The 143,002-nt window shown below is 46.5% G+C and overlaps 3 protein-coding genes and 1 long non-coding RNA gene across 45 annotated transcripts; 1 reads left to right on the top strand and 3 right to left on the bottom strand.

Moving 5' to 3' along the window:
• Positions 1–41,901: 41,901 nt before the first annotated feature.
• LOC135973511 (uncharacterized) lies at positions 41,902–47,048 on the bottom strand. Its single transcript, XR_010590390.1, has 2 exons — positions 44,082–47,048; positions 41,902–42,364 (listed from the first exon to the last, which is right to left on the bottom strand). It is a non-coding gene; the product is annotated as an uncharacterized LOC135973511 (long non-coding RNA).
• Positions 47,049–53,520: 6,472 nt separating this feature from the next.
• On the bottom strand, positions 53,521–59,112 carry ANAPC13 (anaphase promoting complex subunit 13). 2 transcript variants are annotated; one of them, XM_024108394.3, is made up of 3 exons: positions 59,014–59,112; positions 57,472–57,597; positions 53,521–54,387 (listed from the first exon to the last, which is right to left on the bottom strand). In XM_024108394.3, the coding sequence occupies exons 2-3, from the start codon at positions 57,568–57,570 to the stop codon at positions 54,262–54,264; spliced, it is 225 nt and encodes a 74-aa protein (XP_023964162.1). In that variant the 5' UTR covers positions 57,571–57,597; positions 59,014–59,112; the 3' UTR covers positions 53,521–54,261. The 2 variants fall into 2 exon arrangements, with proteins under 2 accessions (XP_023964162.1, XP_005303708.1); XM_005303651.5 differs by lacking the exon at positions 59,014–59,112 and adding an exon at positions 58,852–58,994.
• Positions 58,548–105,507, top strand: CEP63 (centrosomal protein 63). Of its 41 annotated transcripts, none has more exons than XM_065557074.1 (15): positions 58,548–58,569; positions 67,051–67,119; positions 71,826–72,003; positions 74,272–74,367; positions 78,404–78,526; positions 79,583–79,696; positions 81,966–82,202; positions 82,520–82,665; positions 83,556–83,690; positions 84,272–84,386; positions 94,542–94,739; positions 94,857–95,162; positions 99,913–100,118; positions 101,037–101,355; positions 104,958–105,507. In XM_065557074.1, exons 2-15 carry the CDS (start codon positions 67,076–67,078, stop codon positions 105,114–105,116), a joined length of 2,376 nt encoding a protein of 791 aa, XP_065413146.1. In that variant the 5' UTR covers positions 58,548–58,569; positions 67,051–67,075; the 3' UTR covers positions 105,117–105,507. The 41 variants fall into 41 exon arrangements, with proteins under 41 accessions (XP_065413146.1, XP_065413170.1, XP_065413160.1 ...); XM_065557088.1 differs by lacking the exon at positions 94,857–95,162 and adding an exon at positions 97,072–97,158 and having other exon boundaries at positions 58,549–58,569; positions 81,969–82,202; XM_065557078.1 differs by lacking the exon at positions 58,548–58,569 and adding an exon at positions 59,009–59,148.
• Positions 105,508–108,399: 2,892 nt separating this feature from the next.
• On the bottom strand, positions 108,400–139,944 carry KY (kyphoscoliosis peptidase). Its single transcript, XM_065557110.1, has 11 exons — positions 139,849–139,944; positions 136,961–137,023; positions 134,044–134,118; positions 132,715–132,756; positions 131,849–131,905; positions 129,061–129,143; positions 126,785–126,893; positions 122,365–122,482; positions 115,244–115,432; positions 113,418–113,608; positions 108,400–111,776 (listed from the first exon to the last, which is right to left on the bottom strand). Exons 2-11 carry the CDS (start codon positions 137,007–137,009, stop codon positions 110,875–110,877), a joined length of 1,815 nt encoding a protein of 604 aa, XP_065413182.1. The 5' UTR covers positions 137,010–137,023; positions 139,849–139,944; the 3' UTR covers positions 108,400–110,874.
• Between the last annotated feature and the right edge of the window lie 3,058 nt (positions 139,945–143,002).

The following is a 143,002-nucleotide window of genomic DNA, read 5'->3' as shown; positions in this document are numbered from 1 at the left end:
GGCTAAGCTCAAGAGCTTTACCCGATACTTAGTGGGAACTACCAACTGTCTCTGAGGATGCCAGTCTTCCTGGTGCCCACCAGAAAGAGTCTCCTTGTATAAAAGTTCTTGTTTTACAACAAACCGGGATCGGTTCGAAGAGCTGAGAGGCGGTGGGGTGCTCCGCGCCGCTGCCCAAGCTTTCTGAAGGCTGTCATCTGCTTCCTGCTCGGCCTGGAACTGTTCCCTTGATGCTGGAGACATCAGTTCCTCCTTGGACTGTGGACTGGGGCTTGGTCCCTCTGGAAGCGATGCAGGTGCTGGGGCTGTTTCCATTGACTGTGATCCACTGTCCACTGGTGCACTATGTGGTATCTCAGGCTCTGGCTGAGCCTCTTGGGTAGGGTTATCTGCTGCTTCCGCCAGGTCAGGCTCGCTGGTGCCCTCTGGCATTGGAGTTGTAGACGGGTTTGCAAGCGCTGGACTCAGGGCTCGCAATGGTTCTGGTGCTGGTTGCGTTGCCAGTTCTGGTTCTGGGACTAGCTTTGGCTGGGTCTCTGGGATTGGATCCACTACGGTTGTTGCAGTCGTTGGCAGGGGATCCTGTTCCACCACCTTTGTCTGGGTTTCTGGTAACACAGACGGGGCCCTGGTGGACGGCTCAGGAACAGGGATGGGGGTGAAAGCTTGCTTAGCCTGGCTGCGGGTGACTATTCCCACTCTCTTGGCTAGCTTCACATGGTTGGCCAAATCTTCCCCCAGCAGCATGGGAATGGGATAATTGTCATAGACTGCAAAAGTCCACATTCCTGACCAGCCCTTGTACTGGACATGCAACGTGGCTGTAGGCAAGGTTACAGACTGTGACACGAAGGGTTGAATTGTCACTGTAGCCTCCGGGTTGATGAGTTTGGGGTCCACTAGGGATTGGTGGATAGTTGACACTTGAGCCCCAGTGTCCCTCCAAGCGGTAACCTTCTTTCTGCCCACTCTCAAGGTTTCCCTTCGCTCCGAGGGTATGAGAGAGGCATCTGGGTTTGGGGATCTTTGGTGTGATTGGGGTGTAATGAACTGTAATCGGTTGGGGTTCTTGGGGCAGTGAGCCTTTATATGTCCCAGTTCATTACATTTAAAACATCGCCCTGCTAAGGTATCACCGGGACGATGTTGGTTGGTGGAGACTGGTGTGGTGGGGTGAGAAGGCGTCTGGGGTTTCCCTTGGGATGTGGGTGGGGCCTTGGGTTGTCCCCGGTGGTAAGGTTTTGTTTCGGGTTGCCCCTTCTGATATTCGCTCCAACTGCTACTAGTTTTTTTCTTTTCTGCCACCTCCACCCATTGGGCTCCAATCTCCCCCGCCTCAGTTACAGTTTTGGGCTTCCTATCTAGGATGTACCTTTCTATTTCCTCAGGAACACCCTCTAAAAACTGCTCCATTTTTACTAGGGAAAGCAGATCTTCCAGAGATTTAACATTTGCTCCTGATACCCAGGCATCACAATTTTTGTCAATGTGGTAGGCATGACGGGTAAATGACACATCCGGTTTCCACTTTAGGGCTCTGAACCGCCGACGGGCATGCTCGGGTGTTAGCCCCATTCTGAGTCTGGCCTTGTTTTTAAAAAGTTCATAACTGTTCATGTGTTCCTTAGGCATTTCAGCCGCCACCTCTGCTAAGGGTCCACTGAGCTGCGGCCTCAGCTCTACCATGTACTGGTCTGCAGCGATGCTGTATCCAAGGCAGGCCCTTTCAAAATTTTCTAAGAAGGCCTCAGTATTATCGCCTGCCTTGTAGGTGGGGAATTTTCTGGGATGGGAAGTGGTACCTGGAGGGGGGTTGTTAGCATTGGCTGGTGCATCCTGCTTAGCCTTTGCTACTTCCAGTTCATGCTTCCTTTCTTTTTCTCTCTCCTCCATCTCTTTTTCTTTCAGCTCCATAGTTCTCTTGTGAGCCTCCTCTTTGGCTTTTTCCAACTCCATCTCTCTTTCATGGGCCTCCTTTTTGGCTTTTTCCTCTCTTGCTCTCTGCTCTGTCTCGAGTTTTGTTAATTGAAGCAGTCTCTGATGTTTTCTTTCATTTTCTTCTGCTTCTAGTTTGGCCAGTTCTATTTTTTTAGCTACTTCTTTGGTAGTCATTTTCCTGTTTTCTTGTGCTGGGTCACCCCCTCTGCAGTTGACTGAAACTGGGAAGCTCTCAGCTCTGGCTGCTGCTGAGTTAACAGAGACTTTCTAACTAGCTACTCCTGAGGATGTAAAAAGAAAAAAAAACAATTCAGCTTGTAAAGTCCTTTTACCAGTCAAGTTTGCTAATTGAACCCTTCTCTTAACAAAGGACCTGTTAAAAAAACTTAACACCTCTGCCTTCAGGCAAGGAGAGATAAGATATGCATCTATCTTTTTCCAGCTCCGCTTTCCAAGCAGCTAGAAGGAAAAAAAAATCTCACTGGCTTTTGGGTTTAAAATGATCCCACCGCTCTACCACCATGTCAAGGCTGGATCCCCACTTTGAACTTTAGGGTACAAATGTAGGGGCCTGCATGAAAACTTCTAAGCTTAACTACCAGCTTAGCTCTGGTTCGGCTGCCACCATTTCAATGGATTCCATTCCTGGGAAACCTTGAAAAACCTTCACCAAATCCCTGGTGAAAACAAATCCAAACCTCTTGGATCTTAAAACAAGGAGAAATTAACCATTCCCCCTCCTTCCTCCCACCAATCCTGGTGAATCAAGATCCAAACCCCTTGGATCTTGAACAAGGAAAAATCAATCAGGTTCTTAAAAAGAAGGTTTTTAATTAAAGAAAAAGGTAAAAATCATCTCTGTAAAATCAGTATGGAAATTAACCTTACAGGGTAATCAAACTTAAAGAGCTCAGAGGACTCCCCTCTAGTCTCAGGTTCAAAGTACAGCAAACAAAGATAAACACTCTGGTAAAAGGTACATTTACAAGTTGAGAAAACAAAGGAAAACTAACACGCCTTGCCTGGCTATTTACTTACAAGTTTGAAATAGGAGAGACTTGTTTAGAAAGATGTGGAGAACCTGGATTGATGTCTGGTCCCTCTCAGTCCCGAGAACGAACACACTCCCAAACAAAGAACACACACAAAAGCCTTCCCCCCTCCAAGATTTGAAAGTATCTTGTCCCCTTATTGGTCCTTTAGGTCAGATGCCAGCCAGGTTATCTGAGCTTCTTAACCCTTTACAGGGAAAAGGATTTTGGAGTCTCTGGCCAGGAGGGGTTTTATAGTACTGTACACAGGACAGCTGTTACCCTTCCCTTTATAGTTATGACAGGGCCGTATGCAATTCATTCAAGGGTGCTGTGCTGAGGAAGTTGGTGGATGTGATTGCAGAGCCATTGGCCATTATCTCTGAAAACTCGTGGTGATTTGGGGAGGTCCCAGATGATTGGGAAAAGGCAAATATAGTGCCCATCTTTAAAAAATGGAAGAACGGGAATCTGGGGAACTACAGACTGGTCAGCCTCACCTCAGTCCCTGGAAAAATCATGGAGCAGGAAAATATGAAGTAGTACTCTGAAGTCCTATTGTAACTATGTAAAGTGTGGGCCATTAATGGTGGCTTGGAATCTCCCATTGACTAGGACAATTGGTTGTGAATGGCTGTATTTACTTGCAAACCTTCCTGCATACATGCAGGCCAGCCCTGAAAGAATGGAGAATGAGGTCTTACAGTGATATGTGATCATGTCACCTGGTACTGGAATCCATCTTAAACCTGGTGCTTTTCCATTTAGAAGGAGGGGTGGGAACCCAGAAAGAGACAAAGGATTCCCGCCTTGTGCCAAAGCTATAAAAGGGGGTGGAAGAGAACAAAGGGGGCTGCCAGTCAGGAGAAATCCCCGAGTTATCACCTGAGATGCAACTAACAAGGACTGTACCAGGGGAAAGGATTGGGCCCAGACTAAGAAGGAGTCTAGACTGTGAAAGAAGCTTATTGGAACATCTCTGAGGGTGAGATTTACCTGTATTCCGTTTCTTAATGTATTAGGCTTAGACTTGTGCATTTTGTTTTATTTTACTTGGTATCTTACTTTGGTCTGTCTGTTATTACTTGAAACCACTTAAATCCTACTTTTTATTCTCAATAAAATCACTTCTGTTTATTATTAAACCCAGAGTAAGCAATTAATACCTGTGGGGGAGCAAACAGCTGTGCATACCTCTGTATCAATGTTATAGAGGGTGGACAATTTATAAGTTTACCCTGTATAAGCTTTATACAGAGTAAAATGGATTTATTTGGGGTTTGGATCCCATTGGGAACTGGGTGTCTGGGTGCTGGAGATAGATGACCTGCTGAGCAGTTTTTGATTAAAGTCTGCAGCTTTGGGGGCGTGGACCAAACCTGGGTCTGTGTTGCAGCAGGCTAGCGTGTCTGGCTCAACAAGGCAGGGTTCTGGAGTCCCAAGCTGGCAGGGAAAACGGGCTCAAAGGTAATTCCAGCACGTCAGGTGACAATCCCAAGCGGGTCTCTGTGACCAAACCCATCACAGTAGTACACAGGGAAACGGAGGTACACAGAGTATTAGTATAGGACAGTAAGACTCACATGCAACATAACAAGATGAATAAAATCCCACTTTGTCATAGTGATGCAGTTGTGAAAAAGGCTATTATCATTCTGGGGTATGTCTACACTACGAAAATAGGTCAAATTTATAGAAGTCGATTTTTAGGAAGCGATTTTATACAGTCAATTGTGTGTGTCCCCACTAAGCACATTAAGTTGGTGGAGTGCGTCCACAGTACCGTTGGTAGCGTCGACTTTCGGAGCGTTGCACTGTGGGTAGCTATCCCACAGTTCCCGCAGTCTCCGCTGCCCATTGTAATTCTGGGTTGAGCTCCCAATGCCTGATGGGGCAAAAACATTGTCTCGGGTGGTTTTGGGTACCTGTCATCAGTTGCCCCTCCCTCAGTGAAAGCAAAGGCAGACAATTGTTTTGCGCCTTTTTTCCGTGCGGATGCCATACTGCTTTCAGCAGATGGTGCAGTAGGATTGCTAACCGTCGTCATCCAACCAGCACTTCCACTGCAACTCTGCTCTCCTGGTGACATGAATCCACCTCGCAGGTCCTCTCATCGTTTTATACTGGCACTAGAAAAAGTTCAGAAATAGGCAACTAAAATGATTAGGGGTTTGGAGAGGGTCCCATATGAGGAGAGATTAAAGAAGCTAGGACTCTTCAGCTTGGAAAAGAGGAGACTAAGGGGGAATATGATAGAGGTATATAAAATCATGAGTGATGTGGAGAAAGTGGATAAGGAAAAGTTATTTACTTATTCCCATAATACAAGAACTAGGGGTCACCAAATGAAATTAATAGGCAGCAGGTTTAAAACAAATACAAGGAAGTTCTTCTTCACGCAGTGCACAGTCAACTTGTGGAACTCCTTACTTGAGGAGGTTGTGAAGGCTAGGACTATAACAGCGTTTAAAAGAGAACTGGATAAATTCATGGTGGTTAAGTCCATTAATGGCTATTAGCCAGGATGGGTTTGTTTGTCAAAGGATGGAGATGGATGGCAGGAGAGAGATCACTTGATCATTGCCTGTTAGGTCCACTCCCTCTGGGGCACCTGGCATTGGCCACTGTCGGTAGACAGGATACTGTGCTAGATGGACCTTTGGTCTGACCCGGTACAGCCGTTCTTATGTTCTTATGTTCTGTTCTTTATAAATATCTATTCTCGTGGCATCCCATCATCATCCACCGCTTCCGCTGCAGCTCTGCTCTCCTGCTCCTGTCTCGATAGTGAATTTCTCCATGTTGTCCTGGATGGTGCTCCTGCTGCCTTTCCTGCAGCTCCACCAAATGCCAGAGCATATCAGTTTGATCCCCCAGTAGCCTCAGCATTGCATCCTGCCTCTGCTCATCGTGCTGCCGCCATCTCTCTTCTTGCTCCCGCCACCTTTCATCTCGTTTGTCCCTCCTGTCCTCGCATTCATTTTCTTCTTTCCTGGACTCTGACATTGTTTGCCTCCACGCATTCTGCTGAGCTCTTTCAGTGTGGGAGGACTGCCTGAGCTCAGAGAACATTTCATCGCGAGTGCGTTTTTTTAACCTTCTTATCTGCGCTAGCCTTTGGGATGGAGATGATAGGGGTAGCGTTGAAACATTTGCAGCTGTGGGAGGAAAGAAAGGGAGACTAGTATTTAAAAAGACACATTTTAGAGAACAATGGGTAGACTCTTTCATGGTGAACCAAGATGTTAACATTACATAGCACATGTGCTTTCAGTAAAAGGTTGCATTTTGCCTCTTATATTGAGGGCCTGCCGTTTGGTGTGAGAGATCACACATGCAGGGCCGGGCAACAGAATTTGGCTTGCAGGCAGCCATGGTAAGCCAGAGTCTTTCAGCTTCTTCAACCTTCATAACATGTGGGAATGGTTTCAAACAGCAGCACCTTCCTTTCCCATACCAAGAACCTGTTGAGTTGGCCATTTAAAAGGAGGGGCTGTACTGGCCGCGAATGCATCCCAAGTCTTCAGGGCAAATTAATCATTGAACATGCTTTCTTTTAAACCATGTATTATATTTACAAAGGTACACTCACCAGAGGTGCCTTCTCTGGCTTCATGGTCCATGAGCCTTCCTTGGGAGAGTTGGAAGGGTATTGGCTCCAAGGTGATAAACAGTTCCTGGCTGTCTGGGAGAATGGTTTCTCAGCTTGCGTGCTGTGCGCTATCCTCCTCCTCCTCTTCTTCCTCCTCCTCCTCATCTTCCTCATCCTCAAAAGCCTCATCCTTGTTGCACGAGACTCCCTCCTTGCAGGTGTCCATGGACAGGGGTGGGGTAGTGGTAGGGGGCCCCCCTAGATTTGCATGCAGCTCATCATAGAAGCGGCATGTCTGGGGCTCTGACCCGGAGCGGCCGTTTGCCTCTTTGGTTTTTTGGTAGGCTTGTCTGAGTTCCTTAATTTTCACACAGCACTGCTGCGGGTCCCTGTTGTAGCCTCTGCCCATCATGCCCTTGGAGATTTTTTCAAATATTTTGGCAGTTCGTCTTTTGGAACGGCGTTCTGATAGTACGGATTCATCTCCCCAAACAGCGATCAGATCCAGTACCTCCCGTTCGGTCCATGCTGGAGCTCTTTTGCAATTCTAGGACCGCATGGTCACCTGTGCTGATGAGCTCTGCATGGTCACCTGTGCTGATCAGCTCACCACGCTGGTCAAACAGGAAATGAAATTCAAAGTTCCCGGGGCTTTTCCTGTCTACCTGGCCAGTGCATCTGAGTTGAGAGTGCTGTCCAGAGTGGTCACAATAGAGCACTTTGGGATAGTTCCCGGAGGCCAATACCGTCGAATTGCGTCTACACTACCCCAAATTCGACCCAGCGATGTCAATTTCAGCGCTAATCCCCTTGTCAGGAAGGAGTACAGAAATTGATTTTATGAGCCCTTTAAGTTGACAAAAATGGCTTAGTCATGTGGACGGGTGCAGGGTTAAATCGATCTAACACTGCTAAATTCAACCTAAACTCGTAGTGTAGACCAGGGCCTGGAGTGTGCTAAACAGGTGTGTTCTATGTCAGACATGGGAGGTCATTGTGCAGCTCTACTCAGCACAGGTGAGTCCTCAGCTGGAGTCCTGTGTCCAAATCTTGGTGCCACACTTGATGCGGACAAATTGGAGAGAGTCCAGAGGAGAGCAACAAAATGTAAAAAGTTTAGAAAACCCGATCTATGAGGAAAGGTTAAAACAACTGGGCATGTTTAGTGTTGAGAAAAGAAGACTGAAGGGGGGACCTGATAGACTTCAAATATATTAAGGGCTGTTACACAGAGGACGGTGATCAATTGTTCTCCATGTCCACTGAAGGTAGGATAAGAAATAATGGGTTTAATCTGCAGCCAGGGAGATGTAGGTTAGATGTTAAGAAAAACTTTCAAATTATAAGGGTAGTTAAGTTGTGGAATAGGTTTCTGAGGGAGGTTGTGGAATCACCATCATTGGAGGTTTTTAAGAATAGCTTGAATCAAAACCTATCAGGCATGGTCTAGGTTTACTTGGTCCTGCCTCAGTGCAGGGGGCTGAACTTGATGCTTTGTTGAGGTCCCTTCCAGCCCAAAGTTTCTATGATCTATGCTCTCCAAGGGATTGTGACTTCATGTCGTGTATAAGCATCAGGAGCTGTTGAGATTTTATGTATTATGCTTTTATATTCACACAAATTCCCCTTAATTTATGACAGGGGATGAGAAATATGGAGGACACTGTATGTGAACTAGAAGCAAAACTGTCTCTACATGGAACACAATGGTCTTCAAAAAGTCTCAGGAGCATTGCAATATATAGGTGAACTTGGGAGAAGTGTTAGTATTAGGGCTAGTTGAAAAATTTCCATGGAAAGCTTTTGTGGACGGAAAACTGGGTTGTCAAAGAAATGAAAAAATTTCATGGAAAGTGCCTGCTTTCCTCAATTTTTTAAAACATTTTTTGGTCAGAAAACTGGGGGGTGGAGTGGGGAACAGAGTAGAAATGAAAAAATGATCATTTCAGTGCAAAATGTCAACTTTTAGTCAGAAAAATGTGTTGGACGAAAAGTCAACAATTGCTACTGAAAATGTTGTCGAAAGTGAACTTTTCTTGTTTCTGTCAAAGTTCTCTGTGAAATAACCCCCCATCCATTTCCAGTTTCCAGCTCTGACGATCCCTGAGTGATGCACAACACATTGAAGTCAATGGAAAGACTCCCATTCACTTCACTGGGCTTGGGATCTGGTCCCTGGTGAGAGTCACAAAAGGCTGCCCATGGAACTCCTTTTCCTGTCTGTCTCAATCTCTCTTTCTGCCTTATATTTCATTCTCTTAAGTGGCCTTTTTGTTCTTCATTTTCATCTAGCAGGGCTCTTTCCTCCCACTGCTCCGCTAAAATTATGGGTAACAAATGGTGACCTGCAGGGCCCATCTTCCAGACAAGAGACACCGGGGAGGAAATTTCCTTCCCAGGATGCCAGACAGAATGTATCAAAAGTGCTAGGCCATATCACCTCCTGCAGCTAGTCCTCTCCTGGGGATCAGTAATCAGATAAGAGCGAAGACACCTACAGGCAAGGAGCAGAGGCTGTGCGAAAACTCTCAGCTTCCACAGTTCATGCTCCTGGGATGAAGGGATTTCACTTATTGACAATGAAGGAAAACAGGGTTCCATATTGTTTTCCAAATAGGGTGAATGACCCAAAGCATAGACGGTAAGATTAATTTGTCTGTTACTTTATCCATTTGTCCAGTGACGGAACTGTCTGAATGAGATTGTCTGCAATAGCATATGGCCTATCCTCGACTGCTATTAGCAAACACCTCCAATGGCCAGAGATGGGACACTAGGCAGGGTGGACTCTGAGTTACTACAGATAATTCTTTCCCAGGTGTCTGGCGGGTGGGTCTCGCCCACATGCTCATAGTCTCACTGATCGTTATATTTGCATCAGGAAGGAATTTTTCTCTTCATCAGATTGGCAGAGACCCTGGGAGTTTTTTCACCTTCCTCTGCAGCGTGGGGCACTGGTCACTTGCATGTTTAAACTAGTGTAAATGGTGGATTCTCTGTAACTTGAAGTCTTTAAATCAAGATTTGAGGACTTCAGTAACTCAGCCAGAGGTCACAGGCGCTGACTTTTGCTGGCGCCGGTGGGTGCTTAACTCCCCTCTGCCCCGGCCCCGCCCCGACTCCACCCCTGCCCCGCCCCCATTCCAACCCCTTCCCCAAAGTCCCCGCTCCAACTCTGTCCCCTACCTGCCCCTATTCCAACCCCTTCCCCAAATCCCCGCCCCAGCCCTGCCTCTTTCCCCGTCTCCTCCCCTGAGCGCGCTGCGTTCCTGCTTCTCCCTCCTCCCTCCCAGAGCTTGTTATGCAGTGAAACAGTTGTTTTGTGGCGGCAAGTGCTGGGAGTTAGGCGGAGAAGCGGGGACGCAGCGCGCTCAGGGGAGGAGGCAGAGGCAGAGATGAGGTGGGATGGGGGGGTCCTTGGCTGCCGGTGGGTGCAGAGCACCCACCAATTTTTCCCTATGGGTGCTCCAGCCCCAGAGCACCCACAGTGTCTGCGCCTATGCCAGAGGTTAGGGGTCTGTTACAGGAGTGGGTGGGTGAGGTTCTGTGGCCTGCAATTTGAAAGGAGGTTGGACTGGGTGATCATGATGGTCCTTTCTGGCCTCAAAGTCTATGAGACTACTGCAAACAGCTGCCGACAGAAAACCGTTTTCAGTGAATAACAGCAACAACTTTATTGACCCTACAAACTTATGAATAACACAACAGATACTATTACTTACATTTCATTAGATGGCAAGCTTTAGAGATATTAACTATCTCCACACTCACACATATATACTGACCCTGCGTCTGATTAGAGCTGGTCGGGAATTTTCCAACCAAATGATTTTCTGGTGGAAATTTAAATTTATGCAAAATCAAATTTTTCTGTGGGGAAATGGTACTTTTGTGAGAAAATCATTCCCTGCTCTGCAGCTCCCTGGCAGCCTGCCTGGAATGGAGGCTCCAAAGAGGATGGAGCTCGGCTGTTCTCAGTGGTGGCAGATGACAGAACAAGGAGCAATGGTCTCAAGTTGCAGTGGGGGAGGTCTAGGTTGGATATTAGGAAACACTATTTCACTAGGAGGGTGGTGAAGCACTGGAATGGGTTACCTAGGGAGGTGGTGGAATCTCCATCCTTAGAGGTTTTTAAAGCCCGGCTTGACAAAGCCTTAGATGGGATGATTTAGTTGAGGTTGGTCCTGCTTTGAGCAGGGGGTTGAACTAGATGGCCTGCTGAGGTCTCTTTCAACCCTAATCTTCTATGATTCTATGGTGAACTTGTGCTCTCCCGCTCTGGGCCAGCTTGCCAGGCAGATTGCCCTGGAGTCAAGGCTCCTGAGGTCTGAGAGATGCTCCACTGCCTGTTTGGTGAGCTGGGCAGCTCCGGGAGCCTCTGAAACATTTAGAAAGGTCAGAATTAAATGTCATTTTTTAAATTAAATTTTGGAGTTCCTGATCCACAGGGAACTCTGAAATTTCAATTTTTCATTCAGTGGGTTTTTTTTAAATTTCAGAAATTTCCACGGAACAGGAATTCCAGTTTCCAGCCAGCCCTACTTCTGATATACAACTCTTGTTCTATCTACCCAGTATACCCCCAAATATATTGCAAATGTGGCGATGGTATCTCATAACCTCTCAGCTGGTTCCTTTGCTGGCGAGAAGTCTGGGATTCATCATTCCCCAGAGTTTAATTACAGTCACTTCCTACAGACAGGGCCGGCTTTAAGCCGATTCCCCGGAATGGGGCCCCGCACCTAAGAGGGCCCCGCAATGTCCGGGGCTGCCAGCGGAGCGGAAAAAAAAAAAAAAAGCTGCGTCCTGCTTCTCCCCCCTCCCTCCAGCGCTTGCGCTGCCATACAGCTGATCAGCGCAAGCCTGGGAGGGAGGGGTTAGGAGGAGGAATGAGGCGTGCTTGGGGAAGAGGCGGGGCCAGGGTGGGGATTTGGGGAGGGATCCAATGGGGCAGTGAGGGGGCGGAGTCGGGGCGGAGTTGGGGCGGGGTGCGCGCGAGACAATTCGTGACCCGGCGTGGGGCCCCGCACCTGCTAAAGCCGGACCTGCCTACAGAGTATGTTTTTACAATGCGTCCTCCCATGACAAAGCTCTCATGGCATGCACTTGGTGTTTTCTTCAGTGCTCCTGTTTCAGGGGAGATGAAGACTTCCAGGAACTTTGGGATTTCCCAGAATTACAGTTGTGGGGAATCTCTATGACAATCCATGCTGCCCTCCACATGAGGATGTTGTTGACAGATGGACTGCAAGGGTATTGTGCTGCAGCACGTTTCTAATTAGATACACCCAGAAGCAATGCCTCCAGCGTCACTGTGGGGAGTGCTGTAAGCAGTGGGATTGCCATGGCACATACTGCCCTGTGCTCTCATGCTGGTGCTGTCTGGTGGCCAGGAGCAGGTGGAAGGGGCTTTGGTTTCCTATGGCGCTGCTAATGCTGCTGGCAGAGCTAGCACTCCCCCGTCCTGCCATCATCCATTCACACTATGGCTGCCTCCTGTGTGGATGCACTAGGTTGGGGCAAAGGGACTTCCCATGCCCCCTCTCCCTTTCTAGTGACCTATAAAAGCCCTGGCTTAGTTCATCTCATCAGATCCGAGCTGTAAACCTCAGCATGGATGGGTCTTACCTGTGCTTTTTTGACAGCTCTGCACTGCTGTAGTAGTGGATGAATGCTGTATAGATCCTGTATGCTGCCCATATATGATATGTTATTTTGCTAGGGCTGCTCCCTAGTTTTGGGTCTGGAGTCAGAAGTTTCCCCTAATTAGCCCCTCAATCGTTTGGTTATTTCTCCTCTGTCAACGCAGCAATAGTCTACTGATTTTCAGGGTCCACTGGACGGACTCCTGCTCCTTTCCCTCTCCTTCCCACGGGCTTAGCCGCTTGTCAGCTTTTAGTCTCTACTGTTACACATCATGGTGATAAATGGATAGAGGTCAGGCCCTCTATTTAGCTGACACAGGATCCCCTTCTAGGCTCCTTGCTAGATGCCTGCCTCATGCCTTGGTGCTGATAAAGAGGCAACATGAGAAACAGGATCATTAGTTACACAAGCTGTGATCCCTGGCTGCTGTTAGCCCATCCCCAGACCTGCTCCCACTCCTCCATCCTCCTGGATGCTGAAACAATGAACAGGACTGGAGGTACCTCCCAGCCCAGGAAATCATTCCTAGCAAAGAAACGCAGTTATTTCCTGCTTATTTCCACAATTTGCCATTCCAATACATTTGCTTCATATCCTGCTTTTGAAAGACAAATCTGTACAGGCAATGCAGCACACAGCCAGATAACACAATTTGGCATACAGCAACACATGCACACAACATTACAAATGCACAATACTTACAAGCCTCAACCTCAGAGAGGGAAAATAAGTAAACTTTGAGGGTGCAGGATATACCAATCCTCTACTGCATTTTTTGCCGCATTACTGCAATCCAATTGCCACTCAAAGTCATCAACACAGTTCTTCCTGAGGTTCATACTATCTGCTAGCCAGTAGCTACACCAGTTGGATGGGTTAAGGTTTCTAACCCTGCTGATGTGAACACATGCATAACTTTCCTCACATGACTAAAGTTACCATTAAGTGTTTGCAAGATCAGGGCCACAAGTTGTTCAGAAGCAGGAAATGGCTTTTCAACCAACCAGACCTTTTTCTGAAAGCTGAATGGTTTTCTGCAATGTTTTTTTGTTTTCATTTTTTCAATGAAAACCTGAACATTACTGACAAAAGTTGAGGAAACATTGTTTGTCAACATTTTTTGGGCGGGGGGAGGGAAAGAAAAATAATTTCCCAGCTAGCTGTAATGTTAAACTAAGCAAGGACGGACTCCTAGTGCTTGAAGACTGGATGCCCATCCCCCTAGGAGTTTCCACGATATGGAAAAATCACTTTCAGAAAGGTAACAAAGCACAAAGAAGATTATTGCCTGATCTGCCTTGCACATTGATTTGCCGTTTGTTTTGTGCATGTCATAGGGAGCCTCAGTCCCTTGGCGATTGCAGGGAAAATGGGGACAAATTCCCATGTGGTGGTGACCCTGCCTAGGCTGAAGGTGATTCCCCCCCAGAACCTGCCAGTGATGCTTCTTCAGTCAGTATACTGGAGATGCATAAAGGGACAGGCAGGCTGTGACAGAGAATCAGGTTCTGGCAGTGTAAGGAAAGAGCGCCTGCTCTATGTTCAGCAATAGCAGAGACACAGCATCAGACATGGGAGCTTAAGTTACTGGGAGAGGAAGCCTTGGGAGGACATTGGAATTATTCCCTGTTCCTCTTCAGAATGAGCCATAAGATCTTCACCCTCTCTCCAGACAGCAGTGGGACTTTGATTTGAAGTCTCTTATGAAAGACAATACATTTCTGCTTCCACATGCACCGCAGTGTCAGCCTGGGTTATAAGCGAATAGCTCAGCTAGTGCTTTGACCTACAGCTGACTGCAAGATTTTCAAGGATTATTTGATGAAAAATGGCTCTTAGGTGAGCCATTTTCATGAAACCAACTTCCATTTTCACTGAAAAGCTGAAAATTGATTTTTTCCTCCCCAGTTTTGACACCCAAACATGGATTTTTTCCTTGAAAGAATCCACAACAATTTTAAATGAAAATGAAATTGCTAAAAAATGTTGACATTTTTCATGGAAAAATCCATTTTTTCATCAGTTCTGGCTTGATCCCAGGACTCCTAAGTCAAACTCAGAATTGGCAGGGCTTCAAGGTGAACTACAACAGACAACCCAGAGTTACCTCAATCAATGTAAACCGTTATCGTTTATATTTGACTTTTTAAGCAAATTATGCCATGCTTTTGAAGCCTTGAGGTGGTGCATGACATTTGGAGTATGGTTTATTATTCCCTTTTACAGATGAGGTAATGGAGGTCCAACTTTGCCAAATGATTACCATGTAAATCAGTAAGAGAGCCAAGCAGAGCACCCTGGAGTCCTGGTTCCCAGCCTCTCTACCCACCAGATAAGGGATCAGCAAGGAAAGCTACCTTATTGAGATCAGAACATGTAGGGATAAAGTGAGAAAAGCCAAAAGCCATGTAGAGTTGGACCTTGCAAAGGAAATTAAAACCAATAGTAAAAGGTTCTATAGCCATATAAATAAGAAGAAAACAAAGAAAGAAGAAGTGGGACCTAAACACTGAGGATGGAGTGGAGGTTAAGGATAATTTAGGCATGGCCCAATATCTAAACAAATACTTTGCCTCAGTCTTTAATGAGGCTAATGAGGAGCTCAGAGATAATGGTAGGATGACAAATGAGAATGAGGATATGGAGGTAGATATTAGCACATCTGAGGTAGAAGCCAAACTCGAACAGCTTAATGGGACTAAATTGGGGGGCCCAGATAATCTTCATCCAAGAATATTAAAGGAACTGGCACATGAAATTGCAAGCCCATTAGCAAGAATTTTTAATGAATCTGTAAACTCAGGGGTTGTACCGTATGACTGGAGAATTGCTAACATAGTTCCTATCTTGAAGAAAGGAAAAAATGTGATCCAGGTAACTACAGGCCTGTTAGTTTGACATCTGTAGTATGCAAGGTCTTGGAAAATTTTTTGAAGGAGAAAGTAGTTAAGGACATTGAGGTCAATGGTAATTGGGACAAAATACAACATGGTTTCACAAAGGGTAGATCGTGCCAAACCAACCTGATCTCCTTGTTTGAGAAGGTAACAGATCTTTTAGACAAAGGAAACGCAGTGGATCTAATTTACCTTGATTTCAGTAAGGCATTTGATACGGTTCCACATGGGGAATTATTAGCTAAATTGGAAAAGTTGGGGATCAATATGAAAATTGAAAGGTGGATAAAGAAACGGTTAAAGGGGAGACTACAATGGGTCAGACTGAAAGGTAAACTGTCAGGCTGGAAGGAGATTACTAGTGGAGTTCCTCAGGGATCGGTTTTGGGACCAATCTTATTTAATCTTTTTATTACTGACCTTGGCACAAAATGTGGGAATGGGCTAATAAAGTTTGCGGATGACACGAAGCTGGGAGGTATTGCCAATACAGACATCGGGATATCCTACAGTAAGATCTGGATGACCTTATAAACTGGAGTAATAGTAATAGAATGAAATTTAATAGTGAAAAGTGCAAGATCATGCATTTAGGGATTAATAACAAGAATTTTTGTTATAAACTGGGGACGCTTCACTTGGAAGTAACAGGAGGAGAAGGACCTCAGATTATTGGTTGATCACAGGATGACTACGAGCCGCCAATGTGATACGGCTGTGAAAAAAGCTAATGCGGTCTTGGGATGCATCAGGTGAGGTATTTCCAGTAGCGATAAGGAGGTGCTGGTACCACTATACAAGGCACTGGTGAGACCTCATCTGGAATACTGTGTGCAGTTCTGGTCTCCCATGTTTAAGAAGGATGAATTCAAACTGGAACAGGTACAGAGAAGGGCTACTAGGATGATCCGAGGAATGGAAAACCTGTCTTATGAAAGGCAACTCAAAGAGCTTGGCTTGTTTAGCCTAACCAAAAGAAGGCTGAGGGGAGATATGATTGCTCTCTATAAATATATCAGAGGGATAAATACCAGGGAGGGAGAGGAATTATTTAAGCTCAGTACCAATGTGGACAAATGGATATAAACTGGCCATCAGGAAGTTTAGACTTGAAATTAGACAAAGGTTTCTAACCATCAGAGGAGTGAAGTTCTGGAATAGCCTTCCAAGGGGAGCAGTGGAGGCAAAAGACATATCTGGCTTCAAGACTAAGCTTGATAAGTTTATGGAAGGTATGATGGGATAGCCTAATTTTGGCAATTAATTGATCTTTGACTATTAGCGCTAAATATGCCCAATGGCCTGTGATGGGATGTTAGATGGGGTGGGATCTGAGTTACTACAGAGAATTCTTTCCTGGGTGTCTGGCTTGTGAGTCTTGCCCTCATGCTCAGGGTTTAGCTGATCGCCATATTTGGGGTCGGGAAGGAATTTTTCTCCAGGGTAGATTGTCAGAGGCCCTGGGGGGGTTTTGTCTTCCTCTGCAGTGTGGGGCGCGGGTCACTTGCTGGAGGATTCCCTGCACCTTGAAGTCTTTAAACCACAAGTTGAAGACTTCAGTAGCTCAGACATAGGTCAGGGGTTTGTTACAGGAGTGGGTGGGTGAGATTCTGTGGCCTGCATTGTGTAGGAGGTCAGACTAGAAGATCATAATGGTCCCTTCTGACCTTAAAGTCTATGAGTCTATTCCTTCCCCAGGAATGTCTGTGAATAGAATTTGTCCCTCAGAGCCTGATCCAAAGCCAATATAAGTCAGTAGGAATCTTTCCACTGACTTTAGTGCGTGTTTGATCAATCCCCATGGATTGGCTGTGCAGTGTGAAAGTCACAACTGATTGCAGGTAGGGTGACCAGACATCCCGATTTTATCGGGACTGTCCCGATATTTGCTTGTTTGTCCTACGTCCCGACCCATGTTCGGTCAGAACATGGGACAAACAAGCAATTTTGCCCTCCGGTCCGGCGCACAGGTGGAGCCCGGAGGGGCTCTCGCCCCCACTCCCCGACTCCGCCCCCTCCATCCCCCATTGGACCCCTCGCCAAATCCCTGCCCCCTCACTGCCCCATTGGATCCTGAGCCAGGCCTGGGGAGGAGACGCCCCTCCGTGTGCAGCAGCCTGAGCAGCGCTAAGTTGCACATGGGCCATGGCCGGGGCTGGGAGCACAGCGCGGAGGCTGCTCCAGCCCTGCAGCCCACGGGGCAGCGCGGTGGGTCGGGGGCAGCGCAGAGCGGGCAGGGCCCGGGTGGGCGACACGGGCCGGAGACACGCGTGGGGCGGAGAGGGGCTGCGGGGGCGAGTGTCCCAGGCGGGCGGAGTGGAGCAGCCCCTGCTGCGGGGCCGGGGCGACGGAGCCCAGGAGCAGCAGGGCTGGGAGCTGCAGGATGGGCCTGGTTGAGCGCAGCAGCAGGAGGGTGGGGCGGTACCTGCAGGGGCAGCCTCGGGTCTGGCCTGAGGAACCGGCTCCCTGTACACGCCCATGGGCAGGGGTGGGGGGGAGCAGCTGCCCGCACGGGGACTCCGACGGGGCTTCACCTCCTGCCACGTGTGCGACGCCCCGCAGGGCGGGCTGTAGGGAAACCCCACCCCGGGGCGGAGGCAGCGGCAGCCCCATTTATTCCCCTGCAGGACCCGAGCGGGACGGGGGGGCTGGGGCCTGCTGCCCCCACTCCGGGGCCGCCGCCTGCGGTGCTCTGCGGGGCAGCTGGGCGTGGGCCGGGCCCGGGCACACTCGGGGTGATGGGATTGTGCCACCCCACAGGGCAGGCCGTAGGGAAACCCCGCTCTGCGGGACCCGAGCGGGACGGGGGGGCTGGGGCCTGCTGCCCCCACTCTGGGGCCGCCCGTGGGATTGCACCAGCTGGTGGGCATCTTCCCCTACAGGGGGAGGTGGAGACGAGGCGAGCTGGTGGGGGGGGGGGGGGCGCTCCGGCGGCTTTTTTTTTTTCTCCACCGTGCCCCCCACGTCCCAATATTTCAGTTTTGTCATCTGGTCACCCTAATTGCAGGTGTCCCCTCTCTTCCCCGCCCCCCTGCCAAAGACACTGCGCTTTCCTTCACCCAGCTCCCTAACAGGACAGGAGCCCTTAGGTTGTGGGCACTAACAAGGGGTTTCTTTGTACCCACACTCCTGATTGCGAGCACAAAGTGGGTGTTTCCATGGGCTCTCAGGTGTATGCACACCCTTACTCTTGATCTGCCACAGGCTCAAGTGGGAGCAGCCTGAGGGTCACAACAGCAGGGGGTAGAGCAGTAAAAACACCCCCTTCTCTTCTTTGTGATAAGAATAAGCTCCTCTTTGTCTGGGTCACATTCCAGAACAGTAACCTGAATGTTAGAGATGCAGGGAATGTGTCCAAGGAGGCTGTTTACCTCTTCTGGACAGCACCACACTGTGTTTGAAAAACACGCCCGCCCAAATACCAAGCAGAGGCACACACAGAGTCACTCAGTAACACAGAGTCAGATGTAGCCACTGAAACCCAGCTAAACACACACAGCAGAGCACAAATGGGCTCATCTCTGATTCTTGCTGATGCCCCCCTCCTTATGGAGAAGTGCAGTCATTTGTGATGCCAGCACAGGGATGTCAAACAGCTGGTGCTCAGTACAGATTCAGATTCTGCAGAAACCACTCTTCCATTTAAACCCCAAAGCAAGCTCCAAGGCCTCCTGGTGGTGAAGATTGCCTTCCACCAACAAACTGAGTGCAACTGATGCAAAACCAATGCCATGTCATCTTCCTGAGTCTGCTGACAGCCTGAAATACTAGCTCTGATAGGTGATCACTGCTCTACTCATCTCAATGATGTGTTAACTCTTATGCCTAACGGTGACACTTCAAAAGCCAGATTGTCAAATCATTTTATGTGTGCAACTGTTACACCTATAATTGCATAATGACCCGCACAAATTGGACAATCACATGTATAAACAGCCAAATAAACAACAGAAGAAAGAGCAGTTGCACTAAAAGTCCCTGGTATAATTTTTTTCCCTACAAAGTGACACAGAATGCAACAGTAATTTTCCTAAGCTTGTAAGCTTTTTTAGGCAAGGACTGTATTTTTGTTCTGTTTGTACAGTGCCTAACACAATAGGGTCCTAGTCCATGACTGGGGCTTCTAGGCACTACTACAACTAAATAATAATGATAATCACCAAAAATTTAAGTTGCTGTGTAGGAGCCCCATTCCACTCTCAATCTTTGTATAACCTCCCCGCCCTCCTCCCCCATTTGTTATCAGAAGGAACTGGGTAACTCTGTAGTTCCCTCAACCCTGCACTAAAAATGGAATTTGGCCCACTCACTGGGATGAATCTGATACTCCTGCATGAAGGGAGCTCAAGAAATCCTAATTAGGGCCCATCCAGCTTTAAAGGGAAACTAAAACCTCAATTATTTATTAATAATTAATCAAGCAGAGAAAGGTCTAACATGATCCAATGGCTAGAAGTTGAAGCTAGACAAATTAAGACTTGAAATAAGGCATACATTTTTAACAGTGAGGATAATTAACCCTCGAAACAACTTACCTAAGGGTTGTGGTGGATTCTCAATCACTGACCATTTTAAAATCAAGACTGGATGTTTTTCTAAAAGCTCTGCTCTAGGAAGTATTTTTTGGGAGGCAGTTCTCTGGCCTGTGCTATACAGGAGGTCAGATGGATGTTCATCGTGGTGCCTTGTGGCCTTGGAATCTACAAATCTATGAACCGAATATAGATATGACAGAAAGACTTGCACATGTGGAAAGACTGTCTCTTTTGCTCAGAGAGGAGTTGAACTAAACAGGACACATTAGAAATACAGAAACTAATGAATGTACTCAAGTCAGCTGAAGCTATCTTAGAACCATTAGCAATTATCTTTGAGAAAGTATGGAGGAGGGTGAGGTCCTAGAGGACAGGAGAAGGGCAAACATAGTACCTATCTTTAAAAAGGAAACAAAGAGGACCCGGGAAATTATAAACCAACCAGTCATTCTAACTTTGATTCCTGGAAAGATCGGAACAAATTATTAATAGAGATGTCAATTAATGGCAGTTAACTCACACAATTAACTCAAAAAAATTACCACGATTAATCGCACTTATAACAATCAACTGAAATTTATTAAATATTTTTGGATGTTTTTATACATTTTCAATATTGATTTCAATTACAACACAGAATACAAAGTGCACAGTGCTCACTTTATATTATTATTTTTTATTGTAAATATATGCACTGTAAAAATGATAAAATAAATAGTATTTTTCAATTCACCTCATACAAGTACTGAAGTGCAATTTCTTTATTGTGAAAGTGTAACTTACAAATGCAGATTTTTTTTGGTTACATAACTGCACTCAAAAACAAAACAGTGTAAAACTTTAGAGCCTACAAGTCCACTCAGTCCTACTTCTTATTCTGTCAATCGCTAAGACAAACAAGTTTGTTTACATTGACGGGAGATATTGCTGCCGGCTTCTTATTTACAATGTCACCTGAAAGTGAGAACAGGCCTCAGCTTTAGAAAAAATTCAGCAAATTGGAGAGAGTCCCGAGGAGAGCGACAAAAATGATCAAAGGTTTAGAAAACCTGCCCTGTGAGGAAAGGTTAAGAAAACTGGGCAGGTTTAGTCTCAAGAAAAGAAGACTGAGGGTGGGGGACCTGAGAAGGACAGTTTTCAGAATGTTAAGGTCTATTATAAAGAGGATGGGGATCAAATGTTCTCCATGTCCTCTGAAGGTAGGACAAGAAATAATGGGCTTAATCTGCAGCAAGGGAGATTTAGGTTAGATATTAGGAAAATCTTTCTAACTCTCAGGGTAGTTAAACTCTGGAACAGGCTTCCAAGGGAGGCTGTGGAATCCCAGTCACTGGACTTTTTAAGATCAGGTTGGACAAACCCCTGTCAAGGACGGTCTATTTGGTTCTGCTTCAGTGCAGGGCGCTGGACTAGCTGACATGGGCGGTGAGTTATTTTCTCTCGTGGGGTGCCTGGGCTCTATGAATATTCAGGGCTGGAGGCCCTGTTCCACCAATATTTGGAGCTGTCTCTCTCCCCCGGCCCTGCCTGGTGCAGCCCCCGGCCCCCCTCCCGCCACCACCTCCTCCTGCGCGTCCTGCCCCTGGCCCCGGAGCGCCCTGTGCCCCTCCCCGCCGCAGCCCTGAATGAAAGTGGTGGTGCACGACTCTCCCTTGTCTGCCTGTGCTTCCGGCTGCTGTTGCTGTTGGTACCTATGGCAACAGCACAAGAGACTCTGCTGAGGCAGCTGGCTGCTGCACCTCAAGAGGGGGAGGGGGACGAGGCACCACACGTGCTTGCCAGCCCTCCCCTCCCCCGGCACCCACCAGGAGACGCCGAGGGGGCTTCCAGGAGACATGATCATCTGGCGTGGACCTCACTCACCTGAGCAGCTGCTGGGGCTTCAGTGTTTGACCCCGTGATCTGCCCCCCCCCCCGCAGTCACCACTCCTGCCCCATGCTGGACAAAGGGCAGCCCCTAGGGTGACCAGACAGCAAGTGTGAAAAATCGGAACAGGGGGTGGGGGGTAATAGGATTCTATATAAGAAAAAGACCCCAAAATTGGGACTGTCCCTATAAAATTGGGACATCTGGTCACCCTAGCAGCCCCATCCCCCACCCCCAGTGAGACTACGGTGAGGGGCAGCAGGGGAGTGGAGGGGTCCCTCACGCGGAGCTCACTGCTGCCGGTGGGGTGGGGGTGGGGAGTCCTCTCTGACCCTAGCCCTGGGGCAGCCTGTCTGCACCCCAAGCTCCTCATCCCTGGCCCTACCCAACCCCAGAGTCTGCACTCCCAGCATCCCAACTCTGAGCCCCAGCCCTGAGCCCTCCTGCACTGTGAGCCGCTCATCCCCAGAGACGGGGATGGAGGGAGTGTCAGTTTAGAGTTGGCTGGGGATACTAAACTGCTCAAGATAGTTAAGACCAAAGCAGACTGTGAAGAACTTCAAAAAAATCTCACAAAACTAAGTGACTGGGCAACAAAATGGCAAATGAAATTTAATGTGGATAAATGTAAAATAATGCACTGACTTCTGACTTTTCACTTTTAATTGACCTTTGTAATTTTGTGGCGCCGGCACGTTGTAGCTTCATTTTATCCCCGCACCCCCACCTCTTCCCACACACCTTCTTCTGCCCCCAAACTCCCTCCCAGAGCCTGCACCCAGCCCTCCACATTCCCTCCCAGAGCCTGAACCCCCCCACCCAACCTGCACCCCCAGGCCCTGCCCCAGCCCGGAGTCTGCACCCAGCACCCAAACTCCATCCCAGAGCCTGCGCCCTCACCCCCTTCCCACACACCCCCTCCTGCACCCAAACTCCCTCTCAGAGCCTGTACCCAAACTCCCTCCTACACCCCCACCTCTTACCCCAGCCCAGAGCCTACAACCAAACTCCGTTCCAGAGCCTGCACCCCCTCCCTCTGCAGCCTCTCCCATCCCCAAACTTCCTCTCAGAGCCTGCACCCCTCCACCCATGCTGCACCCTCACCCTGTGCCCCAGCCCAGAGCCTGCACCCAAACTCCATCCCGGAGCCTGCACTCCAGACTCCATCCCAGAGCCCAGCTTCTCAACCGTCCTACACCCCAATCCCCTGCCCCAACCCAGGACCTGCACCCCAGACCTCCTCCCCCCACACAAACTTCCTCGCAGAGCCTTAGGCAGGTGCGGGTGGAGTTCGGAGGGGGCGGGCTCTGAGTGTTCTGGGCACCACAAAAATTTCTACAAACCTGCTGCCCCTGCTAGCTGACCTCTGAAAGTCCCTTCCACCTCTACATTTCTATGATTCTATGAATGGCATAGAGAAAAATCAGATGTTTCCATTTACTCTGACTTGTAACACAAGAACAAGAGGTCACACAAGGACACTGGAAAGTGACATCTGTAAAACTGATCAAAAGATACTTTTTCAGCACAACAAATACTTCACTTGTGATGCTTGCTAATCTTGAGATCATGGAGGCTGGGAGCTGAGTGGGATTGAAAAACAGATTTGCTATTTATATAGATAACGAGAACATCCACAGTTACATTAGAAAGGACAAAAACATGTAAGGGATATATAAACCCTCACAGTTTAGGGCAGTGGTGGGCAACGTGTGGCCTGCAGGCCGTACGTGGCCCATCAGGGTAGTCTGCTGGGAGACTGCGAGACAGTTTGTTTACATTGACCATCTGCAAGCACGACTGCCCGCAGCTCCCAGTGGCCGCGGTTCGCCATTTCCGGCCAATGGCAGCTGCGGGAAGCGGCGTGGGCTGCAGGGACATGCTGGCCGCAGCTTCCCACAGCTCCCACTGGCTGGGAACAGCGAATCTTGGCCACTGGTAGTTGCGGGCGGCCATGCCTGCGGACAGTCAATGTAAACAAACTGTCTCACGGCCCACCAGCTGATTACTCTGATGGGCCGCAGATTGCCCACCACTGGTTTAGGACATAAATCGTACTTTAACTGCCTGGGGTTTGGAAGAAATGTTCTCTAGCGGCTGTTTTATTGTGTGATTGTCCATTGCAGGAATTCTTGTACTTTCCTTGGCAGCATCTGGTACTGGCCACTGTCAGACAGAAGATTCCAAACTAGAAGGACATAGTGGATACCACTGATCCAGTACGGAAATTCCTAGATTCCCATATATATAGACTTGGGAGCAGATCTTCAGCTGATGTAAAGAGAAGCAGCTCTGGTGAACTCTGTAGAGCTCTGATGATTCACATCAGTTGAGATGCTGGTCCTTAAAGATAGTTCCAACATTCTATGTGCTGGGGCTAATTTCCAAAGTTCTTTCAAATAGAAATGGTGCCACTCTGGTTCCACTGGCAAGTGGTTAGGCAAATGCTTGAGTTGTGCTGTGTTCACATAATATGAAGACATAAGTAAAGCTGAATGAGTCTGAGCTCTTGGGACCAGATTTTCAAGGGCTCAGAACCCAGGAGCTCCCTTTGTGACATCTATGGCCAGATTTTCAGGAGAGTTCAGAACTCAACATGCACCTTGTAGCACGGTCTCAGTTGGTCCGCCAAGCCACTGGGGGCAGCGGGGAGCTACTGTCTCGCCAAAAGGCCCTGGTCACCCCTCTCTCAACTGGGAATTAGCGGAGGGAGATGTGCCATCACAGTTGGCACAATACAGGAGCACCAGCAAGAGTCCATGGCACACCCCTCAAGCAGGGGAGCATCGGCAAGAGTCCTTAGCACTTTATCGGGGTTCTGACTCCCCAAGGCAGGGTGGCAGGGGTAGGGGAACATAGGCCCACCTGACTCTACTGCATTCCAGCCCAGGGCCCTGATGTGGTGGTGGCAGGGAGAGAGGTCCCACCACTGGGTCAGCAGGGATCCACCTGCAACATGCTAACCAAACACCAACTCACTGCACTGTCCAGTTCTGCCCCTGAGCTACTTCCTACCCAGTCTCTTAAGTGGATCCCTCTGGTTTAGGGTTACCATATTTTGTGCCTCCAAATGGAGGACACTCCACGGCCCCCAGCCCCGCCCCCAGCCCCACCCACACCCCTGCCCAACCCCGCCCCTTCCCCAAAGTCTCCGCCCCCTCCCCTGCTTCCCGCGAATATTTGATTCGCGGGAAGCCTGAAGCAGGTAAGGGGGGTGTGGGGGGAGGAGGCGCGGCCCAGGCTGGCCCCCCGGCGTTTCCAGCCTGGGTCAGCTCGGGCCCTGGGGTGCCGGCCCCGGCCGACCACCCCCGGCCGCCCAGCACTGCCGGCCCCCGGCGGCCCGGCGCACCCCCCGGCTCCTGGCCCCGCCGGCCCGGCTGACCCGGCTCCCCGCCGGCCCGGCTCCCCGCCGGCCCGGCTGACCGGCTCCCCGCGGGCCCGGCTCCCCGCGGGCCCGGCTGACCCAGCTCCCCGCCGGCTGGGGTCCCCGCGGGCCCGGCTGACCCGGCTCCCCGCCGTCCGGGGTCCCCGCCGGCCCGGCTGACGCGGCTCCCCGCGGGCCCGGCTGACCCGGCTCCCCGCCGGCCGGGGTCCCCGCCGGCCCGGCTGACGCGGCTCCCCGCCGGCCGGGGTCCCCGCCGGCCCGGCTGACGCGGCTCCCCGCCGGCCGGGGTCCCCGCGGGCCCGGCTGACCCGGCTCCCCGCCGGCCGGGGTCCCCGCGGGCCCGGCTGACCCGGCTCCCCGCCGGCCGGGGTCCCCGCCGGCCCGGCTGACCCGGCTCCCCACCGGCCCGGCTGACCCGGCTCCCCGCGGGCCCGGCTGACCGGGGTCCCCGCCAGCCCGGCTGACCCGGCTCCCCGCGGGCCCGGCTGACCCAGCTCCCCGCCGGCCGGGGTCCCCGCGGGCCCGGCTGACCCGGCTCCCCGCCGGCCGGGGTCCCCGCGGGCCCGGCTGACCCGGCTCCCCGCCGGCCGGGGTCCCCGCGGGCCCGGCTGACCCGGCTCCCCGCGGGCCCGGCTGACCCGGCTCCCCGCCGGCCCGGCTCCCCGCCGGCCCGGCTGACCCGGCTCCCCACCGGCCCGGCTGACCCGGCTCCCCGCGGGCCCGGCTGACCGGGGTCCCCGCCGGCCCGGCTGACCCGGCTCCCCGCGGGCCCGGCTGACCCGGCTCCCTGCCGGCCGGGGTCCCCGCGGGCCCGGCTGACCCGGCTCCCCGCCGGCCAGGGTCCCCGCGGGCCCGGCTGACCCGGCTCCCCGCGGGCCCGGCTGACCCGGCTCCCCGCCGGCCCGGCTCCCCGCCGGCCCGGCTGACCCGGCTCCCCGCCGTCCGGGGTCCCCGCCGGCCCGGCTGACGCGGCTCCCCGCGGGCCCGGCTGACCCGGCTCCCCGCCGGCCGGGGTCCCCGCCGGCCCGGCTGACGCGGCTCCCCGCCGGCCGGGGTCCCCGCCGGCCCGGCTGACGCGGCTCCCCGCCGGCCGGGGTCCCCGCGGGCCCGGCTGACCCGGCTCCCCGCCGGCCGGGGTCCCCGCGGGCCCGGCTGACCCGGCTCCCCGCCGGCCGGGGTCCCCGCCGGCCCGGCTGACCCGGCTCCCCACCGGCCCGGCTGACCCGGCTCCCCGCGGGCCCGGCTGACCGGGGTCCCCGCCAGCCCGGCTGACCCGGCTCCCCGCGGGCCCGGCTGACCCAGCTCCCCGCCGGCCGGGGTCCCCGCGGGCCCGGCTGACCCGGCTCCCCGCCGGCCGGGGTCCCCGCGGGCCCGGCTGACCCGGCTCCCCGCCGGCCGGGGTCCCCGCGGGCCCGGCTGACCCGGCTCCCCGCGGGCCCGGCTGACCCGGCTCCCCGCCGGCCCGGCTCCCCGCCGGCCCGGCTGACCTCCCGATTTTCCCGGACATGCCCGGCTTTTGGGGATTTCCCCCCGGACGGGGATTTGAGCCCCCAAAAGCCGGACATGTCCGGGAAAATCCGGACGTATGGTAACCCTACTCTGGTTCCTCCAACTTATCGGGGTATTCAGATGCCGGTAGCCCCGGTAGCTTCAGCTCGCCCTCAGCATCGGGCTCAGGTCGCTGCCCAGCTCCTCCAGTTCCTCGGGGTACTCTACTGCTGGCAGTCTTGGTAGCCCGAGTCCTTCCTCTGGGTCAGGTTTCCCTTGCTCCAGGGCATCCCCTGGTTCAGCAGCAGGGTCCACAGGGAGCAGCCAGTAGCCTGGGTCTGTCTCCTTCCCTGGGGCTGCCCTCATTGCGCTAAGGGCCCCCCTTTTGCACTTCCTGTTCCACCCCTCCCCTTCCGGGGGATGGAGTAAGCTTGGCCTGGCTCTTCCCACTCAGGCTGAGAGAGTGGCTCATCACCCTCTGGTTCGGAGGGAGACCAAACTGGCTCCCTACACACTTGACATGCTGTGCTCTCCTAAACTCTGGCCACTGATTTTGGTGTCCAAATGGGAGCTGATCTTGTCTGAAAATCCAGCCTTTAATGTTCCATTTTGAGGAGTTAATTGTTTGTTTCTGCATGGGGAGATCTTTGGAAATTGTAACATCGAGTGCATGCCTTCAAAACAGGACGAAAGGAACAAATTCACTTCCTGTTTACCAAGGCTTTCCTGGCATTCCGGCCATCAAACTGCCAGTCCTGGGGAAGGAGCTTGTATGTACAGCAGCAGCAAAGCAGGGTTCTCCACAATGCTGGGATCATGAGCCTACGCTGCTGGAGCTAGGGTTACCATACGTCCGGTTTTTCCCGGACATGTCCGGCTTTTCGGCAATCAAACCCCCGTCCGGGGGGAATTGCCAAAAAGCCGAACATGTCCAGGAAAATGCCAGCCGGGCACTTCCCCTCCCGCGGCTGCTCTGCTCCTCCCCTGACTCTTCGGCTCTGTTTAAGAGCCGAGTTGCCCGAGCGCTATGGGCTTCAGGCAGCCCCCTTGCCTCCGGACCCCAGCTGCCGGCCGGGCACTTCCCCTCCCGGGCTCCGGTGGCGCAGGGTCCGGAGGCAAGGGGGCTGCCCGAAGCCGGTAGCGCTGGGGCAGCTCGGCTCTTAAACAGAGCTGAAGAGTCAGGGGAGGAGCAGAGCCTCCGGCCGCGGCAGCTCTGCTCCTCCCCTGACTCTTCGGCCCTGTTTAAGAGCCGAGCGCTACGGGCTTTGGGCAGCCCCCATGCCTCCGGACCCTGCGCCGCCGGAGCCCGGGAGGGGAAGTGCCCGGCCGGGGGCGCAGGGTCCGGAGGCATAAGGGCTGCCTGAAGCCCAAGCGCTACCGGCTTCACGGTTTGCCGGGCAGCCTCCAGACCCTGCGCCCCCGGCTGGGCGCTACCCCTCCTGGGCTCCAGCTGCGCTGGGGAAGCGCTGGCTGGGGGCGCAAGGTCTGGGGGCTGCCCGGCAAACCGTGAAGCCGGTAGCGCTCGGGCAGCCCTTTTCGCGTGGCTGGGAGTGGGAGGAAGGAGGGGGCGGAGTTAGGGAGGGGCTGGGGCGGGGAAGGGGTGGAGTTGGGGCGGGGCTGGGGGTGGGAAATGGGCGGGGCCAGGGCCCCATGGAGGGTCCTCTTTTTTTATTTGTCAAATATGGTAACCCTACTGGAGCCCCTTCCAGGGGTGTGGCAATTTAAAATGTGTTTTTGTTTGTTTGTTTGTTTGCAGCAGACAGGGTCTGAGTCTCAGCATTCATCGGGGTGGGGATTGGGACTGAGTTCATAAGCAGGCAGGTGACTGAATGATTCTTGTAACTAGGGTGACCAGATGTCCCGATTTTATAGGGACAGTCCCGTTATTTGGGGCTTTTTCTTATATAGGCTCCTATTACCCCCCACCCCTGTCCCGATTTTTCACACTTGCTGTCTGGTCACCCTACTTGTAACTGCCATAGCAATAGCCAATCTGTGGTGGCACACTGGGGTCTCTGATCATTTATTTGCATTGCGTTTCTAAGTCCTTCCTTTTCTAGACATTTAAGCTTTTAGGTAAAATTCTGTGCTTTGCTTCTAAGAGGCACAACACACAACTTGAACCCAGAGCAAGGAGCAGCAAAAGTGGCTTTAAGATGGAGTGTAGCTTGGACAGCCTGGGGCAACTCTCTGGCTGCCATCTGGTCTGACACAAGCACTTAAAAATACAGTCATATTAACAAGTGGTTAAAAGTGTGAATTAAAATATATGGACGAGGCAGCATCCTCTCATCAGTCTGCAGCTATTGCTATCAAAAGCACTGATATTGTTACAATGAGCATGGTATAGAATTAGGGCCTTCTCACTGTGGGTTCTGTCTGCAGGTCCCCAGTGTCAGTCTCCTTGTTGTCCTTTGCTCTGAAGCGGCTCTGTAGTTGCAGGGAGCTGGAATTTGGAATAAGGACTGGGCTGGTACTGCACCCTCATGAAGCGTGCGTGCGTTTGGAAGTGAAGTGTGTTCTCCAGATTTCCTCTGTGAAAGGATCGTGTGCTACATGCATAACATGTGATGTTGCACTTAAAGATCCACTGATGCTGCCACAAACCCCCTAATAATCTCCTGGGCCTGGACCCTTGGCTATAGATAGGGAGTGCACAGTGCAGCTCAAAGGACTCATCAAATCCCCCTGTGCTAGTTAGAGCAGCCTGCCACTGGCCCACAAGGGACTAAGGCAGCCAGAGGTCCATGGTGTCATTCCCCCTTTACACTGGTATACCCCATATCACAGCCGCTGGAGCGTGGTGGTTTAAGAATTGCAAAACTGCCTCGACTTCATAGGGTCTTCCCCTCGACTGGGGTGATATGACACTCCCCTGGCCAGCTAAACTGTCTTTAGGGCCATAATCTGCTGGCACAAAGCAGCTGAGCTGCACCACCCCAGAGGAGCTGGACTGCTATGGAAATAATTTGGTTGATGCATTGTATATTTCCTTATATTCCATCTCTCTGTATTTTTATTATTTGGGACATTTGCATGGAAATAGGATTTTATTGCCAAGGTGTGATCAACTCCCCCTGATCATTCCCCATCTGAAGTCATATCCCTCTCTGCAATTTCATAAACAGCTGCATAGAAACGAGTTGTGTGGTCTCAAACAGAAGATCAACTTTGGGGGTAGAATAAGCTGTGACAGCCAACGAATTCTTAGAAATAGGGAACTAGTTTTCTTGCAATGTCTGACTAATAAACATTGGGGGGAAGACAAAGACCGGACAGATGTTTCAGAGGAGTTCTCATTAAAATGGGCCAAATTCATACTCCATTGGAGTTACACTAAGGATGCATTTGACCTGATAGTTTTAGGTGGCAACAGATGTTTAACTCCCTGTCAAATCATAAAGACAATTCAGAGAGATCGAGCAGATGGGGAATGTATAACGTGTGACTTAGGTTCTGAGCTAATCTTTGGCTAAGGAAGATGAAAAGGAAGGGAAAAAAAATCCCCCAGCCTGAAACCCTGATTGTAAAGGCTGTATTATAAATGGTGTCTTATCACTTTGCTCATTACAGGGAAGAATTCTTCAAAGCCCTAATGACACTTACAGTACTTTATAACCGGTTCAGCCACTGAGCACTTCCTTTTGTGGTTGGCCTAGGCAGAAGTAAGTGCTTCTTGCAAAAAAAGAGATAAGTGCCGACAAAGAGTCATTTAGATGAAGTTCAGATAGGGGAGAGGTTAAGCAATGCATCAAAGGTACAGTTCTTGGCGTGCACCAAACCAGGTCTGAAAAACAGAAGGGGGGGGGGCGAGGGGCAGGGAAGGCATGGCCAGCAGCTGCCTCTCTCTCCCATGGCAGTGGTATGCAATCAGTGTATTCCTTTAACAAGATTGGGAGAGGCCAAGAATGAGCACTGATGACACTTACTCCAGCTTTAATGCAGATGCCCTGCTCCCCCCTCGTTCCCCACATCTATCTCCCTTGCCATCTCCAAGTAAGAAGAATCTGTTGAAAAGATCTCTACTACCCCACGAGGACATCAGACCTGCCAATTTTGCCACCTCTAATGTCCTCTACCATTAAATCCTCATTTTCCCTGCCCCTTTCTGCTCTCCCTTTGATCTCCTGACACTCTCTCAAACAACATCCTTTCTTCCAATAAAAGGGCATCCTGCATTGGCTATATTCCCTTGTTTTCAACCCCTGTCTCTCTAAGTTTATTTCACAATGATCAACCACTCCTTTTTCATTGATATCTTCCATGATATTCCCAAGCAGCCAAGATCCCCTGTCAAAAATCCCTTCCTACCACCTCTCATTGAAAACAAACACAGACTTTGGGCAACCTTTATAGTCAAACATAGCATTTTGGGGCCACAGCTATGCTAGGAGAGAGAAAAAACACAGGCTATTGAAATTAATAATCAGGTTTAAACCTAACTCAATGTGATATGGAGAAGCTGCCCCCCTGACTTATCTTTGAACTCATGTGGTAGGAGAGGTGTTGGCATGGGCGCTGACCAGTGGCCCTCCATCATTTTAATTCTTTGGGTGGTCCCCAGCTGGTGGAGGGGAGGGAGCACTGTCTCAGCAGTGGGCAACGGAGATCAAAGTAGGAGAGTAGCTCATAATTTCTGGTGTCATCATGGGGGTTGATGCCACGTGGTGATGTGTCATTGTATCTTCTTGTGTGATGGGACGTAGCACATGCCCAGACACACACAGTGAGGAGCAATGTAGAGAAATATGCCTTGTGCTCCCAGTCCCCCCACCCAAATCCTGTAGGAGACAGGAGGGAGAGAGGGGACCCCCAGCTGAGGCAGTTCTTCTCCCCTCACTCACCTTTGGGAAAAGCTAGCCCAACCTGAATTTCCCCAGCCGGGTGCCAGCTCCCCCTGCTGCTCCCTCTTCAGATTCTCTCCTGGTAAGTCATTTCCTCAGTCAGTGAAGAGGTGGGAGGAGAAGAAGGAGACAGAGCTCCAGGACAGCTGAACTCTGCCTCTGTCAAGCCCAAGACAGTAGAGGGAGGAGGATCTGTGCTCCCATTACCTCCCCCTCACTGCAACCCCTGCCCCAGCTCTTCACCTTGGGGTGCTGATGACCAGTCACAGACCCCTCGGGGAGGTTATTGGCTGAGCCCGTCTGCTTGGCAGTGATAACGGCCAGACGCAGGCTTCACTGAACTACATAACTCAGCTCCTCTGTTGTGCCGGGCTGATGTCAAAGGACAGGCTTTGGAGAGGTAACTGGCTCAGCACTTCTAGACTGCTGGGAACAAGCCTTGGTGAGGTCATTGTATCAACACCTCTAGCTTGCTGGGCTGATGCCAAGATACACGCCTCTGGTCACAGATCAGTAGTTTAGCATGCTGGTCTGATGTTAAGACTCAGGGCTCTGTTAAAGTTACTAGCACTGGGCACAGGCCTTTGTGAAGGTTATTGGCTCAGCACCTCTTCTGGGTTTACATGAAAGTCAAGGCCTTGGTGAGACCGTTGGAGCAGCTCCTTGAGCTTGCTGGTTTTATGGGAAGGTCCAGGTCTCTGTGAAGTCTGAGGATCAGCACATCTAGTTGACTAGTTTGATGTCAAGGGACAGGCTGCTGAGAGATCACTGGCTCAGCCACTCGACCTTCATGAGTTCATTTCAGGTCATACATTTCTCTGAGATGTATGGTTCTGCTGTCTAGCCTGCGGGGCTGATGTCACAGATTGGGTCCCTGGAGATGAGAGGCTCAGGGCTTCTAGCTTTCTGGGATGAGGCTGTAAGACATAGGCCATTCGGAGATTATTGCCTCACCATCACTGGATTTCTAGGCTGACATAAAGGTCCAGGCCTGCATGAGCTCACTGGATCAGCACCTCTAGCTTGCTGGGCTGATGGGAAGATTTATATTTTTTTAAGTCTCTGGATAAGCAGTTTTAGCTGTCTGGGCTGATGTCAAGGCACAGGTTCAGTTCTTGGGTCATTGGTCTAATGTCAATGTAGAAGACTCTGAAGTTCTCTGCTTTAATGGTTAGCTGGACCTGTTGGCTGGTCTAATGTCCAGGAACAGGCTGCTGTGAGGTCACTAACACACCACCTACAGCTTGCTGGGCCAAAACCAAGGCACACGCCTTTGTAAGTGTTACTAGATCAGTACCTCTAGTTCACTGGGCTTATTTTAGGGAGCAGGTGTCTGTGAGTTGATAGGATTTGCTAGGATGGTGACAAGAAAAGGCCTTTGTGAAGTTCCTGGCTTAGCAGTCCTATCATAGGGCTGATGTGAAAGCGCAAGTCTCTGGGAAGTTACTGGCTCAGCCTCTGTAGTTAGAGATCAGACTAAAAGGAAAACTCACCAGGTCTGGTGCTTGTGTGTCATCATCGGTGCTGATGGCATGTGGTGAAGTGGCATTGCATCATCTTGTATGATGAGACATGGACCAGGGAAGATAATAGGTACAAAGGAATAAATGTATTGCACAAAGATTCATGTCCCCAAGCAAGTCCATTGCCAGCCAAACCTGTGTGTGTGTGGGTGTGTGCACGCGCGCAGGTGGTGGAGCTGTGCAGGTGAACATCCACTGAGCACCCAACTACAGCTTCTTTGAGCTCCATCAGTGCCAGGAATGGCTTTGACCCAGTGCTGGTGGATGTGGGGGTGATGGGGTGGGGTGCAGAGTTCTTTGCAGCCCCTTCCCTCCAACTAACATAGGTGTCTGAAAAACACACATTCCTCTCACCAACCATGACGAGCATCGAAGGGCAAGCCAGGGGTTAAGGGCAGGAGACTCCAGCCAGAAGGGGCATGCTCTGGCAATAGGCCCATGATAGATTGTAAGCTGGTGCCCTGGCCAGCCATCCCAGCATTACAGAGAAAACATGTAAGGGGATAACCCCTCCCCCATAGCTTTTCCCAGATGCTGATCAATCGCCAGGACATATATGACAAGGGAGTGGGTCTGAACAGATAGGTGTACTCATTTGTTAGCACCTATTTGTTAGCTGAGAGGACAACCAATGGCAAGGCACAGGAGGCAGTTTGTTCTGGAGCATTGCTTTCCCAGGGCTTGTTAGGCACTCAGGATCCCTCCCCCAGATGCCTGCTTCTTTTTGAAATCGGATTTTTTTTTAACCCTTTTATATCAGCAGTGCTGGCCTGCTTTGTTCCCTTCCTATCTGCAGGGCTGCTGCTGCTCCTTCCCCTAATAACGCTGACTGGGCTGGTCAGCGGAGCCATGGCAGCAATCTCAGGCTCTTTTAGTTCTTGAAAACAAATTGCAGGCTCTTGTTTCCTAGAAGGAAAAAATGACTCAAACCCTCAGAGCTTTCTAACCTCATTCCCTGCCATCTGCATTCCTGGAATGGACTTAAGGGGCTACATAAGGAGATGGGCTGCCAGTGCTGAATGGGAACATTTTTATTTGACCACAAGGTTTTTTTATATGCTGGAAAGAACCTTTCACTCTGTTGGGACTATATTACAGCAATGCAACATAACAATGCTGTGACGAAGTGGGAATGTTCTTAATGTTTTCTCTGAGTGCTGTGTGTGTGCCTCAGTTTCCCCTATGCATTTCTCGAGTATCTAAGGGTGTGTAGTTGTTGCAGAGCCCTAGGGGGGCAGTGTGATGGTGTCTGCACAAAGAATGGCTGACACCCTGTCTCCTGGCAACTGATGGCCTGGGTCCCTCCTCTGCGAAGGTGCCAACTGAAGATGTTTGAGAACAAAGGGATCAGGTGACTTCCTGGCCCGGGAAAGAGACAAAGGCGAGAGGAGGGGCTGAAGAGTTTTTCAGTTGGAGCTGGCTGGGGAAGGGGAGGAAAGCCCAGACAGGTGTCTGGGATCCCTGGCTCCAATATGGACCTGACTGAGGGGGTCCTGTTGTCTGTACCTGCAAGCTCTGTTTTGGACTGTGTTCCTGTCATCTAATAAACCTTCTGTTTTACTGGCTGGCTGAGAGTCATGGTGAATTGCAGGAAGCTGGGGGTGCAGGGCCTTGTCTCCCCCAAACTCCGTGACAAATGCTTTCTACCTTCTGCACGGCAACCCAGGGAGAACAGAAACCAGGATACTCCACAATGACTCGCAGGCTGCCATGGAGTGAGACACAAAGACATGTGTGGCATGAGCGTTACATTGGCATGCATGATGGTATCTGGGAAAACATGCAACATTGGAGTGTTGAGAACAGGGTTAGGTAAATAATGGACCCAATTCTCATTTGCACTAAGGCCCCTTTACACCATGCTGGTAGTGCAAAGGAGTCTTAAAGCAGGTGTAGATGACCTGATGTGTAGCAAAAAATGCTGGGGCACCTAATGTGGAGATTCCCACTGAAGCTAGGAGATGGAAACTAGAGGGGAAACTCCAGGGAGTCTGCTGTCCAACTCAGGAGAGTAGCCACCTTCCATTACACCTTCTGAGGTGGAGAAGAGGGGATACCTCTCCATTCAGAAAGGGCCCCCTCTGGAGTCACGTCCATCTACAGCAGTAATTCTCAACCTTTCCAGACTATTGTACCCCTTTCAGGAGGCTGATTTGTATTGTGTATCCCCCAAGTTTCACCTCACTTAAAAACTACTTGCTTACAAAATCAGACATAAAAATACAAAAGTGTCATAGCTTAGTTTCTCATGTTTACCATATGATTATAAAATAAATCATGGTCCCCATTGATATAGTATATACAGCAGCATAAACAAGTCATTGTCTGTATGAAATTTTAGTTTGTACTGACTTCACTAGTGCTTTTCATGTAGCCATGTAGGCAAATATCTAGATGAGTTGATGTACCCCTGGGAAACCTCTGCATACCCCCAGGGGTACGCATACCCCTGATTGAGAACCACTGATCTACAGTAAGGGCAAGAGGTCATGGAAGTGTATCATTAGAAAACAAGCAGTAACCTCAAACTGTTTGATTGCAGTGGAAAAGCCCCAGTTTTATTCAGGGAGAATCTCCTTTTACTCCTCCAAGGATTTAATTGCACATTCCTGTTAGTCAAATGAAGGAATGGCAGAACAACCAGGAAAAAAGAAATTGGAGTGGCAGAGAAAAGAGACTATGAGTGAAATAATTGAAGACAATGGCAAAACTCCTATTGACTTCAACAGGGTCAGGATTTCACCCTATTATTATCTGCCTACATATTTCTGGTATATCCATCACCTTGTGTCTGTTCCAACACCCACTGAAGCCAATGGGAGTCTTTCCATTGAATTCATTGGTATTGGATCGTGCCCCACCTGCCTGAGTTTTAGTAGAATTAACTGGCTGACCTCAGGGACTGAGAGTTCATAGTTTAAACTCTGACTAGTTGGTAATGCCTGACCCCTCTCCCCTAAGAAGTCTCAACATCCATGTGACCCTTGTGTTGCAGAGCAGAACTGTCTATGGCCTTGTCTGTACTGGTGGTGGTGTGTAGGGTATGTGTAGCATGGCAGTGAAAGGCTCTGGCAGGGAGGAGACAACAGGGAAAAGCTCCAGCAGCTTCCCGCTGCCTGAGCCTTTCACTATGGAGTGGGGAGGTGCTGGCAAGGGGTGGCAGAGGGGAAAGGCTCTGGAAGCGGAAATGAAGCAGCAGTGATGAAATCAGCAGGGGCTTGACACAAAGCCAATTGGAGTCTTTCCACTGACATCAAAGGATGGCAGATCAGGCCCTAGAAGAGGCTAGCACATCTGGAAGTTGTGTACGGGAATATGGAAATGGAGCAAGAAGAGCAGAATGCATGGACATGAATCAGGAACTGACTGGACACAGTAAATTCTAGAAATTTCCTCTTTTTAAATTGCTCAGGCTTTCAGATCTGACATATGTCACTCTCACCCAACACCCAAAACATTAAACAACTAGACTCTCCAAAGAGTGAACATGTCATGTATAGTGGTGTCTTTTAGTCATGATTCTGAGGGGGTGAAAGAACAGGCCTCTGATGTCCTGGCTCTCTGCTACATTTCCTTAGCTTGCTGGAATTTCCGTCTGTTTCTTCCCCTCTCAGATACTGGTTGAAGGACAGTGTCAATCCATGTGTATCCCTGACAGAAGCTGGAGAAGTGCCAGTTTACTAATCAAATATCTTTGCCCCTCTCTCAAGTCTGTTGCCCCAGTGTGTTGGGTATTTTCATGGAGCAGGTTTCGCTGTGGTGTCAGGCTCCGTCTTCCCCTATTATTAATCATTGAAGGGGGCTCTGCCAATCAAATAAAAGATTTACGAGGCAAGCAGGAAGCTCCTGTTTTTACAGGAGTGTCTCGCACACAGTAGGAAAAGCAAACATTCCAAACATACCAAAGGATCCATGGGATAAAAATTCCCCAAGCAGCCAAGATTAAGACACTTGAAGCACATGGAAGGATTGAAACCTGAACTCAAGGATTTAACTGTCTTATTAGTGGACAGCACTGAGTGCTGGTAAGGAGAACCTGAACCATACATGAAAAGTCATTCTTGGGGAGAGGGTCACCCACAGCCCCTGGGGAACCCTAAAGGCCACTCCCATCTCCTCCCCATATGGTGGTCAGCATCCCTTTGGTAGTGTGACCATATTTCCCAAAGGGAAAATGGACACTGCATAAGGCTGGTCTAAGCCGCTCGCCCAAGCCCTGCCTGCCCTCGTGTGAGGCTGGGGTCACTGCTGGCTGGAACCCTGTCTGCCCCACCCCCCACAAGGCTGGGGTCACTGGTAGCTCAAACCCTGCTTGCCCCCCATGGATGGCTGCCGCTAGTCACTCAAACTCTGCCTCCCCCACACCCCGCACGAGCCCTGCCTCCCCCCCACGCTGGGCTGGCATCACCACTTGCACCCCCACACGTTCCTCTGCACCCCACTTTTTTGACAAAAGTGGGTATTTGTCCTGTTTGCTCTTGCCAATTGATCAAGTTGGCAAGAGAAAATGGGACAAATGCCCACTTTTGCCAAAAAAGTCGAGACGGCCAGGACAGGGCTTAAAAAAGGGACTGTCCCAGTCCCAGCCAAAATGGAATGTATGGTCACCTTACCCTTTGACTAAGTTTTAGATGGGAATCTCTTTGGAAGCTATCAGCCTGGCTCTTTAACAAGTCAGAGAAGGGTCACTGTTGTGTGAGTCGACACAATACCTGATCTCAGCCCTTCAGGGCAGCGATTGTCTCTCTCCTACAGTGCCCAGCACAATGAGGCCCCAGTATGGAATGGGGTCCACGGATGCTACCATAAATGTTGCGAAGTTTAGTTGCTACATAAAGGTTATAGTCTCGTGTTCATCTTTGTGCAAAGCTCCCGCTGCCATCAGCATGTGTTCTGCCATGCATGCACTGTGGGGAATATATCGCCCTGCATTTATCTCTCGGCCCACAGGCTGTAACTAAAAATGGAATCTGGCTCTCTCTTCTGAAGGAGTTTGACGCTTCTACTGCAGTGGAACCCCTGCAACTGAATTCAATGGGGCCTGCCTGCATGGATTTGTTTGCAGAACGGGGGCCTAAATCATCAACAGTGTTTGCCTCTTAATAAATCAAATGCTTTTCATTATTATTTTATATCTCTTTGGTGTCTTCACTTGTCAGCAGCTACTGATGGCAGCAGCACAAAAGATCTCTTGACATTCTGGCAAATTGTTTGGAAATTAATGCTTTCATTACAAATGTGTCCCAACGAATACTATTTAGTTTTAGTTTCTACTGCCAGTATATTCCCTCACACCACACTATCTGCTACTGTGAGTATCAGTAATCTGTGCCTGCTGCATATGTATAGGTTTTGAAGAGCATTAAATTAACTTACTGGAAAAGCTGAAATGAAATGTAAGAGCTAAGTTGAAGCATAATGATTTAGTTCAAACATTACTGAGTGCACACCCTGCAGACAGGTGCACAGGTTGCTGCTTGCTCCTTCTTGGGAACCTGCCACATGCTGGCCTTGTGACAATGTATCTTGCTCTCTTTCAGTCTCAATCCTCAGTCCCATTGACTTCAGTGGGGATACTCAGGTGCTTAACATTAAACATGTGCTTAAATGCATTGCCAGATCACTGCTCAGCAATTTACAAGCTTGTGCCCTTAAAGTGCACTTCTGGTCTGAGAAATGACTGTAAACGTACATTTTCTTACTCCTTCTAGCTGCTCCTTGGGTATATTCAGTCACATTGGCTAATTTTAATTAGAACAATCAGTTTTGATTGTTTTTTTATTCCTGCTAGCTTTGCAGAGCCAATACAACTGCAAGAGAGTGGGCTGGATTCAATTCCTTCCCATGTATCATCAAGAGAATAGTTTCCTAAACTCCAGTCAGTCCAATTGATGCCAATGGGATTGCACAGATATCTCTGAGGTGATCATTTGAAAACATTTGGGTTGCACAGGTGTAAGTGAGAACCTAACTTGGCCTGTGGAAACTTTATTGGTGATGATAATGTTTGAAAAGGAAAGAAGCCAAGCTTGTTTTGCAGATCGCATGTTGAATTTCCAGGACTGGCAGTCAGAAAAAACATTGTGTCTTTGCACTTAGCAAATTTGATCTGGGACTGTTGAGAAGCCATTACAGAGATGCCACAATGCCATTTTTACAAAGTCACGTTCAGAGCAGATTCCCCACTTTGATATTTTTTGCAATAACACATGAAAGAATTAAATGTACAGCTACCCTCTGGCATAATAAAAACAGAGACAATGGTAACATCCCCAACTCATTACTGGAAAACAAAACACCCTTCACAGCCAGTTTGCTGAGCAAACAGCCATGACATGCAATTTTAAATATGCTCTCTCCTGCACAATTGGCTTTGGACCGCAATAAATGCAACCCACATTCCCCAGATATTTCATCTGTCACAGATGATCTGTACACCAAGGTGAACTGTAATTATGATGCACGGGCAGAAGGTGTTTAAGAGCCGTTCTCTCAATGGCATTGAACAACAAATGGTCATAACAGTTTACCAGGGCACTGATAGAACAACACTTTCCCCACTAAATATCTGATTCTGACTCACTGGGGGCTAGGAAACGAAGGCCTTGGCTACACTCGCGGATTCACAGCACTGCCTCGGCAGCGCTGCGAAGCACAAGTGTAGTCGCGCCGCCAGCGCTGCGAGAGCGTGCAGCGCTGCAGGCGCTGATTACACTGGCGCTTTACAGCGCTGCACTTGCTGCACTCAGGGGGTGTATTTTTTCACACCCCTGAGCGCAGCAAGTGCAGCACTGTGAATTGCCAGTGTAGCCAAGGACGAAGAGGCTGAGACAGGCGGAAAACAAGAAAAGGGATGAACTAATGAAGAGGATATAAATGTAGGTCTCACTGGTGAGAAGTGATAATGTTGAAACCAGGAAGCAGGTAGTTAAATATAATGGCATACGTATATAAGAAGTGGTCAGGGATAGAAACCCGGGGGAGTTGCAAGGTGAGGAAGTTCATTGTTAGAACAGTGACCATTGTCAATCACAAAAGGCTTGGAAAGGCTACAGATCATGAATAATTAGGGCAGGGATTGGCAACCTTTGGCACTCGGCTCACCAGGGTAAGCACCCTGGTGGGCCGGGCCGGTTTGTTTACCTGCTGTGTCTGCAGGTTTGGCCGATCGCGGCTCCCACTGGCCGCGGTTCGCCGCTCCAGGCCAATGGGGATGGCGGGAAGCGTCAGCCAGCACATCCCTCGGCCCCCGCCGCTTCCCACAGCCCCCATTGGCCTGGTCAGTGGGAACCGCGATTGGCCAAACCTGCAGATGCAACACGTAAACAAATGGGCCCAGCCCGCCAAGGTGCTTACCCTGGCGAGCTACGTGCCAAAGGTTGCCGATCCCTGAATTAGGGTATTTTCATGTCAAGTTTTTATGTGAATTAGGATCCTTGATATCTCAATTTCTTGTTCCTTTTAATATGTATTTATTTCATGCAGCCTTGATATCAAATGTCAGGATTTCCCAGTGCATGACACAGCAGCCTGACTGTATCAAGAAGTCAATGAATAATCATGCCTTCCCCATGAAATGGCTGGATCAATTTGATTATGCCATGATTATCTGCCTGTAACAGTGTTGGACTCACCCCTGCAGCGCCTCCTGCTGGTTATCCTGGGAATTAGCTCAATCCAGCCCGGAACGCTGCCTACAGGCCGGTGATCCACCTTACTGCTACTGGCCCCCGTGTCCCTCCCAGGACTCCAGTGCCCCTTTAACTGGGTCTCCCCCTCCCAGGGGAACCCCCACCCACTATCCCCACCTTGCTTCAGTATCAGGCTACTGCCAGTCTTCATCTAGCCCCACGCCCAGGGGCAGACTGCAGTATCAGCCTACTCATCACTGGCAAGGTTGAGTTTGGACCTGCTGCCTTGGCCTACCCCCGGGTTGCCCTTTGCAACCCCCAGTACCCCTTGGCCTTCTACTAGGCCCCAGCCTGGGGCTTTCCAGGCTGGAGCTCCCCAGCCTTTCCCCAGCCCTGCTCCACCCAGGTACTCTATCTCTGCTCCCTGCAGCCAGGCCCCTCTCTCTCTGAGTGCAGAGAGAGACTATTGAGCTTCTAGCTGCCCTGGCCTTTATAGGGCCAGCTGGGTCTTTTTGGGGCGTGGCCACAGCTGAGGCTGTTTCCCCAATCAGCCCAGCTTTCCCTGCCCCAGCCTTCTCCCAGGGCTCTTTCAGGCCCTTCCAGGCAGGAGCAGGTGTCCTGTCCACCCTGCTACACTGCCAAAGCAATTGGTAGGAAAGGAGGAGATACAATGCATACTTAGGCCTGGTCTACACTACGACTTTAATTTGGATTTAGCAGCGTTAATTCGAATTAACCCTGCACCCGTCCACACAATGACGCCATTTAATTCGAAATAAAGGGCTCTTTAAATCGATTTCTGTACTCCACCCCGACGAGCGGAGTAGTGCCAAAATCGATTTTAGCATTTCGAATTAGGGTTAGCGTGGCCGCAATTCGATGGTATTGGCCTCCGGGAGCTATCCCACAGTGCACCATTGTGACCGCTCTGGACAGCAATCTGAACTCGGATGCACTGGCCAGGTAGACAGGAAAAGCCCCGGGAACATTTGAATTTCATTTCCTGTTTGCCCAGCGTGGAGAGCACAGGTGACCACAGATAGCTCATCAGCACAAATCGAAAAAGAGCACCAGCATGGACTGTACGGGAGGTACTGGATCTGATCGCTATATGCGGAGAGGATTCAGTGCTAGCAGAACTTCGTTCTAAAAGACGAAATGCCAAAACTTTTGAAAAAATCTCCAAGGGCATGATGGAGAGAGGCCACAATAGGGACTCAGATCAGTGCCGCGTGAAAGTCAAGGAGCTCAGACAAGCCTATCAAAAAACAAAGGAGGCAAACGGTCGCTCCGGATCAGAGCCGTGGACATGCCGCTTCTACGCTGAGCTGCATGCAATTCTAGGGGGGGCCGCCACCACTACCCCACCTGTGACCGTGGATTCCGGGTCGGGGATAGTCTCATCAGCTACACCTGAGGATTCTGCGGATGGGGAAGAGGAGGAGAAGGAGGAGGAGGACGAGCTTGCAGAGAGCACCCAGCACTCCGTTCTCCCCAACAGCCAGGATCTTTTTCTCAGCCTGACTGAAGTACCCTCCCAACCCTCCCAAGCCAGTATCCAAGACCATGACCCCATGGAAGGGACCTCAGGTGAGTTTACCTTTTAAAATATAAAACTTGTTTTAAAAGCAAGCGTTTTTTAATGATTACTTTGCCCTGAGGACTTGGGATGCATTCGCGGCCAGTACAGCTACTGGAAAAGTCTGTTAACGTGTCTGGGGATGGAGCGGAAATCCTCCAGGGACATCTCCATGAAGCTCTCCTGGAGGTACTCCAAAAGCCTTGCCACAAGGTTTCTGGGCAGTGCAGCCTTATTCCGTCCTCCATGGTAGGACACTTGACCACGCCATGCTTGCAGCAAGTAATCTGGTATCATTGCCTGACAAAGCCTGGCAGCGTATGGTCCCGGTGTTTGCTGGCATTCAAGCAACATCCGTTCTTTATCTTGCTGTGTAATCCTCAGGAGAGTGATATCGCTCATGGTAACCTGGTTGAAATACGGGAACTTAATTAAGGGGACAGAGGTGGCCGTTCCTACTGGGCTATTTGCCTGTGGCTGAAAAGAAATCCTTCCCTGCAGTTAGCCAAGCGCAGATGGGAAATTGGCCCTGAGCTTTTCGCGTTTGGCTAGCAGGGATCTTCCCTGTTATCAGCCACGCGGTGGGGGGAGGGGTACAGCGATCATCCCAGAGAATTCATGGCGGGAGGAGAGGGCGGGGGGGTTAGTTTGGTTCCTGCAGGGATCTTCCCTGATACCAGCCACACGGTTGGGGGAGGGATAAAGCGATCATCCAGAGAATTGGATGCGGGGGGTGGTTAGTTTGTTTTCTGCTGCTGCTGAATGTTAACAGGAAAACCGCAGCACTCAACAGGCTTTGCTTGGTATATGGGAAAGGAGGGCGCAGAAGCCGAAAGACAATGGCTTACCATGGCCGCATGCAAGACGAATTCTGTTGCCCGGACCTGTGATCTCTAGCAGCAAAGCCACAGGCACTCAATATTAAGAGGCAAAATGTGACCTTGCACAGAAATCACATGTGCTATGTAATGTGAATAGTGTTGGTCACCGTGAAAGAGTATAAGCATTGTTCTGCAAAATGTATCTTTTTAAAAAATTCTCTCTTTTTTTCCCTCCCTACAGCAGCTGCAAATTTTTCAAGCCTCCCTCCTCCGTCCCGAAGGCTATCACAGATAAGGCGTTGGAAAAAGAAGACGCGAGACAAGATGTTTGCAGAAATCATGGAATCCACCCGCAGTGACAGAGCTCATCTGAATGAGTGGAAGGACACGGTTTCAAAGTATAGGAAAGAAGCCAGTGAACGTGAGGACAGGAGGGACCAACGTGAGGACATGAGGGACCAACGTGAGGACAGGAGGGACCAACGTGAGGAGAGACGCTCGAGATGAGAGGTGGCGGCAGGAAGATCAGAGGAGGCAGGATGCAACGCTGGGGCTGCTGCGTGAACAAACAGACATGCTCCGGCGTCTGGTGGAGCTTCAGGAACGGCAGCAGGAAAACAGAGTGCCGCTACAGCCCCTGTATAACCCCCCTCCCTCCTCCCCATGTTCCATATCCTCCTCACCCAGACGTGTAAGAACGCGGGGGGGGGGGGGGGAGGAGGCTCCGTACACCTTCCCATTCCACCCCAGTGGACAGCCCAAGCAAAAGGCTGTCATTTTTTTAACCTTTTTTTAGTGGCCTTTTCTGGGATCTCAACCCAGAATTCCAATGGGCGCGGGAGACTGCGGGAACTATGGGATAGCTACCCACAGTGCAACGCTCCAGAAATCGACGCTAGCCCCGGTACTTGGACGCACACCGCCGAATTAATGTGCTTAGTGTGGCCGCATACATTCAACTTTATACAATCTGTTTCCCAAATCCGAATTATATAAATTCGGATTAATCCCGTAGTGTAGACATACCCTTAGTGGCTGCATGCACTCCCCTTTCAACTCTGGAGACCCCTGTTCTGACTGTCTTTCACTCACAAGTGAAGTGAGCTAGCTAGTCTCTCGGCCTCATCCATCCTTTGCTTTTGTCCATACCCTAAGTCCATTACATCACCTGGCACATTACATCACCTGATTGGGAAGAAACTGCGTATGAAATAGCATGGCCGTTGCAAGGAGGACTGAAGAGAATTGGCTGAGCTGTGTGGGGCCCTGCACTGGAATAGCATGGTCATGAAGAACAAACTTACGTTCTTACATCCAAGGTCTCTGGAACTGTGTCTTCCCTCTGTATGGGGCCAACTCCACAATGAGGCACTAATGATGGAAAATGTAATCTTATAACAATGCATAGCACTTACCGTTTATAGTGCTTCTTGAGTTCAAAGATCAAGCACTAATTCCTCCACTAATTATTGTTCTTTTTCTTTCCTGCTCCCTCTACCTATGTTTCAGGAACCTTTGGTTCTGACATCATAATCTGCTGCTATGGGAATAAATGAGGTCATGAAAAAAGGTGCTTAGGATGAGTTCTGACAGATGGTAGTAATACATAGGTATCTTTGGTAAGGTTTTAGAGACAATATAGAGACAAGAGAGATTTTTGACTCAAGATGAGAGTCCCGCTTTGCAGATGTCCTTGTGTCAACCCCTATAGAAGATACATAGGTTCATTAAGCTGGGGAGAGAGTAAATAGGACAAGAATTTCTCTCCATTTTCATGGCTGCTTTAGGCTCCAGAAGGAGTCAGTGATGTTTATGAGGAGTGCTGCTGCCCCCTGTGTGCTCCTTAGACAAGCCTTTATTTTCCCCTTTTTAAATGAGAGCAGTTCTTGTTCCAGTGAGGCCTGGCTGGCGATGCTGAAATTCCTCTGCCTCTGTTTGTTGCTATTCTGGCAGCCAGTTTCCATGGCGACGCAGATTCCATGCGAGCTGGCGGAGGGCCTAGCACAACTCCATACCTCAAGGTCTCCTTGGAAAAGAACCTCCCCCCACCAAAAGAAGGAAGAAGAGCAGGAATACATCCCTGCCCTTCCCCAAACCCAGCACACCCACACTCCAGCATCAATTTGGCTCCTTTGTTGGGAGCAGTGTAGTTGTTTGGATTGTGAGTGTTGTTTTAGGGTGACAGGAATCCACAGCACACCTCCCCCTTCCCGTCGCCCCCGCGTACACTCAGGAATTACCACATCATGCTAACATTTCAACACGAGCAAGCACTCCAGATGGTACGCATTAAAATTCCGAGATTTCTGATTCGCCAATGACAGCTTGCTCCCTAAATTATCTCCAGAAATACAAACCAAATCTAAGAACTGGGTAAAGACAGAGGGGGGAATGAAAGTCAGATGAGGAAAGGGAGAAAAGACAGGGACAACCATTCCTTTTCCCCATCTCCCTGCTTGACATTAGGCTTTCCCCATATATTTAATTGCTGCAGTGACTGTGGTTTGCTGCATCACCATAGTGGCTGGTGGTTTCCTTGCTGATGACACTGTCTCTGTGTGGGTGAACTGGAGGTGTTTTTGGGAAAATTAGTGCAGCTGGAACTTCCCCTTCTGTTCTCAAAATTGGATTAGGGGACTCGGGCTGCGTGCTTTGCTTTTACTCTTGCTTAGGGAGCCTAGCCTATCCCTTTTTGCTCTGTAGGTGGCCCACTGAACAGCATACTGTTTAACTGGGTATCTGCTGGGGCTGATGATCACTTTCCCCCTTCATGCGGCTCTCCAGCTGGAATGGAGATGGCTAAGAAAAGTGGTGCTATCATATGGCAACTGTGCAATGTGATGAATTTGAAGGAAAACAAAGTTTGAGACAGAACTCCAAGCCCTGGTTCTATGGGTCCTAGAAGTGTGACTTCCAACCGATCAATGAATCCCTCCCTCTACAGCACCTGCTACTACTAAGGCTGGGTCTACACTACCCGCCTGAATCGGCGGGTAGAAATCGACCTCTCGGGGATTGAATTATCGCGTCCCAACGGGACGCGACAATCGATCCCCGAATCGACGCTCTTACTCCACCAACGGAGGTGGGAGTAAGCGCCGTCGACGGGAAGCCGCAGAGGTCGATTTTGCCGCCGTCCCTACAGCGGGGTAAGTCGGCTGCGATACGTCGAATTCAGCTACGCTATTCGCATAGCTGAATTTGCGTATCTTAAATCGACACCCCCCCATAGTGTAGATGTAGCCTAAATCTAGGGAATAGTACTGTTAATATCTTATAGGTGGTCTAGCCCCTTGCTCTGCTTTTACATTTAATCTTCTGGGTCAGTCTATAAGTTGGTATTGACCGATAGAGGTGGTTGTGGTACATCTTGCCCTCTGACCTGGATGCAAAATGACACAATGATGGGCCTAATGGAAGGGGGAATACAAAAGGGATTATTAGTGGCAAGGTAAAGACGTGGGCATGAACTCATATTGGCCTTCCCCAGTTGAGATGTGAATTAAATCAATGTTATGTAGATTTAGATCCAGAGAAAATAGAATCTGGTTCATCAGTAACAGCTTCTTTACACTTTCCCTGGAGTGACACTTGGTCACGAACTGTAGCCTGCTGTCTGGAACACTCACTAGAGGACAAAGGCAGCAGGACTATTACAAGAGAAAGCAGAGCCTTCTCAAAGGAATGTCATCCCAGCTCTTGTAATGTGCTGTCATGGTTTGTATTTGCATGTCGCTGCAGTAAAGCACAACTGCCAACACTAAGAGATTATACCACCAGGCATGTTAGAGGAATGGACACATTAACGAAACACATGCTTAATTCAGAACGCTTAAGTTCCATTGGCTTCAATGAGATTTAAGCATGTGCTTAACTGCTTTGCTAAGTAAGGTTGTGCTTACTCATGTTCTCAAAGTTAAGCATGTACTTTAAGTGCTGTACTCAATTGAGGCCATGGAGGTCAAGCAAACAGGATTTCGCTCCAGACTGATCTAGGGTTAAAAATAAGATACCTTTTCTTCCAGCTTATTTTATAACGCAATATCCAAATTGAATTAGTTCATATGTTACCCAAAAAAGAATGTATAAGATGGGCAGACAAGCTAGCTAGATGCTAAATAGGAGGTAGCTCTGTTGCCAAATTTAATCAGGTGGTAGGATTTAATGATAGGTTTACCCGCCTCCCTCCAAAATTCTGAAGATTCATAACTGTAGGGTTACCATATTTTGAGTGTCCAAAAGGAGGACACTCCACGGGGCCCCGCCCCCACCCCCACTCCACCCCTTCCCCAAAATCCCCGCCCCAACTCCGCCCCCTCCCCTGCTTCCCGCGAACATTTGATTCGCGGGAAGCCTGAAGCAGGTATGGGTGGGGGGGTGGGGGGAGGAGGCGCAGCCCAGTCTGGCCCCCCCGGCGTCTCCAGCCTGGGTCAGCTCGGGCCCTGGGGTGCCGGCCCTGGGTCAGCCCCCGGCCGAGCACCCCCGACCCGCCCAGCACTGCCGGTCCCCGGCTCCCGTCCCCCGGCTCGGCACCGCCGGCCCGTCCCCCGGCTCGGCACCGCCGGCCTGGCCCCGGCCCGGCCCCCAGCCCCCAGCTTGGCACCGCTGGCCTGGGCCCTGGCCCCCGGCTCGGCACCGCCGGCCCGGCCCACGGCTCGGCACCACCGGCCCGGCCCACGGCCCCCGGCCCAGCACCACCGGCCCCCAGCTCGGCATCGCCGGCCCGGCCCCCGGCCCCCGGCTCGGCACCGCCGGCTCGGCCTCCGGCTCGGCATTGCTGGCCCGGCCCCCGGCTCGGCACCGTCGGCCCCGCATGTCCCGATTTTCCCGGACATGTCCGGCTTTTTGGGATTTCCCCCCGGACGGGGATTTGGAGCCCAAAAAGCCGGACATGTCCGGGAAAATCCGGACGTATGGTAACCCTACATAACTGAGCAATGTGAATCTATCAGAAAAGTATGTTGCTGAAACTGGTACTGCTGGCCAAGGTAGCAATAGATGGACTGTAAGGCCACAACAAGGTATATATTAGTTGGCTAGTGGTGTGCACTATGGATACTTTGTAAGGCACAAGGCCATAGGCCAAATGATTTCATCCACACAGAAACATCAATAGCCTATTAATCCATGCCTTGTTGTGGCTCAGTTGAAATATTAATTATTTTTGGCTAACAGTTTTTTATTTTGGCACTGTGGTGGAGAGTTTGCAACACAGAAGGTAATTTGGATGTACTTTATAATACAGTGATTTTAATTACAGAGTAATTACAATATAGTTGTGCTTTCTGATATCTATAACTATCAATCATTCATATATCTCAGTCTAAATACACAATGGAATTATTTAATACCCCGTTAGTTTAAAACATGTAGCTTTAAAATCCAGGTACATTAACTACATTGCATTTACATTGAAATTAGTCTGAAGGTATAATTTTGGTTGTGAAACATACATAATATACCTGGATTCTAAAAATACATGTATTAACTATGAAGTTCTTGGGGTAGTTCAGTCATCTATTTTACTGTCTGGTTATAGGATCCTGTAGTAGTTACATGTATCAAAAGGGATAACTTTAGAGAAATTACAGCATAATGTACTAAGTATGGAAATAAAAAGGATAATAAAGGATCAAGTTATGAAGTTAACCTTCAGTTATGTTAATTACAGGGACTGAAAAGCATAACCAATGTGCAATTATACTGTAAGTGCAATGCAACTACAGTCACTGTATTATAAAGTACACCTCTACCCCTATATAACACAAATTCGGATATAATGTGGTAAAGCAGTGCTCCTGGGGGGCGGGGCTGCGCACTCCAGCGGATCAAAGCAAGTTCGATACAACACAGTTTCACCTATAACGCGGTAAGTTTTTTTGGCTCCCGAGGACAGCGTTATATCGGGGTAGAGGTGTATAGCCCATTTTGAATATATTTTGTTATTATTTTTTTTTAAATAAAGTATGTAGCAGAAATGGAAGGGATATCAAGATGATTAGAGGCATAGGAAAACTTCCATATGAGGAGAGATTGAAAAGTGTGAGATGGTTAAATTTAGAATAGAAATGAATAAAAGAAGATACGATTAAGCTGTTTAAGCTAATGAAGGGCATAAAGTATGGAAGTTGGGCACCCATATTTATTCCCAACTTATAAAACAAGCATAAGTGGATATTCTGCCTGATTCTGACAAAATCCTTGGTCAAACTCCAATTGACTCCAATGGTGCATGTGGTGAGGCGGCTGCCCCACACAGGTAGATGGAGGGTTAAAGCAGCCCTCAGGAAGGTCGAGGGCTTGAAGGCTTGTAGAGAGCCAGTCAGGAGAAGATTTGTTGGAGCAGCCAATCAGGGCCAGAGAGGGCCATATAAAAAAGGCTGCTCAAACAGAGCAGGGGCAGCCTCTTCCTGGAGTACAAGGGAGGACTGGCTGCCTTAGAGGAGTACCTTAGATAGAGCAGTGCTGGGCAGGGTCAGGAGAGCAATAGGGAGCTCCAGACTGAGGCCCCTGATACAAAGGGCTGGGAAGGTGCTAGGGCTATGGGAATGTGACTCAGGAAAATAGGTGGTGGGAGTTGGAGGAGTGGCAGCATATGGTTTGGGGCCTGGAGTAGCGGGTAGGCCTGCCTCCTCTTTCCCCCCCACTTGCAACAGATGGGGTGGCCAGTATTCAAACTGCAGTTTACCCCTTAAGGTGAGGGGCTAGACTGAAAGCTGCAGTAGGCCACAGCAGCAAGTAGATGGACTAGAAACAGCTAGTTCTCCCCCAGAAGGGGGGAGAAAGTGGAGTGGGGCACAGGCGGAGGGCTGTGCCCAGAAGAGGATGCTGCAGTTTGGGGAGTGATGAGGGTCTTACAGGTGGAGCAGAAGGGATGGTGGTGAGACACCAGTAGAGAAAGGTGCACTGGGAACCAAGAGCTAATTCCCAGCATGGCCAGCAGGAGGCACCATGGTGGTGAGTCCTGCTGCATTGCAGTGCAGTATTGAAATGCACATATTTTATATTATCTCTAGTAAGCTTTGTCATATGTACTGTAATGCACCTTTTCCCTACCAAACTGATTAAGATTTATTCATAAAAAAACCCACTCACCTTTAATTATGCACATAAGACAGTTCAAATGAAGAAGGGTTTTGAGTATTCAGGTAAGGTATGGCTTGAGTTTCTGAACCTAACTCTAAGTAAAAACATATTTTTTGAGTCTAATAAGAGGAGGAATTTAATGTGGTTCTAATACATTTTTAGATGGTTATTGATGTTTTAGTGCTAATGCAATCAGATGAATCCATACTAGTTGCATTCACATATCTGGAACCAATCTGCTAGCTTGTACAGTCCAGTAACCAGCTCATATTGACTTCTGAGCAGTTTCCCAGCTGTATTAATCCTATTGTTGGTATCATTTATTTGTCCATAGAGTTCTTTGTCATAGTATAAATGCCTCATTAAACATTTACCCTCACAATGGTCTTGTGAGGTAGGGAAGTATTATCCCCATTTTTCATAAAGGAAACTGAGGTACATTTGCTGAAAAGCAAACAGGAAGTCTGTGGCAGAACCAGAAAGAGCACCTAGATCTCCTGAGTTCCAGTGCAGTGCCTTAGCCACCAGGCCATCCTTCCTTCATTACTAGACTTGTGGCTTGGGGACCCATTCTTTTTTTGGAGACTTTTATTTTTGTAGACTTCCGTATATTTGCTCAATTAACAATTTGTGCTCAAGATAGGCCAGCACAGAAACAGTGGTTGGGCAGCAGATGAGGCTCAATTTGGCAGAGCGGAACAGAGAAAGCTTACATCCATGCTTAGGCAGCAATATTAAAAAGACTCACAAGCCTCCCTTCATTTCCCTAGCAAAAAGACTAACAAGAATTCATTTCAAATGTGCCATATGGGCAAAAATCACAGGACAGAATAACTGATTTGAATAGGCTTCTCAGAAGCCTCATAAAACCCTTAGAAGGTTTCAGCCTTTCCATATGTCTACACTGCAAAAAATCCTGCATGGCAGCGAGTCTCCGAGCCCAGGCCAACTGATGCGGGCTTGCGTTGCAGGGCTAACAATGTTTCTGCTCGGGCTGGAGCCCAGGTTCTGAGACCCACACCACTCTCCAGGTTTCTGAGCCCAGGCTCCAACCTGAGCATGAATGTCTACACTTCTTTGATCTGGGCTCTGAAACTTGCTGCCATGCAGGGTTTTTTTGTGTGCAGTTTAAACATACCCATATAGCAGGGGTTGGAAAACATTTTGGCCTGAGGACTGCATCGGGTTTCCAAAATTGTATGGAGGGCCGGTTAGCGGAAGCTGTGCCTCCCCAAACAGCCAGGCGTGGCCCGGCCCCAGCCCCTGCCTCCTATATGACCCCTCCTGCTTCTCGCCCCCTGATGGCCCCCCCCCCCCAGGACTCCTGCCCCATCCAACCCCTGCCCTGTCTCCTGACAGCCCCTGGAACCTCCACCCCAACTGCCCCCCACCACCCCATCAAACCCCTCTTCTCATTCCTGACTGCCCCCCCACCCCAGGAACCCTGTCCCATCCAACCACCCCTTCTCCCTGACTGCCTCCGGAACCCCTGCCCCTGACTGCCCCCTGCTGCCCCATCCAACCCCTCCTCTCAATCCTGACTGTGCCCCCCCCGGGACCCCGTCTCATCCAACCACCCCTTCTACTTGACTGCTCCCGGAACCCCTGCCTCCATTCAATCCCCCATTCTCTGCCCAGGGCCGGCTCCAGGCACCAGGAACCCAAGCACATGCTTGGGGCGGCACATGGTAAGGGGCGGCGGGGGGAGCGCGGCGCAGCATTCTGTGGGGAGGGGGCGCTCCGGCGGCGCTCGGTGGGGGGGGGGGGGCAGGCTCCGGCAGCGCAGGACTCGGGGCAGCAAAAAAGTTAGAGCCGGCCTGTCTCTGCCCTCTGACCACCCCAACCCCCATCCATACCCCCGTCCCCTGACCACCACCCTGAACTCCCCTGCCCTCTATCCAACGCCCCCCCGCTCTCTGCCCCCTTACCGCGCTGCCTGGAGCACCGGTGGCTGGCAGCGCTACAGCTGCACCGCCCGACTGGAGCCAGCCATGCCGCCGTGCAGCACAGATCACCGGGTCAGGCCGGGCTCTGCAGCTGCGCTGCCCAAGGAGCTCGCAGCCCTGCTGCCCAGAGCATTGCGCGGGCGGCAGAGTGAGCTGAGGCTGCGGGGGAGGGGGAACTGCAAGGGAAGGGTTGGGGGCAAGCCTCCCGGGGCAGGAGCTCAGGTGCCAGGCAGGAGGGTCCCCCGGGTCGGATGTGGCCCGTGGGCTGTAGTTTGCCCAACTCTGCATAGAGTCTAAGCTAAGTGCCAGGTCTTGAGATAACTAAGCAAACCACTGCTTCTGTGCCCTCTACTGGCTGTAGTCTGTTAACCAGTGCATTCAATGTTGAATGCTGTCCAGACATTACAAGGGAAGGTCCTTCTACTCCCCCTGCTGGATTTCAAGAGGCTAGCTTGGTTTAAATGTAGCTTGATTGAACTTGTTTCTTAAATCACACTGTTTGTACTTAAATCATAATCACTGATATTGAAAGGACAGCTAATAAATATCTACAGTAGCTGTCAACATTGTTTTAATCAAACTTTTCTATTATCATGTGTACTGCAGTAGTGCCTAGAGGCGTAACACAATGATTGGGGCCCACTGTGCCGCACACACACACACTCTCTCCCTCCGCCAAGCACCAGCCATATCTGGTTGCTCTTGTTTTCCTGATCTTTACATATTATTCTGCTGTTTCTAAAAAGATTTCAGCTTTCTTATGTCTTCATATTTAAATTAGGTTAAAGTTTCTAGCCAAGAGAAAATATTTCATTCCAGCAGGGCCAAGACTCTGAGTGTATTTGCTACAGCAGAATATGAAGCAATTACATTATGGGATAGAGTAAATCTAGGTTACACAGATGTACACAAGTACAGACTGTGCCCAGAAGCGGAAAGTCTGTCTAGAAGGCAGGTGCAATGGCACAAGTTACCTACAAATTCCCCTCCACCAGGAGGCCTGCCAGCATAGACCCATTGGTGGATAAAAGGTGGTTGGGGAAAGAGTACTGTATTGTCAGAGTAGCCAATGCATGCATTGCTGTAGTTCCTGAGCAACATTAGTCATAAGGACAACTCCTATGAATCACTGCATTTGGGGCAAGCTGCACAACCCTAGTTCAATCCTGGTGCCCTGTCGATTCTGTGCACTGAATGAGGCGGGGACCTGTAGAAAAAGTAGTACAAGAACATTCATAATAATGCAAAGGGGGGTAGAATTAAGGTTACACAGGGAACCTTTATTCTGGCATTTCCTAACTTTCACGTTTGACTTTGCAACTATAACATTCTCTGAATGTAGTTTTTGTATGTAATATCAGTTTTAATTGTATATGTATCTATCTGATAATGTTAAATGTATGCCTATTGTTGACTGGTACTCTCATGCAAGCAAGATGATGGCTCTCATGAGCCAAATTAAACCCTGGAGTAAGCAGTTGCAACTCTTATTGATTTCAATGGGCATTTCAGCTGCTTATCTCAATGACCATGTTTTAAAATAAACATGTCTCCATCCTTTGCTGCAGGCAACATCTCCATGGCTAAGATGACAATTTACTCTGTCTCCTATCTGAGACTGTTAACAAGGGTGCCAAGAATGGTGTGGACACCCGTTCACGGGAATTGGATTGAGGTCAGCAATACCTTCCATGTAATTCACAAACATACATAAAAGGTGATGACTCAATTACTCTGAGTCACCACTAACAAAGCCTTTTAATATAAATTGTTCTTTTACAGTATGCTGGTTAGCAAACAGACTACAGGATGTCCGTGTTGGGAATGTGCTCCAACCAGAATAGGCAAATTCCAAGACTGCTTACTTTATAAAGAACTTCTTTCCCAGTCTCATTTGTGTTTACAGACAAATTTCAGTCCCTTAATCCTGTTCATTAACCTTTCTCTCTGTCCCAAACAACCTTCCTGTATCACAGGCAAGTTAAAGGCAGTAAACGTTGGTTCATAGAGATCATGGTGCAAAACCCGAGCAACTAACAGTAGCACCAAACGATAAAAGAATAGTCTATAAAATATCAAAGCAACCACAAATATTCACCAAATCACTTCTGAGATCAATGATCAGCTTTCAGGTAGTGATAACTCCTCTTTGATCATATGCAAAAGACAATTAAGATGAACTTGTAAAGAAGTTGTCAACACAACAGGACTCCAAATATTTTTGTGTAAGTGAAAAAGCACTCTGCTATCTCCCCCACAGCTTTAGGATGTCAGTTATTTTACATTGGTTACATGGGGCCTTTTAAACTGTATTTTGCTTTTGTGGAGTAGAGCAGCTGTTTGAGACTAGAAGGTTTTGACTCCTTCTTAAGCAGTTGGACAGGAGATGGTGAAGATATGCTGGAAAACATCTTCTTGTATTGAAATCATTACATGAAATAACGCTGATTCTCTAGTTTCCTGTTGGGGGAACATTTTCATGCAAATATTGTAAAGCCAAGTCTGTCCATTTCATTTCTTGTTCTTTTACTGACTCCGTTGTGCCGCCATTATCTTGTTCTGGTTCAGGAAGCTCATTCTGAGAACACAAAATGGTACAATGCATTCTATACTTACAAAGCACCCTAAGGGGAGCAAGTTAGTAACATTTCATACTGATAAATACACAGATCCACAACTAAGACTGGATGGAGCATCAGAAGGACATGTACTGTACATACTGCTCCCATTAAAAATATCAACAAGCCCAAATATGGGCATTTTATTTTCTACAAGAATTCTGTGCTTAGTTTTAGAAGTGAATTCGTTTCCTAGCTTGGTGGCTGGTGGTCCCAAGTAATGCACACGTGGCAAAATAAATTATTGTAATGTCTGGTAAATATCAGATATAAGTGCAAATATTCTATTGCTTGTTTACAATCTTTCTCCAGCAATGAAGTCCAAATATAGGTATTCCATTTCAGAATTTTAAATAAGGCATTCTATCAAATATCTTTTTACTGTCCTATAGAAGGTAATAAAATAGCAAAATAAGCACTCTGTCTCGAAGTTGAGGTCCGTGACCCAAAAGAGGAGAGGCTGTGCTAGTGCCATAGAGAAAACTGGAAAGCACTTCTAAAGTTTGCTTTAGTAACAGAAAACTGATGAACAGACAAGCTGTCAGGACAAGCAGTGGTTTAACTGTTTTGTTTTTCTTTTAAACGTTATTCTCTAAGTGTTGTCATAACTGTACAATTGCTAGAGAATGTGTTATTCCCCAGAACATCTGGTCAGGGTTCTCAGTCTCAGTGGGACCCCTAGCATGAGACAAACAGAACTCCTCAAACTTTAGGATTTTGTTCACTAAGAACCTGATCCAAGGCCTGTTGAAATCAGTGGGAGTCTTCTCATTCTTTTCAATGGGCTTTGGATCAGACACTGAAGGCAGAAGTAGTGGGTCAGGGCTCAAGTAGGGTCATCTACTGCCCATGACTCTAAACAACACCAACTTTCCAGTCAGCTTCGGCTTGACTTTGTTGAATGAAAGAATATCCCACAGCAGCCATGCTGGTTTTATAGCCTGCTAACATCCAATCTGCCTCAATGGCTGAGGCCTCAGAGGGCCTTTAGGTCTACACCCAGGCCTCTCTCTACTGTTAAGTAAGAGTGCCCACAGGGACAGGACACCTCAGAAGTATGTTGCAAGTAACTCTTCCTCCTCTGCAGATACTGTTTGTGTGCACGATTCTCAATCTTCAAGAGTAAGTACATAGCTCGTGGAATCTCTCCCATCCCTGCCCCCCCAAAAAAGTGACTATCTACTACTGAACCAATCATAAAATGAAGGCAAATGCCAGCACAGAAGCTGTTTTTACATTTAGTCAGTTTAATGAGGCACATCCCAGTAAACTCCAACAGGTTGGAGAGTCTGGGCTTCCATGTCTCAAAAACATAATCACAGATTGGCAAGATGGAGGTAGGATTGTTTCCTAAAGCCTGAATACAAACAGCAGAGCTAAGTGAAGATAGTGAGTTGCTATACATATGCCTGCAACAGACATCACTGACTGTCCTAAGCCAGACAGGATAGGCTGCCTCACCTCTGACCCAGCTGACCCTGAGATGGGCCTTTAGGCTTCAGACTTCAAAGTAATGTAAAACGTAACAAGACTGCTATCCCAGCATGGTCCTTTAGTGACAATACTCTCTGGAACAGTGATGTCAAACAAATCCAGAAAGTCAGGTAGACTGCCACAAAGATGAATTCCCTTCAAGTAATCTTCTCAAGAACTTTGCATACTGAAAGAATGAAGAGAGGCCTTGCAGGTTTTGGGTACGTGGATGTGGGAGGGAAGAAGTCTAGCATGAGAGACCTTAAGACAGGATCTTAGCAAAAGGTAGAGTAGGTACAAAAGCTTGAAGTACTCTTCCTCAGTGAGCTAAAAATCACTCATGTTGAGACACTTCCCAACCAGCAAAGGCAACCTCGAGCCCATCAAAATAGAGTGGTTCAGGAAGGCCTTTAATCAGTTAATTAAGGACTACAATGTCAAGGCTTACTGGGTTTAAATGAGGGGTTTCCATTAATGATAAGGCTGTATCTGTGCCTAAGGACAAGGGGCTGTGAAGATCCTGGTGTACCATCAAGTAGTCTGTGACAGACCAAAAATAGTTGCTGAATGAGCCTAGGAGGAGTTATCCCTTTTCCTCCCTTGGCTTGCAGTAGCAGAAGTGAACAAGGGAAGGGGAAGTCTGTGAGTCCTTCCCCTCCCCTGCAGCTAGCTGCATAGCACTTAAAAGAGCTGAGGAAGAGGGGAGTCCTGGAACCCCTCCCCATAGACCGGTAATACCAGAAGTAGCTGGGAAATATTAGGACCCCTTCACCTATCTCTGAACTAGTGGCAGTAGAAGCACAGGGAGTGGTGGAGGGTAACTCTAAGAAAATCTGCCCTGTGTAGCAGTACCTCTGTGAGCAGAGACCTGCCAACAATGGGTTTGTCCAAGCACACAGGTTAGAGGGTACCCCTCGTGTGGATACATTTTAATAGAGATCATATCACAGACACCTTCATGATTAAATACCATCCTTGTACCAACTACAGCAATTACTTTCATGTAATAGTAGGAAAATATTTAACCTATTTTCTCTTATTTTAATGGCATTTTAGCAGCTGGAAATGAAGAGTAGCCAGCATCATATGTGACTAGCCAGCTCTCTGCATACTGCTGTCACCTGGCTGATCACCTGTGGCCTGCAAACCAGAGTTTGGGAAACTGCTTCGAACACAAGCAGTGCAAAACTGAAGTGTAGAAGGGAGGAAAAGCATCACTTATGTCTGCCCTGTACTCCACACAAAGAAAGAGGGAATTATGGGAAGAAGAATTCTACCATCCAAAGAAATAGATAACTGGTCAGGAATAGGGGAAAGCATTTACTCCTTCTAAAGAGAGGCAGTAGACTGCAGGGAGAGAAGCACTTTTTCTTCTAGCCACCGAGAGAGATGAGAGAACAGGAAGAAATCCCCCACAAAATAAATGGGAAGCTGGCCTCTGGGGTGTAGGAGCATCATTCGTACAACTGGCAGAACTGTAAGGCACATTTGCTATGCCATGTCTCTGTTAAGAGGTTAAAGAGGGTAGAAATGTAATTCAGGCTTATAAGCAGCCTATAGTATTCACCTACCAATGGTATTGCTACATCCTCATAGGGTAATTTATCTTCTCTCCATGCATCATCAATCAAATCCAGGATTCTTCCATCCCTCTGCACCTCACTGTCCATCTTTGTGCAATATGCATATGGATAGATCTGTGATACAAAGCAGAAATTATTTGTGATATCCAGACCCCAAAAAAGATGAAGCTTAACTCTATGCTTGCTCTGGCCTTGATCCCTTTATTAAATAGCATAATTTTTTTTTTTTTTTACAGTCCACACAGCGTGGCCAAGTTGGTTTTCATAGTTATTGTTTGAATTGTCCTATGAGAAGCTTGAATACAACATTACTTTCTCTACCAATTCAGTTTTTGTCCATGTAACATTTAGTTTCCCTCCCTATTCAAAAAGGGGTTTAAATTTGCATTATAGCCATCTCCCTTAAAGGGTCACTGTCAAACATTATTGTAAACAAATTTTGTTTCCTGATAGAGTACCACCTAAAATTGTGTCTCAAATTGATTTAAAATTCCTTTATAAAAAAAAAATGGTTAAGGCTATTTCTGCTCTTGGGTTTGTTTATTCAGCTTCAGGTATAATGACCATCCCCACAGAATTTAAATACTTAGAAGCATCTTTAGGATAGGCCTGAGAGCTCAGACCACTCCTCCCCTGCATGCAAATACCTGCCTACTGCTTGTTACCTGTTTACTTTCCATCATGGATCTGCTGCCATTACTGGCAAACACTCTCTAGCAGAGTGTGAGGAGTGGTGTGCACCATCAAGACAATGAAAGTGACCCTTCTCAAAATACTGTCAAAGGCAGTGGCACAAATGAAGTAGACTAATAAAATGAAGGAAAAAGGAGAATCTTCTCCAAGCCTCATCAGCCATAGTAATCTCAGGGGTTGCGTGTGACAACTGCATTACTACACTCGTCTTCAAATAGTATCGCCAGACACCCCTACAAGCAACGCCTACAAACAATCAGCCAGAGGATGATGGCTCGGGTTGTGTGACAGCCGGGCATGGCTGACATTTTTTATTTAAAACCAAAGCACAGGTGGAACTAGGTTTGTGCCAGAGCGGATGCACGTAGCCGCCCGGCTGCCGCTTTTCCACAGGTGACACATGAAACAGCCCTGTTCCTTGCAGCAGGTGTCAGGCGAGGCACGAGCCAGGGCAGGGCGGTGGCTGGCGGTCAGCCTGCCAGAGAGCGACCCTGGCCTGGGGCAGCGGGGGGTGGAGGTGCGCAGGGGCGCGCAGCCTGGATGCCCAGGGAATGGGCTTCACCCCCACAGCTCCCATGGAGACGCAGCCTCCACACAGGACCCGCCCCTCCGACTCAGGGAGGGGGCACGAGCTCCCCAGGCAGCGGCCTCAGCGCGGCTAGTGCGCATGCTCACCCGCTGGGCATACGCAGTAACCCGCCCCGGTCCCGGGCTCTGTCAGCGGCCTCGGCTCCCCCGGGGCTGAGGGGCCGCAGCGGCGGCGGGCCCAGCCTTCTACGCCACCCTCCGGGCCGGCAAGGAGCCGTCCTCTCCGACGTCCGGGCCTAGCCCCCGCACCTGACACCCTGCGCGCACGCCGTCTCCTGCCAGCGGCCCTAGGAGGAAACCACGTGACCGGCGGCGCTAGGCCGCGCGAACCATAGAGAGTGGGAGGGTGCGAGTCCGCCGAGGAGAGAGAGGCCGGCCCCGGAGGTAACGGCTCGACCGGGCTAGGCTGTGGCGAGCGTGTCTGGTCGTGAGTGGCTCTGCGGGGCTGGGTCTGACTGTAAGTGTCTGACTGTCCCTGGTGACCGAGTGGCTGTAGCCTGGTGTCCGACCGTGGCTGTCCCCGTGGAGCTGGGTCTGATTGTACCTGGCTGTGTGGTGAGGTAGTTGTAGCCTGGTGTCCAGCTGTGGCTGTCCATGTCTGACTGTACCTGGCTGTGACAGTCTGACTGTTTCTGCATGACCAGGTGGCTGTAGCTTTTTGTCCAGCTGTGAGCCTGTAACTGTCCCTGCGGGGCTGTGTCACACTGTGTGTGTGTCCAACTGTGCCTAACTGAGTGTTTCTGTGTGATGAGAACAGGAGTACTTGTGGCACCTTAGAGACTATTATTATGCTCTAATAAATTTGTTAGTCTCTAAGGTGCCACAAGTACTCCTGTTCTTTTTGCGGATACAGACTAACACGGCTGCTACTCTGAAATCTGTGTGATGAGGTGATTGTAGCCTGGTGTCCAGCTGTGACTGTTCCTGCAGGGCTCTGTCCCCTGACCCCTCTGGGGCTTAGTCTTCATTGCAGAACTGTGGTTGTGCATCGAGAGCACCAACTTGAGATCAAAGTAAGATGGTTCTCTCGCTGTGAGAGCCTAGTGGGGATCTGTCATAGAATCATAGACTTTAAGGTCAGAAGGGACCATGGGTCTCTCCCCCCTCGGGGGAGCCAGGCAAAGTAACAGTTTACAGCATCTTTCTGTTAGTTGACCTGAATTACAAGTTGGCTACCTCAGTGTGCAAACGTGCCGCTTCTGCAGTGGAGACAAAACGTGTGCCCCAGTGGCTATGGCCCTGTCTTGGCTGGGACTCACTCGTGAGTTTGGATTAGTTGTAGGAGTTGGTACCTGCCCAACCACTCACAGTTTCTGGATCTGGAGTTGGAGCTGATTTCCGAGCAGCAGCTGCTGGTGGGAGAGTTTGGGGTAGGGATAGCAGATGGGGCACTCCCATCCTTGGTGCTGCTGCTGGTGCCCTGTCACTAGCACTACTTCCTGCTGAGTGATGAGACTGTGATATTAGAGGAGAGCGATGAGCCGGGGAGACACTTTGACACATTAACTTACTCCATGAATGTCAGTCATAATGCATGTCTACACTACAGTTGTAATGTAATTGCAGCACGTGTAGGTATACCCAGTTTAGCTTTATTCTGGCTAGCATAGGTACCAATGGCAGTGAAGCCACAGCTGTCAAAAGCCATGATGGGGATGGTTAGGCCTAGCAGTCGGAGCCGTGGTAGTCAGAAAGTGAAAACTAGTTGCTTTTAATAATTCTTATTCTATATTTTTTATTACCATTTATATCAAACCCTGAGGAACCTGGGTAGTCCCTTAAAAGAAACACCTTTTCAGTCCACCTTCCATCTAGTCTGATCTCTGACGGTGCCTGGTAACAGATGCGTCAGAGGCAGATGTAAAACTCCATAGTGCACCAAGGTGTGTAACACTAGCACTTAAACCATTTTCAGTTCTGGTTCATGGAGAGTCAATGCAGGCAATGGTTCAGAATAACAGTTCAATATCCCAGTGGTAGATTGGGCTTTTAAAGACTTACTTTCTGTCCTTGGGTTTTACCTAAAAGTTGAGATTGATTTTTGTTAATTTGGGTACTAGGGGTTGAGGATTCTCAGTGGAGCAGCTGTAGGTTCCCTCATGTTTGCCCCCAGTTGGCTGAATTTCAGGGCACATTGTAGAATCTGCTTTAATAAATACCATTTTAAGGTCTGATGTCTTACAACTCAGGAGGTCTAAACATGAAGACTATTTTATTCCATTGGAAAGCTGGTAGAAACCTCCCCCTCTCTTAAGTGGTAAAAATTTTTAATTTCTAGTCCATTCAAGTCAGGAGATGTCAAGGCTGAATCCCCACTCTGTCACTCCGAGTGCAGAAAGTGGGGGCCCTCAAGGATTCTAAAAATTAATACTTGTCACATAAGGCTTGTATTAAACTCCCAAGGTTAAACTCTGACCTTGGCTTGGTAAATGCTGCCACCACCCAAATGCAAAAAGCCCCCTGTGGATCCAGGAAGGAACACTTGGGAATTCCTCCCTGTGGGGTACCCTCAAGCCCTTTCACCCCCCCTCCCTCCGCCCTGGGGAAGAGCTGAGAAAGTAAACAAAGGAAATTAGCTGTGGCCACCAGCTAATCAAACAGCCTATTGTGCACAACCCTATTAGGACACACAAATCCAAATCCTCCTTAAAAAAAAGGAAATTTTATTAAAACAAAAAGAAAGAAAATACATCTGGAACTGAGGCTTTTGCTAGATTTTAAAAGAGCAATTTCCAAGAATTAAGCACCCAAAATAGCTTCTTGGGGTTCAACTTAAAGGTTACAAACAAAAGCATCTGGGGTTAGCACAGAGGAGATCCACAAGCCAAAATAAAGAATAAACCTGATCGCATTTATCTAAACATTCCCTATCCAAATGATTCCTTCAAGGTATGGAAGATAATTTTTCATACCTGCTTCAAACTTTACACAGCATTCCTGCTTATAGCATTGCTGCTCTGTCCCTACAGCCCAGAGAACAACAGACAAAGGGAAAGTTTTTCCCCCCAATTTTAAAAAGTTCTCCCTTCCCATTGGCTCATTTAGTCAGGTGCCCACTCCTTTTCATTTACCTATGGGCTTGCTCACCCTTTACAGGTAAAACAAGCAGAGAACAGACCAAGAGGGATTTTACAGCTGTCTGTCTGTCCATCCATCAAAGGGAGCTACCTCCTCTCCCCAATGTATCATAGGAAATATTACAATTTAAGATCACATCATTCTGAATATCATTTTGAGTTTTTCCTCAAATAGGCCGCAATGCAGCAAGGTACTCGAGCATAGGTCTAAATTTCACTTCAATGGGACTACTTGCGCTTACAGTTGGGCTTGTGCTTAAGCATTTTGCTGAATGTTAAGGCCTTAAAGTCTGACGCTATTTTAGCAGCTGCCGTCTTGCGTTGTTAAAGCATTAATTTCTAGCTTTATACTATCTGCAAGCTTGGAATTGCACTCTGTAGTATTTGTAAGATATCTGCTGCTAGAACCATATCAAGTGTTAGAACAGAAAAAAAAACCCAAGCAATGTGATATGGTGATGTAATTATAATGTCCAGTATCTTGTTACCTCTCAAGATTGGAAACACCTGTGACAGGTCAATACAAATGCTTTCAGCATCAATAAACTTTTCTAAGCAAAAATCCAGGACCGCTGCTGAGAGGGGGTGGGGGGGAAGATGCTTGAAGGTTCTTTTCCATCTGGCATTGAAACACACTAGTTTTATTATTATGGACTCCTTAATTATGGAGTTGGAATTTTATGTTTTGTTTTCAAGAAATACGTATTTTCCATTTATTTTGAAGATAAAACTAATGGACTTTGCAAGCTGATGCGATTGGAGGGAATGGAGGGGAGGCCACCTGACATTTTTTGAACCAATAGCAACGTTGATAGCTACCTGCTGTTATGTTATAAGTCAGGGCCTCATGTGTGATTGCAGAATCTAAGAATTATTTTGGGGAAGTTTTCTGGTCTGTTTTATACAGGAGGTGAGAGTAGATGATCACAATGGTCCATTGTGACCTTGGAATCTATGAATCCACTGCTTGCTGTGGAATTGCTCTCCAGAATCTAGTGTGTCACTTAAAAAAAGTTGTTTTGAGCCTATATGTTTGGAAGTCTGGCATTGTGACAAGCAGTGTGTCAGGGTTTGTATGGGAGTTTGTAGCTTAATGTGTAAGGTAATAGGATGGACATGGATTGGGGATTTGGGGGAGGAATAGCGGTGAGAAGTGAGGGGATGGGGTTGGGGTAGGCTGTACCAGAAGTTTGCATGGGTGTGTGTTAAAGAAGCTGGAGGAGCAGTGACTTGAGGCTTTGATGTGGGGAGGAAACTGATGTACAAGCTGATGTACTAGTAAGCTCAAGAGTAATCCTTTGACATTGGTTTCCCTCTCCACTTCAAAGCCTCAAGAGCTAGGGAGCTGTCTCTGGGAACCCTCATGGAGCTGGATGAGAAGGGATTGCTTGCAGTGTGGTGGCATGAGAAGGCATGCGTCCTTACATATATAACGCACAAGATGCTTTTTAAAAAGCACAGTTCACTTACACTTGCAATACATAATATTAATACACGGCAGAAGGTCTCAATGCTGGTGGTGTCACATTTCCTGTAAGGATCAGAAATACAAGAGCCAGATTTCCAATGAAATGCATGAACAATGCTATATCATTTTGCTGGGGCACACAAACCAGCAAATAAGGCACTGTTGAGCATGTCACCTCTTTTATTCATGACAACTAGCAAAAAAATCCTCAACCTCAGAATTGGCAAAAGCCTGATTCTAACTGCAGACAGATGATAAAGGCAAGCAAATAGTTCTAAAACTGAAAATGACCTTTCAAGGCAATAATAAGCATAGTACTCTCTTCATCAGGCTGTGGAAACAATGAAGTAGGCCCATAGACAGTCTAGAATTAAGATTTGTTGGGAAGAGTATGTGATGCTCAAAAGCTTGCTTACTTTGACCCCTTCCTTGCTGACTGTCAGGACCCTATGATGAATTCTATTGATGTACCAGTACTTCAAAGGAGATATAAAAAAATTATTAAAGCTAATGTTAAAATTATATAATACATAGGTTAAGAAAAGAGTGGCACTTGGCTTAGCACAGGTCTGGGTAATATCTCTGAATTAGTCCAAAGATTACAGTTACAAGGTTTTAATTTATCTTCACAATGGAACAAAAACCCTTGTGGCTAATCACTGTCTATGCCCTTTTCTTCTATATGCATGCATTCAGAGCTGAAGAGCTAGAGTCATCATCACTACTATCATCAGCCTCATTCAGTTTTAGTTGAAAGCCTCAAGCAACCCTATCCTGTTGCATATGGGGCCATCTAAAGACTTCCACAATTACCAGTGCCTCTCCCAGCATTCAGTAGGTGAGCTCTCTGCCGCTCACCTACTGATATGGTGTGAAAGGGGACCTTGAACTCCTCCAGCAGAGCTCCCAACGAGAGTTGTTGCCAGAGTACTGGTCACATCAGAGCACAAGCCGGGATCACATCATACTGACGCAGCTGCCAATGTTTGAGGAAGAATGTGAAGGGAAAGTCAGGAAATAAAATCTTGCAGAGGAATAGATGTGCATTGAATCCATTGTTAGTTTTAATAGGAATATCTTTGTTATTGGGGATTCAAAACTGGTGCCTCTCATTATCCTCACTGGATGCCAGACTGACATTGCAAAAATACCTAGAGACTAGCGATGAGAGAACTGCAAGAGGTCTGGTATTTAGAGAAGGTACCAATGGAGGTCCTGTGACCTTTCTCCCCAACGGATCCAAACTGTAGTTATTTTCTTGGCAGGAGAGAAAGGGGGCAGCAGCCTGTTCCTCCCCCACAGACACACTCACTCCCTCTTTCTAGGGGCAGGTGGTCTGTACTGGCACCTGTAGCGAAAGCCAGTAGGCACATGTTTCCTGGCAACTGGGGCGTATCTCCTTCCTCTTTCTTCCCTATGGATACCATCTTTCTTTCCACGTCTGCCCCTTGATGTTTTTCCTGTCCCATTTTTTTCCTTCCATCACCAGTTGATTGGACCCCCGTTCCTCAGAGTGATGGGCCAGCCCTCTTCACTGCAGCTTAAATGAGTGGGGAGGGAGTTGATGCTGCCATTGTATTGCTCAGATGGGTCAGAGTGGGAGGCTGGTGAATGATTGCTCCTGGCTGTTTTTCCCTATCTCACTGTCTGCTTTGCACCTGGAGTCGGGGGGGGGGGGGGCAGTCAGCTGTCTGCCTCCTACAAGATCAGCACAGCAGGCTTTAATGATGAGAATCCAGTATTAAATAAACAAACTTCATGCAGCAGCAATCAACAGTCCTGGGGCATTGGCCAAGACTCTATATCTAGGATTGTTCCATCCAAATCAGGGCAGGTATGTGAAGCTGGCAGACGAGGCACTTGCCTTGTGTGATATAATCTAGGGAGCTAAGTGGAAGCGGAGGTGGACATTTCCCAGTTTCCTATGACAGTAAAACATCTTACTGCTGAACATTAACTCCTTCTTCAAACTCTCCTGACAGGAGCTACTGTGTGAGAACTCAGATTGTTCTCCAGGTTCAGTGTCTAAATTTAAGTAAAAACAACAAGGAGTCCTTGTGGCACCTTAGAGACTAACAAATTTATTTGGGCATAAGCTTTCGTGGGCTAGAACCCACTTCATCAGATGCATGGAGTGGAAAATGAGGAGCCAGGTATGAATACATGAACAGATGTGAGTTGCCTTACCAAGTGTAAGGTCAGTCTAAAGAGGCCATTCAATTAACAGCAGGATACCAGGGGAGGAAAGATAACTTTTGGAGTGGTAATGAGAGCAATTTAAGTAAGTTATCTGTAATTGCAGTATTGTCAACCCCAAATGTTCAAAAGTCACGAGTCAGGATCACCAAAATCATGAGATTTAAAATCTTTAAAACATGAGATTATGTAAAATAATAGATTTGAGGTTCTTTTTATTTGCTTTCTGCTTTTTGAGCCTTTAGGGTGTACTGGGGTCACATTTTGAAGCTCTCTCCACAGCCACGAGGGCTAGAAACTTAGTTTTCCTTTAAGAATGAAGGCTGAAATCATCACATATCCACTTGACTCCAGGAGTTGGGGCTTTAAAGAAAGCAATAATTATCATGAGACTCCTGACAAAATCATGAGAGTTGGCAACACTGCAAGTTGCTTCAGGAAAGTGTGAGTTGAGTCTTTTTGGTGGTACAAGTTGAAATGATGGCATGGTTGATCAAAGTAATGTACTGCAAATGTAAATCAACAATGCTTATTTTCATAGCTTTGAGACACCAGAAGACTGTTTTAAAAATCATTGATATAAGCAATATCAGTTTGTTTGTTTATTTTGCACAATGTTACGGGATTGACAAGTAGCAGTGCAGTCTGGAAGGGAAATTAAGCCTCATGCTTGAGGATTTAATCAAATTTCTATTGGCGTATATCTACACTATAGCTGCTACAGTGGCACAACTACCGTGCTGCAGCAGTAGTGCAGACTCCTCCTACATTGATGGAAGGTTTTTTTTCTATCGATGTAGGTAATCCAACTCTCTGAGAGGCAGTAGCTAGGTTGACAGAAGACTCCTGTAACTCAGCTGCATCTACACAGAAAGCTAGGTTGACCTAGCAGCAGTGCTCAGGATGCAACATTTTTCACGTCTCTGAGTGTTTCAGCTAGGTCTACGTGTAGACCTGGCCTCACACAGCAGGGTAAGATCTAATGTGGGGACAGGTTATCCCACAGTTGCCTACTGTGGAGTTCTTATACCCTTCATCTGAAGTAGCTGGTGTTGGCTACTGTCAGAGACTGGACAGTAGACCAGATGGACCTTGGTACTGATCCAGTCAGGTAATTCTTACGTCTCGTCACTTCTCTGCCCTAGAGAGTGAAAATCCCTCGAAGTCCAGTTTATCCTTAACAGTTGGATTAACCAGACTACTAATGTTCACATACTGAATATGTATTTCACCTCCACTATTGAAGCATTGTATTCACTGGATCAGACTATTGTATCATCCAGCCAATGGTGATGAGTGAGAAGTAATTCTGACTCTTATTGTAATGAGGTTTGTTTTGCTGCTTTATCTGGCCAACATTTGGCCTGTAAACTCATTGAAATGATAACTGTTCTCCCTGTTATTCCCATGCACGTACTGTAAATTGTGTAATTCTTCACCTTCCCTGCCTCCTAGACTTCTATCATGATCTCCAGTCAGCTGTGGAGGGACTACAGTGGCTGATGAATTGCCATGGCATGATCTCTGCTTTGTTTGCTTTCCCAGCTGCCAAAGAGGACGTGACTTGGTAATGGAGGCTTTGCTGGAGAGAATGCAAAATCAAGGGCATGGAGGGTATGTATACCACCATTTACAATGCTCTCTCAAACTCATGCAGCTTCACTTTTATATCGGTTCAAATCCTACAGTCCTTTGGTTCGCTCCTTAGTCAGACAAAATCTCCTTTGCTTATTGTGACAGATAGGAGCCACAAGTAGGGACCAGGACCCATTGTGCTAGGAGCTGTAAAGGGTGTTATGTTTGAGTAAGATCTTTAGGATTTGGCCAGTAGGGCCTGATCGTGTATCATTAACTTCAGTTGGAGCAGGTGCAGGGCCATAGTGAATTGCTTTTCCAAATAGTCCCTGGCTACAAGCCTTTGTTGTTTTAATAGCTGGCATTTCTGTACTATTATCTTTCTGCAAAATCTCTGTTATATTTTTCAGCCTTCTTACAAGTTATTCTACTGCTAAGTGCAGTTATGGCCATAAAAGTGAATATGTAAAAATGGCACCACCTTACTCTGTGGATCTATTTCAATCTGCTTACTTTACTGATGGAAATACGGCTAGCACTGCATGCACCTATAGGAGAGTGAGCTGGATTCTCTCCTGGCTCACACAACATCAACAGATCTTAACGAAGTTCCAGTTGCAGAATCTTGCTGCAGCCAGGATAAAAACATAATGACTTATAGACTTTAAGGTCAGAAGGGACCATCGTGATCATCTAGTCTGACCTCTTGCACGTTGCAGGCCACAGAACCTCACCCACTTCAGTTCCTAGGTTGAGTCAGCAGTGCTGGTAGTTGAACAAGCATCTTTTTTCTTGTTAGTTGAGCAAATAGGACATAAAAGTAATTGTTCCATTTGTCTCAATGGCATGCCACTTTTATATTCCTTTTTCCAGAATTTGCCCCAGTTCTGAAGATGGCAAAGACTTATCTCTTTGCCAAGTAATGGTTTTAGAACTTGGATATGAATTGTACAATTACTGTCACTGAGTGGGAAATGTTCTTAAGGACCATAATTACTGCTTAATGTTTGGTCAATTCACAGGACAGGGTGAACTTCAAACTGAACTATGAAGCTGGCTCCTTTAAGAACGATTGGCATTCCCTATAGAAAAGCTGTCAAGTTTTGAAGTGTACGGACACTCCAGGGAGACAGAGGAATTTCAATCCCTTGACCTATTGATTTCCATTTCTTTTCAGTCCTTCCTATTTGACAAGCAAATTAAAGGGGTAAAGATCAGTATGGAGTTTACTTCTCTCTTGGGCTCCATCTTGCAAGCTTTAATATTGTCCCAAGCGTAGCAGCTTGTAAGGTTTCAGAGAAGTTAGTTGATTTGGCTTCAGTGATTACTGCACCAAAATTGAAATTTCAGCATGTCTAGGGAGCTAACTCTCGCCAGTAGACTGGAGATGTTTTATTCTTCATTACGGTGTTGTTATCCACCCTGCTTTACTTAAGTGTTTGTCAGCATTTATGTGATAAACCTCTATTTTCAGGAGCTGATAAGTTAGCTGTAAGATTTATCTGTGATTGGAACTTGGTTCAAAAAAATTTCTGCTTGGGGACTGTGAACTGTCCAGACTGTTTCCTGTGGAGCCTGTGGGACCGTTGTGCCCCTTAACTCTCCAGCCTGGACTGTCTCTCAATGCTGTGCCAGTGACAAGCAGCCAGTCCCTACAGGTGCTGTGATCACTCAGCTATCAGCATGTGGAGACTCACACCCAGCTAAATTGCATGAATGCTCTCCAAGCCACTCATGAATCATACACAGAGAGGCACCAGCCAGTCACCCAAGACCCCAGCCTTGCACCCCAGAAATATATCATCATACAGTGCTCAAGACTCCCCTGGATGGTGCAAAAACTCATTAATTAGTTCACCACTCCTACAAAGGGTAGTAGATGTGCAACCGCCATTGTTAACCTGAGCTGAGGTTCCCCAAGCACTTCAACTGAAAACACACAGTTTTAGATAAAATATAAAACAGATGTATTAACTACAGGAAGATAGATTGTAAGTGATTATTAGTAGCAGGCATAGAGACCAAAGTTGGTTACATAAGAAATAAAAATAAATTTGCAGTCTAAATTTTACAAACTATGCGAGATTTGAATCAAGCAGTTTCTCACTCCACTAGATGTTCTAGGCAGTTTACAGCTCTTAATTGCCTTCCCAGCCTGGGATCAGTCTCCCCAGTTCAAAATCTTTGTCTTCCAACAGTCTTCCAGGTGTTGAGATGGGGGAGGAGAGAGGCCAGGTGATGACGTCATTGTCCCTCTTTTATACTTTCTTCCAGCTGCTCCAAAGATCCTTGCAGTGACATGGGCGTTAGGCAGCCCTCATTGCATAGGTTCCTTTTCTGAGAAGTTTTTGGCAGAGTGGATTCTTCTTGATGGGCCATCAACACCTGTCTGGCCAGTGATAGCTGCTTCTTTGTTGCCACTGAAGGGCTGACTGTGGGTGTCTTCCAACCTCACATGTTTCAGTAACACACACACATTAAAACTTCATAACTTCAGATACAATGATAGTACATACAATTCAACAGGACATTAATGTTCAGCAGATCAAGACTTCTTAAATGATACCTCACAAGGCATACTTTCCACAAAACATATCATAATCATATCACAGTGGTGAATATGGGGGTTCCAGGGTGCTATTTTGAGATAGTGTCATAGGAACAAAGTCGTGTGTGTTTGTTTTTTTTAATTACAAAATATGAAAATCCCATTCAGTTAACTGTGCATTATCCAAGTGTCAAAACACAGAGGTTTGTACAGTAACTCCTCGCTTAACATTGTAGTTATGTTCCTGAAAAATGCTACTTTAAGCGAAACGATGTTAAGCGAATCCAATTTCCCCATAAGAATTAATGTAAAGGGGAGGGAGGGGGTTAGGTTCCAGGGAAATTATTTTTATATATATATATATATATATATATATACACACACACCACACACACACACACACACAGTATAAGTTTTAAACAAACAACTTAATACTGTACACAGCAATGATGATTGTGAAGCTTGGTTGAGGCGGTGAAGTCAGAGGGTGGAAGAGGGTGGGCTATTTCCCAGGGAATGCCTTACTGCTAAATGATGAACTAGCACTCGGCTGAGTCTTCAAGGGTTAACACATTGTTGTTAATGTAGCCTCACACTCTACAAGGCAGCACAAATGGAGGGGAGACAGCATGGCAGAGAGATAGAGACACACACCATGTGTGTGAGAGAGAAATGTGCATTGCCCCTTTAAGTACCCTGACCCCCAGTCTAAGTACATTGCCCTCTTAAGAAGATCAGCAAGTTGAGACAGCAGCTGCTGCCAGCAAGCTCCTTCTGTCCTGAGCCCTGTCGTGTGTCTCGTCCCCCTCCCCGCCCGCTCTATGGAAATGGGGTAAAGGAGCGGAGGGGGAGGGGGACACCCTGACATCAGCACCCCTCTTCCCCAGCCCTTGCACAGCAAGCAGGAGGCTCCCGGGAGCAGCTCCAAGGCAGAGGGCGGGAGCAGCACACGGCAGTGAGGGGAGGGACACCTGAACTGCCAGGCAATTGATAGCTTGCTGGGCGGCTGCCCCACAGGGAACTTAGAGGAGTGGGGGCCCTGCTGATCCATCCTGGTTTCAAGCCCCCACCAGCTAGCTCCAATGGACTGCTCTTTCTGCAAGCAGTGGACAAAGCAGGCGGCTGCCAAACAACATTATAAGGGAGCATTGCGCAACTTTAAACAAGCATGTTCTCTAATTGATCAGCAACGTAACAATGAAACAACGTTAACTGGGATGACTTTAAGTGAGGAATTACTGTATTTATAGATGCTTTTTGTACTCCGTGAGTAAAGAAATGCTCCTGTGATTAAATAAAGAGAGGTTTTGCCTTTAATTTAAATTGTATAGGCTATTTGTCCTGGCTGAGATTTTTATAAGTGCTCAGCATTGGCCTAATTTTGCTCCCATTGAAGTCTGTGGTAAAACTCCCTTTGATTTCAGTGGATCCAAGTTAGGCCATGCTAAGCGCTTTTGAAAATTCCACCCCTTGGCTAGTGTCTTGACCTGAAGAGATGGGGGGAAAATAAGTTATTTTGTTTAAAAGTGTAAAGTACTACATGTGTGTTTATGGTCGGATCCGTAGCTAATGCAAATCAGTGTGTCCACTGGCTTCAGTTGGAGCTATGGCTGATTTACACCAGCTAGGGTTCTGGCCTCTAATGTTTGAATGCTCTTTTTAGTTTAGTACACAAAGAAAGCATTTGTCAACACGGTAGTTCTAGCACATAGGTGAGGAACCCCCTGTGATCCTGAGCTATACTAACCGAGGATCCTGTGGCACCTTTAAGACTAACAGAAGTATTGGGAGCAGGGTTCTTACCCACGAAAGCTTATGCTCCCAATACTTCTGTTAGTCTTAAAGGTGCCACAGGACCCTCTGTTGCTTTTTACAGATTCAGACTAACACGGCTACCCCTCTGATACTTGAGTTATACTAGATTGCCTGGTTAGCTGCCACAGTGTTAAATAATTCTCTGCTTATGGCTTTCCTTGATGAGGAGAACGTTACACATTTTAACGTTGCCCTAATTACTGTGCCTGCCCCTACTACCACTCTAGTCAAGGAGTTCAGTTAGCCTGATTTGGTGAAGGTGCCCATCATCATGGGTGAGGGGGGTTTATAAGAGTGGAGGGAAGAAGAACTCTTGTTGGGCTAGGTTCAGTAGCTCTTTTGTCTACTGTGCGGTTTTAGCAAGCTGTCTTCCTGCCAGCAGAGGGTTCTTGACGTCCTGCGAGGCAGAACTGCAGGAGCTGATGAAGCAGATCGATATCATGGTGGCTCATAAGAAGTCTGAATGGGAAGGGCAGACCCAGGCTCTGGAGACCTGCTTGGAGATCCGAGATCACGAGCTTTCCTCTGTCAAGACTCTGTTGGCTGAGAAACACAAGGAGGTACAGCCCAGGCTCACTCTATCTAACATTCAGTGATATTCCTGTGCACGTTGTCCTTCAATATAGAATATACAGAGCCAGCACAAATTTTCATAACGTTCTTTGTCTCTGCACAAAAATGTATCCCCGTCAGTCACTGTTTTGTCAGTAGGGTGACCAGATGTCCTGATTTTATAGGGACAGTCCTGATTTTTGGATCTTTTTCTTATATAGGCTCCTATTACCCCCTGTCCCGATTTTTCATACTTGTCGTCTGGTCACCCTATTTGTCAGAAGCATCTTGTTTTTTGTTGCTGTTTTATTGATTAAAGCTCAGAAATTAAGTGGTGAAAACTTCAATGAAAAAATGTAAATGTGTAACATGTCAGGTCCTGTTAACCAGGGGAAGCAGGGACCTGCTTCACAACTGCAGACTGCCTGTCACTGGCAAAGGAATGAGTTGTCTAACTCCCAGTGTTATTTAATGGAAACTGGATGCCTAACTCCCTGTTTGATGAAACCAGCCTGGACTCCCAAAGCCCCTGGTGAGATCCCAGAAACACTTGCTCTGGTCACAGAAGTCAAAAGCAGACTGAATACTTCCAATCACAAGGGTAGTGACAGGTTTGAGAAAGCTAGTTGCTAAACTGCATCAAGTGATGATCCAATGTTTCCAAACTGATTTGTTTTTGAGGGCTGAGGCATTGGCTTTGTGGGGTTTCAAAAATATATGTAACAAATTCCCATGTCAGTACTATACAGATAGATCAAGTAGCAAAGCTTCTGTGGTTTGTGTTTATAATGATATTAAACTTAACTCATTTTACAAGGAGCAATGTTGCACCTTCTCTTGAGTGCTAGGAGATCAAGAGGACTGTGGTGGGCTATGGGACTCTCTCTGACCTTTAGCTGTACTTCATTTATTTTAAAATATTTTAAAAATCTTCCCTCCCATTGTACAGCTTCTTTGTCCTGTTTGTTCCTTGTCAGCACATTGCCCTCCCCATAAGTAGCATGTTAGCTGCACTCCAGGGATGTGGGGAAGGCATTCAAGTTTTAACACCTTGGGACTGGAATTTGCACCTTCATCACAAAACTTGTTGGTGACTGAGTATATAAATTGTGTTTTGAGTGCCTTTGTCACCGTGGAACTGCAAGTATTTCTAGGGTTCCTAAACTACATGTAAGTATGTACATAACTACTAGTAGATCTGTGTATAATCTAGGTTAACAAGACAATGAGCAGGAGAAAAAAGAGATTCAGGTAGTTTATATTGGTAACATGCTGGGAATTTAGTTTTTAATGCCCTACCCTCTTCTCCAGATATTAATGATTGACAGGGTACGTATTGGGATTAGCATGTCCAGAATGCAGTTATTTTGTATCAGGCCACTAGTATTCACAACCAGTTTGAATGAAGTTTCTTTGTACGGGTCATGATCACACTTTTACCAGTTATATTTCACTGAAAACTTTTGAGAGATTCCCTATCACCAGAGACAAACTATACATTTCTTAGGCTGAGATGTGTTTGTAAAATATATATGTATATATAATTTATTTCATTGCCCAAATCTTTGTTCCTTTTCAGACATACAATTAGACGGGTCTCTGCCCTGGAGTTCTGGGAAGGGGAAAGGATGTGAGGAAGAAAGAAAATGAGTTTAAAGGCTTTTTTTTTTTTTTTTTTTTTAATAAGGAGGAATAATCTCCCATTCACCTGTTTCGAAGCCTATTTTCTTTTATTCCTCTCTTCTCCCCTCCCCGCATATAGAATTTGAAGAATTTCTTCTCACTCCCTGCAGATGAATCAGCAGAGGTGGCTATCTTTGTTGCTGACAAATAGCTTGAAATGAAATTAATCTGATCAAAGTGCCCCTGCCCATGCCCCCCAGTCACCTTTTGGCATAAACTGAGTTTGGCAAATTTCAGCCCAAAAGATGCAAATTTCAGAAAACTGATTGGCTGAAAACAAGGGGTTGAAATGGAAGCAATTCTGCAAATTTAGGTCCCAATCCGGCAAAGAGTTAAGCCCACACTTAAACTGATGCGTGGTGAGTAACCCCATTGAAACCAGTAGGACAATAGCATTTCTTGGGGCAGGACCTTATCTGTAACAGTTGCTACTACTTATACTATAATGTGTGTTTATGTATGTAATATATACTATGAAATTAAAATATGGAAATCCTTCAATTTCCTCATCTACTGGCGAGACAGCCAGCTGTGTTGGAGTCTGCTGCTTCTGTGCTGATAGTCACTGTGTTGTGTTTTAACTCTTTCTTTAGGTCGGTAGGTTGCGCCAGCAGTTAGAACACACGGAGCAAGACAAACAAGGCATGGCTGTAGAGTATGAACAGCAGCTGAAGAAGTTTCAAGAAGAGGTGAGTGTTTCAAGTTTCAAGATGAGATGAGATTTGGTGTTGAAACACCAGTCTATGCCTTGTGGTCTGACAGATTAAATGTTTCATTTCCTCACTGTCCTTTGACTGCTCTGATTTTCTTAATCCTCCCTTCCCCACTTGGGTGCCAAAACAAGAGGACTGATTAGCAACAGAATAATATTTTACATTTATGTAGCACTCTTCATCTCATTCCAAAGGATCTTAGTGCTTAACAAATTACTGTGGAAGTGGAAATACTTGCTGTAAACCAGAGGTGGGCAAACTACGGCCTGCGAGCCACATCTGGCCGGCGGGACCCTCCTGCCCGGCCCTTGAGCTCCTGGCCAGGGAGGCTAACCCCCGTCCCCTCCCTTGCTGTCCCCCTCCCCCGCAGCCTCAGCTTGCTCTGCTGCCGGTGCAATGCTCTGGGTGGCTGGGCAGCGAGCTCCTGGGGCAGCACAGCTGCAGAGCCCGGCCTGACCCGGTGCTCTGTGCTGCGCAGTGGCAACGGCATGGCTGGCTCCAGCCGGGCCAGCCACCAGTGCTCCAGGCAGCGCGGTAAGGGAGCGGGGGGTTGGATAGAGGGCAGGGGAGTTCGGGGGTGGTGGTCAGAGGGTGGGGATGTGGATAGGGGTTGGGGCGGTCAGAGGGTGGGGAACAGGGGGGTTGAATGGGGGCAGGGGTCCCGGGGGGCAGTCAGGAATGAGGGGGAGCGGGGTTGGGGGCGAGGGGCAGGCATTCCGGGGACAGTCAGGAAGGAGAGGGCGGTTTGGATGGGGGAGTGGGGGCAGTCAGGGGCAGGAGTTCCTGGGGCAGTCAGGGAACAGGGAGAAGGGGAGCTTGGATGGGGCAGGGATTCCGGGGGGGCAGTCGGAATGGGGAGCTTGGATGGGGCAGGGATTCCGGGGGGGCAGTCGGAACGGGGAGCTTGGATGGGGCAGGGATTCCGGGGGGGCAGTCGGAACGGGGAGCTTGGATGGGGTAGGGGTCCTGGGGGGCGGGCAATCAGAACGGGGAGCTTGGATGGGGCAGGGATCCCGGGGGGCAGTCGGAACGGGGAGGTTGGGTGGGGCAGGGATCTCGGGGAGTGGTGGGGGTGGTGTATAGGGGGTGGAGGCTGGGCCACATCCCCCTTCCCTAACTGGCCCTCCATACAATTTCCGAAACCCGATGAGTCCCTCAGGCCAAAAAGTTTGCCCGTCCCTGCTGTAAACTGATGTCAGGTCCACACTGTAAAGTTAAGTTGACCCACCTATGTTGCATAGGAGTGTAGAAAAATCCACACCCCTGAGCAGCATAGTTAAACTGACCTAACCCCTGCCATGGACAGTGATAGGCTGACGGAAGAATTCTTCCATCCCCCTAACTATTGCCTTTTGGCGAGGTGGATTAACTATGGCGATGGGAGAATCCCTCCCATCATTGTAGTGAGTGGCTACACTGAAGCACTATAGCCGCGCAGCTGTAGCGTTTCAAGTGTAGACTAGTCCTTATTGTGGCTACTTTCAGGTGTGTTAAAAAGCTGCAGAAGTTTACGGCCAAGGTTTCCTGTCTTCTCTCATCCCAGCCACCCCTATGCTTGTGTTTACGTTGCTATGTATACAAGCAGTTGCTCTCCCAGCATAGTATGACATTTAAAGAATGCACAGCACTGCAGCTGGCTTTTTTCATGTGAAATAAACATGAGATGATGACTTTTCCTACAGCAGATATATACCTCCCTCCAAAAGTAGAGTCATGGTGGCCGGGAGAGAAAGTGACAATCATCCACCATGTGGTATACTGACTCCACCAGTGCATGGGCATGTGTTGGGATTTGAATTGGGCCAAGGGTACCAACCTCCTCCTGAAAATTGCTATGGAGTCTATGTCATGTCCCTGTAGATCAGAAATACTCTGTGTTTTACGGTCTCCTACAAAATCTCTGTATCTCCTTATCTTTATCCTGCCACCCATTATGGTAGTCTGTGAGCACTTGCCATGTAAAATGGGTTCAATTTGGTAGTGACAGAAGATCATTATTCTGGTGGCTTTTCAGAGGCTAGTGTGAAGTCAGTTGATTTCGGTCCTTTTACCAGTGGATGGGTGTCCACATTCCAGAGACCAGCATGCCCGTTGATATTCTTGTTGATATCTCAGAGGAAATTCTAGCTGTTGAATCAGCATAGATCCTGACCCTCCAGGCCAGGGCTGAAGGAGATTGGCAGAGTGCGTGGGGGGCAGGTGTGTGTGTGTATGGAGTTTTATACTGGTTCTGCCTGTATTCTTGTTCTTTGAAGATGACTTCATTCTCCCAGGCATGTTAATATCACTAAATTTACTTGACAAAGACCTTTTAAAAAGAGTTCCACACTCTTCATTTCACAAAGGATGTCCTGCCCACTGTAATGCAACAGATGCTGAGATTTTCTGCAGGTGGGCTGACAGCATTTCATGTAAGTGCCTTAGTGATTACTTCTGTTTCCATTGGCTTGTCAGTAGTGTGGAGCTAAATGCCAGGAGAGGGTAGCAGTGCATTGACCTCGTATCTCTGGAGGATTGGGCTCAATTCCTGCTTACCGTAGGTCATAAGTATAATCTCAATTTAGTGTGCAGAAGACATCTATCCTCATTTAAAACCCCCTTACATTTCAACATGATGAACAGTCTTTGTTCAGGAAATGTCCCCACTGGAATAATAGAGATGCTGCTAGGCCAGACTGAAGTGTGTTAGGAGATCCGTCTTAAAGCTCAGGATTGGAATCACAACTGTGTTGTGGTCAAGACTGAGGAGCATTAGTATTGAACTCAAAAAGGGATAATGTGGTGGGGGTTAGAACTGGAGGCTGAGGAATCCTGGGGTCTAATCCCCGAACTGCTTGCTTTGTGTCTGTAGGAAAGCCTCACAACCTCTCCCATATCCCAAGTCACCCATCATTATAAATGGGATAGTTGATATTATATATTCTATAAATCACAGGGATGTTGCAAGGCTAAATCAATATTTATAAAGCTCCGGCTCCCACTCAGCAAAGCGCATAAGTATGTGCTTAATTTTAAACGTGTGTGTAAGTCCATCCCTGTTCAGCAAAGCATTTAGGCACATGTTTAAGCACTTTGCTGAATCAGGAAATCTTCTTCTGAAAGGAAGCATGGCTTTGTGGGTAAAGCACAGGACTGGGAATCATGAGATTTAAATTCGCTTCCTGGTTCTGTTCATGTGTTTTTTTATAACAATGGGCAAGTCACGAACTCACTCTGTGCTTCATTTTATCCATCTGTAAAATGGAGATATTTCCCCAAGTCACAGGATGTTAAGAGTTTTATTTCGTCAGTGTTTGTAAAGAAATTAGATAATCAGGTGGCAAATGCTCTGTTTAAGTTCAAAATATTTGATCAAAGGTGCTATTTAAATGCAAAGTATTTATTATTCAAGTTTTTAAATAAAATTAGAATTCTAGCAATAGATGTGGGTGATATTCTTTCTTAAATTTCCCCACTGACTGGAGAAAGTTATGACCTAGCTAAGTAACCAATATGACAAGATGAGTGGCTATTGTATCGCATTCACTGGGATTTCATGAATGTCTTTCACCCACATCCTTGATACGTTTGTAGTCAACCCTCGCAGCGTTCTGTTTCTCTTTGGGTGCTGTCACTCCATGTTTCTGTAACCCATATCTGCTCAGCAAGGTGCTCTGTCAGAAGTTTATGAGCCGGTACAACCTTGGCTGACAGAGCTGGGTATTGGGTACTTTAGCTCAGGCAGTAATGGCACCTGCCTTAAGTCCATAGGACCCAGGTTCAATTCCTGCTGATGATGGTCCACCCAGCAGGGCACCACCGTGGCACAGTCCAGCATATTTTGATACATTATGGAGTACATATAGTACTTTTTGTTTATTATACAGCTAGAAATCTTCTGCCAGCCAGATGGTCTTGGTTTGAGGGAGTGTATCTTTAAAATGACTTTGTCCCTTCCTTCAGAATGCTTCATTAATTTAATGCATTGTGACCTTGGCCAGCATTATCAAAAATTGCACTGATTTCCTTGCAGCTAGGCAGGCTGAAGAGAAGCTATGAGAAGCTGCAGAAGAAACAACTGAAAGAAGCTAGGGAGGGTCCCAAGTGCCAAGGGGATGACCGGTCCGAAGTGAGCAGATTGACTAAGAAGATAGAGGTCTGTGGATAATAGCAGCTATGGCCATGGTTCATACAAATCAAACTGACCGTTTCACGTTCAGTAGCAACTCTGAATGTTTAATAGGCAAGTGGACTGTGCGTGCAAATACTTAGTCCACTCACCCCTGCATTCACTGTTCTTGTGGGACAAAGGCCGTTTTTGAACTGCTCCTGTCATGATGCTGCCCAAATTGATTGGGATCCCATGTGAGTTCATGCACATTGTGTCCACCAAGATTTTATAAAGGAGCGGGGCAAGCTGTCACAGGTGTGTGTGTGGGGAGTAGGGGAGAACTATTTGAAAATGTAAAAAGAAACATATGGTTACAAGTAAACATATTTGTACTGCACCTAGGACAATGGTGCCCAATCTTTGTTGAGGCTTGCTGCTATTTTAATACAGTTAATAAATGATATTATTATCATGGATTAAATCAAAGGTGAGTGGATGTTTTAAGGACAAGACCGTATGTAAAGGTAGAAAATTCAAGTGCGTTGAATTTTGCCACAGGGTTTGGAGGAAATTCTCTGCATGAGTGTTTTCTAAGTCCAGCTTGTCTTTAATCTTACTACCATGATGAGACCAGCCACATTCTCTCATCTTTGATAGCACCACTCAGAACTTGGTAACGAATCTCCCCAGAACACCTCTATGAGGCAGTGTCTGATTTCTGAGTAAAGAATTATTGTTACTTCACTCAGCAGTAAAAAAAAACCTTACACTATGCTGTGGCATTGCTCTCTTCAAGTTAAAACCTTAATGTCAATTACTGCTACTTACAGATGTTGAGTGCGGATTCATGACCAGCTTTACAGATTTGCCGTCATAGCATTAACAATTTTACTTCCCTATAACTTTACAAGAAAAGGCTGCTACTGAACTCACTAAGTTTGCAAGTATGCATTAAATGCCTGGCTAATGGTTTCCCTGCTGTGGAGGAAGGCCCACAAGTGTCTAGTGGGGGGGACAGGGAACATTAGTGAGAGTTGGGAGGGGATGATCTTGACAACCAAATGGGTGGTAAACTCCAGGTCATCCCAATTGTCCTTGCAGGAGTTCCGTCAGAAATCTCTAGACTGGGAGAAGCAGCGGTTGCTTTACCAGCAGCAGGTGGCGTCACTGGAGGCCCAGAGGAAGGCTTTGGCTGAGCAGTCTGAGCTCATTCAGGTACAATTAATCTGTGCTGAAAGTTGTTTGCAGTGACGAACTAATGAAATCCCTCAAGTGTGAATCCACTTCAGATCGCAACTGAAATGAATTTATCGGTCCTAATGGAGTGAACTCGTCTATACAGTACAAGCCGTGAAAGATCTGAAGTCTGTTAATGGAGGCTGGCTGAACCTTCCCAATGGCTTCCGTACACTCAATCCCACTCATAAATATTAGCAGGGGGAAGATAGTAAGATGATGGTTTCTGGGAGTGGCGGGAGATTACAGGACATGACTCTTTAAAATAACTTTTCTGACATGTCATGTTCAAAGCTATGTACCTGCCAGTCCTCAGCTGTGTAACTGCAGCTATACAGAAGTTGCTCTTTGAAAATAGTCTTGTCATACAAAAGGCACTTGCCACACGGTAGCAAAGTAACAGCAGTTTCTAGCTCTGTTTTTGAGGCTCTTAAAACAGGAGCAGAATGGTGCTGTTGTTCCTGAAAAGTTAATGCATTCTCTGAGCTAGTGCTGCTGCAGTAGTCTGATGAGCTGACCCAGACCCCAGCTGTGAAGAAGCTTACACTGACACAATCACAGCAAATGCTGATAAGAAGCTCTTGTTGGGAGCTTTGCACTTAACGGGCTCCTGAATTGCTGCTGAGTGGAAGCTCTGGCAAGGAGGAATTTTGAAGTTTGCATTGACAGGATTGGAGCTGGCACTGATGGTGCTTTGTGAGGGGGCAACACTAGCCAATCCACAAATGCCGAGTGGGCCTTTGAGCAGAAGGTCTCACCACTGCTGTCTTTGTCCTTGATATTTTAGTCTTCTGAGGAGAGACGTGTCCTTGGAGCACTGGCCAATGTGTTAGATCACAGTGTAGCAGAAAAACGGGGCATTTAGGTTGAAATTTCCAAAGCAGTCTCAGGGACTTAGTCTCATGTTTGCCATTAAAGGTGATGGAAGATGTGTTCCTAAATCCTCATGACTGCTTTGGAAATCTCAACCTAAAAAAATAAAACCTGTCACAAACACATCCTCACAGCATTTTCTGTTTGTTTGTTTTTTTCTGACACAGGGTTGGATGAGATCTGCAGACCCATGCACACTCTTGCCCCCACCCAACCCAACCCATTAGTCAGCTGTGCCATTTTTCCAGCTAAGGACTACTGGATTCCCTTTTGTCACTGTAACTGCATAGGTTACTCTGGAGTAGACCTTGGTTTTCTCTTGCCCAGTGAGGAGTGCCTTCCCTCCATCCCTGCCAGCCTAATAAACTAAAGGCCAGCAACCGAAACTGGGTCTCCTACGTGGCACCATAGGACATTATGACTAGGCCTTTCCTTTGTGGGTCTAAACTTTTACTTTCAGGCTTTCCCTTATTGCAGAAACTGTCCATGAATTCAGCCAATCTGGCATGTTGGTTTCTTGGGCCATCATGGCCCAAAAACATCATATGTTTTTACTTTCGTAGCCATTGCTCCTTGTGATCCAGGTTTGTGTATTGATTGCCAGGGTAATGACAACATTGTGTATATTGGGCACTACATTAAAAAGGTGTTCAGAAAGTGAATATGATGTGGCTTATTTGTTAAATTACATCAATCTTCAAATAATAGGGAAGGTATTGTTTCCCAGTGATACATTTAATACAACTATTCTATTCCTTTTCTTTCTCTAATTTATATTTAAAACAATAAAACCTTCAAATCTCAAGAAAGTGAGGGTTCTAGCTTCTAGTACCAGAGAATCACTGCATGAAACAGAACACGACTGGCTGTTCCCATCACTCCAGTTTCTAATTTCTATTTGATTCCTTTTCCATCTGTCAGGAGTTGCTCCCTGTCTCCATGTGGTATTACCAGATTCGCCTGGCTTTCTAGCTCATATATGGCTTTCCAAATCTGCTTCCACTTTGTCCTCTGGCTAGATCTAACCCCTGGGTTGATGGACAGGGAAATTAGGCTGCTTTACTGTTTGTTCAATCTGTTGGGCAGTGTGGGTTGTCTGCTTTAGAGATTCTCTTTCCTTAGATGCCCTCAGAACCTCTTTTGGAATCATAAGGATCCTGTCAATTCCTTTCTTCTCCCCACCTCAAAGGCTGCACCTATGTACGGTCCTGAGGCAGCGCCTCCTGTTGTTCCCTGAGTGGCAGCGCTGCTTTCAGAGAAAATGGCATGTTGCATTGAGAAGTATTAGTGTGGAGCCTTCATGAAGCTTCAAATCTGTTTATTTCACCTCTCTTTATATGTAATTTAGCTTTAACACAGCAACATCCTCTGTCAGCAGACTCAGCTCACCAATCGGAAGCAGGTGCTGGAATCTGTGCAACTGGCCAGCCAATCGGAAATCCAGCATTTAACCAGCAAGCTGGAGCGAGCCAATGATACCATCTGTGCCAATGAGCTGGAGGTGGAGAGGCTTAACATGAGAGTGGATGACTTGACTGGAGCCAGTCAGAAGATTCTGGAGGATCACCAAAGAGTCCAAGAAGAGCTGGGGCATTCTAAGAAAATGCTTGAGGTTTGTGAGAAGTAGCAGTGAGAGCTGTCCATGGAGGATGTTGGGGGTAGTTCAGTGCATTCCCTTACCATCTCGAGCTGAGATTATCACCTGGGAGGTACAGTCACCCTAGAGATTCTCCTACCCTTCCATCCATGCCTTTGTGTCAGGCTCCAAGCTGGCCACGAGGCCGGCTTTGTACCCATGTGGCATTGTGATCCCATTACCTATCTAACACTGAGGGCTTCTTTTGGCATCTGAAAATTCATCTCCAGACCAGCTATACTAACTGATTCTGTCCATCCCTGCGACAATCACTTCCATTTCTGTTCTTGTAGGTATTACAGGAGGAGAAGTTGGAGCTGAGAGTCACTCTGCAGTCCCAGGAGGATTTCATTAAGAGCTCAAAGATGCATCAGGAGCAGTTACAGAAGGAGCTGGCCAGCATAACTGAAACTCTGCACAGCAAGGAGCTCCTTATCAGGTCTGATCCTTGACATCTAAACATGGTTGGCCATTACCCCACTAAATAATGTAGATCTGTGACCTTGAGTCGCTCTCTGGGGCTGTGGAGCCCTTTCTGTATGCTTGGAGTCTGAGCTCATGGCTGTTGTATGCGGTAGGGGGACACTGTAAGGTAAGGGTGCCCGTTCTTCATTTCATTCGCTGCATGTGTTAATTGTATTTGCTTTAAAAGCAATCGCCATCTGAACAGTAAAGTAGTATTGTAAATACAGAGGGATTCAGCCTTGCCTCTTTGGTAGGTTTCCTGAGTCAGTGCGTTGTGTTGATTCCCTTTCTGTGCATTTCAGGTGAGTAGTGGAGAGAGAAATCATCCTTTGGCCACTAAATGTGCTCATTGAAGTCAGTGAAAAAGTCTCATTAACATTAAGGGCATAGGATCAAGGTTTCAGCAAGGTGATAATGATTGTGGCAAAGGCATCAGCACCTTTCTGCCTTGATACTGGTGGAGAGAGACACTGAAGTATACACAGGAGACCTAGCAGCTATGCCTTTCCCTGCAGCAGGGATTACTGAGCATCTGCCAGTGGGATTGAAATTCCTGAGTTGTGTTGGTTTTTTACTAATTTGGTGGCGGCCTGTCATAATCTGACTGAGTTCAAACATGGGCCTGTCATCAGGATGAGACACTTGCAGGATCCAGAATGTCCACAGATGCCACATTATAGCATTACGTTTTGGTGGATTTTGTAGAGCTAGAGTAGAGACAAGATGGGTGAGGTAATGTCTTTTATTGGACCGCCTTCTGTTGTCAGAGAATAGAAAATATCACAGTTCTTATAGCAACACACATAGGGGTGAGGTGTGTCAAGAGACTAAGGCCTTCTGGGATGGTCCTGTGTTTGTGTATAGGTCACTGGAAGAACACCTGCATGAGAAACAGCTGTCACAAGAGTTCCCAGAGCTGGAGCACGTTCTCCTGCAGTTGGATCTTGCACAGAAGAATGAAAAGAACCTACAGTCAGAGGTGGCTCGTCTTGAGGGCAGGTAGAGGACAACTTCAAAATCCAGTAGCACACAGACAATATGGCACGTATAATGTCCTATTCACCAGTGCTGTTAACCACAGTAGAATCGTTCAAACCACTAGTATTTTAAAAGTCCACAGAAATCCGAGTCTAAAATCTTACCACAGTGGGATGTTAGAGTTTGTTTGTTTGTTTTTTAAATATACCTTTTAGGCTTTTAAAAATATTTTCTTTAGTCTGCTTAAACATGTCATTTTCCTTTGTAATGGAGAGGGAAATCTTTGTTAAACTAAATAGACAGCTGCTGGGAGCTACATCTCATCTTTCCTGTTCTGAGTAAAAACTGTGATGGGATTTCTCCACTGATGGATCTGTAGAGATGATCCCAGGTTTACAAGGGAAGTTGGTAACTTTCCTTGGGGTAAGGAAAAGAGAAATGGCTGTGTCTAATCAGAAAAGATTGCAGCAGTCTTGGTCTGTAAAAATGACTTTGGTAGAGAGGATAGATGTGTGAATGCCGGTTTCTTGAGACCACCTGCATTGTGGCTTATAGGGGTGTTTTTAAATTGTGATTTTTTTTTTGTTTGTTTCTGCCCCCAGCCTAGGAGCCATAAATGCCAGGTGTATACAGCTGAGCAAGGAGCAGATGGAGAAGTGCAAAGAGCTGCGGGTGATGGAAGAACACCACTGCCAGGCCAAGGCTGAGATTAAAAAGGTCAGACCCCTGTCTTTTGGAGGAGGGGGAGCGAGGCTTGAGGACTAGGTAGCACAGCTGCCCACAACACCTCTCAGTGTGCTCTGTATTAGCAAAGCTAAGAAAGGGATGAAAGAACAGAGTGTGTTGTGGGGGAAATAGTTGCCCCCATAATGAAGGGGTGGGAAAGAACTGAGGATTCCACACGCAACTGACCCTTACGTCTCTCTCTTTTTTTTTTTTTTTTTTTTTTAAACCTTGAGTGGAAGAGAGTAGGCTTGGTCTGTGCTTTTAGAAGTGGCAGTGGATGGCTGACGGAAATTAGCAAGGGAAGGGCCTTACTGAAATAGCAGTTCTTCGAGTGATTGCTCATGTGCATTCCAATAGGTGTGTGCACGCACTGCGTGCACGATCATCAGAAGGCTTTTCCCCTAGTGGTACCCGTCGGGTTGGCTGTGGAGACCCCTGGAGTGGCGCCTTCATGGGGATGTCTATAGGTCCCTGCCAATCCCTGCTCAGTTCCTTCTTACCGCCATTTACAGTTGCATTCGCAAGTGGCTACCTAGTGGTTCCCATTTCTTATTTGTAAATAGTTAACTGAAAGCTGTATAGTATCAGGGGGTAGCCGTGTTAGTCTGTATCTACAAAAACAACAAGGAGTCTGGTGGCACCTTAAAGACTAACAGATTTATTTGCGCATAAGCTTTCGTGGGTAAAAACCTCACTTCTTCAGATGCATGGAGTGAAAGTTACAGATGCAGGCATTATATACTGACACATGGAGAGCAGGGAGTTACTTTGCAAGTGGAGAACCAGTGTTGACAGAGCCAATTCAATCAGGGTGGATGTAGTCCAGATGAGGAGGTGTCAATTCCAGGAGAGGAAAAGCTGCTTCTGTAATGAGCCAGCCACTCCCAGTCCCTATGCAAGCCCAGATTAATGGTGTTAAATTTGCAAATGAATTTTAGTTCTGCTGTTTCTCTTTGAAGTCTGTTTCTGAAGTTTTTTTGTTCAATGATAGTGACTTTTAAATCTGTAATAGAATGACCAGGGAGATTGAAGTGTTCACTTACTGGCTTATGTATGTTACCATTCCTGATGTCCGATTTGTGTCCATATATCCTCTGATCCCACTGAGGAATACCAAAAGAAACTACACCATCTGCTCAAGAAATTCCTAGCTACAGTACGGGAACAAATCTACATGGACACACCCCCAGAACCCCGACCAGGGTATTCTATCTGCTACTCAAGATCCATAAACCCGGAAACCCTGGACGCCCCATCATCTCAGGCATTGGCACTCTTAGAGCAGGATTATCTGGCTATTTGGACTCTCTCATCAGACCCTACGCTACCAGCACTCCCAGCTATCTTCGAGACACCACCGACTTCCTGAGGAAATTACAGTGCATTGGTGTTCTTCCTGAAAACACCATCCTGGCCACCATGGCTGTAGAAGCACTTTACACCAATATTCCACATGAGGATGGACTACAAGCTGTCAGGAACAGTATCCCTGGTGAGGCCACAGCACGCCTGGTGGCTGAGCTTTGTGACTTTGTCCTCACCCACAACCACTTCAGATTTGGGGACAACTTATACCTTCAAGTCATTGGCACTGCTATGGGTACCCGCATGGCCCGACAGTATGCCAACATTTTTATGGCTGACCTAGAACAATGCTTCCTCAGCTCTCGTCCCCTAGTGCCCCTCCTCTACTTGTGCTACATTGATGATATCTTCATCATATGGACCCACGGAAAGGAGGCCCTTGAAGAATTCCACCTGGACTTCAACAATTTCCACCCCACCGTCCACCTCAGCCTGGACCAGTCCAGACAAGAGATCCACTTCCTGGACACTACAGTGCAAATAAGTGATGGTCACATAAACACCACCCTATATCGGAAACCTACTGACCGCTATACGTACCTACATGCCTCCAGCTTCCATCCAAGACACATCACACTATCCATTGTCTACAGCCAAGCCCTAAGATACAACCAAATTTGCTCCAACCCCTCAGACAGAGACAAACACCTACAAGATCTTTATCAAGCATTCGTAAAACTACAATACCCACCTGGGGAAGTGAGGAAACAGATTGACAGAGCAAGACGGGTACCCAGAAATCACCTACTACAGGACAGGCCCAACAAGGACAATAACAGAACACCACTGGCCATCACATACAGCCCCCAGCTAAAACCTCTCCAGCGCGTTATCCATGATCTACAACCTATCCTGGAAAATGATCCCTCCCTCTCACAGACCTTGGGAGACAGGCCAGTCCTCGCTTACAGACAACCCCCCAACCTGAAGCAAATACTCACCAGCAACTACACACCACACCACAGAAACACCAACCCAGGAACCAATCCCTGTAGCAAACCTCGTTGCCTACTCTGTCCCCATATCTGCTCTGGCGACACCATCAGAGGACCCAACCACATCAGCCACACCATCAAGGGCTCGTTCACCTGCACATCCACTAATGTTATTTATGCCATCATGTGCCAGAAATGCTCCTCTGCCATGTACATTGGCCAAACCGGACAGTCCCTCCGCAAAAGAATAAATGGACACAAATCGGACATCAGGAATGGTAACATACATAAGCCAGTAAGTGAACACTTCAATGTTCCTGGTCATTCTATTACAGATTTAAAAGTCACTATCATTGAACAAAAAAACTTCAGAAACAGACTTCAAAGAGAAACAGCAGAACTAAAAATCATTTGCAAATTTAACACCATTAATCTGAGCTTGAATAGGGACTGGTAGTGGCTGGCTCATTACAGAAGCAGCTTTTCCTCTCCTGGAATTGACACCACCTCAACTATTATTGGGAGTGGACTACATCCACCCTGATTGAATTGGCCCTGTCAACACTGGTTCCCACTTGCGAAGTAACTCCCTGCTCTCCATGTGTCCGTATATAATGCCTGCATCTGTAACTTTCACTCTATGCATCTGAAGAAGTGAGGTTTTTACCCACTAAAGCTTATGCCCAAATAAATCTGTTAGTCTTTAAGATGCCACCAGACTCCTTGTTGTTTTGATAGCTGTATAGTAGTTTATAGTTAGTTAAGATTACTTTGAGGGACTCTCCCCCACCCTAGTTTTCCCCAGGCACCGGGGCATGCCTCGGTCGCAGGAGTTTAAGCTGTGCGAGAGGTGTGCAAAACCTATGCCCAGAGGCGATCCGCATGCTGCTTGTCTTAAGTGCCTAGGAGAAGGTCATCAGACAGACCAGTGCCCAATTTGCAGGAGCTTTAGACCCAGGACTAAGAAAGAGTGGAACTATTGTTGAAAGCTCCTCCTGATGGAGTCGGCCTTCTGACCTCAGCCAGTACCGGAAGCAGCACCGGCATCATCGGTGCACAGCGCCCCGGCCTCGGTGCCGGATGCCCCGGCACCGAGGAAGGAGCATTGGCACCACTCCCTGGCTCATAAGGCCAGATCCAGCAGGCAGCACCGCTTACAGTCCCCAGTACCACATAAGAAAAAGAAGGCGGACGGGGTCATTCCCCCATTAAGAAGCTGCGAGGGGATTCCAGCAGGGCGGCGTCCCACGGCGGGACACCCACAGCTTGGTCCTCAAGACCCAGCATCGTTGACTCCAGCCCCGACTGGAGGTCTGTCAAATCTGGTGCTGGTGGACTCCCCTCCCCGCCAAATACCTGTGAGGCAGCATGGGACCTTATTGCATGACGGCGCAGTCCCTGGCCCCACAGATGTGAGCTCTGGCACCGCTGCAGATGCCGGCCCAAGTTAAGGCACTGTCAGCGGCACTGACGATGGCACCGTCTGCAGCATCTATGACGGTGCCACATAGGGCACCATCTCCGGCACCCTTCACGGCAGCGATGGCAGCACTGCCCCCTGTTCGTCATCATGGCAAGCCCACGATGTTACAGCGCCACTCCCTGGCACCATCAGGCTCCTCTCCCACTCCCCCGTGGTTGGGTTCAGAATACTCTTCTGAGTTGGAGGCGGAGTTTTCTGTCTCCTGACGCAGCTGGTACTGCTCGCGGTCCTGGCACCGCAGAGTTGTGGACTCGTCTGCACCGGCGGTATCCTTGCTACCTCAGTGGCAGGGCCCAGTACAATGGCCCTTTTGGACTCCTTGGGCCTATCATCAGGGTCAGGGCTCTAGGGCCGCATCAGTGGCATCTGCACACTGTGCCTCCCCCCTCCCCCCCCCCCACTCCCCCAAGCAACATTGATGGATGTCTCGCCACACCTCCAGGGCTCCAGAGGACCCCGCACAAGACAAGGATTCTGGGCTGTCACACTCAGGCGCGGCACCCGAACCAGCGCCACCAGTTGTACTGGAGCCACCTCCCGTCATGGGGGGGAGCAACGCACCCGACCCAGCTTCCAGGGAGCCAGAAGGGCAGGAAAACCTGGTCCCACAGGCCTCCTCCTCCTCCTTGCTGGACGAGGTGGTGGCAGGCATCGCCACCACTCTGCCAGCAATGGACACCAGGGGATACCAGGACCTTCTTAGGAGGGTGACTCTAAACCTCCAGGTGGAGGAAATCACGGAGGAGTTGGACCCAATGGTGGACATCCTTGCCCCAGAGGGTCCATCTAGGTTGGCCTTGCCCCTGATAAGAACGATCCAGAACACTACTAGGGTCCTCTGGCAGACTCTGGCCTCAATACCACCCACCGCTAAAGGGTTGGTGAGATGCTATTTTGTGCCACCGAAAGGGTATGAATACCTTTTCACCCACCCCAACCTGGAGACTCTAGTGGTTGATGCGGCAAACCATAAGGAGCGACAGGGGCAGCCAGGTCCCGCTCCAAAGTCACAGGATGCTAAGAAGCTGGACCTTTTCGGCTGAAAGGTCTACTCAACTGGGGGGCTCCAGCTTCGAGTGGCCAACCAACAGGCGGGACTCAGCTGCTATGCTTTCAATTCCTGGGGCACATTAGCAAAGTTTCAGGAGTTGCTCCCGGCTGACTCGCGCAAGGAGTTTAATGTGCTTCTCGAAGAGGGCAGGGTGGTCTCAAGATCCTCCCTCCAGGCTGCGTTAGACGTGGCAGACTTGGTGGCTCGGACTATGGCCTCTGCCACTACAATGAAACGCAGCGCGTGGCTGCAGGTGTCCGGGATACCACAGGAGGTCCAGAACACGATCCAGGACCTGCCCTTTGACTGTGCAGACTTGTTTGCCCAAAATACAGACTCTTGCTTGCACAGTCTTAAGGGCTTGTGGGTGACTCTAAAGTCTTTGGGGATCCACACCCCTGCATCCCAAAGACAGCCATTTAAGCCTAAGCCCCTGTCCCGCTTCTATTCTGGGCCCCCAAGGCGAGACTCGTGCAAGAGATTGGGCAGGAATAATAGGAGGTTCCCGTCCCAGTCCTCCTCAGGCCAAGGCCAGGGTTCTTCCATCAGCCCCTCTGGCCCGAAGCCAAACTTATGAAGATGTGCCCGAGGACGGAGCACCAACACCAAGCTTGGATCCTTATCCCCTCTTTGTGAATTGACTGTCCCACTTCTACCGTGCTTGGTCCCAGGTCACGTCAGATTGCTGGGTCCTGAGCACGGTGGATATGGGATATTCTGTTCCCTACCACCCCCCTTCTCTGTCCCTCTTCAGGGACCCTTCTCATGAACAACTCCTGCAGGAGGTGCAATCACTCCTCGCTCTAGGGGCAATAGAGGCGGTTCCTCAGGAGTTTGGGGCAAGGGGTTCTACTTGCGCTATTTCCTCGTCCCAAAGGCCAAGGGTGGGCTCCAGCCTATCCTGGATCTGCGAGACCTCAACACATTCATAAGGAAAGTGAAGTGTCATATGGTTTCTCTGGCCTCCATCATTCCTTCCCGGGGGACTGGTGTGCCGCCCTCGACTTGAAAGATGCATACTTTCATATCTCCATTATCCCGGCCCACAGACAGTTTCTTCGCTTTGTGGTCAGTGGCCAGCACTATCAGTTCAGGGTGCTCCCATTTGGGCTTTCGGCGGACCCCTGGGTATTCATGAAGTGTATGGCGGTCGTGGCAGCCTTCATCCGCAAATGTCAGGTACAGGAACACCTGCACCTGGACGACTGGCTCATCAAGGCCAAGTCGCAAGCATAGGCTGCGGAGCGTGTGTTTCTGGCTCGGGCCACATTCCGCAGGCTGGGCCTCATACTGAATGTGCTCAAATCCACACTGGCCCTGACGCAGAGAATAGAATTCATAGGAGCTCTCTTGGACTCCATGCAGGCCAGGGTGTTCCTGCCTGAGCTACACTTTCAAGCACTCAGGGACATTATCAAAAACCTTCGCCAATTCCCCACAACGACGGCCAGAAATTGCATGAACTGTTGGGGCATATGGCGGCATGCATGTATGTTGTTCAGCACGCCAGGTTGTGCCTTCGGCCTCTCCAGGTGTGGTTGGCGCAGATGCACAGGCCCAGCAGGGACCCACTGGACAGAATAGTTACCCTCTCCCCTTGCATTCTCAAGTCTCTCTGCTGGTGGCTGCAGCCACAAGTGGTCTGTGCGGGAGTACCCTTTGCCAAACCTCAACGTACACTATTGCTGGTCACGGACACCTCGACGCTCAGTTGTGGAGCGCACGCAATATCAGAACTCAAGGCCTATGGTCGCATGCAGAACTGTCGCTGCACATCAATGTAAGGGAGCTGAGGGCGGTTCGTCTGGCATGCCAAGCGTTCCAGGCCCTCCTGCAGGGCACATGCAGGGCTGATGGACAACACAGCGATGTTCTATGTAAACAAACAGGATGGTGCTCGCTCCTCTCCCCTGTGCCAGCCCTCGAGCTGTGGGATTTTTGCATCGCCCACTTGATGCACCTAGAGGCGTCGCACCAACGAGCTAGCCAATTGCCTCAGCTGCTCATTTCACAGTCACGTATGGTCCCTCAGGGCAGACATCGCGCTCTTGATTTTCCAGAGATGGGGCTTTCCCCATGTAGACCTGTTTGTGACGCGGAGCAACAGGTAGTGCTAGCGGTTCTGCTCGTTTCTGAACCACAGCCCAGGCTCCATCGCAGACACCTTTCACCTTTTCATGGACGAGTCACCTGTTGTATGCATTCCTGCCCTTCCCGCTTAGACACAAGTCCTCCTCAAGACTCACCAGGACGGGGCTTCCTTGATCCTCATAGCGCCAGCGTGGCCCCGCCAGCATTGATTCACTATGCTGTTGAATCTCTCAGTGGACAGGCCACTTGCCCTTCCCGTGTGCCTGACCCTCATTACACAGGACCATGGCTATCTCCAACACCCCAACCTGGAGTTCCTCTATCTCACAGCGTGGAAACTCCATGGTTGAACCCACTTGAGCTTCAGTGTGCAGACCCAGTGAGGGATGTCCTGCTGGGAAGTAGGAAACCCTCCACTCGTGTCACGTACCTGGCAAAGTGGAAGCGCGTTTCCATCTGGTCTCTGCAGGGGGCAGCCCTCTGCAGCAAGCGCCACTTCCCCTTGTTTTGGACTAGCTACTATGCCAACCCCGGCTGCTTGAGGTAATATAATCTCTCAGGGTTACACCTGACTGCCATTTTGGCCTTCTACCCGGGGGCAGCTGGTAGGTCAGTCTTCGGCAATCCCAGGCGGGCTGGTTTCTCAAGGGCTTGGACAGACTTTATCCCCAGGTGCGATGGCCTGTTCCCCAGTGGGACCTCAACCTGGTCCTGTCCGCGCTCATGAGGCCCCTTTTCGAGCCCATGGTAACCTGCCCTCTGTCCTACCTTTCCTGGAAGGTGGCCTTTCTGGTGGCCATAACCTCGGCCAGAAGGATCTCCGAGCTCAAAGCGCTGACTTCCGAGCCTCCCTATACCATCTTTTATGAAGACAAGGTGCTGTTACGCCCTCATCCCGCATTTCTACCAAAGGTAGTCTCCCAGTTTCATGTGGACCAGGACATTTTTACCTCTGTTTTTTCCTAAGCCACATGCCAGTAACAGAGCGAATGCTCCATTCCCTGGATGTCAGGCGTGCCCTAGCATTCTACATTGAGCGCACAGAGCCATTTCGTAAGTCACTATAGCTCTTTACTGCAATCGCAGAGAGAGAATGAAGGGGCTACCCATCTCGTCCCAGCGCATTTCATTGTGGATCACAACCTGTATCAGGACATGTGACAACCTGGCTAAGATTCTAGCCGCTCCGCTGACAGCCTACTCCACAAGAGCACAGACTTCATCTGCAGCATTCCTTGTGCAGGTCCCTATCCATGACATATGCAAGGCAGCAACGTGGTCTTCCATCCACATCTTCACGTCACCCTATGCCATTACCCAACAGGCAAGGGATGATGCAGCCTTTGGCAGGGCAGTCCTCCATTCAGCATCCAGGTAAACTCTGACCCCTCCCCCAGGGAATCTGCTTGGAAGTCACCTATTGGAATGCACGTGAGCATTCACTCGAAGAATAAAAGACGGTTACCTACCTCTTGTAACTGTTCTTCGAGATGTGTTGCTCATGTCCATTCCAAATCCCACCCGCCTCCCCTCTGTCGGAGTATTCCAGCAAGAAGGAACTGAACAGGCGGCGGGTCGGCAGGGATCTATATACACCGCCATGAAGGCGCCACTCCAGGGATCTCCACAGCCGACCCGACGAATATCACTAGGGGAAAAACCTTCTGACAATCGTGCACATGGTGCGCGCGCACCTATTGGAATGGATATGAGCAACACATCTTGAAGAACAATAGTTACGAGAGGTAGGTAACCGGTTTTTCCATTATACTGTAGGTAGGAAAATGTGATACAGTTCTTTCCAGAAAGTAACACCCAGAGGACTGTGGCTGTTTTTTGTACATTAGTGCGAGGCTAACTGATGTATACCCTGTTCATATATGTGGGGTTGTAGATTCCTTCCTGAGAGGGTGTGTGTTTAGAGTGATTCTGACCCTGGTCATGACAGCAGATTTGCAAAAGTAGAAGAAATTGAGACAAGGAGGTGATCTCTAGCTGGCCCAGTGGTATAATGTGCTTCCCATTTCACTTCTCAAGATCTGGATCTGAACATGTTTTAGGGTTGTAAGTGTAATGAGTGAGTTTGTATCAGTCTAGATATCTAGGCATGCAGCCATATGCTGGCACAGAAAACAGCAGCCATCTGCGGTGAACACATCACCCTAGTGCTCTGCCCTTTGCACTGGCTTCCCATGGAATACACAGCCCATATTCACGTTTCCCCTCCATGGGATTGGTCCTAGTAACCTGAGAGATTGCCTCCCCCTCCCCCGCAACTATGACCTTAACAGCAACATCCTGCTGGAATGGTGAAACAGTACGCCACTGGGGTTACGCTTGTCAATGTGACAAACAGAACTTTCCCAGGAGCAGGAGCTAGCCTACAGACCTTGTTCCCACCAAGAGATAAGGAATCATCACCCCACCCCTTTTAGAACATACTGGAAACTTCATTTCTTCAATGTAGCTTTCCATCGCTAAGCTCTTCACATATACAGACACCTCACCATAGACATGCCTATTTACTTACACACACAAACAGCTCCACAGGCTGGGGAAGAGGAAAGAGAAAGTGGTGGTCCTATTATTTCTATTTTTAAATACTTGGGAGGCCCTGAGGTACTACAGTGTTGAGTGCTATGTAGTATCTAGATAGACAGACTCTGTGGTGCTGTAGAAATAGGTTTATAGATTAGGGATGTAAAATACAAAACGATTAACTGGTAAGCATTAGTCTTACCGGTTAACTGACCCTAACCATTAACCCCCAGCCCCGGGGCCGATTACACGACATAATTTTAATTGTTTAAACGGTTAACTTTTTTAATGGATATTTACATCCCTACTACAGATATGGCGCTTTATAGATAGGTTGAGATCTGCGGGCTGATTTTCAGAGAGTTTAAGTGTTCACAGTTGCTATCAATGAGGGATGTGGGTGTTCAGCCCTTTTGACGGGCTTCTGCTCTGCAGTGGATACTTAGTCACAACCCACTTCTTGCCCCAACGAATAGCTGGGGAAGCAGAAGACCACTAAAGGGATGAGAGAGCTTGTTATAAGTCAGGATTGAAATATGTTAACAGAAGAGTCCAAGAAAGCTTATGTACAGCTCTGCACTAGCCAGTGCTAAAATTACACATAACCCACGTGTCAGCACATCTGCTTTCTCACTGACTGTCCTTTAAAAATTCATGGGTGGTTCATGCACGTCTCTCTCCAGCTGAAGGAGCAGCTGTCTCAGGCTGAACAAACACATAACAGTGAGCTAGAAGGGATGAAAAAGGAGATCTCCCAGCTGACGCAGGCACTCCACCAGCGTGACATTGCTATCGCCTCGGCCAGCGGGTCCACTTCTGACATGGAGCAACGAATGAGAATGGAGATTGAAAGAATAGAGAGGAAAGCTGTGGAGCACAGGGTAAAAATGACTGAAGGCTCTTTCTCTGTCTCTACGGCCCTTGGGGCCCTGAGGGTTGCAGCACTGGGTCCTGCATTTCAGCTAAGCTAATGCTTTCCTTCCCTCTTGTGTTTTTAGCCTTGGGATCCAGAGACTGGCATGATCAGAGCAAGGGACTGGAGAGCCTCCCAGGAAAGCTTTCTAACCCTGTTGTGTCCCCCCGCAGCCTCGTGCTTTCCTGACCAAACCTGTTGCCATTACTTGTCTTTCCTGCTGAAAGGGGTGTGGAAAAGAATTTCTGAGCATGGTTTGAGTGAGGAGGATCCTGTTGTAGCTGCCTATGGAGCTCTGGCATTATCTAGGCTGTCAGCTGTGTGGAGGGAAAGAGGTAGAGAAGCTTTCCTTGAGCAAAGAGGAACTTTTGACAATCTTTACTTGATAAAGGTGAATCAACTCATTGTTCCATGCAGTACCAAAGTAGCAGCAGCTTTCAGCTCAGTTTAGAGATGCTTAAAACAAGAGCAGACTGGTGCTGCTGTCTCTGGAAAGTCAGTCTGTTTATTGAGGTAGATCTGACCTGAAAATCACAGAGAATCCCACAAGAAGTGGAAATGTGGATGAGTTGCTAAGGAGAAGTACAAAAGAATATCACAAGCAAGGAGGGACAAAATCAGGCTAAAGCACAGAATGAGTTACACCTTGTAAGGGACTTAATAGGCAAGAAGAAGAGGTTCTTTAAATACATTAGGAGCAAAACAAAGATGAAGGAAACTAGGTCCTTTACTTAGAGGGGAAGGAGAGCTAAGAAGCAACATTAAGAAAGTTGAGGTGTTTAATGACTGTTTTGCTTCAGATACTCAACACAATTAATGTTAACAATGGGGAAGGAACACAAGCCAAAATAGGGAGAGAACAGGTTAAAGAATATTTAGATAAGGTAGATGTATTCAAGTTGGCAGGGCCTGATTAAATTCATTCTAGGGTACTTAAGGAGCTAGCTGAAGAATCTCAGAACAGTTAGAAATTATCTTTTGAGAACTCCTGAAGGACAGGTGAGGTCCCAGAGGACTGGAGAAGGGCAAACATAGTACCTATCTTTAAAAGGGGGAATAAAGAGGACGCAGGGAACTTTGATACCTTGCAAGATACTGGAACAAATTATTAAACAATCAGTTTGCAAACACCTGGAGGATAACAGGGTTATAAGGAATAGTCAGCATGGATTTGTCAAGAACAAATCATGCCAAACCAACCTAATTTCCTTCTTTGATAGGGTTACTAGCCTGGTGGATAGGGAGGAAGCAGTAGAAGTGATATCTCTTGATTTTCGTAAGGCTTTTGACACAATTCCACATGATATTTTCATAAGCAAACCAGGGAATTGTGGTCCAAATGAAATTACTATAAGGTGGAATAACTGGCTAGATGGTAATACTGCTGAAAAAGATCAGGGGATTATAGGGGAACACACACTGTATGAGTCAACAGTGTGATGCAGTTGCAAAAAAGGATAATGTCATTCTGGGGTGTATTAACAGGAGTGTCATAATGTAAGACATGGCAGGTAATTGTCCAACTCTGCTTGTATTGCTGAGGCCTCAGTTGGAGTAGTGTGTCCAAAACAGGGCACCAACCTTTAGGAAACATGTGGACAAATTGTTGCTCTCCTCTGAACTCTCTCCAAATGTGATAAAAGGTTTAGAAAATCTGGACTATGAGGAAAAGTCAACAAAACTGGGCATGTTTATTCTTGAGAAAAGAAGACTGAGCGGGACCTGATAACAGCCTTAATCTATTAAGGGCTTTTATAAAGAGGATGGTGATTGATTGTTCTCCATGTCCTCTGAAGGTAGGATGAGAAGTAATAGGCTTAATCTGCAGCAAGGGAGATTTAGGTTAGATATTAGGAATAACTTTCTAACTATTAATTAAACTCTGGAATAGGCTTCCAAGGGAAGCTGTAGCATCCTCATTATTGGAGATTTTTAAGAACAGGCTGGACAAACACCTGGTCAAGGTGGTCAAGGTTTAATTGGTCCTGCCTCAGTGCAGGGGGCTGGACGTGATGACTTTTCAAGGTCCCTTCCAGGCCTTCATTTCTATGATTCTGTGAATTCAATTTGAGATGTCTTACATTAATTAGACTTCGGCAATAAAATCCTATAAACCAATGTGAAAATAGGCTGGCTTGGACTGTGTACAACTAAATAAGTTGTACAGGTGCCATTGCAAACTTAGTGGGGACTACAACACAGAACTTGCTTCGTAAGCTACATTAGCATTTGAGCTAAAAGTGGGAAAAGAGAGCATGTAGGTCTTTGATTAGTTATTTGTGTTCATCCTGTCTTCTCAGGTGATTCTGGTTCAGTTGGAAACCCTGAGGCTGGAGAACCGTCACCTCTCTGAGATGTTGCAGAAGGTGGAGTCTAGTGTGTTGGGGGTATGGAATGTGGAATAGCAATTAGAAGACCTAGCAGTGTGGTAGCAATAGTATTAGCGCTTGTATATAATGCCTTTCGCACCTAGGCTGCCAAGTGCTTGATAAAGTTGGATAAGCATCATTCCCTCCTGTTGTACAGTTGAGGAAAGTGAGACCCAGAGATTATGATGATAGCTTGCTTTTATATAGCGCTTTTCATCAGTAGATTTCAAAGGACTTGAGAGAGGAGGTTGATGTCATTATCCCTGTTTCACAGGTGGAGAAACTGAGGCACAGAAAGGGGGAGGTGACTTGCTTAAGGCCACCCACCAGATCAGTGGCAGAGCGGGGATAGAACCCAGGACTCCCAATCCCTGGTTCAGTGCCCTAGCCACTGGCTCCTGCTGCCTCCTCTCATCACATTGTAGTAAATGCCATGTTTTTATCAGCTTGTCTTCTAGCTTTGAGCTGATTCAAGAGTCTGACTATAAATCCCAGATGCCTCCTCCACAAGTTTGAGAGCTATAAGTACTCTGGCTCTTGTAGCTACTGCACTGAAAATACATTTTACTTCCTGGTGAGAGGGAATTTGCTAGACTTTCCCCCCTCTCTTTAGTCAGTAGGCACTGGCAGAGATGTGGTGTTGAAAAACATCATATAAATCTACAGAAAATCCGTTGGACTTGCTGCTACCACTAGATGTTGCTTTGGGCGGTAGTTCTGAATAATAGGGAGGGAGAGAAAGATGGGGCTTAGCATAAAGGCTGGAATATACTGGTCACTATTGCAGAGATTTCTCAGAGCAAAACATCCTTTCAGCCTGGGTTACTCCCCACCTGTGCAATGCACAGGAAAGTAAAATCAATGACCCTAAAATGAAGTAGCAGCAACATTCCGAGGGAAGATATTTCTGTGGCATTTTATTTTAGTGGGTGTAGGATGGAACTAATGATGTCTACTTTGTAGGCAGTATTTTACATAACCAAAATCAGCATGTCGTAGGGGGTGAGATGGCTGGATTCAGGCAACAGAAAACCTACTAGAGCTGTTTGGGAATATTTTATCCAAACTTTTTTCAGGGGAAAATATGAGGGGAGACGACAAACGTTCAGTTTTTGATCATGTTTTTCAACCAGCTCTAAAACGTACTAAGCTGTCGGGCGTCTGCAGTTTGTGCAAGAGAAACAGTTTTCTCGGGGGCCGATCTGAGACTCCCAGGAACTAAGGACCATCCCAAACCTCACCATCTTCCCATTGAAGTGCTAGGCACACATGTCCAACCTGCTTTCTTTTTAATGTAAACAGAGAGTCACACAGACCTCTTCAAAAAAAACAAAACAAACAAACCAACCCTGACAACCCCACCAAAACACAATTGCATGCTGCATGTACAGTTCTCCTCCCTTGGTAGAGGATGAGAAAGAGAACAAACCACATGTGGCAGATGTTAGTCTTATTGCTTAATGCACAACTAGATAGTGCTGAGATACTGTGCACATAAGGGCATGGTAAGAACCTGAATAGAATGGAATAGACCGTGAGGACTGTGATAGCAGCCAGTTTGAATTGCCAAGCCTATCAGCAAGCTGAAGACTAACTAGTGGTCTCTGAACTTTTTCCAAGGTACAGCTTTGGGATTGTCTGTGAATGGACAAAAAGAAAGAGGGGGAAGTCTATAGAGGAAAAATAGTTGGGAAATAGAAATTTCCTTTCCCCAGTTAGAAAAAGGGGCAGGGAAAGAACTAGATGCCAAAAACTGAATCACTGTAGTTATGTACAAACAACCCATTTCTGCTTTTGAAAGACTTAACAATGTAAAGTATCAGAGGAGTAGCCGTGTTAGTCTGGATCTGTAAAAAGCGACAAAGAGTCCTGTGGCACCTTATAGACTAACAGACATATTGGAGCATAAGCTTTCGTGGGTGAATACCCACTTCGTCAGATGCATGTAGTGGAAGATTTCGTGGGTGAATACCCACTCCGTCAGATGCATGTAGTGGAAATTTCCACTACATGCATCTGACGAAGTGGGTATTCACCCACGAAAGCTTGTGCTCCAATACATCTGTTAGTCTATAAGGTGCCACAGGATTCTTTGTCGCTTTTAACAATGTAAGTAAGTAATGTGTGAAACTCAGAGAAAAGATTGGAAGTGGTATTTCAGAACTAGATACATTTCTGCTCATGCCCACAGACCCGGCATTGGCTATGTGTGTGTGGGGGTGGGGGGGAGGGATGGGGAAGGGAGAAGGGGCACGCGGAGGGAGTTTCTTTTGTCTATAATGGGCTCTTGGAGGCAGAATTCTAGATTTGTCAGTCCCATGTCATTACTTTACCACTTTGCTGCAGCAGGAAAGAAGTTGTTCCTTATGTAAAGCCCATTCAGATAAATAGAAGGTGCCTAGTGCATCTAGCCACCCCAGTGCAAACACACTTGTTTGGGTGTACCTGAGGAGTCATTTAGCAGTTAAGTGACTCTCAAATTTGGCTTCAAAGTTCACACCCAGCTGAGATGAATGAAAGAAATTCACATCTCTGCTTATTTGATTAGCTCATTCTGTCTGGTTGCAGACTCAATAAGAGAGCAACAATTGATTTACCCTCTGGAGGTATCATTGCTAGTAAAAAGCCTGGAAATTTCACTCCTTAAAACGGAACTCCTAGAATACATTCTAGGAAGAATGTGGTCCATCTGTGCTCTGGATCTAGATTATCTCTGTCAAAATCCGGAAAAATAGAAGTTTGGATTGACTTCAACATCTCTCCCTTTGTTAGGCAAAAGATGTCCCTGTAACAGACATCCAAGAAAGCTACACCACAGCGCTAAATAAATTAGAGTCTGAGAACCAGCAACTGCAGAAGGACCTGGCAGAGACTAGAGCTAAGTTAGAGTTCTCCACTCAGGTCTGCCGGGACAAGTATGAAAGCATCGTGCAGCAAATGCAAAGCAAAGTGACTGAGATCAAGGATACAGAATGCAGGTGAGAGCATGGCATGGGGACAGAGGTTTTTATTATTATTATTATTGTTACAAAGGAAAGTAGAAGGCAAACGAATAGGTTTCTGATGCCACATTTTGTACAGAATATCTACCCCAAAACTTTTACACAAGGCCATTCTGGAATTTGCCATTGTGCTTTAAATGGAGCAATAGCTTTTAGTCCGTTCTCTTCGTTCTGCAGTGCTGGCTGGCCTCTTAGGCTATGTCTACATAGCATTTTGGATTTCACAATGGGGCTCCCAGCCTGGGTTGACAGAGTTCGGTTAGTGGGGCTTGCACTAGCAGTCTAAAAGTAGCTGTTTAGACAGCGCTTTGACTGTGCACCTCGGGCTCTGAAGTCTAGGGAGCGGGGCTGGACTTCAGAGCCCAAGCTGCACCTACAAAGTACTGTCTACACAGCTACTTTTAGACCACTAGTGTGAGGCCTGCTAACCCAGGTCTGTCAAGTGGGGCTGGGCAACTCATTGCTGCAGGCTGTGTAGACATGCCCTTACTGGTGCTCTTCTTCATTGCCGCTATGCTTAGCTGCTTTTGTGTAGCAAAATTAGCACATATTTGAAGCATGCATGCATTCTCCTCAGTAAACGTATACTGGTTTTTGTGGAGGAATTAGCTGTGGCACAGGAAGCTGTGGTCGTAATAGGATGTTCCACAGACTGTAATACTTAAAATGACCATAACAATAGAATAAATGGTGGTGTGAATTCCCTGAAGACTGGATGTACTTCTGGGGTCTTGTGAAAACAAGTGATAGCAGCCAGTTTGAATTGCCAAGCCTATCAGGAAAGTGAAGACTAACCTTTCTGAACTTTTCCAAGAAAAGGACCTTGGATAAGATCTGTAAAACAGAGCCAAACTGTCCTGACGTTATATTTGTGCTTTCTGTCCTGCTCTCCAGAAGAACCCAGGAGCTGCAGCACAAACACGAGGAAGAAAGAAGGAAACTGCAGGCCAGGCTTGAAAAGACCATTCAGCACTACAAAGGGGAGATCCAGACTCTGAAAGCCCAGCATGTGTTGCCTGGGATGGGCGCTGTGTCTGGTGCAGCAGGCGGATTGAGCCCCCACATCAGCAGGAGCAGCTCTAAGGAATCCCTGTCCTCTGACTCGCTGCTGGGAGCAGACCCTTTGCCCCCTGTGCTGGATGGAAAACAAGATTTCACTGATGATGCATCCAGGGAGTCAGTCTCCAGTCAACAGAGAGAACTTGTGCCTTTGGTAAGTAGTAATATAGGGTTGTTGGTCACTGTTCAGAGAGAAGGGATATAGTCAGGAGTCTCCAGTCTCTTATATGACAAATATAAGCAGGTTTCAGAGACCACCTTTTAAACACCACTATACTGTGTGTGCGCGTAGAGGTACGTTGTAACCCAAAGCCAGGAAAGCAAATAGTACAGGGATGATGAATACTGTAATAACTAGAATGACGGTTTGGAATAAGATTATTTCCCAGAACACTTTGGGGCAAGACTTTCTGTTGAAATACAAATTCTAAACTCCAAGTTGGTTCAGCTTGTAGTGAACTGCTTCTTGATACTGGAGTTGTGTACCAACTGACATAAGCAACCCGCTTCAGTTATTAAATATTCTGTATCCGTATCTGTTTGGTGAAACTTGGCTCAGGCATTTAATATTTTGTAGGAGAGGGAAAACTGCTATGCTGAAAATATAGTGGATGGGGAGAATGAAATCAAGTTTCTGAGGTAGGAAATTAGTTCACATATTTTTCCTAATACTGATTGGAGGACACTTGGAGTTTTTTGGTTCTCCCCACCCCATACACTGTACTTTGTCACTATTTTATGGCTCTTAAAAGGCTGCCACTGGTATATCATTCCCCTACAGCATTAGTAGAGAAAGGGAGCTTGCCAGCAGGCAGCATTTGTCACAAAAAAAAGAGGGGATTGGAGAAGTGGTAGTAAACTGGATGACACGAGCCGCTGCGTATCTGTGAAAGGCCAGCGTTTTCTGTCTTGGGTGAAATCCAAGAGGCTCTCTCTGGATGTGGAAATCACCAATTGTCTTCTCTTGCCAAGAAATTGAAGGCAGGCTTTCCCTGATGGACAACAACTCCTTCCTGATCTCATATTTTATCTCCCCTTCCCCTCCCCACACATTCCCTTCTCTGAATTTCCCCCCCTCATTTTTAATGTAGTTTAAAACTTAGCTTCCAAATGTCCCCTTTCATGGGGTGAGCTGTCTGGGGGAGGCAAGTGAGTGGCAGAACCAGCTTCCGTTTTTATTTGAAAGAGTAGATGGCAATTTATCAACAAGGGCTGGCTGAAGAGGAGTGTGATGGGAGCTCAGTGCATTCCTCCCAGCTGCATGGGACTTGTGCCTCACAAACCCGTAATGTTCAAGGAGGCAGTACATAAAAGAAAGCAGGGACTTCATAGTCTGCTCAGAAACTCATTCCCGCAGTGAGGAGAGACAGGCAGCAGCAGGTGGGTGAGTAACATGCACAGGAAAAGGTGGCTAAACTCTGGTGATAAAACCATTGTAATGATTTAAACTTGTATTAGACCAGGGGTAGGCAACCTATGGCACGTGTGCTAAAGGCGGCACACGAGCTGATTTTCAGTGGCACTCACACTGCTCGGGTCCTGGCCACTGGTCCGGGGGGCTCTGCATTTTAATTTAATTTAAAATAAAGCTTCTTAAACATTTTAAAAACCTTAAAAAGAAGAACAGGAGGACTTGTGGCACCTTAGAGACTAACAAATTTATTAGAGCATAAGCTTTCGTGGACTATAGCCCACTTCTTCGGATGCATATAGAATGGAACATATATTGAGGAGATATATATACACACATACAGAGAGCATAAACAGGTGGGAGTTGTCTTACCACCTCTGAGAGGCCAATTAATTAAGAGAAAAAAACTTTTGAAGTGATAATCAAGCTAGCCCAGCACAGACAGACAGTTAGATAACAAGTGTGAGAATACTTACAAGGGGAGATAGATTTCAATGTTTGTAATGGCCCAACCATTCCCAGTCCTTATTTAAACCGGAGTTGATTGTGTCTAGTTTGCATATCAATTCTAGCTCAGCAGTTTCTCGTTGGAGTCTGTTTTTGAAGTTTTTCTGTTGTAATATAGCCACCCGCAGGTCTGTCACTGAATGACCAGACAGGTTAAAGTGTTCTCCCACTGGTTTTTGAGTATTTTGATTCCTGATGTCAGATTTGTGTCCATTAATTCTTTTGCGTAGAGACTGTCCGGTTTGGCCAATGTACATGGCAGAGGGGCATTGCTGGCACATGATGGCATATATCACATTGGTAGATGTGCAGGTGAACGAGCCCCTGATGGTATGGCTGATGTGATTAGGTCCTATGATGATGTCACTGGAATAGATATGTGGACAGAGTTGACATCGGGGTTTGTTACAAGGATAGGTTCCTGGGTTAGTGGTTTTGTTCAGTGATGTGTGGTTGCTGGTGAGTATTTGCTTTAGGTTGGGGGGTTGTCTGTAAGCGAGGACAGGTCTGTCTCCCAAGATCTGTGAGAGTAAAGGATCATCTTTCAGGATAGGTTGTAGATCTCTGATGATGCGCTGGAGAGGTTTTAGTTGGGGGCTGAAGGTGACAGCTAGTGGTGTTCTGTTATTTTCTTTGTTGGGCCTGTCTTGTAGGAGGTGACTTCTGGGTACTCGTCTGGCTCTGTCAATCTGTTTTTTCTTATTTACTTTACATACAACAATAGTTTAGTTATATATTATAGACTTATAGAAAGAGACCTTCTACAAACATTAAAATGTATTACTGGCACGCAAAACCTTAAATTAGAGTGAATAAATGAAGACTTGGCACACCACTTCTGAAAGGTTGCCGACCCCTCCATTAGACAGTGGTTTTATACAACCTCTTTCATAGTCTTGAGTTACCCTAAAGCTGTGTAGAAAGTTCAACACTGAGTATGAAATCCTCGCCCCATTGAAGTCAACAGGAATTTTACCACCAACTTCCCCGGGGCCAGGATTCACCCTAGAAGTGCGGTGGTCGGGTAGGTAACTGTGGAAGTCATTTTCCACACAATAGTAGCTCCCACTTAGCCCTGGACATGCAAAGTCCTTGTTATGGAGAGTAGTTACATGCACCACGGTAGTGTTATAGGATTTTTCACTGCTGTTGGAGACTGGCTGAAGCTACCTGGAGAGTCAGTATCTCTCCCTGTGTGCCCTACAGCTAGCAACTAGGACTGAATTGTTGTATCAGTGACTTGTCTAAGCATGAGACCCTGACTTGGCCCAGAGGAGGGAATGTCAACACAACTCATGTAGTGCTGTACCTTTTGAAAGTATGACTGGAATCCTGTTTTTGCTGACCTTCAGGCTGGCACTCTTTTACTGTGACAGGCTGGAAGCATGCCCAATCTCTGCATTATTGATTTCATATTACTGCTGGCTTTTTGTGGCGTCCTGAGGGCCTTGTCCCTTGCTCATTCAAAATCTAGCCCCTTGCTGAGTGGCAAGGGACTTAGAAGCAGATGTCCCAGCTATGGTTCTTCCAGTGAGGCTTCTGTTCCTAAGTCATTTGTTAACTTAGCCACCCAGGGCCTCACTTTTAGAATGTCACTTTTTCCAGCTGACCTTTTAAGGTTCCTAATCTGCCACCTCAATAAAGTTCCATAATGACACAATTTAGATTCTAGGTTCCCTGAACATGTTGAAACTGCTTGTGGTTCAGTACAGTTTCACTTGAATTAAATGCTCTGTTTTTTCCCCTCACAGTCAAATGCCAGAATATTGCATCTGTTGAAGCCTCCTGCTGCAGTTTGTGTGCCCATGAGCCCTGTTAACATCTCTGTTTTCCTTTAGTGCCCCCTGCCTACAGCTCCAATTGGCTCAATAGCAGCAAGGTTTTTGGAGGAGGAAGAAGTGAGATCTCAGCATATCCTGGAACGCTTAGATGCTCACATTGAGGAACTGAAAAGGGAGAGTGAAAGGACAGTGAAACAGTTCACACGCCAGAAGTAACAGCTCTTCAAGATCTGTGGATTTGAAGACTGGTTTAATTAAACCACATCAAACTGAGGGGGAAGGTACTCATGAGCCTAATATAACACGGAGCTTGCAGGAGAGATGTCCCCTCATTCCCCAAGCTAAATTAGCAGTGTGGAAAACAAGGAAATCATGCTCGTCTCTGGAGCAAAACACTTTGCGTGGTGGGAGTGATTGTGCTGGTGAAAGTACATCTCCATCTGAAATACTGACTCAGGAGGCTAGAGGTCTCTGTTCCAGGAGAGTGTGTGTGTTCACTGCCATGGAGATTGTGATGTCTTCCCAGAGCAAATTCCAGTGTAAACTATTTATTTAAAATTTATTTTTATATCTGTAAAAAAGATAAATAAAAGCAAAAGCAGAAAAATCCCTTCTCCCTGTTCTCATTTCTACTCCTCTTCTCTCCCCACCCCCCAAGGCACAAAGTAAATCTCTTTCAGCCAGTGAGTTTTCATTTGTATCCCATCTCCAGGGAATTAATCTGACCATCTGCTTCCAAGAGTTGTTATGCTCTTTTCAAAAAACAAGGTATACAGCAAGCCTAAGTGGGGGAGGAGACACTTTCCAAATGAAGCTCTCCTCTCCTAGTGTACTGTTTGGTAAATATTTCCTGGAGTTTCATGCAACTCCTACACCCGGCTGCTTGCGTGCTGTGCTGTTCATTTCCATCCGCTTCCATCTTGCTCTTATATTGCTTTCACAGATACTGAGGCAGTAAAATACTTAAGCAGAAAACAAAGGAAGGTGGCAGAATTCTCACTATGGTGATGGATATAAAAGAGGAGCAGTTGGAACAGAAGGTGAAGTCAAGTTAAGGGATAAACACACATGAATGAGAGCCACTATATTTGTACAACAGCTGTATTACAGAGCACTGAGCAGCTGGTGGGAATTATAAGAGTGGCTTTAGGAGTCAGGTCAGTGTGCCAGATAGCTTCTGAAAAGTTGTTTCATTCCGACAGGAGGAGTACATCTTAAGGCACTTGTCCTTGACTGTTTTCAGTGTGTGTTCTGTCACATCTAAGGGAACAGATTGGAGACCAAGCCTGATGCTTTTTTTGTTGATAATGAATTCCTAATCCACCCTCGCCAGCTCTTTTGTTTTATGTACTAGCCTCATTTATAAAGTGGACCGGATTGGCTAACCCAGTCACGTGGCAAGGTGGTGAGCTAATGCTGCCACATAGCTCTAGTAAGAGTACTCACAATGAATAGGCCACTGAGCCAAAGTTATTGTAATAATTTGTCAGCTGACAAATCAGAAAGGATTTTATGTCCCTGTTAGAGATTCAAAGATCCCTAGGGGAGTTAGGTTCCCAGTTGCCATTGAAAGTCAATGGGAGTTGCACACCTAACACCTAGATCCCAGCCATTGTCTTTCCTCCTGCTCCTTTGTTGTGCTTCCTTTCCCTGCTTTTCAGACTCCACCCTCCCATTCCATCTCCCCCATGCTCATCTGCCCCTCCTTGGCAAGGCTGTGGGTTCCCTGAGCATGGTCCAGGTGGGCATTGATCCGCACTACTCAGCACCCTGCTGCATTAGCTTGACTCATAAATGCAGCTTGATTTAAAATGTACACTGTGCGGTATTGGCGTCTCCATCCCCACATTTGCCACTCTCTGTCCTTATTAGTTTTCCACAACTTTTAATCAGTTTCACACACTGAGAAGACCTGAAATCACAGACTGCATGAAGACTTGCCATAAGTGATAATCAGCTCCATCGATCCAGACCATCCAGTGAAGGTGGTAAGTAATGCCTGTTAAAACAAAGGCGTTATATTCTGTTGTTGGAAGCTTTTGCCTCATCCCCTCCCCTCTCAACAACTATGTGTCAGTGTATGTTTGAAAGCTCTCCTATGTTGCCTGGGGAATTTAAAAATGTGGAGGATTTGTGGATCCCACCAGCTGTCCTTGATAAATGTAAATGATGGTTCTAGAGCCATTCCAGAGACTGTTGTGCCATACAATGGGACCTAGTGCCCTTTTGCAATGTGATATTTATTATGGAAACTTCTTTTCCCATATAACCTATAGGGCCTGAAGTCACACTACGGTGGCAGGATTTTCCAGCACGCATAGTGATGGTCTGACTCTCCTCTGGCTCTGACTTCAATTGGAGCAGAGGCAGGTCAATGAAAACAACTCAGCAAGGCCCTATATATAGGCTAACCACTAAGGCCAAAGGGGCAACAATAGCAAAGGATCTCAAGGCTTCCATGAGCTGAAGTATATAAACATTAGGGTGGTGGAATCCTGGCCATTATCTAGTCAGTGGCAAAACTTCCATTGACTCCAATAGGGGCCAGGAGTTTGCTCTGTGATTAGCAAAATCTGGTAAATCCTGAAGTACATGATGGTTGCAGATGAGCAACACTAAAGGTTCTCATGTGTATAAAGCCTGTGCATGGATGACTAGAGAGGAAAGAAACTTAACAGACAGACTGTGCCATGAAAGGAGCAATTACTCCAGTTGCATCAGGCCAGGTTATACAGCCACACTCTGAGATATGAAGCCAATATTCCATTCGCTTGCATTTTATTACAGTGCATGAAAATACTATTCCATCACCATCCCATGCACCTAAATACGCTATTACATTTGGGCCATTATTGAAGCAATTAGCTATAATAATTGATAGATGGAGGAGCTGAGAGGCAGTTATCAAAGTTCTTCACTTGTATGTGTGTAGAATAATTTTCCAATATCAAAAAGGATGAGACCTCTGACATTAGCAAATCACAGCCGACAATGTGAATTCTTAGCTCAGAGTAATTACTTCTCTGCATGGCATAGGGTTACAGAAACTCTCCCAGTCCCCTTTCAGACTGAAGGATAATAGTCCATTTGAATTGAATTGGTGGGGAGAGTTGACTTATCAATAATGTGCGCTATAAAACTGTAAAGTGTACCTGTCGTTTTGTGAGGAGGAGGAATAGGGTTGTTTATCCTGAGGGAGATGGCACAGTGAGTCCAGGCTTTATGGCACTTTTATCTGGGGCTGCAGGGTTTCTGTGCATTCATTTATGCCTTCTGAATGTTGAACATCCCTCAGAATAATTACTTGGTCCTAGCAGTTTTATAATTAATGACGCTAGAAGGTTTTTGTTTGTTTGTTTGTTTTTGGTCTTTGAACTCATCCTTTTAATAACACCAAACGTTTGCCCTCTGTTTCATTAAAAAAAATATGTGGAAACCAACTTGTAGTGAGTTGTGCCTTGATTTCTAGTCCGCACCACGTGAAACGGAAAGGCTGCCATCTTGGCAAGACTTTTAATGCTGGTCTCACCAGATATGTGACAGGGCATCAGATGTACAGTAGATTGTTCCTTATCCATGTATGATATTGCATCTAGGTCATGTGTCTACTTAATCCAAGGGGTGAGGGTGTACACAGAGAGAGAGAGAGACTAAACCAAATTGGCTGGTTGTATTGAGGGTAATAACAGTATCCTATAGCCCAGGAGAGAAAATGAGTCCTGGAGACTCTTATCGTGATAGGTGATGGGAAATCTGTACAAAGAAACTATTTTTACTGCTATTGCTCTCTGAGCATCTGTTACATGAGTAGTTTGGGCTTCTCCTGCCCCAGTTCCAGCTTCCTTCCCCCTGCCATTTTACCTGCTGGGTGAAGGTCTAGGGACTTTCTTGTGACAAGCAGAGTTTTGGTAAGAGGAGCCAGAGCCTTGTCTCCCTCTAGCCATTTGCAGGGGCTTTACTATGGTCAGACTTTGGGAGCAAGCATAGGCTTCTGGGAGCAGCCTGTATCTGTGTTGGCCTGGTCTGTAGAGGCATGGGGCTCGCTGCTGGACCCTGAGCAGGAATACTTGCTGGGAATGAGGGCAGGCTGAAGGACTGCCCCTTGGAATCACACTCAAGGTATGCTACTGGCAGTCCCAGCTCTGGCCACATTGGATTCTGATGCCACGGTGATTGGATGGAACTGGTGTAACTGAACATGCCAAACTAGTCATTTCAGAAATTCCCAGTGGCTAAAGGCCAGCCAGAGAGGTAGCAGTTCACCAAATGGGCTGCGTATGCCTGGGTGGAGCTGAAACACTGTAAGGATCCACTTGTATGAAATCAGAGAGCTCTGTCAAACCTCGTGGCTTTCTCCAGCTGAAAGCTGTGGTCCAAGGGAAAAGGCATTCCTCTGCCAGAGGCCAAAATAAAGCAGGACATGCTTCAACCAAGGCCCACAATAATGTTGTCATAGTAGTCTTGGCTTAGTCTTCACAGAGCTTGTCAGAAAGGGTTTCCTTTTCTTCTGTCTGCATCCCTGCTGTGTTATGTATTCTGCTCTCCAGAGAATCACCTCCCTGCTGCTGGGATTACAACTATTAGCATTTCTGGGGGAGCAGCTGCCAATCCACCCAGCCCTGTCATAGTTCAGAGACAGTGGGCTACCTGAGGGGGGCTTTACCTTGCTTTTAGATGCTGCATGGAGTCCCTTCATCACAGCGCAGTGCACACGGTCCCCCAAGCACTGCTTTCGCTGGCATTCTGCAGAATGAATTGCCAGACAGTATTTTTGCCAACAGAAGGAGCTCAGATTGTTCTGTGAGTGCAATAACTAGAATGAGAAATAACAACTTTTTTGTTTTGGGGGGAAAAAATCAAGTTCAAACAAAATGCTACCCCTTGGAACATGCTGAAAAATATGCACATTGACATTTTCATGAAAATGAAGTGTATTTTGTGGTGGGTGGTTTTTGTTTTTTGTTTTTTTAATTTTCCTCAACTATTAAAAGTGAGCCACCCAGACTACTTTTCATGCCTTCTGCATGGAAGTTTCTCTATGAACAGGGCATCTATCAAAATTATAGTTTCCTATGGGATATTAACAATAATGTATTTCTGTACAGACCCAAAGTTCCACTGATTACGCCTGTCAGGGCAATACCCCAGATATCCCATCACATTCAGCAGTTCTATCTTGGACAGACAGGTTGGGTTCTTTTTAAATGTTGTTTTGAGAACTAACATTATTCCCAGTTTAACTGTGACCTTTCGTATGGCAGAAAGCTCCTTTTGTGGCTGAGATAAAAGAATTGTAGTGTGCTAGATGGAACAGAGTTACCCCCTTATAGCAAAAGTGTTTACAACTCAAACATCCAAGTAATAAGGTAAAAATTCATGTTTTTTGTATTGAATTGAAGATCTAGTGTAAAAACAGTCATTTTGCAGTATCATTTAAATTCGTAAGACAATGAAGTGTACAAGAAAGCCTTCACTTAGTATATCTTCTTTCAGTAGAACATCTCTTCCCTGGTATGTATTTTGTTGTTATGCTAGAGATACACAGAATCATATTGCAAAACTAAAGGTGCTTTCTTTTCCCTACCCCATGATTAATCAAATTCTTCTTGGAGTAGCCCCGAAAGTAAACCTTTTTGCTGATGCGCGATAATTCAAAAACCAATAGTTACTGCTGAAATGTTAATGAACTGTGGACATAAAAAGTCAATACCTTCCAGAGAAATGGTTTGAGGGAAGCGATCTCCTAACAGTGTCTATAATTAATTTGAATTCCCTACACAGCTGCTCACTTCATAACAATTACTTATTTTTGCTCGTTTTCATCTTGCATTGGCTCTTCCAAAGATACCTGAATGTTGTTCTATATTTGTAGATTTGATGGAGGGAGCTAATGGGAACAATAAAATGATGTGGGTTTTAGACATGTTGAAATGTTGTTAGTTTGTGCAAGATGACGAAAAGAACGAGAGGGGGTTTACTGGGTATCTACTTCGTATTTCAGGATGTATGAGAACTTGAGATTGGCATTCTCTTGCACCATGACATACACCTCTGTGCAGCCAGAAGTATTACATGTTCCTTCCCAGTAACCATCTTTACTCAGGGTCAGAGGAGAAGTGTCTTTACCCTGAACAAATGCCTTTGCTATACTATGCAGCTTGAGCTTAAACTGGACATTGCGATTGGCTGGCAGCAGCCCAGCAAGTGGCTCCAGTAGTTCGTAGCTTTCTGCCCAGTTTCTATAATTCACTGGAAAAACTGGCCACTTCACTTCGGTGTTTGGGCAGGAGATGAGGTAGCTGAAGATGTAATTGTAACTGCCTGGGTCTGACTTCTTCTTGGCAAATATTCTAAGAACAAACTTTCCTGCATGGGGGAGATGGATCTTAAACTCAATTTGGTTTCCTCGATGGATTTCCATGATGTGCCTTCTTCTCATATCCTCAGTCAAGCTAGTGTTATCCGAATGCAGTGAGGGAAGGACACTTATATCTTTACCCAGCGTGAAGGTGATGGAACAACGCCCGTCATTGGTGTGAATGATGGGGTCAGGATGTGATGGCCTCAGGAATCCTTTCCGCTCCGTGAACCAGCTGGGTCCAACAGGCTGAAGTAGGTCCTTTGGGAAACACATGTTCTTGTCCACAGAGCTGCACTCTAGGGTGTATTCTAACACCTCATTGTAGTGATCCTCTGAGCCTTTGGAGGGCTTGGCAAAGACCTGTAGCTTGAGATTCCCAGTCTTCTGGGGATAGATCTCCAGTTTCATCCCATTCTTTTTTAATGTCATTAAACCATGTTCCTCAGTTTCCTGCAGCTTAAACATAAATAATAGTGGAGCACGGCTCTCGATAGAAATTGTTGCTTTTCCGTTTACTGTGAAATACAAAGAAAATAAACTGTTCAGGAGTTTCCTCCAGTTTGTTTATATAAAACCCCTGCACAGAATGACCTGGAGGACTGAGTGACCCAAAGGCTCACCAGTCAGTGAAATGAAAAGGTTGCAGTTGGCTGGTTCTAACTTGTCAACCACCGGCCAAATCAGTGTCCCTCCCAAGGAACAAGATGGGGGTGGTTGCTTCGGAACACTTGGTTATCTTATTTTATACTGAATGAGATGGAACTGGTCAGTGGTCTTGGATCCTGCAGAAGATGGAGGCCTGTGTGAGCTCTTGTGTTACATCTCAAGCTGCCCACACTGTTAGGGACACAGGAATTGCCAGGCTGGATCAGACCCAAAATCTAGTCCAATATACAACAGAGGCCAGCACCAGCTGCTACAGAGGAAGGTCTGAGAGCTCTACTGTAGGAAGAGATGGGATAATCTGCTCCCTGTGTTAGGTCTCATCCTGATCTCCAGTAGCTCAAGATTGGCTTAAGGCCTGAAGCATGAGGGTTAATATTCATTATCGGTAACTGGATATTTTTATCATTCATATAACAATCCAATCCCTTTTTGAATCTTGTTAAGTGCTTGGCCTCTTGTTTGAAGCCCCTTAACAGCTTGAGCCATTTCTGTTTTTGCAACCTTACAATAAGGCCAAGATTTACAAAAAAAAAAAAAAAAAAAAAAAAAAGGGTGGGAGGGGGACCTAAAATTAGGCTCCTAAATTCATAGTTAGCACCTGAATAAATGACTTATGCCAAAGGGAGCTCTGGTGCCCAGTCCTGAAAATCAGGGTGCTTATTTAGACACCTATGGTAAATAAGGATTTAGAAGTTGAGCTGTAGATACCCAGTTAAAAATTCTTGCCCTTATTTTCTAGGTGGAGTTAAATGTTTACAGCCGTGTGATGGGGTATGTACCCAACAGAAGTAACAAAAGAGTTAACTGGAGCCAGAGCAATTAATGTATTGGTAACACCTGGAGGGGGAGCCAGGCACACGTGAAGATGAAGCCTGACTGGGGGAGGGCTGGGTGATGAGCATAAAGGGAGGAAGCCCAGCTGAGAAGGAAGGTGTAGGGAGAGAGGGGAAGAACTTCGCAGTCCATTTCTGGTGGCTGGAAATTGGAGGAAAGGCCTAGAAAGAGGCAGATGTACAGTGAGCCAGTTTATTGGACTCTGTCTGCTGTGGAAGGGGTGAGCCTCTGTGACCTGGCTGGAGGGTCAAGTCACAAGAAGAGGCAGACCATTGCAAAGCCAGAGGCTGAGGGGATGCTGGAGGAGGGCCTGCTACACCACACCAAGCCATGAGGGAGAATGCCAATGGTGAGTCCACTCCATGAAAAGCTGCTAATATAGAGGCTAGTTTAAGTAGCCCAATCTAATATGCAATAACACTTCTGATTTCACACCTTTGGGACTGAAACCACAAGCAGATGATATTCACTTGGGATTTCTGTAGGCCCTTGAGCCTTGCGCAACCATGGTTTACCCCAAACAGACAAAAATTGGGTCAGTGAGGGAAGAGAGCCTCTCATGCTACCTATTTATCAGGAGTGAGTGGGAAATGTAACTCATCCAGATCTGTAGGAGACACGAGCACTCTGTAACGTTTCCTGTTGGGTGACGTTACCTGTTTGGATGATGGGCGTTTCTGGATGTGCAGCCAGCATTCCCAGCTGGTAAAACTGAATGTTGTATAACATGTTGCTCTCAAACTCTTTCAGTGTCAGAGCTGGCTTCAGGAGCTGCCAGTTGCTGTTGTCTGGGAAATGATTATTAATAAATAGGGCCGGGTGCGTAAGGAAATAAAACTCCTCGTATCTGGAACAAGAGGGAAGAGGTTAGCAAAAAATGGAAAGTATTTAATTAGTTGTAAAATCTTTCAACCATGCATCTCAAAAATTAAATGTAACAGTATTCTAGAAGTGAAAGCAGTGTGTGGAGTGTTGACAATATGCCCAGCTGCTATTATCTCTTTTAATAGGGTGCTGCCATGTGAATGGCAGGGGAGAGGACAAGGGCCCATTCCTATATTGCCTGTGTAACCCAAAACTCCCAACCAAGTCCCATTTTCAGTCCACAAGGCAGTGTCTCTTTATTCAAACACTTATGCGCATGCTTATCTTTAAACACGAGTGGCCCCGTTGACTTCAGGGGAAAAGTTTTCATGCTTAAAGTTAAGCATGTGCATGAGCATTTGCAGGACTGGAGCCTTAATTTGTAGATGCTCTCTCATGCAAATTTATAACATACTCCAAGGCCTCTCTCTTATATATGAAAATGTGGCCTCATATGGCCCTCTGGGATATCAGGCTACAGTTTTCAGACGCATTCAATCAAACCATTCAATCAAAATACAAGGTCTGAGAAAGATGTCCCTTTTAATTGCATTTGGGGTGAACCTTACACCAGTTTTAAAACTAATGACGAAGTGCTCTTAGAAGTATGTGGTCTGATTTCTCCCCACCCACAGCAGCACCGATAAATGTTCGATACCTCTGAAAATAAGACTGATAGTTGTTTAGAAAAGAAATTTGTCCTTTTTTTAAAAAAAAGCCCCCAATTTTTCATTTGCTTCCTCTTTCTGCCTCTGGGCAATTGTATTGGAATTTCCTGTTTAATTAAAAAATGGAGGATTTAGGAATTTTAGCCAGTTGAGTGATTTTAATATACAGGGCACACCTTAAAGCTTTCCCATTAGGCTTATAATACAGAAAGACCTAGTTTTATAATGTTTGCTTTGAAAATTAATTTAAGTATATGAAATAACTAAGAAATAACCACATGTATATACTTCAATTTTAATCCAGAATAAAAGTAGAGTTTTTTGAACATTTTTGAAAGCCCAAATATTTTAATGCAAATATCTGGGGAATCTATTAGCAGCTGTCTGGATTGGCTGGTTGCTCATGTTAGCCCATCTTTTTAAAAGATAGTCAAAAGGTCTGCTTCATGTAATGACAATAGAGAGCAAGATTCTCTTCAGTTCCAAGTATAATCCTGGGGTGAGTTGTTGAATTCTGGAGTTTTATTTGTTCAAAGACCCAGTTGTAGGTGCTCTTGAAAATTTTACCCCGTAGCCTCAGTCCCGTTGTCATAAGTGACTTAGGCCCAGATCCTCAAGTGCCTAAATACCTTTAACTCCCATTGATTTCAGCTCCTAAATATCTTTGAGGATTTGGCCCTTAGAAGCGAGGTCCCATGACTGTCATTGAGACTTAGGCTCCTAAATTACTAAGGTGCCTTTGAAAATGTTACCCCAGGTGCCTTTGTCATAAATTAAAAGTACAGATTATAAAAAGACTGAACTACCAGCAGCTGCTTCTCTCCCCTCCCCACACCAGAAAATTTTATTAAAGCTCAGACCAAACATTGCCCCCTTGCCACACACACTGGCCCTCTTCATGCCCCAGGTTGTTCTAGGTCTGAGTGTTAAAATAACAAATGGTACCGTACTGAAAGGTGAACTTGCTGCATGAATCATTGACTGAGCCACTTCCCCAGGTGCTGTCCAGCAGATGCCACCTTCCATCAAGGTAAACTGCATTCCAGGCATGGTCACTATCCCCTGTAAAGGATTGTCCACGTCTGTAACTGTACCCTTTAGAGTATCCTGATAACTCCATGCACTGTACACCTGCAACACTGAGGGAAGGAGGGTATTACAAAGCAATATCTTATTCATAGGGAGCTTTTCATTTTTATACAGTTCAAATCATGGGGCTGCACAGGGGTGACCATGAAAATTAGTGTTTCTGTCAGCATTAGATCCCAGAATCCTCTAGTCACCTAGTTCTTTCCTCTGATTGCTAGACCATATGCCTTCATTGCTCACAGACAAAATACTGATTTCATGTGCAGTGTCTATTTTCTTTGGGCTTGTCTGAACTGCAGTTATAATTCTACCAGCCCAGGTTGGCCTGCATTCCATCAGCTATCTCCCTATAGGAGATACAATCTGTTTCTTCCAGTCATGAAACATACATTCTGGTTGAGCCCTGCTTGGCTAGTGGACTCAAGCAGAGATGGTCTTTACTAGGCTGTGATGGATAATGCCTCCCCACAGGAGGCTGGATACCAGCATTGATCCAATTGTGCTAAAGTCTGTTGACACCTTCCTGATATAGAGTAAAATGGATCTCTGACCACGCCTTTTTCTGAGGGCTTGGGCAGTGTGTTCTATTTTAGAAGAGGGTATCTTTTTTCCATTCCTTGTATGATTCTTCACTCTAATTTAGTGTTACAACCACTACGACAACAGAACACACTTGATTTCCTCCATCTTGTTACTCATTGGAGTCACTTCCAAGATTACCCAACAGTAGACAGAGCCATCAATTTTCAAGATGGTGGCTATCAGTCTCTGAAATAAGTGATCCCAGATTTTTTATGCTGCAGTAAGATGTCCTAGATTTTCCTAAACTGATGGAAATTGGTTTCAAAACAAAACAAAACAGTTTTTCTCTGAGAACGCATTAAGGGGGTGGTGGGGAAGATCAGTCCATATTATTTTTATACAGAATGAAAGCGAACCCATCCACTGGACTAGACATTATTATGTAAATAAAATTAAAATAGATTTTGCATGAATCCCTGTCTGTGCGATGGGAGAACAAATGGGATCTAAACACATTGGAATCCTGTGGACTGTTTGTCCAAATTTGCTTCATTTAAGCAGAAGATTGTTCACTCAATAGGTTGGAACTGATATTTTTCTGGTTCATTGAAAAATCTTGTATTAAATGGAGCAGATATTTAACACAATAAATGATGTGTACTTTAGAAACCAGATTATCTGTGGAATGAAATTTAACTCAGTGAGATGCAAAGGGATTCATATGGCAGAAATAAGGAGAGCTACAAATTGATGGATGGATATTTGGATAGTAGCAGGTGATATAAAGAAATTTAAGATGGACAACTGATACACCGGCTGTGAGTTCACAGCGTGATGCTGCTCCACAACAAAGCAAGGTATTCTTTGATCTATAAAGAAATCTCCTGTAAAGTTAGGGTGGTAATAAGGCAGTTTTACACAAAGGTCTATTAAAACCTTAATCTGGATTATTATGTATTATTTTTGTTGTGTTTGTGCATAGGAGCCCCACTTATGGACCCCAGGATGCAATCAACTTCAGTAGGCTTTGCATCAGGCCCTACGAGGAAGATACTGTTTTAGGGAAGGATCAGAGACTGCAGTGGTACTAAAACTGGAGTGTAATGAATTGAGAGCCAGTGAAGGAGTTCAAATTAGGTAGTCTGAGGAGAAAGGAGAGGTGAGGTGGCACATACTACCATTGTATAAACACATTCAAGGGCGGAGACTTCTTTATATTATCTGGGAAATGGGGCAATCAGGATTAAAGGCCTTCAAAGAAAAAACTAAAAGAAAATTCAGGGTACACATGAGTAAGCATTTCTTAAACCCATGCTTAAGCCGGGCATAGGATAGACCATAACATAGAGGTAATGAGGGATGGCCTGTCACTGGAAATACTAATCAACAGGCTGGTCAAGACTGGAGGGAGAATTGCACTGGGAAACCTTATTGATGATGCAGAAGGCCAAAAAAGTTGACCTACAATGTCTTTGCCAGTCCTTGATAACTTGTGAGCCAAATTCTGTTCTGTTTCACGGCAGTAAGTCTGGAGTAGCTCTGTTGATGTGAATGGAGATAGCTTGGATTTACACTGGTGTAACTGAGAGCAGGAGCTGGCCCATTGACTTGAAGGAAGATTGTAGGTAGGTGTTGCCAAATAATCTAGGTGAGTTGGGTATCTAATTCCTGTAAACCCTCTGAAAATCCCAACATTAAACATGTCTAAACAGAATGCCAAGGGTCATATTCTGCCCAAAGTTACCACCCCTGCAATCCCATTTAGGATGAAATTAGTAAAACTATCCCAATGGTGAGAGAAACCAGAATGTGTTTGCAATTCCCAAGGGAAGAGGTAGATGCACTACTGCTAGAGTCATTTAACAATGGACTGGGCAAAATGCTGGCTGAACATAAAATATAGGAATAACCCTGTACTGGCAGGAAGATGGACTAAACAGGTTTCTTACATTTGTCATTTAGATGTTATACAAATAAAATAAATTGTTCAGGACTAGGGAGAAGTGTGAGGAACTCAAGAAATAGCCAACAAAGCCAGAAGACGGGACCACATGATGGTAGATGATGACATTAAGTGCAATGTAATCTGGATTGGAAGAAATGATTAAGCTGATTGCACGGGGTGATGCCATCATTGTAAACCCTTTAGTGAAAACATTTGCTCAATGCACAGAGATAATTCAAAGCAATAAAAGATGCTGGCCTGTGTTAAAAAGAAGATAAAGACCATGCAGACTAATACGGAGAATGTTACACTGCCTTTATATATCTGAATGACACATCTTTCCCTTCAATTCTGGGCTCAATTTTGGTGAACTCTTCTTAAAAAAAAAAAAAAAAAAAAAAAAGAGGGAGGGTGGGTAGGAGGGGGAGAAATGTTCCAGAGAAGGACAACCGAAATGGTACATGGCATATAGGGGGGAGGGGATTCCATATTAGAGAGTAAAAGGATAGGACTATTGAATATGGAAAAGGTAGAAAGCAAAAGGAGAAGGCAAGTTGAGTGGCTGCATGTACTCATACCCATAATGCCTGCATAAGGGCAGTCTATGCTCAGGTCTACACTGGAGACTCCAGTCAGTTCTGCTGAAAATTTATTGTATTGAAACCTGGGAAGTGCAAATGCTTGTGTGCATTCATACTAGCCATGTTGAGTCAGGTCCCATGTCCATGCTAAGGCTGTCCTAAGCTGATTTATCTCACCATCACAAACAATGGGTTCACAGTGGTCCCAGCAAACAAACCACCTGCATTTTGCTGACTGCCACCTGAGAAGCCAATTTTGGACAATTAAATATTGCTGAAGTATTTGTAAAAATTCATGTTTTCATTCATTTCCAAAAATGTTTGATTTTTAAAAGTTGGCCTTTGGGTGCTGACCTCCCAGTACCAACCTCCTAAAAATGCCCTGGTCTTCATTAATGCCCTACCTTCCCCTGCTACAGGACTCTCATCTGGTCAATCATAGGAGGTTTGCCAGCTGAAGAGGTATCCACCCATCATTTGTGCCTTAGACCCTTGTCCACACTGGCACTGAAGCAACTGAGGCTCATTCAGTGACGTGAACAGGAATTGTGTGGTGCTCATAACTTTTGGCGAATCAGTTCACTCATTACAGTTGCCTCAATATGGATTTAAGAGCCTAATTTTAGGCCCTCATTTTTGAAAAATGTGGCCCTTGAAACATTTGAAATCAGAGTTCTGCTCTTTCCCTACTGCCTTCATAGTTAAAGACTATCTAAATTGTGTACAAGGATGGTAAGAAGAGGCAATGATGTCCTCTTGCTAGAATGGAATGTCTTTGGCAACAGAAACAGAGGAAATGTGTTATGGGTTGAGTTAATCCTTGTTGTGGGTTGGGTATGACCTTTGTCTTACATTCAGAATAAATGTAAAGAAACCATTATGATCAGGTGGCTGAAACAATAGCAGTAGCACCCAAAACACAGACACATGCAAAAGCTGAATAAAAGCTGAATCATGTGGCCCAACAGGTTTCAAATATAGGGGTTTGGGTTTTGATTGGTGGAACTGTTTTTACTCCTGGGGTAATTCTGCACCATAAAAATTCTGCATATTTTGTCAAAATAACAATATAATCACACCTGTTTCAATTATTTTTGGTCATTTATTTCAAAATACCTATCAGCAAGTATGTCTGTAACAATACAGACAAAGATTCAGGAAATGTTTTTTTGACAAACAGATTCCTTACTAAGCATATTAATACAGAACTCGGAGTAATAATTCATTTAAACTACAATACAGAGCTGTATTTCCCACGCCCCTCAGAAGCAGTGCAAAGGTTTGGGGAAGTCAGGGGTAACGGAGGAGCTGAAGGAGAGGGAAGTAAATTGCTGAAAAGGAGCCTGGGTGTGAACTTGGAGGTTTGTTGAGTATGGGTGGGAAAAGTATGGAACAGGTTTTTTTCAGGGGCGGGGAGGGATTGTAAGGGAGCTTTCCGCATGCAGACCCTGGCTGACCCCTAGCCTCTCCCATTCAGTCAGGCACATCTGCCCCATCCCCTTGTGTTCCTGCACCCCCATGTGTCCTTGCACTCCCTTTCCCCATGTGTCCCTCCACCTCCACCCAGACACCCACTCTCCTCATCCCCATGTGGCTCTGACCCCTCCCCCGTCTGTGTCCCTGTACCCCTTCCTCCTGTCCCCATGTGTCTGAGCCCCACTCAGCCACTCCCATCCCTATGTGTCCCTGTACCCTCTCCCCTGTCCCTGTGTCTCTGTGCCCCCACCCAGCCACTCCCCTGTCCCTATGTAGCTCTGCACCCCCTCCCCCATCACCATGTGGCCCTGCACCTCCTCTCCCATTCATCACCTGCCCTAGTCTGTCCTCCCCCACTAGCCCTTATGAGCCCTTGTTTGAAACCCCCCCCAGCAACTCCATGTTGTCTGTCTCCCCATAGCCCCTGTCTCCTGACCTGGCTGACAGGGGCTGCAAAGAAGGTAGGCTCTTTTTCTTCCCTGGCTGGCCAGGAGGGGCTGCTTTGTTCTATCACCACAGTGCCCTCTGGTGGGCAAAAGGTGGAACTGCAGCAACATTTCAGCAGAAGCTTTTTTCTGTGCAAAAAATTAAAAATATGTGTGGCTCATTAATTATGCGCATGGGCAGAAGTGCAGAATTCCCCCAAGAATATGTTTTGGTCTGTGTGTGAGGGCACAAGCTGAAGCAGTGAGAGAAATCCAAGCAGACAGGCACAGAAGGCTGGTAATATGACCTTGAGACTAAAAAAGCTAAGAGAAAAAGCTTATAGGCTTGGAACAGCCAGCAAAGAAACTGGTTTTGTTTTATTTTGTTTTCTTTCCCCTGTTAGTGTTCCAGGAAATGGGACATTGCATATTCTTTGTAAATAAACAAAATTGCATCCAAAAATATCTGACTATTACCAATTTCTCCTTCTAACTGGAACAATTTATAAAACACCAAATTTTTGGCTAGTTACTTGAGTGAAAGGAGGTAACAATTGTCTGACAGGAGGAGAGTGTACTGGGCCAATACCCGGTTAGTATTCGATAAAGACAAATCAGACTGAATGCCTGGGGGTTTTGTAAAATCATAGAATGAGGAATCAGTGTGGAAATGTTTCAGTAGTGAGTAGATGAGTGGAGCTTGTGAATAATACAAATACCCTTAGGAATATTAATTTTTAATAAAAGCCTTGTTTGTTTCTCAGTATATTTTTCTAATTACATTTGGAATAGCTAGCGATAACTTACATAAAATGCAATTATAAAATCATAGTTGATTATTAATTCATAATTTTAATATTTTAAAAAAAGCAGAATAGATACCTGGAACACTGAGTTGTTGGCTAGAGGCATTCTCCACATTAGCATCTTGCAGAATATTTTTAAAACATCAGTTTCCCTCACAGTAAACGCAAGTTATTAATGAGGAATATGCTTCTAGTGGTTCTTGGGTGGGGAGAGAAATCAGTGACTACTGACATGTGCCAATTAAAATCTGATTTTCCCAGGCCTACCTAAAATGGGAGTCAGTGTGCCAAGAAGTTGATGGAAGGGCTCCATTTGGAAAGGGACTCTGTGGAAGGTTTCAACTAACTTCAAAATTAATTTCTTATCACCATCATTAGTTCATAAACCCAAACTATTACAAACATTTGGGGCATCAGCCGTGATTCCCAGGGTTTGCCTTACACAAGAACTGTATCCTTTCTCTACTGGGGATAGAGAAATGTACGGGAGAAGCAATTTGTGCTACATTCATACTAAAGGAATTTATAGTTTCTGCAATGAAACGAGCCTCCCTTTACATGAGCTGGATATATAATTGGTTGTCAAGCCCTACTCTAAATCCTTTAAGGGCCAAACCCTGCTCACTCGTTGAAGTCAACAGGGCTACTGGCATGTGGAAGGTGAACAGATGTGGTCCTGAAATTACAACACATCTGCAAAATGGGAATAATGATACTGACCTCCTTTGTAAAGTGCTTTGAGATCTACTGATGAAAAGTGTTATATAAGAACTGGGTATTATTATTCTGGCTTAGATGTGAGGGTTTTTGCAGAGAATATTGGAAAAGCTTATGCCTGGGCTTCAATGACTACCTCTTGCATGCGAGTTGGTTGCAGATAATGTTCTTCAGTATTTCAGCCTTGCCATTCTTTTAACCTTCAGATACAGAGCTACTCAAAGAAAAAAACCACAGCCTCTTCTAACTAAATTATCTCCATGTATTCATCTGCCATTATGTTAATGCAATGCGAAGCTCAGCAGATGGCACAAAGTAAATTATGCGGGGGGAGGAAGAGAAAGCAAAATTGACCTTTTGAGGACTTACTGTTATTCCACAGCATAGTTTGAAAGAGAAAGTTTCAAGTCCTGTTTAAAGTCATTTTAGGTGATGTAAAGGGAGACAGAGTAGGCACAGAGATGACAATATTAATGCTCCTGGGGGTTGAATGTTTGTGATGTTATTTACCTGCACATTTGTTGAAAGAGCCCAGCGTATCCCGCACAAACACTCTTCCCAGTGCGAAGGACATCCTTTGGCTCACAAGACCGCTGGCCTTTGTTATGGAAGCCCACAACATCGTATTCTGGAGAAATGAAGACAAAGTAAAGTTCCTCCAAAAGCCTGGGGCAAAGGGATTGATGAGCAATAGAAAATGATTAGATTATTTTCATCTCCAAGAAGCACAAAGAGAAATGATCAGTAGTAGGAGCTGTACAAAGATGTTTCCTCTGTAAATGTCTGCTTTGGGTGCTCTCTGCATGCATCTCCTAAGGAACGAAGTTGCAAACCTAGGCTCTGATTCCGCAGTCAGATCCAGATCCAGACACTTATTTCTGTGCAGAGCCAATGTGTCTCCTTAAGGATCCATCTCCATACAGCTCCAATTGCAGGATCATGGCAGTAAAGGGTAAAATGTAAAGTCCTCAGGATCAGAGAAAAATCCTTGAATGTATATAATCAATGAAAAATGGGGAACAGCTTGTTGTGAGTGCGTCACACATCAATGTGGGTAGAGCTGGGTAATTGTCAACCTTTCCATGGCACCAAGACTAGTCACAAATTTGGATCAAATTTGGCAAATTTTTGCCCTCCCAAAATAGATTTTTTTTTAAAGTCAAAATAGTTCATTTGAATCATTTTGAAACAAATCTGTTGAAAGATGTTTTGTTTAGAAATTTATATATATAATGCGAAAAACACTCAAACTAAATGAAACACTGAAACCAATTAGTTCTGGATCATTTTTGGGTGTTTTTCCCTTTTGTGTTTTTTGTTTTGTTTTTAGCCTGAAAAATGTTAATTTTTTTTTCTTTTTGGTTCAGCCACCAAACTGTAAAATCAATGATTTGCTCAGCGCTAAATGTGGGCAGGGAATTTATAGTTTGAGCTGCAGGAAATAATATTTTCAAAATAAATACAAAAAAAGAAACAAAGGAGGGTTTATTCCAGGCAGAGCTAGAGAAAATGGCCCAGGAAAGCTAATTTTAATACCTAGTAACCTTGACTATGGCCATGTCTTTATAAAATATGAACATATTTTTCTGACAAAGGGCTAAGGAGTGCCATCAGCATGCTTGTAACATTCCTCCTTCCTTGAATGCTGTTCAGGAGAAGAGAGCCTGCGAATGCTGCATAGACTGATGAAATGCTGCAACTTGACTTTCATCTGAAAGACTCCATTAATGTAAGTGCCTTTAAGTCTGCTCCTGAGGGCACAAGAGAAGGAAAGCTCTAGAGCAGTGATTTCCAATGGCTCCTTAGTGATCTGTGGAGCACTGGCTGTTGGGATACAGAGAGAGCTGGTCACATGGTACTGGCTCCTTGTTTCCAGCTGCTAAAGTGCATGAGACGACACAGCTAAAAATACATGCAGTGCTTTTTCATAGAGGGATGATACACAATCATGGACAGGAATGGAGATGGCCCATGCAGTGATGGATGGGAGGCGAGATGTTCAGGAGACGCTCTCTTTTTTAAAATGTGGGCCAAACCATGACACAGTTTGTAACAGCTGCTCTACAGGATCCCCTTTAGAAGAATGAAATGTGCCAATCTAAAGGTCATCTACTAGCCAGAACTTGACACTGATTTAAATTCTGGTTCCAAATTGTAATCCATTGTGTGCAAAGGGGAAGTCGGAGAGTCTGCCCTCTTGCATGCCCATCACCAGGGAGGGTGGAAAGGGAACTGGGACAAAGAGCTGTGAAACAGGGTGGTGGGAATAGCACATAACAGTGCATCAGAGATATCCTAAGAATATGAATGGGAATAAATGGATTCCCAGGTACTATAAATCAAGCAAGTTGTTCTGATGGGATCTTCAGTTATAAGAGCATTTGTTAGTTTTGTCCTACAATGAACCTCAGAACAGAGAGATTAAAAACTTTATAATCCATCTCTTCCCAGCCTCCTCCTTGTTATACAGAAGAATCCTCATCTTTTGCTAAATTATAGTATTTGTTTAACATGTGAGATGTTCTCCTACACTTTTAGGAGGATGGACTCTATGATCAAATGCAGCTATTCGATCTCCATACTGTATGATTTTAATTGGCATAGCTATGTATAAACATGTCAATTAAATAGGTGCCTGAATATTAGAGGCCCACTGGAATGCACTGTGGTAGCATGACTCAGTTTCTCTGTTTCATGAAATGCTTAAAAATAAGCAATGTATAAATAACAGGCATGTCATCTAAGAGTGAATATAAGAGGGGTGTATGAACCCCACACTGATTCACTGGGGTCTCTAAGAGCCTGAGCCCAGTTAGGCAACAGGGTGGCAGCTGGAGGGAGCTAAGCATAATTGGTGATCAAATGCACCTGAGAAGGAGCACAGCGCAGTGGGGAAAAGGCCAGGGATGAGACCTGGGAGAGGTAGCTGGGAGTTTTATCTTCAGGACTAAAGGCAGCAAGAAATTTGGGAGGCCTTGAGCCAGAACCAGAGGGTTCTGAGCCAGGAGGAAGCCTGGGGCCAGAGCTAGGTTGTCCTGAACCAGGAGGAAGTTAGAGGCAGTTGAAGCCCCAGAGGCAGTAATGATAAAACATAAAGCCACTTGTATTGAAGTTTGAGAGGCTGCAGAGAGAGATGAAAAGGAACTGTGTAGTGCCTCTCTACGTAATAGATGCCAGAAGGGCCTCCCCGACTCTATTTTAAATGTCTTGATTTGTAAGCCAATCTCATGTCTTTCTGGGGTTTGACTCATAATTTTTGAACAAGTGGGGTTGGCAGCTACATTATTTATTATGGTGCCAGTTGACTGCACAAATCTACAATGCATATTTTAAAATGTAATTCAGGTGGAGTTGAGGAAAACGTTTTTTCTTATTTTAAGGCAGGTTCAGTTCAGTAGAACTTCAGAGTTACGAACACTTTGGGAACGAAGGTTGTTCGTAACTCTGAATAAAATGTTACGATTGTTCTTCCAAAAGTTTACAACTGAACATTGATTTAATACAGCTTTGAAACTTTACTATGTAGAAGAAAAATGCTGCTTTCCCTTTATTTTTTTTTAGTAGTTTGTTTAATACAATACTGTATTTGCTTTTGTGTGTGTGTGTATGTCCTGCTACTTGATTGTGTACTTCCAGTTCAAAATGAGGTGTGTGGTTGACTGGTCAGCTCGTAACTCTGGTGTTCCACTGTATTGTGCAGTTTTTTGTACCAGTGGTAAATCTACTTTGAACCACTGAGGATTGGGAAACTCCTGCTCTGGTGGTGGTTACTTCTTGGCATGGGTGGCTGCAGCTCATTTGTTGCCAGAAACAGACGTTTGCTGCACATTCTGTGTTCCAGTATGAACAGGCTTCATGCTGAGGTTTTTAGTTACATGTTTTCGGTAGAAGAATACATTTGGTCTATAAATCTGGGTGAGAGAGAGGGAGTTAAACATGCCCTTCTCTTGGGCCTTGATCATGCAGGCAGCTAGTGCCACTGACTTCAATGAAGTTGTGCAGGTAAGGATTGCTTGTGTGCTTTGCAGGGTTAGAGATGGGTTGCAGACACAGGACTTAACTTCCTGGCATATTAAACACTTAAAGAATCACACGCATGTTACAGAAAGTAGCTGGAAAAGAATGTTTATGACACCTTGTTGAGCATGTGCGCTCTCTTCTGCATGTCTCTATCCACTCGTGAAATGCTTGTGCGTATGAAAAAACAGAGGAGCCCACTGTTTGTAAATGGCTGTCATCTGCCTTATTTGTTCAAGGCCAGAGTCTGTCCAGCCCATACTTGTGTGGTCCACGTAAAGGTCAGGCAGAACTGCAGCCCCTAGTAGAGTGGGGACAGGCACAATGTGAGATCATGGCTTTTCTCTCTCCCTTCTCCCCCTGCCCCTCAGAATAAATGTGTGCGAGCTAGCAGAGCTGGCCAGCACCAGGGGAGAGGCTACATGTCACAATCATGGTCTTACTGATGTTACAACCTAGCATTTTTGATGCTGCAGTCACTGGCATGGTGGTGACTTGTGCTGTGGCATCTCTGAATAACTCAGGTGGGAAACTCAGACTTGTCACATAGGAGGAAATCACTGACACATCACCCTGGTGGAAACTGGTGGTGACTTGTGCTGTGGCATCTCTGAATAATTCAGGTAGGAAACTCAGGCTAGTCACACAGGAGGAAATCACTGACACATCACCGTGGTGGAAACTGGCAGGGATGGGAGAGGAAGTACAGAAATATAGATAGACGATAACCTCTCAATAGAGTTCTGGATACTGACAGCAGACTTTATTTATCCAGAATTAATTGTGGGCTCCCCTTCTCCTCCCCCTCATGTGCCCCCTACAAACCTACTCACAACATGCAATCACAATATAATGAGAGTGACAGCAGCAGCATTGTCTGCCAAATCTGTGGGAGTCCAGGATCTCAGCCTACCTATGTGATGGCATATCCACATCCAAATGGCTCTGACTTTCTCCAGATCAGTCCGGGCTTCTCGGAGCAGGACTTTCACCAGTTCCTCTATGCTGTTCTTGACACTCACCTGTTTTTGTACGGAATAAGATTAGAGGGTTCAAGTGAGAAAATACTAGGAGGTAGGATGTCCCCCTTTTCTGCCTTCCTGTTGAAGTCATAGGGGCCCCTCTATGACATTGCTTTTGTTTTTGCATGTCTGGCAGCGCCTCTGATCATTTCTGCACAACTCTCGATGGGCAGTACCAGCACCTACTCTGTAACAACTGTCTTTTGAGTTTGCTCATTCCCTGATTTATTGGAAACTCTCTTGGTGAGAGACTTCAATGCTCATGAGACTAGTTCCTTTTCAATAGGGTTACCATATCTAATAAATAAAAAAAGAGGACCCTCCACGGGCCCTGGCCCCGCCCATTTCCCCACCCCTAGCCCAGCCCCAACTCCGCCCCTTCCCTGCCCTAACTCCGCCTCCTCCTCCCTCCCACTCCCAGCCACGTGGAAAGGGCTGCCCGAGGCTACCGGCTTCACGGTTTGCCGGGCAGCCCCCAGACCCAGCGCCCCCGGCCAGGCACTTCCCCTCCCGGGTTCCGGCGGCGCAGGGTCTGGAGGCACGGGGGCTGCCCGAAACCGGTAGCGCTCAGGCAGACCAGCTCTTAAACAGAGCCGAAGAGTTGGGGAGGAGCAGAGCCGCCGCGGCCGGAGGCTCTGCTCCTCCCCTGACTCTTCAGCTCTGTTTAAGAGCCGAGCTGCCCCAGCGCTACCGGCTTCGGGCAGCCCCCGTGCCTCTGGACCCTGCGCCGCCGGAGCCCGGGAGGGAAAGTGCCCGGCCGGCGGCTGGGGTCCGGAGGCAAGGGGGCTGCCTGAAGCCCATAGCGCTTGGGCAGCTCGGCTCTTAAACAGAGCTGAAGAGTTAGGGGAGGAGCAGAGCCTCCATTTTCCCGGACATGTTCGGCTTTTTGGCAATTCCCCCCGGACGGGGGTTTGACTGCCGAAAAGCCGGACATGTCCGGGAAAAAGAGGACGTATAGTAACCCTATTTTAAAGGCAACGCAGATTAGGATTATTGTGGGCCAGACATATTTAACCTTCATGGCAAAGATCAACTTTTCATCACAGAATAGCCACCCTTACCAACCAGTCAAAGGATCTTATGCTTATCACCACCTTCACAAAGCATATTTTGCTTTTAGATCCACACACACACAAAATCTTCATCGATGTCACTGTTCGTTGTAAGAGCCAATAGTCATATCACCACTGGTATTCCCCATCATCCCCTGCACACACTCTGATTTCTATTGTCTCTTAACAAAACAGCTATGTGTTTTTTTTAAACTTGAGCTTCATAGAATCATAGAATATCAGAGTTGGAAGGGACCTCAGGAGGTCATCTAGTCCAACCCCCTGCTTAAAGCAGGACCAATCCCCAACTAAATCATCCCAGCCAGGGCTTTGTCAAGCCTGACCTTAAAAATCTCTAAGGAAGGAGATTCCACCACCTCCCTAGGTAACCCATTCCAGTGCTTCACTTCCCTCCTAGTGAGTAAGTTTTTCCTAACATACAACCTAAACCTTTCCCACTGCAACTTGAAACCATTACTCCTTGTTCTGTCATCTGCTACCACTGAGAACAGTCTAGATCCATCCTCTTTGGAATCCCCTATCAGGTAGTTGAAAGCAGCTCTCAAATCTCCCCTCATTCTTCTCTTCTGCAGACTAAATAAGCCCAGTTCCCTCAGCCTCTCCTCATAAGTCATGTGCCTCAACCCCCTAATCATTTTTGTTGCCCTCCACTGGACTCTTTCCAATTTTTTCACATCCTTTTTGTAGTGTGGGGCCCAAAACTGGACACACTACTCCAGATGAGGCCTCACCAATGCCAAATAGAGGGGAATGATCATGTCCCTCAATCTGCTGGCAATGCCCCTACTTATACAGCCCAAAACGCTACTGATGACTCATCTGAAGTGATGGAAATTCAAAGCTGTAAGTCCACATTGAGTGTGATTGATATTTTTGGTCATACTTTTTCCTGAGTAGGCTATTCCATAGTTGAAATGGCCAGGGAAAGGTATTTTCAGTGTAGTTTTGTGGCAGAAGTTCTGTAAGCCTAGGTCAGACTGAAGGACATCATCACCTCATTCCCCTATGGAGCACCTTGGTCTCCCAGGGAGCGAGCTCCTGAATGGCTGAAGACAGTGTGGTCTTGTAGGAAGACTGAGTTAGATGAGACGTACCTTTGATGCATAGGCATCCAGTTTCTCAAATTGCTGCAGGTCTAATGTCATGGATTTCAGACCGGATTTGTCCCATGGATATGCTGGAAACAAACATGGAACAATCATTCCAGAAAGGAGAGGCTTTGTAACTGGCCAAACATAAGAGCAAGAGCAGTCAGCAGAGTCTCCCACCCACTGACTGAACTTGCTGTGTGTGCATCAGATGACACTTGAATGGGACCCTCCTGGTTTGTAGGTATCTGCTTTATCAGTTCCTCCCATCCAAGCCAGTCAGATCTGTATAGGGTGACCAGATAGCAAATGTGAAAAATCGGGACGGGGGTGGGGAGTAATAGGAGCCTATATAAGAAAAAGACCCAAAAATCGGGACTGTTCCTATAAAATCAGGACATCTGGTCACCCTAGAACTGTAGTATGCACGTCTAAGCTGGGAGTTCCTTTTTGCATATTTTGCACAACATAAACTGCACAAAAAAATCTGATAGTAAAAATAGGGTCTGATGTCCAATAGGTGCCCAATCTGATAACACTAGAATATCAGGCCTAGAGGGGTCAAATAGTATTCATCAAGAGCTAGCATCTGATATCCATAGGCCTCAAGTAGTCTCAGTAAAATATATGGCACTGTTTGCCTGATAAAGGCTCCGATCCTGCAAAGCACAGGAGTAACTTTACTCATGGAAGTAGTGCCAGTGAAATCAATGCGGTTACTGCTGTGAGTAAATTCACTGATACATATAAGCCTTTGCAGGATTGGGATTTAAGATTCTAAACAGCAGGGGAAAGGGAATAAGAAATTAGCCCTAAATTTATTACTACTATAATATTTTCAAATGAATTATTCTAATATCTCCCCCCTTATTTCACCAAGTATATACATCTGATTGAATATTCCACACATAATCACTTATTCAATGGATAGCACCCCAAAATTCATTTGAATAGTGAACAAAAATCTTTTTTTTTTCCTGCAACCACCACTAAGCAGGCCATTCTAGCAAGTCAAAGCTACAAGAATCCTGCCCTCTGCGATACTGGGATTAAGAGATTCTTCCAGATATTGCTTTATGGCTGTTAAATTGCAGGGAGGCAAGAGGGAAGGGGGAATAAAAAAGATAATAAGAGTTTAAATTTTTATTGTGTGAATTCTGAGTGCGAATAAATAGCAAGGGAACTGCTTAAAGTGTAAGGGTTGGTAACCTCAGCAACCCAGCTGTGGTGGCATGAAGAAAGACTAGGTTATGTTACCAAATGGGTGGAGAAACAGGGATGTGGAACTGTTACTCTATATGTATTGCTGTGCCGCTGGAGGTGAGAGTCATCTGTCAAGAGCAAGGACTGAACCCGTGACTTCAGGATCACAGAAGCATGATCCTTTACTGCCTGAGCTGAAATACACAGCTCTTACAGCCTGCCTGTATTAGTCTGATCAATCTTTATCTGTGGCCTAGGCACCACTAGAGGGGGATGGAGCACCACATTGAGCAGACATGAGTGGTTACACAGAGAGCACTTGTTAGCTCCCATCTGCAGGAGCACCATCAATGGGAGGCAGGCAGGAATGACTGTCCCCAGGCCATCCCAGTCAGGCAGGGGCTGCCAGAACAGGCTGCCTTCTGTGAGGTGATGTGTGAGTACAACCCCTTCTGCATTAGGAGATAGCTTCATCTGCTACTAAAGTGCTCTGTGCAGGTTCTAGCATCGACACTCCCAACGCTGGGATAGCTGCTATCTCAGACATTGGCTTGTTTGCTGCAACCGTTGACTCCTGCAAGTGGAAGCCATAAGACCATCCTTCAGGATGGATGGCCGCAAGTAGAACTCAGTGAGACCTCTTAGTGGACTCGTGTCTAGTCCTTTGGGGAACTGGGGCAGTCTCCTCTTGGCTCTGGTTTAAGGCTAAGAAGTAAACTGGTTTCTTCAACCTTAGTGGAAAGTGTGCTCCCAAGCTGGCTCTGGTTAATGGAAGTGTCTCTGTTCTCAGAAGCCCCCACCCCCACTGGCCAATTACGTGAGCAGAAATCTCTGATCCTGGATTCCTCAATATTCCCCCAGACTTAGTTCAACAGCCTTCATTGTAATGGGAGAGCCAGCCAGTCAATTCAATCACAAGCAACAGGCATCTTCTGTTACCTACTGGGCCAAATTTGCCTAAAACAGTGTGGGAGTGCACATCATCTGTTTCTCTAACAGGCTTGTTTGTTTATCTACCTTTTCACTGAAAAGGGGCTATTACAGTGACCTAAAGAGAGATAAAGCAGATTTACACATTTGAAAGGTTCTTATTCTATTCAGCTCTGAAAATTACATCTTGCCTTTTGGGAGCCGAATGCGTTTTTAAAATTGGTTATCAGTTTTCGTCTTTGTCAGGTTATAGCTGCAAAGGCTCCCTACAGACACCGAATCCACAATAACTCATGCAGTCCGACACTATTACCTTGGCAGTTAGAAATGTGTAGCAGGCCCATTTGCAAAGCAGACTTCTCAGTTATGTTGCACATGCAGTCTGTCTAAAACACGCATGACATTCACCAAACGATCCTGACTTCGAATCCCAGACAATACAGCGTGCAAAGCAAAGTATAGTTAGAGTGACAGAAATGAAATCATTCATTTGCTGTCACTGTACTTCGATATAGTTGTTTTTAGCCAGTACCACATAATTTTTGTGATCAGCGTGAGTCCTATTTCTAAAACCGAATGTGTGTCCCGTTGGGGGTGCTCACTGCAGTGAGGAAACTATGCTGTGCTAATCACAGAAAGCTACAATACAGTAGATAGTTACCATGCAGGTCTTTTCCACCAGGCAGGGGCACTCTGCTCTTCCCGTTCTCTTGAAAACCTAGAAGATTGCCAAAATTGAGGTGAGATAAACAGTAGAGAAGTAGAAAAGGGTAGAGAATGTTAGTGTGTCTCTGTGGAATACATGGAGGGTTGAAAGACAGGCTTTTATTTCCTTGTCTTTAGCCCTATGGTTCATATCACATTGCATACAGCCCATGAGGGAGGATGGAAGCAGCACAAGATAGAGATGAGTAGAGAGCGCTTCCCCTCCCACCAGTCCTATGACCATGAAGGTACCAGCTAGCACATTCACAGTCAGATGTCTTCTATAGTAGGCTGAAGGCTGGGAACATTGTGCTCCATCTTGCCAGCGAGCCAGCCAAATGGCTCACTGTATGGAAGAAATTCAAGTGTGTGTTTCGGTGAGATCTTAGCTTATGTTAACACCTGCAGCACAGTTATTAAATGATACCTTCCCAGAGCGAGCTACAGATCAGCTGGAGCATGTTTTAGGGGTGATGCAGCCACCAGAAGGTCACCAAATGTGAGATATCTGTAGTTCTGGAGGAGGCCCCACCCCCACAAAGAAAAGGATTTTGTTCTCACTACCAACTGCTCCTCTTGATACAAGACCCAAGAGCTGGCAGAGCACAACCAGCATCTGCCCAGCAGGGAGTCTGGGCACATATCCACCTCTAAGTAGCACAGTCATCATCTGAACTCAGCTGCTGGCAGCCTCTCCAGTGCCACAAGAAGGCAGGCCCTGTAATGGGAGATGTTGGGCCAAACTTATGGCTGGAGCAACTCCACTGAAGCTGGACTAGTGTTTCCACTCTTACAAAATACGCTGTAACCAAGCAGCCTCACCTTTGTTATCCAGGCCTGTCAGACTGGGCAGCTTGCGGACTCCTGCAATAACCCCCAGACAGAATTAGTCAAGAGTTACCAGTGGAAGAAAACTCCACCCATCATCCCAGTAACCTGTCCCTAAACACCTCTGTGAGCACCACAGGCTCCATCCCATTCCTATTAAAGCCCATGGAATGTCTTAATTTGCCCTCAATGGGTTCAAGCCACAGATGCACTAAGCATTTTCTCCTTTCCTCATGGAGGCTGCCACCCAGACATACTGTCCTGATCAGCCCAGTTAATGCTGTTATATTGCTCAGAATGTAGAGGGTGCTGGACCTCTATCAAGGCTACTTCCAGTCAGGAAAAAGTGCATCTGTTCCTCTCTTTAACTGAGTCTAGGTCAGCCTGTGTCTGCTTTGTGAGCTGGGAAAATATTGAACAGATGGACTTGGATTGCCATTTTATTTGCTATTGGGTACTACAACAGTAATGGTACCTTACATTTCAATAGTTCTTTTCTTGAAGAATTCCAAAATGGTTTATCCGGTGTGTTCAAAATTCATGTACACCCTTCCAGCCTCAATGATCTGCTGGCTTCAAAGGGTGTAAATAAGGGTAAAATGTGATAGTGTCTGACTACAGAAATCACTTTGCCCACTACTAAAATGCAGCCACCTCTGGGGCCAAAATACAGGTGCCATTCTGCACCAATAGCACTACGCAACAGTCCTGGCAAGGAATAGCACTACGCAACAGTCCTGGCAAGGAGAATGCACAGGAATCACATAGGAATGCTTGAGATTGATTGTAGTGGGAGTGGCTGATCTAGCTAAATTTGTATAGGCCTTTCCATTTCAATCCTCCTGTTTTGGGTTGTGCATAACTTTCTGAAACTTTCAACTATTGGACTGAAATTTCCCATTTGGTCTTCAAAGCTGAAACTTTGTTTTGTTTTAAATGTAAGTAAAAATGGTTTAGGTTAATCCATTTTTAAGTATGAGGGATTTGAAAAGGGAACCATACACTTATATCTTTTTTTTAAATTATTTTTTAAGTTATAAAGCAGCTGGCGGTTGGAAACTTAAATGCGGCATGGAAGTAGTGGTTACTGAGGAGAACTGTCATTGGGTGTTCCTGTGACCATTAGTTTGCATTTGACTGAGTTATGAACTTTGGAAAATCACACTTTGAGCAGTGTCATCTTTCCGTTACTTTCATCATTGATATGCACAGACAATAGGTTTAACACTGTGGTAACCAAATGAGCCCCTCTTCTCCCTGCTCTCTAGTGCAGCTGATATGCCATATCTTAGCTGGCCCAAATGTTTTAAAACAGTGATGTACCTTTCCCAAGGGAGAATTTCTTGAGCAGCTGTGGGGTGGTATTTCTAGGATGTACCTCGACAGTCACATGAGTTCCTGCAACGAACAAAGAGTAGGAAGTGGGCAAGGAATGAAAAAGCAACTAGCAAGTGAAAACATATAAGACTGAAAATATCAAAGATTACTCTTCCAAGTGAAAACCACCTTCATTAATATTGTACCAATACTAAACTAACTCACAGGGCCTCCACTTCTGCCTTTCTACGTTAACATCCCTCTTTTCCAACTTTCCCTCCCCTGCCTGTTTCTTCTCTATTTGAAAACCAGAATGTCCTTAGTGGGCTGGTGCCTCAGTGCAAACGATTTGTCCACATGCCTACCATGAAGATATATTTGTTCTGTTATTTTTAAATGAAGTGTACAGGTTTGCAGCACTATGGACAGAAGAAGAGACAAAACAGTGAAATAAGCAAATCAAAAATGATCCTATGCACTTCAGATTCCTGGTGTAACAGATATTAAAACATTCCCCGGCCTCTCTCCCCTTAACAATGAATTGGAAACGGAGTCAGAATTCTAGGAGTGCATATCTTGGTTTGAAGATGGTGTTGTGTGTTTCGATTAAAAAACTAGAATGATATAAAAGTAACATTTGCAGTGGTTTTGTAGCCGTGTTGGCCCCAGGATATTAGAAAGACAAAGTGGGTGAAGTAATATCTTTTATTGGACCATCTTCTGGTGGTGAAAGAGACAAACAAAGAGACAGGCTACACAGAGCTCTTCTTCAGGATTAAATGGATTAAAAACTGGCTAACTAAGGACTCAAAATGTAGTTGTAAAAGGGGAATCATCATCAAGTGGGTGTGTTTCTAGTAGGGTCCCACAGGGATTAGGTCGTGGCCCTACTCTGTTTAACATTTTTATCAACGACCTGGAAGAAAACATTAAAATCTTCGCTGATAACATTTGCAAATGATACGAAAATTGGGGGAGTGGTAAATAATGAAGAGGGCAGGTCACTGACTTAGAGCAATCTGGAACGCTTGGTAAACTGGACACAAGCTAACAATATGTTTCCATACAGCTAAATGCAAAAGTATAAATCTAGGAAAAAAGAATGTAGGCCATAGTTACAGGGTAGGGGACTCTGTCTGGGAAGCAGTGAATGAAAAGGACATGAGCCACCAATATGAGACTATGGCCAAAAAAGCTAATGCAATCCTGGGATGCATAAACAGGGGAATCTCGAGTGGGAGTGGAGAGCTTATTTTACATCTGTATTTCGCACTGGTGTGACTGCTGCTGGAATACTGTGCCCAGTTCTGGTGCCCACTATTCAAGAAGGATGTTGATAAACTGGAGAGGGTTCAGAGAAGAGCCATGAGAATGATTAAAGAAGTAGAAAACATGCCTTATAGGATAGACTCAAGGAGCTCAATCTATTTAGCTTACCAAAGAGAAGATTTAGGGATAACTGGATCACAGTCTGTAAGTAGCTACGTGGGGAGCAAATATTTTAATAATGGAATCTTCTATCTAGCAGAGAAAGGTCTAAGATGATCCAATGGCTGGAAGTTGAAGCTAGACAAATTCAGACTGGAAATATGGTGTAAATTTTTAATGATGAGAGTAATTAACCATTGGAACAATTTACCAAGGTCATGGTGGCCTGTTCATCACTGCCAATTTTTATATCAAGATTGGATGTTTTCCTAAAAGCTCTGTTCTAGGAATTATTTCGGGGAAGTTCTCTGGCCTTTGCTGTACAGGTCAGACTAGATGATCACAATGGTCCCCTCTGGCCTTGGGATCTGTGAAGATCAATAATGGTACAATAATGACCTTGCAGGAAAGCATTATGCTGTACTGATCATGCAGTATTGTGACCTCAGGGCTCAACACTCAAGATTTAGGCCAGAGTTACACTATAAACATTGCTGACATAGCTTATTTCGGCCGTCAGGGGTGTGAAGAGGTGTGGCAACAAAAGCCATTAGTGTAGACAGCTGTACTTTTGCTGGTATAGCTTATTTTGCTCGGAAGGTGGCATGTGCTGGAATGAGTTCTACCAGCAAAGCTGCACTTGGTTGGTCTGAGCAGTGTCCTCACTAGGAGTGCTGTGCTAGCATAGCTATACTAGAAATGCTTATTTGAAAAAATAACCCACTTTGGAAAACAAAAAAGTTGATACAAAATTTCCACAGAAAGTTTTAAAAAGCAAAAAATCAGTTTTGAAAACCAATGGAACGAAAGTCTCTGAAGTTTTTGTGATTTATTCTTATTATTATGTATTATTTATTAACATCATCGTCCCTAATCAAGACCCACTTTTTTAAGGACGAAGAAGACTTTAAATATCAATTTTAGCATAGAACAGATGTACAGGATGAATCAAACCTAAGATGGCTCCGTTATAAAATGTAAAGAAATAATTTGAACCAATGGACAAACTCTTGTTACTTTCCTTGTTCTCTTAAGGTCTGCTCTACACCAGGAGGGTTTTGCTGGTGGAGTTATGCCAATATAGTTCTACCTACAAAAGCCTCTAGTGGGGATGCAGTTAAAGTGGTATGAAAGGGCTTATACCAGTATAGCTTATGCTGCTTTGGGGAAACAGCATTAGCCATATTGGTATAAGTGCAGTTATGGCAATAAAAAGCCATCTACACCAGCTTAGCTATGTCAGGTTTAAAAAAAAGCCACACCCTTAACCAACAGCAATACTGGTAAAACTTTTAATTGTAGACCAGGCTCAAGATTCTTGAAAGAATTGTCCAGTGACTCTTCAAATTCTTCATCTTTTGCAGTCTGATTATAAAAAATTCTCATATTTGTCTCTTGCTGTGGTGATCTGGGCAAGTTTTCTCTCATACGAGCATAAATAAGAGATGAATGCTGCATTGCTACAAAAATCAGTGTTCACTAGGTTACCACCTACCTTCGTTAGTGTAGGAAGTAATGACTGGTGCCTGCTCGTCCGGCTGCATCTGAACTGGCTGGCCTGTTTATATGAAGAAAACATCCCCGTGACTAGAATAAAATGGAATTTTCTCATCCTAGAGCAATGGGCACCAACGCCAGAACCAGGTTAAATCTATAAATGTGGCACACCAATGAGCTAAATGGCACTGAGATTCCATTCTATAGCTTTTATAGCTTGTAAGGCAAATTGATACAGCAGAGCTCAATATTCTATGTGCTGTGTGACCCAATTCCTGGGCTTCAAATGCAAGTGGAGTGAACAAGGGAGTGCTAGTTGGGAATAGTCCATGCAATTCAGGCAGTAGGGGCAAAACCCTGGCTGAGGAAGTAGGGAAGGAAGGAGAACGCTCTGCAGAGGCATGACTGGCATCAACTGAATTCTGTTTTATTGAAATGTATCATACTTGCATAAATAGTCTAGGTCAGTGTTTCTCAACATTTTCAGATTGGCAACCTCATATTTGAAGTAAAAAATGTGCACTCCCTTCTTACATTTACTATCTGAGTAAAACATGTATCAATAATTAGTATGTGTGTGTTTCAGTAGGCTGACAGAGAATACATGACCTTGAAATGGAAGAGGTGCGCAGGGAGTGGGGAGTGAGATTTTCTTTGCTTCAGATTGTAATAAAGTTTTGAATGTCTTGTGCCCCCTAATTGCCTTTCATGAGCTCTCTAGGGGCCACACCCCATCTCTTGAAAAACACTAGTCTAGTGGTAAGGACCTGGACTGGGTGTCAGGAGACCTACGTTCTGTTCCCATCTGCATAACCTTGAGTAACCTCCTCTCCTTTTGTTTGTGTAGATTGTAAGTTCTGTGGGGCAGGGACTGTCTCTCACCATGTGTGTGTACAGCACTGAGCAGAATAGACCCTGATCTCAGTTGCAGCCCCTAGGTGATGTGGTAATACACACGTTACTGAAAAACATTAATCTATCCCACAGGGCTGCAATGACATTAAGCTAGCACAGTCAGCAAATGCCATTTAACACTGAGCAATATCTTGCATATGGCCTTGGACATTAGAACCTGATTCACTGAGGATGAACATTGGTCACAACACTAGGGTTATCCCTTACTGTTCTTCAGAAAGTGTCATGGGATCTGTGTCCCGACAGCAGAAGGAACTTCACTTTAACAGCTCATCTGAAAGGCCAGATACTTTTCGTAATTCACAGCTGACATGGATCAGGCCTGTGAATTATGAGATCTTGATGCACTGTATGTGGCAGGAGTGTGGTTTTTTTTAATGTGGTTCAATCTCAGTTAATGTCATACCGTTTGTAAATATTGCAGCAGCACCAGCTGCTCCATGGTGTCAGAGTCCTCATAAAGACAGGAATGCGGCTGATTAAAGTGAATTTATTAACCCCTTTGGTGCTGGTGCATTAAGAGCTGGCTATTCCTTTTGGCATCAGAAAGTCTTAATTATCTTCAAGAGGACTCATCTTGTGTCCTGAAGGCAGGCTAGAGGAAAATGTATTGATACTCAGATTTACACTGAACTACTAGAGGTACTTCAGTTAACTCCGAGTGATGGGTAATTAATTCTGTCCCTTCTAGTCCTGGTGAATTTCCTGATCTCCACTACGTAGCTATCGTTGAAAACCCTCTCAGGCACGAAGGAAGAGCATGTTAAGGCTCTAAAGATATTAATATTTATCTGCTTTTCTTATTTGTCATCTGTCTGTCTGATATGGTCAAAGACAATTACTGACAGTACCTTGCCACAAGATATTGCTTGCTTGCTTATTGTCTATGGGCTGAATCTGCTCCCATTGATTGCAGTGGGAGCTGGATCAGAACTCACATTAAGCAATGCATCAGTAACATAAAGGGTTTTCATATAGGGGTTATTAGTAGTTCTGTGGAAGCAAAACTTTGTTTCTTTCACTTGCCTTTCTTCACTAGAGACCAAATTATATTTTCATACAGGCAAAAATGAGGTTGGTTGGTGGCCTGAGCTCATTCCCTAGGGGCTACTTATGTTCCATAACAAATCCAGGGCACAGTTTTGTATAACTGGTGGTATCCTCTTAAGAGAGGGACTAGTGGGAGGGGTTATAGGTCAGATAAGAAGTGGATTGGCTGAGCTATATGGAAGCTCAGGACTAGGGGACAGATTGTTCCTCATGTCAAAAACAACTGTGCAGAGGACTGGAAAGTTGGGAGGATCCTCCCATGCAATTTGCACTCAACTTTTCCATTAGTGGTTGAAGCGATGAAGGATTCACCTTCTCAATAGGACAGGGTTTTCTGCCTCCACGCACCATGAACTACATGGGTCCTGGGTAAACTAAGAGCTCTGTGCAACTGTTGATACTGCCTCAGGTTGTGTTAGCTTTCAGGAGGATTCTTTATTGGTTATAATAGAATCAGAGAAACGTAGGGCTGGAGGGGACCTCCAGAGCTCGCCTCGTCCGTCCCCCATGCTGAGGCAGGGTTACGTATATGATAACTATGATGCATGTATGCAATAGTGTGCCCAGCACCTAGCCATCCCACCATATTCCCGGCGCATGCACACACACATCCTCACCTCCAGTGGCTCCAGGTGATAGCTAGAGGCAGGAAGGTGGCACTCCCCCCCCATTACGCATGGGCACAGGGAGACCCATGTCTGAATGGAGCCTCCCTGTGCACATCACCCAGACACAGTAGGGCCTGGAACGGAACGGGCTGTGATACGCACATTGTTAGTGTGCAGAGCCATAGCTGTGTAGTGGCAGTCTGCAAAGCATCTTCAAGCACTCTGCCTGGCTCCAGCCAATTCTACGATGCCCTCACTATCACTTGCCCTACGTTCTCACCTACAAAATGAGAGGGCAGAGAAGACAACGTACCAGGAAGGCCATTCCCTCTGGGTTGCTGCGATCTGTCGTTTCCATTTCCATCGCTTTGAAAACCTACATAATGACAAGCATGGGCATGAGAGTCAGACAATATCATTCACGGGTGCTGGGCAGCATGTCTGATACCAGCTGGTGGGAAGATCACATCAGGCCCACTCCTGTTCCCACTGAAGACAGAAATAAAATTTCTGTTGACTTAGCTGAGACAGGACCAACTCCATGATGAGGAGACATCACTCAGCTAGGCATTATTTACCCAAGAGGACTCACAGAAGAACTGTTGACCCATGAGAATGGAAAAAGTTTCTTTGAAAAATGCCAGTCCAATATTTTCCTTGCTATTTCTGTTTTTGTCCTCCAAACTCAGACTCTTTTTCTACTTACTCCTGCAATCAAAGAGTAATTTATGACATCACAGTCAATTGCAATGAGAATGGTGAATATATCATATGTTTAATATTATGGACTATATTCATCCCTGATGTAAATCCACTGACTTCAAGAGGAAGTCTTTATTTTTCCCAGCCATGGCCCTGTTTTAGTTCCCAAACTCTTCCTGATTACGCTGTGTGTTCATTTAAATGTTAGACAAATCTCCTCCCAAAGTAATATGTTGCAGGGCTGTCCAAGGAGAATTTCTCACTGAAAAGTTTGAAAATCATGATAGTTCATGGTGGCTCACCTTGAAAGTAAGTTCTACAGCACTTTAGAGATCAGCAGCAGGGGAACACTACTACTGATACTAACTAACTCTTCATCCATAGACCCCAAAGTACTTTACAAAGGAGGTCAGTGTCATTATCCCTATTTTAGAGACGGGGGAAACTGAGTCACGGGGCGATGAAGCAACTTGCCCAAGGTCACCTAGCAGGCCAGTGGCAGAGCCAGGAATGGAATCTAGGTCTCCTGAGTTGCAGCCCTGAGCTGTATCTGTTAGGCAACACTGCCTTCTTAGAGGCTATGACATCGTTTATGAAGGAGAGATATGCCACTAGAGTTGGTCAAGATTTCTGAATAGATATTTTCAACCAAAAAAGAAAGATTTTCATTTGGATCGAAATTTTACAGTTTATCAACAAAAAAATGGAAATTGAAAACTGAAATAATTTTGGTAAAATGTTTTGGCTTCAGTAAAAATGTACAGTTTTCAAAAACGAAAGTTTTACCTAAATGAATTTTCAAAGCCCTGAAACTTTTCAGCTTTCTAGGGCAAGATTTCATTGATGGTTTTTTTTTTCATTTTTAGGGTTATTTGGAGAAATAAATCACACTCAATTTTTAAATAGCCCACGAAAAATAAATTGCCATTTTCTACCAGGTCTACCCACTATCCAAATACTCCCTCTAGTAACACCATTAATCTAAATACTAATCTAAAATCATGAGTTCATAGAAGGAAGTTATCCAGCTATTACCCTCTCATGGGAGTGAGCTAGTGCCAGGAGTAATTAGTTCCTGGACTTCCTAGCCTGAACAGTTGCTACCCATCCCTTCCCCCTCTGCCCTGCCACCTATCCATTGATCCCCGTTCCTCCATCTAAAACTGCTTTCCATGCTCAGTCTCCCCTCCTCTTGTTTGTGTCCCCAGAGCTCCTGAGCCTTTCTTACTCCTTTTGCCTGCCTACAATGGTTCAAGCCAAAATGGCTTGGGGAGCTGATTTTGCTGTAATTTTGCAGAGCAAATCCTTCTGGAGCATATCATTGCTGCTTGAGGTGGGCAGACAATTCAGGGGTAATTGTAGTTGCTGGAAAATGTTTTAGTCAAAAATGGCCCTTTTTAATAAAATGAAATGGTTTCATTTTTCAATATCTTCCATCTCCCCCCAACGAAAACTGAAAACATTTTCAGTTATTGTTTCAGTTTTCCTCACTTTTCAGTGAGGAAAAAAGGGGGAAGAAAGAAGAAAGCAAACTGGGAACACAATTTCAGAACCAAACATTTTTTGGAAAATTGAGACTTCTCAGTAAAAAAAGTAGTACATTTTTTTTTTAATTTGGTCTTTTTTGAAAACATTCAAATGAAAATGTTTTCAAAATTTCCAAGCTCATCTCACCCCCACCAGTTCTATAGGAGAAGGTTGAAAAGCAGTTGGAGACATTGGTGCTGGTGTAGGCATGAAGTAGACAGAAATCAACTGTAGCTAAAGATTAGATTAGCCACCTTTAGATCCACCTTTTCCTGTCTTTTCTTCAGTATCTATATAGCCCCAATCACCAAAGTCTGAAATACAGTTAAAAGAGGTTGGGATTAAACCAGATTGCAGCCATAGAGTGTTTGCTCTTTTCAGCTTTGCAGTGAGGGGAGGTTCTCTCTGTTGTCTGCAAATAGCCCATGATTTCCAGGGTTCCAAAAAGAGCATGGAATATCCCCTGAAGGGATAGGAGATAGGCCAAGGGGATTGTCACAAACGTAACTATAAATGGCTCATGGTGATATTCTTTGCAGACAAAGTATGCACCCGCTCGCGCGCGCACACACACTAAAATAAGACCATGTTGCCCTATGCATCGTTTTGTGGTAGCCACTAATTTGGGATTAAATAACTGAAGCACAGTCAGTTCAACCTGCTCACTGCTTTGCCTTGTAAATCTAATGCATTTTCGTAAACCTTTTGGCAGTGTCTCACACTATATAAAATGTTCCATTGTAACAGGGCATGTGTAAACACGGTCCTCGGCATAATAGCCACATGCCGCTCCATGGGTGTGCCACACAGGTGCCGCACCCTGAGTCACCTGCAATGTGTGGTATGCAACATGCAGAGGCTCTTGTTTGTTAGACAGGATCCATAAAACTAAATTCAAATGGGAAGATTTTAGAGAGGAATTTGCAGGTTTGGGTTTTCATTGCATGTCTTTAAGTTAGGGGGGCAAAAAAGAAAACCAAAAAACCCGGTGTTCTTTCCCAAGAGCAGATGGTTCACCTCTCATTCTACAACTCACTTGCAGCTTGGCTCTGCATGCATTGCAGCTGCACCCCTTCACTTGAACAACTGCAAATATTGCTTTACCTTGGCTGTGGTGCGAGGCACTGATTTCCGTCTGTCTGTCTGTCCACACCCTTTGCACTGTCTTCCGCTTCTGAGGGCGAACTATGAGAAGCATCTCAATTGTTACTGCACTGGTGTCTTTTTTAAACTCCACG

Source organism: Chrysemys picta, chromosome 9, assembly GCF_011386835.1.
Source record: "Chrysemys picta bellii isolate R12L10 chromosome 9, ASM1138683v2, whole genome shotgun sequence".
Lineage (NCBI taxonomy): Eukaryota > Metazoa > Chordata > Testudines > Emydidae > Chrysemys > Chrysemys picta.
The sequence above is the reverse complement of the archived record's forward strand: the minus strand, read 5'-3'. Positions and strand labels throughout refer to the sequence as shown.

Excerpts from the sequence above, each read along its gene's own strand:
- KY (XM_065557110.1), bottom strand. The coding sequence starts at position 137,009 with ATGCAGCCGGACGAGCAGGCACCAGTCATTACTTCCTACACTAACGAA. Across the intron at positions 126,894-129,060 it reads TGGATGCCTATGCATCAAAG|GTGAGTGTCAAGAACAGCAT; the intron begins GTACGTCTCATC and ends GTACAAAAACAG. Across the intron at positions 115,433-122,364 it reads CTCTTTCAACAAATGTGCAG|TGTTGCAGGTGTACAGTGCA; the intron begins GTAAATAACATC and ends TCCTTCCCTCAG.
- CEP63 (XM_042853428.2), top strand. The coding sequence starts at position 67,076 with ATGGAGGCTTTGCTGGAGAGAATGCAAAATCAAGGGCATGGAGG. Across the intron at positions 94,740-94,856 it reads GGAAAGCTGTGGAGCACAGG|CCTTGGGATCCAGAGACTGG; the intron begins GTAAAAATGACT and ends TTGTGTTTTTAG. Across the intron at positions 95,163-99,912 it reads ACAATCTTTACTTGATAAAG|GCAAAAGATGTCCCTGTAAC; the intron begins GTGAATCAACTC and ends TCCCTTTGTTAG.
- ANAPC13 (XM_024108394.3), bottom strand. The coding sequence starts at position 57,570 with ATGGACAGTGAGGTGCAGAGGGATGGAAGAATCCTGGATTTGATTGAT. Across the intron at positions 54,388-57,471 it reads AGGATGTAGCAATACCATTG|AATGAGCTTCCTGAACCAGA; the intron begins GTAGGTGAATAC and ends TTGTGTTCTCAG.